The following is a 133324-nucleotide window of genomic DNA, read 5'->3' on the forward strand; positions in this document are numbered from 1 at the left end:
GGGAGGGGGTGCCGTCTCTCCCCTCCTCCCTCCCCTACAGATACCCCCATTCTCCACAATTCCACCCCATGGCTGCTCCACCATGGCAAGGGAGGGGCGTCCTTCCCTCCCCTGCTCCCCCTCCTTCCCCTTGCTGCCTCCAGCCATGAGGAAGGGCTCTAGGCTCCCCCTTCACCATGCTGCTGCTGCTCCTAGGGGAAAGGGGAGGTCAGCGCAGTGCAGGGGAGAGGACATGGGGCAGCGACGGGGTTAACACTCAGCCAGTGGCTGGCTTTGTCATTGCCAAGGAGCCAGAGGCCGTGGAGGGGACAGCTGGGCTGCGGGATGAGGACGAGCTGAGGATTTAAAAAAATAAATAAATCAGGCGAATTTATTGTCCAAAAACTTCATTTATGCTCTGGCCAGGTTGCCCGATGGTGCCAGCCCCAGACACAGCAAACACAGCTGAGCGTGTGCAGCTCAACGCTGCAACTGGAATCAAGACAAACCCCTCCGTCATTCTTCCTGTCTACTTCTTATGGCACCCCCCCAATATTGGCACCCCGTGCCAGCTCCAGGAGCCAGAGTTAAGGTCCCATTGCAGGGGTGGTATGTTGCTGGCTTCTAGGGCTGTTTTCTTTATTGTTCATGCCCATTGCTTGGTGATCCATTTATTGAGAGACCCCGCTGTTCCCCTAGGTCCCCAGCCCTGGGTCACAGAGTCCCACATCCCAGTGGGATGAAGAGACAGCTCCTCTGGTGCGAACGCTAGAGGACGTGGCTGATACACATGCTCCCCTGGTAGAGGGTAGCAGTGCGCTGAGGCCGAATGAGTGGACAATGTTTTTCCCCCACATAAACTGGGATCATGCAGCAGGCCTTAGAGACAGGGTTATATGGAGGGTGACTGGCCAGCAAGGGTCTTCTCATTTAATTGCCATTCCTGGTTTTGCTGTCGGGCCTTGGCCCCTGCTCACAGGCCCTGCATAAATGCGGGGGTGACGTGACGCTGTCAGGGGGAAGGGAGTCCTGCCCCTGTTCTCCCAGCTAGGAGAGGCGAGAGTCCCATGGGAAGGGTTGTCCCGAGGGTCTGCAGAGGTCTGCTGCTCTCGCGGTTGGGACTCAGTTCTCGGAGCCGAGCTGCCCTTTGGGGATGGTGCACTCCAGTCCAGCTGGCTGGAAGGTCACAGGCCAGGCCAGGGCGCGCGGTAAAACCGACCGTTGGTTAGAAGACACTGGCTTCTAGGGCTGTTTTCTTTATTGTTCATACCCATTGCTTGCTGATCCATTTATTGAGAGACCCCGCTGTTCCCTTTGGTCCCCAGCCCGGGGTCACAGAGTCTCCAAAAGGCACTAGCAAACCTGGAGTGTCCGCTCGACACTCTGAGAAGCACTGTGTCGCGCCTAGGCCCTCCACCCCTCCTGCCAGACGGAAATAAGCATCGCCCAGCAGCCTGTTCTGTAGGACGCACCGGCTCTGAGCCAGGCGCGGCAGGAAGGGCGCCCCACGTATTCTGTCTTGTACTCAGCGGGGGATGGAGGGCAGTATGGAGGCCGGCAGGATCCCAGAGCAAGTGCTACAGCGACTGGATTCATGGCCGTTCCAGAGTCCCAGGAATCCCGGGCAGCAGGGATGCAGCGCCGCTTCATGCTTTGAATCCTGGACAGGGTCCCATGCCCTGCACTGGGTACTTGCAGGCTGAGTGGGCTGCAGCACTGCGGGCAGCAGAAGGGCACTCCCTGCGGGAGGCTGGTGCAGATGCTGCATGTGGCAATAGGCTCTCCCACCACGTCCTGGGAGGAGGAGACCAGGAGAGTCTGAGATTCTGAACCACTCATGCAGGTTAACCCAGCCTTAGCGCCTCATCTGTGCTGGCCTCCAGGGGTGGGGAGCTGACTGGTGCCTCTGCCCCAGGCCGGTCCCCTTCTCTGCGGAGGGAGTTGCAGTCGGGTTTGTGCAAACAGCCCTGCAATGTGCTCTCCTCAGCCTGCCCCCAGCGCCGGGCTCTCTGTGATCTTCCTAGGGCTGCCTCTGGGTGAGGATGTCCCGGATGCACGTGTACAAGAACACGTACTGATCCTGAAGGGAAGCAGGAGCCAGAGAGAGGTAGATTAGAGATCAGATTAGAGCGTAATTTAGGCCGGCGGGGCTTGACCCTGCCTCACCCCATCAGGAGTCACTGCAGTTACCCAGGGAGCCCACTGACTGTCATGACACTGGGCTTCTGCAGTCACCCCATTTCATATAACCAGGTCAAATAAGCTCTGGACCAGGCTCCCAAGGTTAACTACCCTGCGAGTTAGACAGGTTTTGTCGAATATCTGGCTGCCGAGGAAGCCTATTACTTCTTATCCTACCTTCAGTGGACACGGAGAACAAGTCAGGTCCCCCTTCAGTCTTCTTTTCCAAGACTAAATACGCCCAGTGTTTTTAACTTTTCCTCACAGGTCAGGGTTTCTAAACCTTTTAGCATTTGTATTGCTCTCCCCTGGACTCTCTCCACTTTGTCCACATCTTTCCCCAAGTGTGGTGCCCAGAATTGGACACAGTACTCCAGCTGGGGCCTCACCAGTGCTGAGCAGAGAGGGATAATTACCTCCCATGTCTCCCGTATGACACTCCGGTCAATACACCCCGGAATGGTGTATTCTTTGCAACTTCATCACACTGTTGGCTCTTATTAGTTTCCTCTAACCCTAGACCCTTTTCACCAGAACCACCTAGCCAGTTATTGCACCTTTTGGAGTTGTGAGTTTGATTTTTCCTTCCTAAGTGTAGCACTTTGCACTTGTCTTTATTGACTTTCATCTTGTTGATTTCAGACCAATTCTCTAATTTGTCACAGTCGTTTTGAATTCTAATCCTGTCCTCCAAAGTGCTTGCAAGCCCTCCCAGCTGGGTGTCATCTGCAAATGTTATAAACAGACTCTCCACTCCATTATCCAAGTCATTAATGACAATATTGAATAGTACTGGGCCCAGGACGGACCCCACTAGATACTCCTTTCCAGCTGGACAGCGAACCATTGATAACCACTCTTTGAGCACAGTCTTTCAATCAGTTCGCACCCATCTTACACCACATTTCTCGAGTTTGCTTATGAGACTGTTATGTGGGACTGTGTCAAAAACCTTAGTAAAATCAAGATCTCACATCTACTGCTTCCCCTCATCCATTAGGTCAGTACTCCCGTCAAAGAAGGAAATTAGGTTGGTTTGTCATGATTTGTTCTTGACAAATCCACGCTGGCTGTTCCTTATAACTCTATTATCCTGTAGGTGCCTACAAACTGATCATTTAATCATTTGTTCCAGTATCTTTCCAGGAACCAGAGTTAGGCTAACTGGTCTATAATTCCCTGCGTCCTCTTTGTTCCCCTTTTCAAAGATGGTAAATTCCATGCCTGAATTACTGGAATACAGGGAATTTCAGAACCCAGCACCATAAGCTGCACTGGCTGGCCCTGCTGGTGTTTGGATACTCTTCTTGGGAGGAGTCTGTACGAAAAGGTCAGGCCAGTTGCACTGCAGAACAGCGAATGGGTCTGGGTTCCGGTCTAATGACGCGCCTGGGGGAGTAAACACAAGTGATTCAGACGTGGAGAGACCCTTCCCGGGATCTGGAGTGGGGATGTGTAGCAGGAAGTGTCATTCCAGGGAAACTGACTAAAAGGTCGGTAATCACTCAGGCTTCCCTGTTGATTACTGGCCTCTAGGAGAACTGACCACCCCGGAGTGCGACTGCAGCTCGGCCATGGTGGCACCAAAACAGGACCAGTTCTAGGCACCAGCAAAGCAAGCGTGTGCTTGGGGCACAATTCCAGAAGGGCATTCTGCCTCCCCCCTTTTTTTTTTGCTTGGGCAGTTGCGCTCTCGGAGCTTGGGGCGGCAGAAAATCTCGAGCCGGCCCTGCACTAATGTCACGGTTTCACCCAGGGACCCATGTAAAATAAGAGCACCTTGGCCTAGATCCACAGCCACAAGCGAGCGCTCTGCTTCTGCCCCCATGTGTGGTCTGGAAGGCTCAGGTCCTACTGGCCCTTCCCTTGCCCGGCTGAGCAGCAGCTGGGAGGGGCAGGGGGTGTACATAAGAGAACCCCGTGTAACAGCTCTCCTCCAGCTCCCAGGGCCCATGGGGCTCGGATTAATTCGTTAACTGACTGGCTGTTTGCAGGGTGCTTGGCAGCAGGGACGTCACAGAAGGATTTTTATTACCAGTGGGATCGGGAATGTGGGGGAACTCGTCCCTAAAGGCTTCTGAGAAATAAACGAATTAACTTCCAACCCCTGTCCAAAAGCACGTCTGTGGAACCAGAGCTCGGCTCGGGCTGCGGCCAAGCCCAAGCCAGCAGATTCCAGCCTGCGCAGGATGAAATCCTGGGATTGGCACCCTGAGGCTGGTGTTACACTACCATCTAGTGGTGCGATGCCTCTGCGCTGCTCCCAATGCGGCCTCAACCCAATCTGCCATTGGAATGTGGGCAGAGGTGCCTCTGACGGCCCTCTGGGCTCCTCACCCTGACCTGCGGGCGAGCTGGGTGTCTCCCGCTGGTGCCCCGGCTGCAGGGCGCAGGTCGGGAAGGCTCAGATAGACACTTAGGGTATGGCTGCCCTGCAGCCGGGAGCGAGCGTCCCAACGCGGCTAGACAGACGCAAGCGTGAACCACCACCCGTGTTAGCTCATGTCTGTCCACCTGGGCTGGGACGCACACTCCCAGCTGCAGGGCAGCCAGACCCTCACTAATGAGCGGGGTGTAAGAACCTATTTATAAGAGAAAGCGGCACAGGATAACCCAAGAGACTTCCAATACCCCAGTGTACCAGGGCCTGTGGTTTTCAGTGCCCAGATCCTGAGGGGGAGGCGGCTGGGGATTTGCCCACATGGGAACAAACTAGGGGTCCATGCCCTGGCTGTCAGGGATGGATGGGAGCGGGGTTAGGACTGTGAGGATTTGATTTTTAGCTCCACCTGGTTGTTTCCTGGGTCTGGGCTGAGTGGAGGCTGCTGGCTTTAACCTTAACATCAAAGGCATTTACTGCCGATCCTCTGAGTTTTTAGGCACCTAACTCCCATTGAAATCAGTGGGAGTTAGGGGCCTAAATGCCACTGAGGATCTGGGCCTGAGAGTCCTTCCCCTGAGCTCCCAGCTGGGCTTGGGGCAGATGGAACGACCCCCCACCGCGAGCTGCTCCCCCCGCCCCCCGAACGTCCCCTGGCAGGGCATGGAGAGAGGGCCACAGAGCCCGGGCTAAGAACCACGCCATGTGTCGGGCTTGGAGCAGGATACCCGTCTCGGTGAGCTCAGTCGGGGCTGAGGCTGGGTGGGGAGAAGCTGCCCGAGGAGAGAGGCGGCTGACAGAGAACTCAGGGGTCCATGGGTCTTCTCTGAGAAACTCTCCCCTATTGCACCCGGCTCCGGGCCTCTGTTCTGCACCTGGCCGTTGCTTCCCCAGGGCACACCTGGCCCCGACACCCTCCCTCCTCGCCACCTACCGGTGTTGGGGTCATGAGGCAGCAGCTTCTCATCAGCCTGAGGGTGACTCCGTAGATGTCCACACTCCGCTCCGCTTTCATCTGGTGCAGCAGGCAGTCCAGGGCGATCAGCGTCCCCATCTGGTCAATGCCACTACTGAAAGGGGCAGCCGATGGGGGAGAGCCATCAACCCTCCTGCCACCTGCTACGCAACCCAGGGCACAGGCGCAGACGTAGGAGATGGACAAGGCCCGGATGATCATGGAGCCCGTCTCCCAGCAGGGCAGGGCAGGGCATAGACCCTCAGGAGAGAGGGACATTCACAGAGACCATGCCCAGGCAGGGCCGGGAAGCTGGCCTGGCCTCTGAATGAGCACTGAGGCAACGAGGGCATCTGGGCAAGCTGGGGGCTCATGGATGGCTATCTGAGACTGCGCCCTGAACCAGGCTCTCTGGCCAGCCCCTGGCATCTCACATCCCCACGCTCACTCCCCCGACAGGACCGCATACACTGACTGTCAGCATCTGAGCCTCAATCTGGCCCTGAAGGGACCTCTGGTCCTTACGTCTTCCTGGAGACCGGCAGGGGAGAACTGCCAGGTCATTTGGTCAGCTCCAGGCTGCCCCATGACTGGCCCAGCCCTGCAGTTGGCTCTCCCACGGGGATGTTCGTCCAGGGGGTTCTGGCCCCAGGGGGTTCACAAGGGCATGGAAGAGGGAGTCACGTGACCAGACCTGCAGTGCAGGAGCAGTGGGCCGGCTCGCTTCCTGTGTGGCATGCACCGTCTAACTGCGGCGAGAAACTCCACCAGGGGCTGGGCATCTGGCTGCTGCTGGCACCCCCACAGAGGGTACAGGAATCGCTGCACCTGCCTCTCCTTCACTTTCTTCTCCTGGCAGAGCAGAGAGAGCTGCTGAGGTTACGGAGGAAGGGGGCATGCGTGGACGACAGGATGGGAGGGTGCTGCGATCAGCACGGACAGGCCTGGACACCAGGGGAGCAGGGAGAGCCCTGCTTCCTAGCCTCTGGCCTGTTAGGTGCCCTGCCACAGTGATGCATTGGGTCCTGTGGTGCCCCGTCACCTGGTCCGTCTATGCTGGGTCAGCAGTGCCTGCGGGGGCAGGGCCCAGCCATCTCCCCAGCAGTGGGGTGCTGCAGTGGTAGCAGACAGAGGGACGGGGCATAAAAGCAGAGCTGTTCTCCCTAGGTCAGCTCCGCCCCTCACACTGCATCCGGTGGCATCTGTGTGACGAGTTTGCAGGTTCCAGTCAAGGTCCCAGGAGCCCGCGACTCCCAGACCACCCCCGCACTGGCTCTCGGGAGAGTCCAATAAGGCAATGAGCCACCAAAGCTGGAAACGTTTGCCTGTAGGGCAGGGCTGAGGTACATCTGCAGGGAGTGGGGGGAGCTCCCGGGGCTTGAGAAACCAGCTTCCCTGGCCTCAGAGGCACGTACGTGTTTCAGTTTGAGCTGAATGCACCTCCATCCCGAGACGTGCTTCTCCGGGCCCCGCTGGATGGTCAACATCTCTGTGTAGACTGGGCTACCCTCCAGGGGCCAGCATGCCTCACTCAGGACCTGCGCACAACAGCGACAGGTGCATCAAGCTCCCGGTGGCCCCATTTCGGATCAGCCCCCAGTCGGCATTGCTCACAGGTGCCGGGCCAAGGGCACAGACAGCATCAGGATGACACTGTCCGGCAAAGGGCCATGTGGTGGCCATCCTCCCGGAAGCCGACAGCCCACCGGTACGTTGGAAACATCGTTGCAGATTGCAGCCACCTTCACCTTAATACAGTGCGGCAGCCCAACGAGACTACAGCTCCCAGCGTGCCATGCTCCACCATAGCCGAGCTATCAGGCTGCATTGCATGCTGGGGGATGTAGTCTCTGGGGGCTGCACCTCCAGCATGAGGAGTGAAGGGTGGCTGTGACCCACTGGGTTTTATGCAAATTCTGCATGTTCTTTGGCCTTCTGGGAAGTTGCCTTTGGGAGCCCAGAGGGAGGGGAGGCAGCTGAGGCCTTGGAGGGGGTGCCCCTTCCTCAGGAGCACAGATTAGTGGAGAGAGATCCATCTTGGACTGCTGTCCCCTGTAAAACCAGAGGTCTCCATCGGGCTGCTGCCCTACTAACTAGCTGGGGTCTACCTCCCAAGGGGGCCACATGGACCATTTACTGCTTCCAGAGTTGGGACTCATTTTGTTTTCTACCTCAAATGTTACAAAGGGGTGGTGGGGGAAGGGAGCAGGCTGTCCCCACAATAGTGCCCACGGTCCCTGTGGTGCCATGGAGCCAGGCATCACCCATGCATGTCAGGGGAGCAGGGTCCCAACCTGGACCACAGCCTGCTCCACCCAGGGAGTTTCCAAGTCTGGCCCAAAGCTTCAGGAAACGGTGGCAGAGGCTGGTGAGACAAACCTGCGTATGCGACAGTGCAGTGCCATGGAGACCACGCAGAAAATGCAGCACAGCCTGGGGGAGGGAGGTTCAAGAAGCCCCTCCCCTTGCCCCCAGTCAGCACCTACCAGGGCAGTATCACAAGTCACACCTGAGGTGGCTCTAGGCTATTTACCCAGGTGGTCAGCATGGCTCTTCCCCACTGGCAGAGAGCAGAACAACGAGATGCCCATGATGCCAGACTCAGCAGGCCAGTGGGAGGAGCAGTGCCAGGCTCCCACGTGGGCACTCTCCTCCTCCGACCGCATGGCGGTAACAAAGGTGGTAGGAAATTTTCTGTCAAAACTGTTTTTCAATGGAAAAATGGATTTTTGACCAGCTTTTCTCTGGGCATGCCTGCCCCAGTGGGTACCTCCGCTGGTTTGTTGACAACGGAACACCTGAAACCCAAACTCTTTCCACTTGGAAATGCTGCCATGGTGCCCGATGGGACTGTAGTTCGGTTGCCTCGTGGCTCTATTGTTATGCATGGGCAAGACTCCCTGATTAGACTACATCTCCCATGATGCACTGCCTCCCCTCTCCAACAGGGGATATTGTGGTGCATCATGGGAGATGTAGTCTGACCAGGGAGCTTGGTCCATGAAGGAAAATGGAGACATGAGGCAGACAAATTACAGTTCCCAAGAGGCACCGTGGCGGCTGCATTTCCAAATTGAAATATTTCAGGGTTTGGCCAAAATTTGTCAGTATTCAAATTTCTGCCAAAAAAATTGAGGTTGTCTGTAGAAAAAAAAACCTCCATTTTTCAACCAGCTGTAGCCATCACCTCATCTAAAGAGACCCCCCCCCCAGCTCTCTTGCTAACCATGCAGCACCTGCGCCTTACCTGGCCCTTCTCCTGGCATGGTAGCAGGGTGACAATGGTGTGGACGCCATGGTCCCACACTAAGCGCCAGAATTCCTCCATGGTTACCTTGTCAGGCCCTTGCACGGCCAGATAGTCCCTGGCTGAATTGCAGCCCTGTGTGAAGAACCAGAGTCTTACTCGCCTGCCCCAGGGGTAGGGATCCTCAGAAGGGGTGAGTTCTGCTCCCCAGGGGATCAGGGTGGGTAGAGGGCCAGGGGGCCAGGCGGGGAGGTGCGGGAGTTCACTTCCCAGGGGATCAGGGTGGGGCAACTCACCGGGAGGAGCCAGGCCTGGCTGAGATCCGAGAAAGGGCCTTGTTCCAGCGGTGAAAATTTCACTCTTGAGCGATCATCTGCCAGACAGGCCAGGCATGAGGGGGTGGGGTGGGGTGGGGGGGCAGTTCCGCCTGGCTCAGCTCAGCACACCCAGCCCCACACAAGGAGACCAGCCTTCTGGCTCCAGCCCAAACTTCCTGCCAGCCTGAGCCATAGCTACATAAGGCCTGTCACTCCTGCACTGGGTCTCTCCCTCAGTCCCTCTCCCCTTACTCTCAGCCCGGGGCGCATGCCCTCTGCCTGCACATAACCCCACTCCAGCCCCAGTCCATTCACTTCCATGCACGCTTCATCTGTGGCCAGGTCTTGCCTTGGGAACTCTCTGCCACAAGGCTGGGGGGAGGAGATAAGCCTGGAGATGCTAGAGAGGGCCCCATTTCGACAAGCTCCCCTGATCCTGAAGCTGCAAGTCCAACCCTGGTGCTTCCCCCACCCCACGCACACAGCTGTCAGTGGCACCTACATGGGAGGATGCTGGAGACAGGGCGGCTCTCCTGGATGCCTGAAGATGGTGCTGCAGAGCTGGCTTTGTCCTTTGCAACCTCTAGGAGGATCTGCCACAGGGAACCGGAGGGAGGAAGGGAGTGGGAGAGATCAGGCCCTTTCCGAGCTATGCCCAGCCAGGGCGACGGGGGTGGAGGGAGCGCGCTGGGACTGGGCGGATGGCGGCTGTGGGATGCCCTGCCCCGGAAGACAGCAGGGGGTGAACCCAGTCCACAGGGCACAGCTCCCAGGGCGAGCTTTCATCCGCACCCCCGCTCAGGGAGTCAGCCCCGTGCCTCAGTGTCCCCATTGGGGCTGCTGCCACGCTGCCCGCTAAGTTTGCTTCCCTGGGAGATTTGGTGCAGCAGCCATGGGGGATGCCCGTGGAGTGTAGCACCTCTGCCTGCCCCCTGCCTCCGATTCCCTGTGTGGATCCGCCCCTGGGGAGTCTCAGGGAGGGCTGGTGTCCTGGCCGTGTCTGCTCTGCAGGGGGATCAGGAGGGAAGCAGCGCCGGCCACCCTCCAGCTGGCGGGGTGTCCCAGGCCTGGCAGCGTTGCCATGGCAACGGGTGCCCCCAGCGCCAGCCATCTCCACAACAGTCAGATCTGGCGGGAGCCTGACTGAGCAGGGGCTGCTCGTGGGGGTGCGGGGGGTGCTTGTGCGTCTGGCCCAGCCACTAATGCTCCCGTCACCCCAGCCCGTGTGCGTGCGCGCCTGGGGGAGCTGGCCTCTGTGATCCCCAGCAGGGCGCTGCTCCCGGTGCTCCTACCTCATACTCCCGCAGGAAGCCCGCGTTGGACTTGGCCGATTTCTGGGCATGGTGCGGCAGGAAGCTTTTGAGAGGGATCGGGCAGGAGCTGGGAAAACAAGGGGTGGAGGTGGGGGGTTAATAAACCCCCCCATCTCACGAAGAGCCAGGCCACTCGGTCAACAGGGTGAACCCCCTCCCTGGCCTGACCCTGCTAGCAGCCAGGCACCGGCCAGCTGGAAAGGGCATCCCAAGGCCGGCCCGCTGCCATGAGCCCCGCTGGCCTGCAAGGTGCATCTCTGCTGAGGTTGGGAGACCCAGTAGCGGAGCCCACTGCCTTGGGGGGGTGAGCTCCGCGGAGGCTGCCCAGGCAGTGTTAGGCCCCTGAGGTATCAGCGCAGGAATGGCACTAGGGTGCGGGGCGCCCCACTGTGGAGGTGTGACGAAGCGGGACTGTTCTTAATGTTTCCTCTGAATAGTGTGGGGGTGCCTCAGTTTCCCCTAGGCAGTTCTTAAGTATCTAGGTGGTGGGGTAAGGGTGTATGATCCTTGCAGACCCGTAGAGGGCAGGTGTGTGCAGGGGTCTGGACACAGAGAATGGCCGACACCCTGTTTCCTGGCAACTGATGGCCTGGGCCCTTCCCCCCTGCAAGGTGAGAGCTAAAGGGTTGGAGAACAAAGGAATCCGGTGACCTCCTGGCCCAGGAAAGGGACAAAGCCCAGAGGAGTCGGGACTGGAGAGAGATTGAGTTGGGGGCTGGCTGGGGACATGGAGTGAAGTGCAGACGTGGTTGTCTGGCTCACTGCCCCCCAAAATGGACCCAGCTGAGGGGTCCTGTTCTCTGCACCTGCAAACTCTGTTTTAGACCATGTTCCTGTCGTCTAATAAACCTCTGTTTTACTGGCTGGCCGAGAGTCACGTCTGACTGCAGAGTTGGGGGGCAGGACCCTCTGGCTTCCCCAGGACCCAACCTGGGCAGACTCGCTGTGGGAAGCGGATGGAGGGGCAGAGGATGCTGAATGCTCCGAGGTCAGACCCAGGAAGGTGGAAGCTGTGTGAGCTTTGTGTCCTGCAGACAGTCTGCTCACAGAAAGGAGACTTGAGTCCTGACTGGCTATGTAGGGAGCAGTTCCAGAGCATCGCCCAGGGACTCTGTGACAGGGAGGGAAAGGACCGAGGCCAGACTTTGGCCCTGCCTCAGTGCAGGGAGCAGGCCCGCTTGCTGGGATTTCCGAGTCCCTATTGCTGGGAGCCGAAGCCCAGGCCTGGGTCGGGATCGGAGTCTGAGGCGCTGAACCCGAGCGCCCACACGTCTGGGACGGGCTAGGTGCCTTACATCTCCGTCCCAGACTGGCCCAAGAGCAGCTCCTCCGTGATCTTCTCCAGAATGCAGCTGTGCAGAAAAACATACTGGCCCTGGAAGGCAAGGGCAGGTGGTCAGCACAGAGCGAGCCCACCTGAACCGCGGCACCGCACAGAGCACGGCCTTGTGCAGTGAGTCAGGAGCCCCAGCCAGCCCTGCCGCTGGGTGAGTCAGTCTCCCTCTTTGTCCAGTGGGGCCAGTAACACTGGCCCCATCACCCCATCCTGGCCGGGGGGGAAGCACTAAGCTTTGTGCCCGGCTCTGGGAGCGTCCCGTGTGCCAGTGAGATGATTCGGGTCAAAGAATTCCCAACAAGGGCCCAGCATGGAGTCGAGCAGCAGGATCATGCATGCTGCTCCTGGCCGCCGTTTTCACCATGCTTCGCAGGATCCCCTCCGGGTTACCCAGCGCCCACAGCCAGCCTTTCTGAGGAGGCTCCCGCAGGCCTCATTAGCCCCTGGCAGCTCGTCCCTGGCTTCTGCTGTGGCTGCATGTCCGGGGGTGCTGCGAGGGTCCGGTGGCTGGGGCGAGCCGACCTCCGGGCTGCAACTCACGGGCGCCTTGTGCAGCTTGTCGCAGCCCCGGACGTGCACGGGGCAGCGTGGAGCTGCTCACACCTGGGGCCTGCCGAGTTGTTCTGGGATAGGCTCAGGCCAATCTGATTTTGATTACACACACCCTCCCAGCTACCACCCGGGCCCCCCCAGCTCATCCTGTCCCTGGGTGCTGTTGGCTACGATGCTTCCCCAGACTGATGCTCCGGGCCTGCTCCCACTGAATTCTGGGCCCCGAAGAACCGTGTATTCTTGCTGGTGGTCTGGCCGGGCCCACAGCTGCTGGGAGACGGCAGGGGAGGGCAGCTCGAACAGGGGCACATCTGAGCCCCGCTCGGGACACAAGTCTGTATGGGGCTGAGTTCAGAGCCGCGCTGGGGCAGGGGGCTGAGGCAGCAACGTCCTGCGGCCGACAGGGGCACAGCTGAGGGATGTCAGGAGCTGGCTGATGTGCAAAGGGGCGGGAGGGCTAGCCGAGCTCTGGGCTCCCTCCCAGGCCCGCTGATTTGGCGGCAGGGCAGAAGGAAGAGGGCCCAGGGCCTCACCAGCGTCTGAATCATCTGGTAGCGGCTCATCCGCATGGTGTAAATGGTATTGAACACGTCCACCGCCTTCTCCTCCTTCAGCTGATGCAGCAGCCTGTCCAAGGCGATGAAGGTGCCGCTGCGGCCCACCCCCGCACTGCAAGAGCACAGACAGCAAGGGGTTAACACGGGCAGGTCTTCCTCCAGCCCTCCGGTTCCACTGCCCCCCCAGCAGGCAGGCACCAGCCCCAATGAGGGGGGAGGAGATGGCCATCAGCCTGAAGGAGCTGTGGGGTTGTGGGGCCGAGGAGCTGTCCCAAGGTGGGGGGGGATCTGTGGGGCCCAGGAGCGGTCCTGGGGGGGGTTGTGGAGCTGGGGAGATGGCCCCAGAGCTGCACCGGAAGGTGGGGAATCATCTCCATAGTCTCCAGCACTCGCAGAGATAGGGCAGGGGCAGCGGCCCTCACTCACTGTCAGCTGGGAGCTGCCTCTCCAGACCAGACCATCCCCAGGGCTCTCACCGCCCCACGGCTCCAGCCCCCACATACAAGGAGGGGCCCAATTTCCCAGGTCATCTCCCAGCTCAGGGAAAGACACCCCTTCTCCAGCAGCCCCCACCTGGCAGAGCTAAGGCAGGCAGGGCCTCACCTGCAGTGCACCAGCGTTGGCCCAGAACCCTTGGCCGTCTGCATGTGCCCTCGTGCCAGGTCCCGGAAGGCCATCAGGGAAGCTGTGGACTCGGGAATGCCATGGTCGGGCCACGCCGTGTAGTGCAGGTGGGTCACACGTCTCTCCTCCCGTAGGTCCTCCTGTCACAGACGGTGACTCGGCGTTCGTGTGCAGCAAACCCGAGTCTCAGTGGGGTATTCACAGGGAACGTTCCCAGCCACTTCTGGAGCCCAGGGTCTGTCCACTACAGCTCCCTGAGTTATCTCCAGGGGCCAGAATCAGCTACCAGAACTTGGAGAGACTGATGCTGGGGCTGCATCTCTGGGCATCGGAGACCCACAGCCAGCCCTGGGTCTCTGGGATCCCCAGACGCTCCCCGGCCAGCCCTGGGCATCGGTTACGTCAGCACTGAGCAGTCATGCAAACCCGGCATGGACGAGACACTCACGTCTGAGAGATCAGGTGTCTGACGCTACTGGTCAGAGCCAGGCCCTTGCACTGTTCTGTTCAGGGCCCTGTCCTGCGGCCATCTCCATGGCATGCGATTGCCTGGGCAGGCTGCACCATGTGGCTCTGCCAACACGCTGCCCCGCAGCAAGGCCAGGCCTGGGGAAGCCTCATGGGCAGCAGCCTGGATACCAGCTGGTGGGGGCATGGAGCTGGCTCATCAGAGCATGCAGTTAGCATAGTGCTGCCTTTGAGGCGATTGAGCATCTGGAAACAAACAACCCTGGGCGATGCACAGCACCCCCTGATGGGAATGGGGAAGCAGGGCGGGGGTGACGGTGAATGGGAGGGGGATGGCACGCCCGGGAAGCCGTGTGCTGCCTGCCCTGGTAGCTGTGGATTATTGACAATCCTCAAGATGAGTCCCGGTGCGGACCGACCCGTTTCGCTTGTGGCCTCGTTGGAACCCTGCTGGCCAGAGGCGAAAGGGCAGGCCGCCCCCGGGACACCTCCCCCAGCGAGACACCCCCACGGCAGTGCCCTCGGCGGGGGCCTGCGCCAGGCTCCTCTCGGCCGCTCACTCACGTGCCAGAGCTTGAACGTGCGCGTGGTCCACTCGTCAGCGCTGCTCTGGGAGAGCAGGGCCACGCGGATGTGTCCGTAGGAGACCGGCGACAACTCTGAAGGCCAGTAGTGATCACACAGCACCTGGGGGGAAGGCAGGGCGTGGGGACAGGGAAACCAGCACAGGGAGAGAGACCGGTGCCCACAGAAGACAGCTGCAGCCACTGGAGAGATGGGCCCGGATGAAACTCCCCAGCTCAGCATGCTCCAACGCCAAGCTGAGGCTTTGGGCCACATCTCGTCTTCTGCAGGGGGAGCAGAATCTGGGCATGGAGACAAATGCAGCATGGGCTAGTGGTTTGGCGTCTGCTCCCCACTGCGTGTCTTTGGGCAGCTCACATCCCCCCCCTGTGCCTCAGTTTCCTCTTTGATAGGACGGGGCTAGGGCCAGCGTCCTCCATGCCGAGGGGCCGTGTGGGTTCATTAGTGCCCGTGCACAGTGCTCGTCTCACAGCTAAGTTACTGTCTGCACCTAGATATTAGAGTAACGGGCGCTCTGGAAATACCCAGTGGAGACAGACGTCGCCTGGCTGGTGCCCACACATCCAACAGTACCACTGCCCCTTCCCCCTGCCCTACAGGCCTCCCGCTATTACGTTGCTGGGCCCAGCATAGCTGCACGAATGGAGCAGCATTCGCATGTGGCTGTGGGTCAGGCCCCTCCTCGCCCAGCAGCGCGCGCCCAGCACCAGCCCTACCCGTCCGTTCTCCATGCCCACTGTCAGCATGATGATGTTGCAGATGCTCTGCTCCCAGACCAGCCTCCAGAAATCCTCAATGGTTTTCTTCAGCGGCCCCTGGGTGACAACGAACTCCTGTGGGGAGGTGTAGCCCTGGGGCAGAGACCAGAGAGTCAGAGTCAGCCCGGGCCAGAAGCTGTGAGACCCTGGATTTGGGGATAAGTAGATGACCTACTGGGTCCCTCCAGGAGAGGGCCAGGTGCCCGTTGACCTCAGCATTGCTGCCAGGATGGGCACACTCCCTGGGCAGCAGGTGGCAGCTGGGGGCTATTATAGGATGCCCTGGAAGAGTGTGTTTCCCTCTCTCTGGCATGAGAGAGATTGGACGCCCCTCAAACCCCTACAGTGCGAGCCTGCGGGGAGAAGCATCTGACCCCAGACTGCTGCCGGAGAGCAGAGACGACTAGATGGACCCTGGTTCTGATCCAGTCTGGCCATTCCTGTTTACTGCCTTTGACACACTCATGCAACACGCGTACATGTGCACACACGCTCCCAGGCACGCTGGGTGCCCCCTGTCCGTTACCTGGGGAAGCCCCCTGGACGGAGGCTGGGAGACCAGGTCCAACATCAGTCAAGTGCAGCTGTACAGATTCGGAGGAGAAAGAGGAGACAGACAGATCAGGCAGTGAATCCAGAGAGGCTGAGGGTGAGAGTGTCCTCAATCGGCAGAGCAGCAGCTGTGACCACTCCCCCATGCACACAAGCGGGGGCACACACACAAACACACACTTCACAGACCCCAGGCCACAGCCAGCCTGGCTGCGCCAGTCCCCCGTCTCCAACACCTTCCACCCGTCCCAGCTCCAATGCCATCTGCCAGCCAGCCCCAGATGTTAATGGGACCGAGCCCCTCCTGTGACCGAGCCCCCTGCATGTGCCAGCTATGCCCCCCTCGTGTGCGGGGATTCCTCGGGGGCTGTGGTGGGGGAGGCGAGCAGGCACTCACGGGGATGTAGTTAGCGTTGATGTAGTCGGAGTGGGGCTCCTGCCCCAGCTGGCTCAGCCTGACTCTTGAGTGGTCGTCTGCAAGAAACCAAAGCAGCGATCACGCCGTGCGCTGCACCTCGCCGAGCCAGACCCCAGTCCTCCAGGGAGCCCGGCTCAGGGGCAGCATGCTCTGCTTCCTTCTCAAGTCCCCCCCCTTCTCCAGCTGGGCACAAGGAGGTCAGAAGGAGACCAGGGCCCTTCGGCCTACACCCCTTGCCCCACCCAGGAAGGTCTGCCAGGCCTGTGGGTTGGGTTAGGCCCTTCCCACCCAGGTCCCTTGGCCTGTCCTTCAAAGCTCGACTGTATTTTGGAGAACGCAGGTCACACTAGCAAGTGGGAGGGCTGGCCCAGGCTAGGGTCCTGGGGCCGGCCCCACCTCTTTCCTGTCCAGGCAGCACCCTCAGACGCCCGCTCCGTGCCTGGTGTGAGATGGTCAGTGCTGCTGAGACGCTGGGGAGGGGCCATCACACCTTTCAAGAGGCAAATCATGCCCGGGGAGGAGGAGGAGGAGGAGGAGGAGTACCTCCATGGGGCTGTTCTGGTTCCTGGGCCTGAAAGGGGACGCCCCAGGGGTTGCTGCGTCTCACCGACTCACAGGGAAGGTGGGCTCATGCATAATGTTCAGCTGTAGCAGCGACGGAGCCAGCGTGGGGCGGTGACTCTGCAGTGCCCAGCGAGCTCGGGAAGAGCTCCTGGCCCGACCCAGCCTCTCCCAGCTCTGTGCACCTGTGACTCAAGAACCCCTCAACGCCCACTAGCAAGGGGGCTACTGGACTGTCCTGATTCTCCTGTGGACCTTCTGGTCATGTGAAGATTTAAATGAAAGCCAGGGTGACACTGGTCATTGTTACAGCCGTGAAATGTATGCCCAGATACTAGGGAAGGACTGATGTATGTCTACCGCACATATGTCCTTAGAGTCAGTATCACAGCAGAGGTGGAGAACCAGGTGTCCTGTCAGATGTTTAGTCTGATGTTTAGTCTCCTGATGGGATGTTTAGTCTCCTGCCCCTCTGTTGAAATGTAAATGAAGTATTGTCTCATTCACAATGGGTGCCCCATCACCTGTCTAAGCTGAATGCAGATGAAGGATTGCCCGAATGTCAGAAAGCAACTAACAGGTAGAGAAACACAGCAGGGAAAGAGAACTTCATCTGGAGATACACTTCAAAGGTTCGCTGGACTCTTTTTGGGGAACAAAGAAGACACCCCATCATCCTGCCCCTAGGACATAAACGGGCAGCACGTTTACATTCATGAAAACGGGATCACAACCAGCCTGGACTGAAGACACTTGTAGAAGGCTTTGGGTGAGACACACTTCATCAGACAGGAGGTGAGTCTGTTAATTAAGTTTAGTCGCTAGAAAGGGTGTGATGATTTTGTTTTCTATGTCACCTTTTGTTTCCTTTATCGTTACTCACTATCCCTTGAATCTTGAGTCTTTGAGATACACTGCTAGTGAAATCAAGGATACGTGTATTACCAGTGCTGGGATACTGAGCAAGGTGCTGATCCTGCCTTGAATCGGACAAGCTGGTGTGTACACTGTTCCCTTGGGGACAGCAGGCCTGGTGATGCTGTGAGTGTTCAGTGGATAAAGGCTGAGCAGTACAGGGGAACGTTTCAAAGGGGCCCGGAGACTGGGGTGCACCTGTTGTTAACCTGCAAGGCGGAGTCAGGGCTGGCAGAGCCCAGAGGAGAGGGCTTGGGTGGTGCCAGGGAGCTTACACCCGGTTAGGCCCAAACAAGACTCCCTCATACTGGAAGCAGGGGGTAACAAGGGGACTCACAGTCCTGGGCACCCCGAGAAATGTCACAACACCCCTCTCTCCTCCTCTCCCCTGGCACACCGGGGTGTGTGTGTCAGAGCTAATGACATGCACACAAGGTGAGATGGGAGCTGGCCCTGGCCTGGGGGTCTTCTCAGCCTCCCATGGGGCAGTATGCCCCAAAGGGCGGGATTCTGCCCTGAGCTCCCCCCGCCCCCTCCAGGAATAGTACAGGGACAACACAAGTGGTGGGAGGCTGGAGGGGTCAGGGAGCAGCCCCCTGTTGCTCGCAGCGCCCCCTGCTGGCAGATGCACAGACCACGGAGTTGTCCTTATGCTGTGGCCAAAACTTGGGGGTCATTGGAAGGAGGAGGGGAATAAGGAGGGGGGGCATTCAAGTTTAAAGGATCAGTGAGATCTGAGGTGGGATGGGAGACCCAGCCCTGCTCAGGCTCACCAGACCACCTCAGGAATAACTGTGGGCAGGCTGTCAGTGATCAGTGATTGTGGGTGCCCCACCAGAGAGGCCGTAACCGGGCCTGATTCTGAGAGGCTGAGCACCCACAGTGCCAGTAAACCAAAGGGATCTGCAGGGGCTCAACACTTCTGAAAACCAGGGCCTGGGTGTCTCAAACTGGCATGCAAAATTATAATCCCTATCTTTTATATAGCGCCTTTTCACCCGCACCACTCGCCATCCTTATCCCCAATTTACAGATGGGGAAACTGAGGCACAGGAGATGACGTGACCCTGCTCTATCCAATAGGCCATGCTGCCTCCCACATTGGCCACTCTGGAAATCAGAGTAGCAGCTGTGTTAGTCTGTATTTGCAAAAAAAAAAAAACGGAGGACTTGTGGCACCTTAGAGACTAACCAATTTATTTGAGCATGAGCTTTCGTGAGCTACAGCTCCGATGCATCCGATGAAGTGAGCTCACAAAAGCTTATGCTCAAATAAATTGGTTAGTCTCTAAGGTGCCACAAGTCCTCCTTTTCTTTTCACTCTGGAAATGTCTCCTGAAGCTTTCTGTGCCTTGGTGTCCCTGGGTGTGGCAAGGAGATGATAACCCCCCTGCCGCTGGGGTGGGGGCTTGGTTAGTGTCCTCCCAAGATCCTGGGATGGAAGGTGCCAGGGAAGGGCAGAAGGGGAGGGAGGGAGACATAGGGGCTGAGCCCCTGAACTTACAGGGCAGCACGTGGGGGTATCTGTTCTTGGACATGTTGGCTGGAAGTTCCGCTTCCACCTTAGGCTGCTCCTTCCCTACCTCCTTCAGCTCCTGCAGGGCACAAGGATAAACCCAGTGATGCCTCTCTGGGACAGATGGGCTGGGGTGGAGAGGGCCAGCCAGGAGGCCACCCAGCAAGAGCCTCCGCAGCCCCAGCTTGCCACACGCAACCAATGGGCCTCCATGGTGTTTGGAGAGGCAGAGCTCGTTTGGTCTCCTGGGGCCACATTTGGCTTTCACAGCAACATGGATCACGAACAGCCTGATGGAGACTCCCCAGGGTACAGCCCGGGAGCGGCAGGGGAGAGCTCGGCCACTCAGGAGGGTTCAGCATCAAATCCCCCAGCTCCTGGGACTCCCGAGGGCAGCCGTGGTCAGACCTTCCCGTAAAAGCGCCCCAGCACCTGTGACTTTGTGCGCCAGGCTCGGGGGCAACGGAGGTGGCACCGGTAACAGCGGTAGTGTAGACACGGCCGCACAAGCTGGTGACCCGAGTGTACACCCCCGGTCCCCAGCAGGCTTGTTCTCCGGTTGCCAGACCGGGCCACCAGGACCTCACGACTATTGTTACCTGCACTAGCGAGCCTGGAGCTGGGGCGGGCATGCCACGCCACGTTGCCAGCAGACATCCATGGGCAGTGTAGACGTAGCTGCTTTTTCTGCTACGTCCCCTCCCCACCCTCTTTGATGGGCAACTGTACCCAGCGAATGCAGACCCGCTTGGTTATTTCCCCAACCCCCATGTGACGCTGACGGCATATCTCCACTGTCGCCGCCCACAGGAGCACGCTCTCCTTGCGCCCGATGCTCACCTCAAAGTCCTGGAAGAAGCCGTGGTTGGCATTTGCCGTCTTCGCCTCGTAATACTGCTTGAAGCTCTGGATGGGGATCGGCCGGTGGACGTTTCTGCAGGAGATATAATTGTGCCCTTGGCGATGGGAAACAGGCAGTGCAGGGGTTTACTACCATACTGCCCCAGAGAGTCCTATGGCCTGGGTTATGCAGGAGGTCAGCCCAGATGATCTGGCCTTGGAATCTATGAACCCCAAACCTAATGACCTGTGACACCTCGGTCCCCTGTGCTGTCTTGCATTGGGACATCCACAGAGCGATGGCACTCGGCCTGTCCCATCTCCTGTGGCAGGGGTTCCTCCCAGCCCCTTTGGCTGCAGGCCTGTAAGGACGTTTGCACTCTCAGCTAACGGGGTTTCTCCTCTTTTCGCCCAAGCACTAGCATAGCGGCCCCAGCCCATGGAGGGCCCTGGCCTTCGCTCTGTGTCGGTGCACTGGTTACTTAGCACTGGATGCACTTCAGGGTGATGAAGGCTGTGACCGACCTTTGGAACGTGGGAATCTGCCCAGAGGCGGCTGGGGCTTGACATCACAGCTGCCAGTGACTTAGATAAGGAAGGGTTAGCAGGTGAGCGGCGTGGCAACTGCTGGCCCTTTAAAAAGAGACCCCGATGGACCAGATTGGCAGGAGCAGCCTACAGCCATGCTCCCTTTGTGGCTCGTCGTGGAGAGCTGGCATGTGGGTAGGCAAGGAGACAGCCTGAGTCCCCGACTCCCGCCCGTCCCTGCCAGGAGCAGCACGCTCACCTCAAGCTGTACGTGGCCATTTCTTGCGATAAGTTACTCTTCTTGGTTCTGAAAGGAAAGCACAGGGGATGTCACCCATCCTGGCAGCACCGTGGCTGGGGCCAAGCGCCCTGTTTAGCAGCGGGGAGGGTCTGCGAGAGGACACGCCTCCCTCCCGCTCATGCAGATGACAAGGGGAACTTTTCAGTGTGGATTCCCCATCACGCCCAACAGCTCACACTGGCTATGCTGGACCTGGCCCACCCTTTTCGATACACATCTGCTGTCGGTCAGCTCCTTGTTCAGTGAAAGCCAATCGCATTGTTTTTGCTCTCAGCAGCTTTTCCTACCACTTCCCAGGCCCATCCTGGATCTCATCCCTCGGGAGACAGGCCTCCTTTACCTTTTCATTCGGACCCGCCTCCAGCAGACCCAGCCGAAAATCGCTGCAAACATCAGGAGAAAGCCGGCGACAATTCCAGCCACGACTGGCACTGTAACAGGACTGGGGTCTGAGCCAGCTCCAGCCGCTGAAGACAAAGACCGTGGGGATTCTTTGGATTTGTACTGTGCGTTCCAAAAGATTCCGCCGTGCTCCGCAAACTGACCCAGACACGCCCCCTGCGAGTCACCCACCCCTGCTTCACAGCCAGGATCACCGGACATTGGGATAACAGGGGAAGGAGGACCAAGCGGTTAGGGCACTATTGGAAGACTTGGCAGACCTGGGTTCAAGTCCTCGCCCTGCCACTGACTTCCTGTGCAGCCTGGGGCAAATCCCTTAGCTGCTCTGTGCCTCAGTTTCCCATGTGTATAATGGGGTTGATTGCTCTGCCCTGCCTTGCCTTACAAGGTCAATACAGTAAAGGCTGTGAAGTGCTTTGAGATCCACGGATGACAAGCGAGTGCTAGGTATTATTATTAAATGTAATCTACACTTTCTGAGATTTTCTGCCCTGCCATTAGTGACAATTAAGGAACTCTCCTAGCAGAGACAGCTAGAGGGGATAGCTAGTAACACCACTGCTGAAGCAGCATGAGGAATCGCCTTACCCGAAAACGCCGTGAAGGACACAGAAGGATCCACCAGGTTGTATTTGGTGAAAGCAGCAATGCTGAACCTATGGCAAAGCCAAGAGCAGAGGTTAGTCCCAGACGCTCAGAGGAAACAGGATTGGCCTGACCCTGGCACTGGATTTCTAGCCCCATACAGAAAGAACGTGGTGCTGGGGAATTGGAAACCAGCAATGAGATGGTGCCTGTCTGGGCCAGCTGGGGAGATGGGTGCCAGGAAGGCAACATGGGAGCTGGTTTGTGATATTTTCCTATTGGGAAAGTCTGATTTTCCTACAGGGAATTTTGAAATGTGGGAGGGTGGGGAAGGTTTCCAGACATTCGTACATTTCCCAGTCTTTTCCTCAGACCACCACCCAGGGCAGCCACCTTGGTCCCACTGAGGCCCCCTGGCGTAGGTGTTTGGGGTGTGAGGGAGCTGCAGCCCTGTTCTCACCACATAGCCGTGCTCCCTTTCCCCTTCCAGCCCTCCTTGTCTGCCAGCATCTGCCAGAGCAGGGGTCCCCTCCTGTGCTCACCTGTACTGAGTGTTTGCCTTCAGCTTCCCATTGCAGATCTCCCGGGACTGGCCACACTCGTCCGTTCCCACTAGCACTGATAAGGTTTGAGGAGTGCTCCTCTTGTCCGCATGGAAGGGATTGGGGAACAGCACAGCCACGTAGGAGTCCTCCTGTCCGTAATAGTGATCATACCAGGTGCTGGACACGATTTCCTGGGTGGGCCTCGACACTGGAGTTAAAGACACAAGCGTATCAGCAGCAGCCCCCCCCGCGCCTCGGCGGGCAACTGTGCACCCCGGGTCTCAGCGGAGCCGGCGCGGGCACTCACGCGACTCGTTGCTGGTGACGATGACAGCATAGTACTCGATCCGGCCGTTCTCCTCGCTGAACGTGTCGGGGGAGATGAGCACTCTGGAGCCAGGCTCAACCCGCGGGACGTCTGCTCGTACTGGCGGAGGCAGGACTGAAATGGAAATGCGGCCGGCCCAGGGGGGTTAGGGCTGGAGCTTGGCTCGGTCCTGAGCAAGTTGCACCCCACAGCCCCAGTGCAGCAGTTTCGCTACAAACCAGTCCCAAGCCCCAGCCTCCTCTCCGCATTCAGGGGCTCTGATCTCTGGACTAGGGCCCGCTAGCTAACCAGTAAACCCGACCTGGCAGCTCTTCCTGGGGGCCGTGGGGAGAGAACAGGCCAGGCGGAGACCTACCCTCTGCTGACGTGTTGCACACCAGAGTCACGGCCCGGCTCCTCAGCCCATTCCTGCCCACTGTGCTCAGGCTGATTCGGTATGAAGAGTCTGGCTCCAAACCCCACAGGCTGGCCTCGCTCCCGGGAGCGATCACTCGAGCCTCAGCCTGGGGGGGCCCCCCGGACAGCCTCTCTGCTGCCAGCTCACAGGCCTCCACGTCTCCAGCGGGGAAGGTCCAGTTCAGGGAAAAGCCCTTTGAGTCAGGCTGGCACCGCAGATCTTCCACTGGGTCAGGCGCTGAGAAAGGAGATGCGCTGAGCGAGGCAGACCCCACACGGGGTCCCCGAACCAGGCCGTGTGCCCCACAGCAGTTCCATGCCTGCATGGTGCAAAGGCACAAAGCTGGATACCTGGGCCTTGGGACCCCCGGCTTGGTGGCCTAGGGCTGGAGTGGGTTGGCCAGGGCCTTTGCAAGAGGGATGGTGAGGTTGGACCGGGATAGGGGGCCACACGGGAGGCCAGGGGCCGGCGTGGCTGTGCCCAGGGCCTGCAGGGGAGGGACATGTCACAGGAGGACCAGGCTAAGGAAGACTCTCTGTGGAATCCGGTTTATTTCACAGGATGCCAGGCCACTATTTGGCTCCGTGGGGGCATCTCCCTCCAGTCACTAGCTCACCCCCCTCCCTGCCCTCCATACACCCGCTGCGCGTTCCAGCCCTTGCAGCCTCCCGCCCAGCGCAGGCCCACACCCACCTACTGGCACCACTAAGATGCCCGAGCTGCTCCAGTAAGGCCCAGCCACGCAGCTCAGGGAAACTGAGTAATTTCTTCCTGGGACCAGCCCCTGGAAGAAGTGCTGGACCTGCCCCCCGGCCAGGGTGTGCCTCCATGGTAGTGTGTTGTTCCCGGGATCTCGCAGCCACAGCTGGCAGTAATCCTGCTGGCTGGAGACGTGCCCCCAGGACACGGCCAGCACTCTGCGGCTCTCCCCAATCACCGCAGAGAGATTCGCTGGAACCAGAGGGGCTATATTATAAAAACAATCCAAGGGAGAGAGAGTCATTTCCTGAGTCTGCCACATTGACCCCTACCCCATCCCGGAGACAATCCCTGTATTCTCACGTCCCACGTCACAGTCTCAGATTGCCTGCGGGGACGTTTCTGAACTCGTCTCTTTCATTAGTTTCCTAACTATTTCAGATTTTCCCTATGAGATTATTTTCCTACCAGGAAGCGTCACCCTTTAAACGCTCATCTCGGCTGAAACACCCAGCTCCCCTCACCATCCTGAACCGGAACAAAGGCGACATGGATAAGCAATTAGCCCCAGCTACATTTGCAAGCAGCATGACCTCCCAAGACGTGAACGTCCACGAGCCAAGAAAGCTGAAGTGCTTTGAGAAGGTGATGCTCCTCCGTCAGCCTTTGGAAGAAGTAATGGGCTTAGTACAAGAAATCAGGGGCTTAATCTGCAGCCAGGGAGATTGAGGTTAGACATTAGGGAAAACTGTCTCACTCTAAGGGGAGTTAAGCTCTGGAACAAGCTCCCAAGGGAGGCTGTGGAATCCCCATCACTGGAGGTTTTTAAGACCAGGCTGGACAAACCTACCAGGGATGACCTAGGTTTACCTGGCCCGGACTCAGTGCAGGGGGCTGGACTTGATGCCTTTTTCTGTGGCTGGAAGCCAAAGGATAAAAGGTCCATCTATCCAGCCGCTGGGAGGTATAATTCCCATGCAGGTAGACGTACACGCTCTGGCTCTGCTCAGGCTAGTGTGCTAATAGCAGTGTGGCTGTGATATAATCCCCCCGCCCCCCGGGTACGTACTCAGGCAGCTAGCCAAAGCCACCGACTGGGCCACCATGGCCATGCTGCTATTTGTGGCATGCTGGCTCCTGCCGAGCTCGTGCATGTCCGCTTAGGGGCTTTTGAAGGTGCTCAAATCTAGGCTCGGGCACCTAACATTCAGCTACTCTGCTGAATAGACGGGCCCTGGCTGCAGGAAAAAGCTCTGGGAATGCCCTGAAAGCTGAACCCGCTGTCCGCTAACGCCGACGCCATGTTTTGTTTTGACGTGACAAAGATTTGATGCCCCTGATTGGAAAGATTGGAACAAAGATACAGTTTGAGCCCCGGGAGCTCCCATCCCTGCTGGAGTCTCGCTAAGTTCTTGGCCTCGACGACACCTTGCAGGCGTGTGCTCGGGGTCTCTGGCGGAAACGGCCAGTGCCTGGCTGGGGAGGAGCAATGGCTTTGGGGCGGCGCTGTTATGATTAAAAGCACTCGCTGCAGATGGTGCAAGGCCCTGAGAGCAAAGGACGCCGGGAACCCAGAATGCCTGGCCAAAGAGAGCAATCCCAGACTGCAGGCTCCCCTCTGGCTGCTCCCTAGCCAGGACTTTGGGGTCCTCAGGAGCCACCGGCTCCCCCTCAGCTTCCTAAATCAGAGCCCAAACCCACCACCTCCAGGGAGCCTGCAGCCCACAAGCTGTCACCCAGCAGCACTAGCTACTTTCCTTCCAGCCCACTGCCCTGGCCGCTGTCCGGCAGTATCCCAGGCCACCCCAGTGCCCGCACTGCGAGCGCCAACCGTGCACAGCCCCCCCAGCTCGGCAGGGTTCTATCTCACGCGCCGGGCAAAGGCGCTGGGGCTCCCACCACTCACTCGTCCAGTCGCTGATGTTCCCGGCGGACGTCCGGTAGGGCCCAGCCGCGGAGGCCACCTCCAGCAAATACTTGTGTCCCGGAGCCAGGCCTGAGAAGGTGAACTTGTGGGCGCCCTTCCCAAGAGAGGCATTTGCTGCCACCGTGCCCGCTCGCGCGTGGTACAGGGTCAGCATATAGCCGTCTCGCTCCCCGGCGGCTGCTCCCCAGGATGCGCTCAGCCTGTCAGGGCGCCCCTGGTTTGTCAGGTACACATTAGAGGGTGCCAAAGGGCCTGCGGAAACACCAGGAGAGACAATGAAAGCCGCAAGCACGAGCAGGGGTTCGTCAGCCACCCATGCCTGGCTCTATCATCATTCGCTAACTGCACATGGCTTTAACTGCCTTCTTCACTCATGGGTGGAGGTGACATGTTCCCAGCTCAGGCATAGGGCAGAGGATTCCCATTTCCTTTCCCCGACCAGCCCAAGTGCAATTGATTCTGAGATCAGGTCCATGCAGTGATCCCTGCAGAGACATGATGCGGCCACGTCCCACGGGGGACATGCACAGGCAGCCCTGACCCTTCCCAGATGTGTTTGTACCAACGGGGAAGAGTTTACAGCTGCTCACAGCTGTCTCAGTACAGCGATAGATTGCGCCCTTCAGCACCAGCCGGTGTCGGGGACAGGGGATGCTGCGCCAAGATCCCCAGGAAAAGATTGTGCCCCACTGACAACCCCCCCACCCCTTCTGCTGCAGCCCTTCTCAGGATGCAACATGCTCCCCGCCACTGCTGGGGAGGCAGCCCCAGTCCATCCCTGCCCACGCGCTCCCAGATAGCAGTAATGGGTGCCCCGCAAGCCTGGAGCTCAGCCCAAGAGGGTTTAACACAGCTGTACTGGGGAGCGTGCCGTGGGGTTCACTCCCCCTTACCACTCTGTGCTGTTAGATCTGGCCAGGTGTAGCCCAGGGCATCTGAGCTTCTGTGTCAAACTGAGGCCAAACTGGCAGCAAAATCCCCGGGGAGCCTCCTGCACCAAGAAATCAGCCAGTGCCACCTCGCACCAGCCCAAAGAGCCGCACGCACTGGATCCAGGGGCCTGCTACTGTGACTTAGCCTTCAAATCACAGCTCAGCATCACCAGGGCTCTGTCATGGCAGGCAACAGCGCAGTCCCTAAAGCAGAGCGGGGAGCGGAAACAGGCCGGGGGAGGGCACACCTGGGTGCACTCTGGGTGCCCGAGATGGCGCCGCCTGGCAGAGGGGACACAGGACGCAGCAGGCTGACAGGGATGAGGGGAGCTGACTGTGTGTGTCTGTCGCCAGGTATAGTTCTGTTAATGGTTTGGGGTCTCAAGCTACTTTTTAGAGGATTATGGGTAAAATGTTCATAAACACCCAGGGGACTTAGGAGCCTAAGACCCAGTGACTCTTCCTGAGTCTTGGGCCCCTCAGGCACATTTGATCCTAAATCTCTCCCGCTCCCCTCTCAGCACATTTGGAAATGGCCACAGTTCTATTAGCAAGGGCCAGATCCTTCCCAATCGGGTCAACTCAAAGATGGGCCAAACGGGAATCGGGGGGGGGGGGGTCTCACATCCATGGTGTCTCAAGGAATCCCAGTTAGATTAGCTCAGTTTATACATATAAAGATGCTTTTCTCTAACGGCCGGCCCGTCACACGCAGCCTGGGAGCTGAGAGTCAAGCTGGCCTCTTTCCTCCATGCACATCATCCTCAGGAACTCGGACCCAGGTGAGGAAGTTATAAGTGTAACCTGCAACGGAGACAAAATCCTGTACACTCATCAACTGGCTCCTAGTTACTGGGGAGGAGGCATGAGATGGAAAGAACCCAGCTTGACTCTGAGATCCCAGGTGGAGTGGGCAGGGCTGGCTGTTAGGAGAAAACAAAAACCATTTGCTTGTGAAACTGAGTGGATCTGATACAGAAATCAGTGACAGACAATAACTCCAGGGCTCATCTTACAGAATTGATTTCCAGAGTAGACACAGGTTCAACCCATCATGGCCACTGAGTATGAAGTCATACCCCAATCCTCCCGCGGGGCAGGTCTCAGCTTACTTGGCCTGAATTCGCGGAGCAGATGCTCCCTGGTTCTAGGTTCACCTCTGGATCCCACATAGCCACGGAGCCAAAACGCATATGGTTGTGGTGACAGGTCACAGGATCCAGAGGGAACCGGGAACTCACTGATCAATGCCAGAGACCATCTCTGGGATTCACAGCTGGGAACGGCGGACCAGTTCTGCTCGGCTCCCAGGGCTGTGAACTCAGAGACACAGCTGCTGGGGAACCCATATAAGGCTCCGATTAGCTCATTATGAAAATCCTGCTACTCACATGTCCAGTCGCTGATGTTCCCTGCAGACATCCTGTAGGGCCCAGCCGTTGAAGCCAGCTCCAGCAGGTACTGGCTTCCTGGGGCCAGGTTCACGAAGGTGAAATTATGGGTGTCTTTCCCAACGGAGGCCCTCACTGCCACGGCGCCTGATCCCGCGTGGTACAGGGTCAGCGTGTAGCCATCCCGGCCCCCTGCCGCAGCTCCCCAGGACGCACTCAGCCTGTCGGGGTGCCCCTGATTCACCAGGGAGATATTAGGGGGTACCAGAGGATCTGGGGAAACACCAGATCTTATATCACAAACGGGGCAGAGCGGATGGGATCCTCAGCATGACAGGCATTGCACTGAGGGGTATGTGCGTCCTGAGGTTAAGGGGGGGCCTTGCTGCCACACACCTCTCCCCCCACTCCCCTATCTGGGCCCCATGCACTGCTGCGACTTTGCCATCTGCCCCTGTTGTGACAGCCTGTGACCCACAAACTTCTGAATGCCAGCTGGCAAGAGGGTTACAGGAATCTCCTGATTCTGGTCTGTATTTCTGGTTCTCCAAAGACTGTCAGGTGAAGTTTGAAATGAAAGCCGGTGTCACTCTGCTCACCAACATCGCTGTGAAAGGTCAGCACAGATGCTACTTGAGGAGTTATGTATACACTGGAAATCTGCTCTGAAACGCTGGATCAAGGGATTAGTCACCAGCAAAGAAGGAAACCCGGCTGAGAAGTGTTTCTCTCTCTCTGTTGCAATGTGAATCAAGCCCCCTAAGCTAACACAGCCGACGCCCATTTACATACAAAGTCAAATGTTAAACAAAGAGCTGTGAAATCACCAGGAAAGGAGTTCAGGGGAAAACAAGCCACGGGGGAGTTCTCCTGTCTGGGAGCAAAGACAATGAACGGGGCGGGGCGGGGGCAAAGATAACACCCGGGGAACCTTCACTGAAGAACAGAAAGGACACTGCTTTTCACTCCCCAAAGGCAGGTCTCAGGCGGTCCTGGCTGGAAAGGCAGGAGAGAGCTTTGGGTGAGATAAAATGTCGTTAGAGTGGAGGTTACCTTGGTAGTTAAGTTTAGTCTCAAGAAAGCGTGTTCCGATTTTGTTTGCTACGTAACCACTCATTTCCCATATCCTCACTCACTAGCCCTTGAACCTTGAGTCCCTGATCATCCGCTTAGGCTATGTACACACTACAGCTTAGCATGTGTGTGAGCAGGCAGGTGTCCATGGGTGTGCGTCTGCGTAAGTGGGCGTGTGTGATCGGCACGTCAGCGTGGGCACGTTCTGTCCATGTGTGAGTGAGGGTGCATCTTTCTGTGTCCTTGGGCACGTGGGTGTGTATACAGGGTGCGTGTCTGTGTGAGTGTGTATGGGTGTGCACACACTTCTCCCCATGGGAATGGAGACGTGTGCAGGGGAGGGTAGCCCACCTCCCCTTAGCCCAGGGGTGGGCCAACTTTTTGGCCCGAGGGCCACATCTGGGTATGGAAATTGTATGGCAGGCCATGAAATGAGGAATTCAGGGTGCAGAAGGGGGCTCCAGGCTGGGGCAGGGGCTTGGAGCGCAGGGAGGGGGGTGAGGGCCCCGGCTGGAGGTGCAGGCTCTGGGGTGGGGCTGAGAATGAGGGGTTTGGGGTGCAGGAGGGTGCTCCAGGCTCAGATCAACGGGATTGGTGGGCAGGAGGGGGATCAGGGCTGGGGCAGGGGGTTGCAGTGAGGGAGAGGTTCAGGGGTGCAGGCTTTGGGCGGCACTTACCTCAAGCAGCTCCCAGAAGCACGGGCATGTCCCCACTCAGGCTCCTATGCGGAGGCGCGGCCAGGTGGCTCTGCTGCGTGCTCCTCTGTCCACAGGCACCACCTTTGTAGCTTCCCTTGGCCGCAGTTCCCGGCCAATGGGAGTTGTGGGGGTGGCGCTTGGGGTGGGGGCAGCATGCGGAGTCCCCTGGCTGCCCCTAAACATAGGAGCCAGAGTGGGGATATGCAGCAGGAGCTCGAGGGCCGGATTAAATCAGCTCACAGGTCGGATGTGGCCCATGGGCCATAGTTTGCCCACTCCTGCCTTAGCCACTGATGTCACCGCCTGGCATCTGAGTACCTGCCAGCACTAGGCAGCTTCCCAAATGCTGCTCTACGCTTGCAAGGGCCTCCTGCTCCATTCGCAAGCAGCGCCCCCTTTATGCGTCCCCCCCTTTACAACCCCAGCACTCACAGGTCCAGTCGCTGACGTTGGCTGCGGCCACCCTGTAGGGCCCGGCGATGGAGACCACCTCCAGCGAGTGCCTGTATCCTGGGGCCAGCTCTGCGAAGGTGAATTTGTGGGCATTCTCCCCAGCGACGGCCCTGGCTGCCACCGCGCCTGATCCCGCGTGGTACAGGGTCAGCACGTAGCCCTCGCGGCCCCCGGCGGCTGCTCCCCAGGATGCGCTCAGCCTGTCGGGGTGCCCCTGGTTTGCCACACGCACGGCCAGAGGGGCCAGAGGGCCTGGGGGTGAAACCAAACACTTCAGGGTACAGAGCCTGCAGCTGTGGGCCACCCGGCCCAATCTCATAACTCGGCCTGCCAGAGCCGGGCACGTCCGAGCTAGGCTGGGGCCCCTGATCTGTCCCACCGGGCTCTGTTGGGGCTGGCGGGAAGACGCCAATGGCCACGGCTCTGTCACAGAACTGCCTCGCCACCACTGGGGCTTCTGAGCCAGCCTCGGCTGGGACTCCCGCACCTCCCCCTGCCCTGCCCCAGCCTTCCTCTTGGATGCCTCGGGCCCATGAGATCTGGCCACGTTCCCAGCAGAGACTGCTCGAGCTGGACGTAGTGGGATGTGAGTGAAGGGTGTTGCGGGTGGTGGGGGGGGAATCCAGCGGGCTGATCTCAGAACAGTCCCTGCTTTGGGGTGGGATGATCTGCAAGGCCCTAAAGGGCTGGCCCATCCCCCACACAACTCCAGTCCCGATCCAAGGTATCGGGAACTCACCGCCCAGAGCATGGGGTGCAGGCAGGGAAGGCAGGCTGCCCCCGACACCCCTCTGGCATGTTGGGCACGATCCTGGTGTCCAGGCACAGTGCAGGAGGGGAGCAGGGACAGAGCTGTAGGGCTGGTAAAGCAGTCCCCGTGCCCTGCCCTGCCAGGATCCAGGGGGAAGGCCTTAGGAAAACACTGGCAATATACGTACAGCTCCCAATGGCTGACCTCCTCATGGAGGTGCCCTCCCAGTACCAGGCAGGATTGGGTGGCATCCCCCAGGTCCCAACTGCACACGGGCAGATGGAGTGGAAGTGGCACCCAGGACAGGCCCTAGACACCATTCGGGACACGACTCCGGGCGGAGATGGGTCTCCCCAAGCCAAGCCTGTGCCAGGAGAGCCAAGGGGTCCCTGGCTGCAAGGTGGGGCACTCACGTGTCCAGTGGGTGAGGTTGCGGGTGCTGGAGTGGTAAGGCCCTGCCGTGGTGCTCACTCCCACGCTGTAGCGGGTGCCCGGGGTCAGGCTCTGGAAAGTGTGATTCCTAGCGCCCCAGGGGAGCAAGACGTGGTCGACGTGCCTGCCGGAGGAGGCATCGTATAGATCCACGGTGTAGCCTTCTCCTCCCCCCTCCGCCCCCGTCCAGGAGACCTGAAGGGCGGAGGCAGAGGGGCTGGCCAGGGTGAGGTTGGCAGGAGCCAGGGGGGCTGGATAAGAAGGGGAGACACAGTCAGCCTCCGCTGGCAGAAGCAACCACAGCTTCTGCCCCACCCCGCCTTGCCAGGGGCACAGCCCACCCCAGCAGGCAGCCTCCTCTCATCCAGCAGGTGGGGGCGCTGCCAAGCACTGGTCTCCAGCTTGCATCCCCCGAGAGCAGCACGCAACACAGACACCAGGGACCAAGCTGGTCCCACGGCAGCTCCAAGGGGGCTGCCTGCCCATGCAGCACAGAGGGCAGCACACCTGGGACCTGCAGCCGGGTAAGGGAGGAGGTGTGGGGGTCAGGGACTGGTTCCCAGGGATAGCAGGGTCAGAGTGGGGCCTGGCACCCAGGGGCCAAAGGCAGGGATGCTGCAGTGGCGCTGGGCAGAGGGGAGCGTGGGGATGAGCTGGGGGCTGTTCCCCAGGGGCAGAGGGGTCTCTAGAGGTGTAGGATCAGAACTGGGGAGACGGAGCCAGGCTCTGAGTAGGGCAGAGGGGGGCGTAGGGTCAGAGCTGGGGGGTTGATCCTGAGCCCGTCACACTCACACGTCCATTGGGTGACGTTGACAGAGGAGGATTCGTAGGGACCTTTCACAGCAGTGACTTGCGCAGTGAATCTGCGGCCCGCTGCCAAGCGAGCCCAGGTGACGTTCCGGGCGTTGGGTCCCAGGGTCTGAGCTGTCTCCCTGCCCCAGGGCACCAGGCTGTACAGAATAACCCGGTAATGGTCCCTGCCCCCAGGGGGCTCGTCCCAGGCAGCGCGCAGCACCGAGGAGCTGCCTGAGTTGGTGAGGCTCACGTTGGCAGGAGGAGCTGGGACTGCAGGGAAAAGGCCGAGAGGCAGGAGTCAGGGCAAGAGGGAGCCACAAGTGAAGGGAAAATCCCATCGCTGACGTGCAGCCACCTCTGAGGAGGAGCCTGACACCCCTGTGTGACGAAGCGGGACTGTTCTTAATGTTTCCTCTGAACATTGTGGGGGTGCCTCAGTTTCCCCTAGGCAGTTCTTAAGTATCTAGGTGATGGGATACGATCCTTGCAGAGCCCTAGAGGGCAGGTGTGTGCAGGGGTCTGGACACAGAGAATGGCCAACACCCTGTTTCCTGGCAACTGATGGCCTGGGCCCTTCCCCCCTGCAAGGTGAGAGCTAAAGGGTTGGAGAACAAAGGAATCAGGTGGCCTCCTGGCCCGGGAAAGGAGAAAGCCCAGAGGAGGAGGGGCTGGAGGGAGTTTCAGTTTGGGGCTGGCTGGGGACATGGAGTGAAGGGCAGATGTGGTTGTCTGGCTCACTGCCCCCCAAAATGGACCCAGCTGAGGGGTCCCGTTCTTTGCACCTACAAGCTCTGTGTTAGACCATGTTCCTGTCGTCTAATAAACCTTCTGTTTTACTGGCTGGCTGAGAGTCACGTCTGACTGCAAAGTTGGGGGGCAGGACCCTCTGGCTTCCCCAGGACCCCGCCTGGGCGGACGCGCTGTGGGAAGCGGATGGAGGGGCAGAGGATGCTGAATGCTCCGAGGTCAGCCCCAGGAAGGTGGAAGCTGTGTGAGCTTTGTGTCCTGCAGACAGGCTGCTCACAGAGAGGAGGCTCCCCCAGAGTCCTGCTTGGCTTCATAGGGAGCAGACCCAGAGCATCGCCCGGGGACTCCGGGACACCCTGCAACAGCCAAGAGCAACAGCTCGGGACGTGAGGAAGGGCCCTGTTCAGTTGAAGGGGCGGGGGATGGAGGCAGACAGCAATTGTTCCTACAGAAATCTGAACCGGCAGTCATCTTTTTATACATGGTGCCAAAGCATGGCACCTCTGGCAGGACAACACCTCCAGCCCTGCACCGGGGCACCCCCCTCTCTCATGCCATCACCTCTCCAGTGCTCCCGGCTCTTCTGCCCTCTGAGCCAGACTGAGACCTGGGAGCCCACAGCCCGGCGGGCCAGCAGCAGAGCCGGCAGGGCTCTCACCTGTGCAGCCAGTGACATTCTGGGGGTCGGAGCTGTAGGGTCCAGCGAGAGTGGCAATTCCAATGTGGTAGCAAGATCCCGGGGCCAGCCCCGCCAGGGAGACGCTGGTGTTGCCCTTCCCCACATTCAGGCATCTCCTGGCTGCCAGGGAGCCGTCCTCATCCACGCTGACCAGGTAGCCGTCTCTCTGTCCAGCGGGGGCCTCCCAGCGCACCGCCAGAGCGGAGGTGCTGCCCCCGTTGGTCACGGCTGGGGACAGTGGCGTCAGAGGGGCTAGCAGGGAGAAAGAGCGTCATGGGGGCCCGCAGGGGCAAACACGGCACGTGCCCTGTGTCCTTAGAGCAAGAGTAGGAGAGCCAATGCCCCAGGCACTTCACAGCCAGACTAAGGCACGGTGGATGCTCGAGATCTCGCCTCCTCACCCCGTTCCATGTGGCTGTGCGGTGACAGTGACGGCCCAGGGTAATAGCACGTGTCTGACTGAGGTAAGGGCCAGAGGACCCCATTCTCTGACACCTTCCTGGGCAGCAAGGGCCTGGGGTTAGGGCAGAAAGACCCCCTTTCTCCCCGTGCTGTGCTCTAACGGCCAGCCCGTCACACTCAGCCTGGGAGCTGAGAGTCAAGCCGGCCTCTTTCCTCCATGCTCAGGAACTTGGACCCAGGTGAGGAAGTTATAGGTGTAACCTGCAACAGAGACATAATCCTGTACACTCATCAACTGGCTCCTGGTTACTGGCGGGGAGGCATAAGATGGAAAGAACCCAGCTTGACTCTGAGATCCCAGGCGGAGTGGGCAGGGCTGGCTGTTAGGAGAAAACAAAAACCATTTGCTTGTGAAACTGAGTGGGTCTGATACAGAAATCTGTGAAAGACAATAACCCAAGTGCCGTTCCCCTGCAGCCAGGTACCTGCTAGCACCATCTCCCGGAGACTGGCATGTTCTAGTGTACTATATGCCCCCAGGGGAGCGCTAAGTATCGGAGGGGTCGGGTCTGCTGAGCCCAGCCTCAAAGGTAAAGGGGACTCGGGGGGCACTTCCATGACCCAAACCAGCCCACAAGCAGGGGTTCAGTTTGGATCAGAGGCCTGGCTGAGATCCCCGGGATTCTGCCCAGGGTTGATATGGATGAGCGGGGGCAGCCTGAGTCAGTCAGTCTGTGTACCCCAAAGCAGTGCCCTGTGGAAGCCCCAGCGTGACAGCCGCCCTCTGGGCTGACACAGAGGGGACTGAACCAGGGACCTCCAGAGCTAAGAGCAGGAGTTGCTACACCCATACCGCCGGGCCCACGCTATACCTGTGTAGCCAATAGCTGTCTGTGAGGAGGTGCGGTGGGGTCCGGCCTGCGAGACGATCTCCACCCAGTACCGCGCCCCGGGCACCAGGCCGTCCAAGTCGACGTGAGCAGCTCCACGCCGTACGGACACGTTCCTGATGATGGACAGAGACTCATCCGCGTAGAGCTGCACCCAGTGATCTCCCTCCACGCCTGACTCCATCCAGCCCACGTGCAGCTCCCAGGGGCTCAGCCCACGTGTCACACTCACGTTGGCCAGCGACACAGGGTCTGGGGAGGGGAAACAAAGGCAGGAAGATGCGTTAGATGGGGGAAGAGAAGAAAAATGGCCACAGCTCATGGGGGTGCTGGGAGCCTGAATTCATCCGTATGGCAGGTGCCCAGATACTGTGGTGATGGGCACCACAGAACCTTTTGATGAGTCCTAGACTGTGAACCTAGGATCTTCCTCTCTGCAGCACAAGCCACCTGGGTAAAAGGAGATGCTCCATTCATGGGCAGCAGCAAAAGCAGGCTTTTATCTAGCAGGCCAGCCTGCAGCGGGGGACACAGAATGCACTTTGCCAGTGCGTTACCCAAGCTGTTTGGGGCACAGCTACACAGTGACACATGTGCTCTGAGGTGCCTTGTGTGCTTCCAGGGCTACACATGGGGCTGGCATTGCCACTGAGGGCAGACAACTCTCAGCCCAGCACCCCCGCAATGAGAGCGACGGGCAGACACAGCTGGCCCCGGAAGCTGCCTCCCCTCCTCTTACAGTTTCTCCGCTCCCTTCACGCCTGTTACAGCGTGAGCTCCCATGTCCAAGCTAGGGGACCCCAGTTCCACCTGTGGATGCTGGAACTGGCAGGCAGCGCCCTCAAAGCCATCCCAGACACTGAGGCTAATGCCAGGCCCCTAAACCCATATTAGGCACCCAACGATTTCCAGCAGCACTGAGCACTCATGGCTCTTGCTGAACTCCTCTTCAGCTGTCCGCTTTGGCCTAGCAGCCTCTGCATCACAGACTCACAGACTTTAAAGCCAGAAGGGGCCATCATGATCATCTAGTCTCACCTCCTGCATGTTTCAGGCCACAGAACCTCCCCCACCCGCTCCTGCTATGGACCCCTAGCCTCTGGCTGAGTTACTGACATCCTCAAATCATGGTTTAAAGACTTTAAGTTACAGACAATCCACCACTGACGCTAGCTTAAACCTGCAAGTGACTCATGCCCCATGCTGCAGAGGAAGTTGAAAAACACCCAGGGTCTCTGCCAATCTGAGCTGGGGGAAATTCCTTCCCGACCCCAAATATGGTGATCAGTTAGACCCTGAGCATGTGGGCAAGACCCAGAAGCCAGACACCTGGGAAAGAATCCTCTTTAGTAACTCAGAGCCCTCCCCATCTAGTGCCCCATCACCAGCCATTGGAGATATCTGCTGCTAGCGGTCGTATCATTGCAAATGCTGGAAGCAGAGACAAAGGGGATACCTACACCACAGCCAGGAGGAAACACCACAGCATGGGCAGACGTACCCAGCTAGCTCGGATACTGATAGCAGTGCGGCCATGGCAGTGCAGGCTACCTGCCCCAGTACATACCCAGTGCAATAGAATGCTAAAGCATATTGCACTGCTCAGCCACTACGTGTAAAATGTAGTGTAAAACACCTTATTTAAAGCTTACCTCAGCAGACAGAGCATTAAAACATCTTATGATGAACCTATCTGGTGTAGAAGCAAACTCCCTAGCCAGTCCATATCTGGTACAGAAGCATGACATGGTGTCAAAAGTAAACTAAGAGCAAAAAAAAGAAGGAAAACAGCAACAAAGGTTGCAGGATATTATCAGCATGCCACTCTTCAATGCTCCAGAGAACTGCAGCTTTCACAAACCTTCCCAAAGGACAGTCTGGAAGCAGTATTTTGCAAGATTTCAAATTGCAAACAAGCTGCACAAAGGAACTGAAGATATACAGGTATCTGCTTTAATTTCTTCACGGGGAAGCAGGTAAAGCATATCTTTAAATCCTTTGACTTTACTAAAGACAGTCACAAAGATGACTATGAAAAGGTTCTGGCTATGTTTGATGCATACTTTATACCTCAGAGAAATGTGGTTTATGGAAGAGCATGTTTTCACCAGAGAATTCAAGAAATGGGAAAATGTTGACTATTTTATAAGAGCTCTGCATATATTGACTGAAAACTGATTTGGGGAATGCAAAACATGAAAATATTTTGTATAGCGAAACTGACAACTTGAAAGTCCTGAAACCAGCTTAGAAACTGTAAACAGACACTTGGGTGTTAAAAGTCATTATCATAAAATCCCTGAGGCAAGAAGAGAGAACTTCCAGGCTAAGAAGGACAAATTCCAGCCTACATGCACAAGGTGTGGGAAAAAAATCATATCCCAAGAGATGATGTATGTCCAGCCAGAGGCATGCGGGGTAATAAATGCATGAAATATGGACATTTTGCAGCTGTTTGCTGCAACAAAGCAGTCAGGGAGTTGACTCATATTGCAGACAATCAAAAGCCATTGTTTCTGTAATCTATCACTTGTGATGACATAGAACCTGCCTGGAGAGTGAAACTGAATATTCTCGGCAAGACTCTTGACTTTAAAACTGACTCAGCTACTGATGTGATACTCATATCTCAGAAGGTACTTACAACCACCTTCAACCCCTCCCAGAGCTAAAGTCACCTGACACAGCTCTTACTAACCCTGGATGTATTCTTTGAACTGCATGGGCTAGTTCACCACAGAAACAACTTACAAAGACAAAAGCTGGGCATTCAGATTGTATGTGACCAAAAGACCACAGACCAACAGCCTTCTCAGCTGCAGCATGGCACCACGATGGGCCTAATGAGAAAGGTGGAAGAACTCAATAGAATATTTGGTGATACTGGACTTTTGAGAGGAAATCCAGTACAAATAACCTAACAAGACAATACTGAACCATATAGTGTACATACACCTCACAGCATTCCTATCCCATTACTTTATAGTGTGGAAACTGAGTTAAAGAGAATGGAGCGGATTGGCATAATTAAGAAAATCTCTGAGCCAGCAGCATAGTATCCCTTAATGGTACCGGTTATAAAGAAAAATGGAAAAATATTAATCTGTGTGGTTCTTAAAAGACTTAATGAAGCAGTTGTGAGAGAAACAATCTTTCCGCCCAACACTGGATGACTTCCTCCCCAAAGTGAAAGGAGCAACAGTATTCTCCAAGCTGGATGCCTCAAGCAGATTCTGGCAAATTCCTTTAGCCAAAGAAAGTGCTAAAATGACTACATTCATCACACCATTTGGATGGTTTTGCTTTCAAAGGTTACCTTTTGGCATTGCCAGTGCCCCATAAAATTTTCCAAAGAAAGATGGCAGAACCGTTAACGAATACAAATAGAGTTGTAATTTTCATGGACGATATTCTGATTATATGGATCTTCGATGGAAGAACAACAAAACCCTCAACAAAGTCCTAAGCCTAATCAGTCAGTCTGGACCGAAGCTAAACAAGGAAAAAGGCATTTTCCGCCTTCCCCAAATTGTGACATTGTGAATACTGTAAATGGTAGGAATGCAGAACTTAAAGGGGGAGATGTAATGGAATGCTAAACTGTGTTATACTGTTCGGTGTATGCCGTTATACTGTGTGTAAAATATCTTATTTAAAGCTAAACTCAGCCATAGCGGGCAGAGCATTAAAGGATCTTATGCTGAACACATCTGGTGTCTAGAAGCAGGCTCGTAGCCAGTCCACATGTGGTCCAGGAACATGACACCTGCCCATGCTGCCGCAGCTTCACTGCTATTGTTATTGGTGCCAACTAGATCAAAGCTACGTCTACACATGCTGCAGCCACACCTCTGATTGCACTGTGGACAGACCCAGAATCTGCAGGAGACCGCAGCCCCTACTCACATGTCCACGCCATGGCAGATGGTGCCGAGGCTCTGTAGGGTCCCGCCAGGGCCGTCACCTCCACGAAGTACTGGATCCCGGGGAGAAGCCCCAGGAAAGTGAAGTTCTGAGTGTCTGGCCCCACTGAGACATTCTGTTGCATCAAAAGTTCCTTGCTGTAGAGGTGGAGGAGGAACCGGTCTCTGTCCCCAGAAGCCCTGTGCCAGGCGGCAGAGAGACCCAGGGCGTGTCTTTTACTGGTCAGGGTCACATCAGATGGGGCCAAAGGGTCTGAAAGAAAGAGGTGGGTAAGAGGATGATAGCTACCGTACCATGGATGTGGGGGAATGAGATGCAGAGAGTGGGATGGGGGAGCTGTGGTTCTTGAGGGAGAAAGGCTGGGCTGGGGGTTTAGACATGGGGTCGGGGGGCAGGAGATGTGGGTTCTATTCCCATCTCTGCCATGGTGCGAACCTGTCAGCCAGCCTTGGTGCGCCTCCATCCGTAAAATGGGTATAACACCTCCCTTGCTCACAGGGGTGCTGGGAGGCTGAACCTGGTGGTAGGGAAGTACCCAGATATTCTGGTGATGGGCACCATAGAAAAGCCCCACTAATAAAATAAGTTTGTATGAACCACAGTCCTAAAAGGTCACAGTGCAGGTAGGGGACTGGGATTCCAGCTGCATTTGTCTCAAATAATCTGCCCAGCCAGGCCCCACAAATAGCCAGCCTTCTGCTAAGCACCAATGATATGCCGGCGGGATCGAGCAATCTTGCACCACATATGAGCAACATCACTGCACGGAGCGGCGTCCTCACGCCTGAAGCTGGCACCCGCCTCACCGCTTTTAAAATGTTTGCCAGCGAGAGTTGGGAGTTCCTGTAACCCCAAACGGAATGCCTTCCACTGAGCGCGCGGCCTACAGGTGGGAAGCCAGAAACACCTCGACGTGCGTGGAGACAGGGCAAAACTACCGGATCTCACTGCTCAGGTGAAACACCCACATGTGATGGGACGGATTTCAGGGGCATCAAGCTCGTGTGCAGAGGAATGCTGCACATGTGTCAACACAAAGTACCATGGGACCTACGGAAACTTGGCCTGGGAATAGGGGTGGATCTAAACCAGAACCAGACTCCAGGTCCCACTGGATTCTGCCTGGCACCCTGGGTGTCATTTACACCTGTGCAAAGGGAGTGTCAAACACTGGGCATCCCAAGGGGTTGGCACTCATTTTGCACAAGTGGGCAGGACACACAAGGGAAAGGGAGGAGAGAATCAGGCTCATTTGGGGCTACCTTTCGTCTTGGTTTAACTCCGCCAATTGCACTGGAGTCTCCTCTGCTTACACCAAGGCTGGACTGGGCCCTCAGATTCCTCCTGGCTAGCCACCTTCATTCACATGTCTCTGACCAGCCAGCCAACCAGCCACCTTCTCAGCTCCAGCATTCCCAAAGCACCCATCGCTACACTGTCGTCTCTAGACTCCCGGCTGTCACTCTTCTCCGTTCCTCTGGAGCCTAAACTGCCCACGCTACAGCCAGCTCAGGAGACAGGCAGGTCTGGGAGAGCGGCCTCCACTCACATGTCCAGTCCGTGGCCGTCCGCACAGGCGACCTGTAAGCTCCAGCCACGGCAGCCATCTCCAGGGTGTACTGACGCCCGGGGCTCAGCCCCTGGAAGGTGACGTTAGTGCAGCTCTCCCCCAGGGTCACATTCCTGAGCCACGCCTGCGACTTGGCTTCGAGGAGGACACCGCTGTAAGTTACGCTGCCGGCAGCAGCTCCTTTCCAAGAGGCGTGCAAGGAGGTGCTTTGTCCCTGGTTGCTGAGGCTCAGCTCTTCCACAGGCGAAGGATCTAGGGGAGAAAAGGGACTGGAGTCAAAGCCGGGCAATGGATCGGGAGCAGACTGCTAGAGCCTCCCATGGGCTCTGCCATGGTCCCAGACTTGCCTGGCCTGGAACACCCTCCCCTGTGCCCGTTACTGCCACAGCAGGGTCCACAGCCACAGGGGACCGGGGGAGAATCCTGCCCCATATTCTCAGGGCAAACAAACCTCAGCCGTCAGGCCCCCTGCTGAGGGCCTAGCGGGTCACCTGCCGACCCTCCGCTCAGAGCCAGCAGGGCACCGTGATTTACGTGCATTTTGGGGAGTTTCGCTTCCCAATGAAGTGCCAAGTGCGGGTCCCCGCAGAAGGTGGGATAAAGGACTGACAGTCTGATCTAGTGCGGTAAGAAGGAGAGGCCAGCTGGCTGGGCTGACAGCCTGAACTGGTGTGGTGGGGGGTGGACACTGGACTCAGTCGAGACCTGTGGTCCAATCTAAGGCAGGAGGTAGGTGGATAACGGACAAGGTGGACACATGGCCCAATCAGGTGCAGCAGAGGGGAGATAGCTTAGTAAATGGGCCTATGGCTTGATGCAGCATGGCAGGGGCCTGGGCTAGACAGACCTATGCTCTGATCCTGTGGGCTAGTCCAGACGCTGGATTGGGCTGACCCATGGGTTCCAGGTGTCACTAAACCCCAGGGTCCTTCTGATCCTTCTGCTGTTCTAGTCAGTCAGGCCACAAAAGATGCACCAGGGATGTCACAAGCACTGATCTGTGACATCACCAGGACGAGCAGCTGAGAAGCCCTCTGGGAACTCGCATGTGCCCCTGGCTCCATCTCCATCCCTGTCAGCCCCCGTGGCGGGCACCGGTGGCACTCACATGTCCAGTTGGTGACGCGCAGGGGTGGGGAGATGTAAGGCCCAGCCACCGCGCTGACCACAAAGGTGTAGCGGGTCCCCGGGCTCAGCCCCTCATACGTGAGGTTGGTGACACCTCCCACTTCGGAGCTATTCTTCACCAGCGCAGGGGGCTCCAGTGAGTACAACGCCACCACGTACCCAGCTCCGGCCACCTCCGTCCAACGGGCGTGCAGGGTGGAGGTGCTCCCCTGGCTGGAGAGGCTCACACCAGGCGGTGCTAATGGCTCTGAAAGGCCGAAAGAGCCCCGTGTTGTCAGTACACTCAGAACCACGCTGCACGGGGGCAGCCAGGGGCCCCTCCCCGTGCAGCACCCAGGGGCTGCTCCACGCGTGGGATCGCGGGCACAGCCGTATGGAACTCTGGGGGCAGCTGGGGGCATCACTCTGATGCCCTGTCACTCATTTAAAGGCACTTCAGCACTGTGGAGAGAGGCAGGACTGATGGCCCTGGAGATAGAGGACCTTTTGTTAGCCACAGAGCCAGGGTGACCCCAACGGGGAAGCTCTGTCTTCGCGGCCCATTCAGGGTGAGGGCTGTGCTGTGCAAAGCCTGGCCCTGCGTCGCCCTCTGGCACTGCTCTCCAGGCCAGGCCCCAGGCTCTGGTTTCTGGTGACAGCAAGAAGCAGGCTCACAAAGCTTGCCAATCCTGAGCACCAACCACTTCATCAATGGCCAGGTGACCTTGTGTCAGGTCAGCTGATATATCAGAACTCCTCTCTCAGATCCTTATTCAGCACAGTCACCCAGGAGTGACCCCAGTGACAACAGCATGCCCAGCCAGGCAGCCCGGCCCTCCCTCCTCGAGGACCTTCCAGTGACATTGCCCACCCCAGAGCCACGCATGGGCCAGGCTTACCCACTGGGACCTCTAACACCCCAGCCCAATAGCAGCGAGGGGTCAAGGCGCAGGCCATTGTCCTGGCCTCCCTGACCCCCCAGTGCCTTTGGGTCGCGAGCACGGGATTGCTGCTTACGTGTCCAGGCGGCGGCACTGGGAGAAGGTGCCCTGTGAGGCCCAGCCACGGCTGTCACTCGCACCGAGTACTGGTTCCCAGGACTCAGCCCGTGGAAGCTGACGTGAGCGCTGTCTCCTCCCACAGACACATTCCTGGCCAGGGCTCTGCTCGCTCCCTGAAGCAAGGTCACCAGATAATGGTCCCTCTCTCCAGCGGGTGGGATCCAGCGAGCCTGCAATGAGCCAGCCTCCCCAGTGATGCTCAGGGTCAGGTTGGCTGGGCTCAGGGGGTCTGGGAGGGAGGAGAACACAGGGTGGAGGGTCAGTGCCCAGCAGCTCAAATATCTCCTAAAAAGAACCCCCAGGCATACGCTGCCCCCAGACAGCCTCATCCACTCACCCAGGGCAGAAGCCGTCTCCTTTTCAGGGAGAAGTCAGTGACTGCACTGGCTAGAGCAGGCAGTGCCACCCTTGCCCCACATCTCTGTCCTGCCCTCCCCAGCCTCTGTCCCAAAGAGAGGTCCCCCAGAAGAGACAGAAGCATGAATTAGAGATGTAGGAGATGGAGAAGACTGAGATCAGCTAATCCTTCCCTCTCACACAGGCCAGAGCAGAGCTGTTCCTTACACTGTGTTATACCAGACTCAGTTTAACTGTCCCAAGTAATGGCACCCGCACCCCGCTCCCCTGGGAGACAAGCCCACAGCCTCATAGAGCTCATTGTGAGTTCACCAATCTGGATTGTCAGCCTAAATTCTCCCCAGCTTCATCTTATCCTGTTCCTGCTACTGTTTCATTCTTTGATTCGGGGCCTGTCCTTGAAACTAACTCCCAATTCGGAACAGACCTTGAATGTTTTGGCACCATGTAACATTTTGTTAATCTCTAGGCAGCAGCTGCATCAGAGAATGAGTCTAGTCAGAGACGCTCTATGGCAGTAAGCGGGCAGCTGATGAGATGCACAGCTCCCAAAAGTAACTGCACCACAATTAACAAGAAGCATTTTTCCGAGATGTAGCTACCTGGATAGTTAGTTGAAAAGAGGGTGCAGGAATATCTGTAATCTCACAAATCAGCAGTGGGGCACCAAAAATCATAGGGTTGCCTTAAAAACAAGCCATGGGATGTTTTCAAATGATTCATTCTCCCTCTTCCTCTCTCCACTGTCTGACCTGAGCATCAAGGGTTCATAGTCTCAGGCTCTGCTCCCCAATCACGAGGGCTGGAAACGGACTCTTTTTAAAAACAGAAGCCAATAGTCTAACGTCATCACCTGACTCCAGGAGCCAGGGCTTTCAGAAAAAGCACCATCGCAGGAGCTGGCCATGCTGCTGTCTGGCTCCTGAGCTGTCCCTGCTCCACAATGACGGGCCATGGCATAAGGCAGATGCTGCATCACCAGGGGTCTAAATTAGCTGTCACCACTCAAGAAAGAGATCTTGGAGTCATTGTGGACAGTTCTCTGAAAACATCCACTCAATGTGCAGCAGCAGTCAAAAAAGCGAACAGAATATTGGGCCTCATTAAGAAAGGGATAGATAATGAAACAGAAAATATCATATTGCCTCTATATAAATCCATCTTGAATACTGCGTGGAGATGTGGTCGCCCCATTTCAAAAAAGATATATTGGAATTGGAAAAGGTTCAGAAAAGGGCAACAAAAATGATTAGGGGTCTGGAACGGCTTCCGTATGAGGAGAGATTAATAAGAGTGGGACTTTTCAGCTTGGAAAAGAGATGACTACGAGGGGTTATGATTGAGGTCTACAAAATCACGACTGGTGTGGAGAAAGTAAATCAGAAAGTGTTATTTACTCCTTCTCATAACACATGAACTGGGGGTCCCCAAATGAAATTCACAGGCAGCAGGTTTAAAACAAACAAAAGTAAGTATTTTTTCACACAACGCACAGTCAGTCTGTGGAACTCCTTGCCAGAGGATGTTGTGACGGCCAAGACTATAACAGGATTCAAAAAAGAACTAGATAAGTTCACGGAGGACAGGTCGATCAATGGCTATTAGCCAGGATGGACAGGGATGGTGTCCCTAGCCTCTGTTTGCCAGAAGCTGGGAATGGGAGACAGGGGATGGATCACTTGATGATTCCCTGTTCTGTACCTTCCCTCTGGGGCACCTGGCACTGGCCACTGTCAGTAGACAGGATACTGGGCTAGACGAACATTTGGTCCGACCCACTCTGGCTACTCTTATGTTCTTATGCCCCCTCCCCTGTCCCTGGAGAGCTGTACTCACATGTCCAGGCGGTGGCATTGGGCCCCGCTGCCCAGTACGGCCCAGCGGCGGCGCTCACCCCCAGGTGGTACGGGGTGCCGGGGCGGAGGTGCTGGAAGGTATAGTTGGAGAGACCCCTCTTGGCTGATACTGTCCTGGTCACCGTGCGGGAGAGCAGGTTGTGGAGGGTTAAGTGCAGCCAGGCAGCTCCTTCGGCACCGCTCCAGGAGGCAAAGAGGCTGGTGCTGGAGCCCAGGCTCTGGAGTGTCAGAGCTGCCGGGGCGGTGGGTGCTGAGGACACAGATGGGAGCTGGGGAGATTTGTGGCTGGCAGTGCCCAGCCTGCCAGGGGTCTGGGGGGTGTGGGTGGGGAGGTAGATCATTTTACCCGGTGGAGTTGGGGGGCTTGCATAGCACCAGGTTCCAGCGCTGGAGGGGCAGGCAGGCAGGAACCAGAGAAGCCCAAGGGGGGCTGAGTGGCTCCCAGCTAGGCAACCCCCAGCACGCAAGGCAGAGGATGGGGATGGCCTGGCCATGGCTCCCTGATGGGAGACTCCTGAATGTCCTCATGAGAGTGACTGGGCTCCTCCTGCTGAGATGCGCCCAGAGGCCAGAGCGGGATGCTGGGGGCCAAGAGGTAACCTGGCAGAGCTGGCAGGAGCCATTACAGGCTGCCCCAAGCAGATCTCACACCTGAGCCCCGTGCTGAATGCCTGGGGCTCCAGTACCCAGCGCTGCGGACAGCCTCACTGCGGTGGGACTCGCTGCGTCCATGCTAGAGACAGCCATGCAGACAGCATCCTGACCCACCGGCCCCTCCGCTGTGCAGGGCGCTGCCGATGCTGATTGCCTCCTGTTTCCTTCCCAGCCAAGAGCAGCCGCTCGCTGAACCAGGGCAGCCTGTGTCCTCTGTGCAGCCCTGGTGTTCGGGCACGTGCCAGCCCGGGCTGCCCCAGGTGAGGGGAGGGTTAAGCAGGGGTAGCTGGGCACAGTCCAAGTCAGATTTTCTTGCTCCATAGGAAAGGGCCTTCTTGGGGCGCTGGGATCAGTGGGAAGGGACAGGCCTGGACGCTGAACCAGCTCCATGGCTCAGACTAGCTGGGGCCCTTCTGCCATCACCCCCAGGGCCAAGGCTGCTGGAGGGAGGGAGGAGGGCAGAGCAGCCAGTCTGGGTCGGGCAAGGGGGCAGATGTGAATGGCCTTGGGGCTGGGCGGGGCAGGTGAGATGCAGGTGTCGCCAGCTCTTCCCGCCACGGGGATGAGCACCTCACGGTAAATAGAAACAAACCCACCCAGTGCCGGGATGGGAACAGAGGCGAGCAGGCAAAGCCGCTCTCTAGGTCTCAACCACCAGTCAGGGGCGCCCCCCTCCCATTCACATGCATACAAAGGGGGTGGACCAAACCTCCCCACCCCATGCCCAGCTCACACTCGGGCCAGTCTCACGCCCCACAGCCCCAGCTCACACAGATAACAGGCTGCTGGCCCAGCTCTCACATGCCCAGGAGAGCCCGTCCCCACCAGGGCACAGCCATGCCGCCATCTCTGGCACATAGCCCCGCCCGGGCTCGCGGCTGCAGCCCACCCGCTCTGCTCACCTGTCCACTGATGGGCGCTGGTGCTGGCCTGCCTCGCTCCAGCCAGCGTGCTGATCCTCAGGGCGTACTCGCTGCCAGGCAGCAGCCCGTTGAACAGGAAGGTGGAGATGGCTCCGGGGACAGACTCGTTCCTCACGGCCCCCTGGGAGTCGAGGTGGTAGAGAACGAGCCGGTAGCCGTCCTTCTGGCCGGGGGCGTCCGTCCAGGAGGCTCGCAGGGCCGAGGGGCTCCCGCTGCTGCTCAGACTCACGTTGTGCACGGGAGCAGGGCCTGGGCCAAGCACAACACACAGCATGTCCTGGCAGCCACAGTGTGCCTGTCACACAGCCATGGCGTGAGACTGACCGGGCGCCCACAGAGCCTGGAGAGGGTCCTTGTCAGATCCCCCGACATGCTGGATCCATCTAGCTGGACTCCATGCCAGAGCCACCCCCCGAGCCCCTTTGTCAGCCCAGCTCAGCCACCGCTCTGTCCCTGAGGAACGGTTTGGCAGGGATTTCTGTGAGCCCATACCAGGGGCCCAACGGGATCTAATGGGATCTGCCCTAGAGTCGGGCTCTGGGAATTCACTGGGAAAGCCGGGGCTTGGAGCATCTCCCTCTCAGTCCGCCTGGTGCCATTTCTGCAGAGTGACCTTCCCACGAAGGACATCCTGTTAAGTGTGACCATAAATAGCCCCCAGCTCCCCTCCTGCCAATCCATGCCCCTGGGAGCCCAGTGTCTTCCCCATCTCCCCATCTTCATCCTTCGGTCACTTTCCTTTCACCCCTCATCGCTTTGCTCTCCCTTCCTCAGCACCGTTCCCCACCAATCCCCCCTGCCCCGAATCTCCATGTTTCCCTCCCCCACCACCAGGCTGGAAGAGTGGGGGGGGGGGTCTGCAGCACAGAGCAGTCCATGCCACGCCCCTGGTTCTCCCAAAGACTGAGGGAGCTGGGGAGGGGCGGGGGAGAGATCCAGGTACCCTGCCCTAGGTCTGGATCGCCTTCCTCTGCAAGGTGGAACGCCAGGCTGATTTGGAAAGAAGCCAGCAAGGGGTGCCATCGGCTGGTCTCTGGAGCCCTGGGGTGAATGTGAGCTGGTGCTGGTTATGTGCTAAGGGGGCAGGAAAAGGGACTAACCCCGGAGCGGGTGGGAGATTAATGGGGGGACAGGCCGTGCTTCGCCCTGCGTCCCCTTCTCCTCTGACATGCAGGGCTTCTCCTGTCCCCTTTGCAAGCTCTGGACAAGGGCTCCTCCCATACAAGGGCCAGTTGCAACCACAGCCCCTGGTTTGGGGGTAACATGAGACCTGCTCCCTCAGTGCCTCCCTCGGGGCTCACATCGCTCCAACCCGGGGCAGGGGAGGGAGATAGCAGCGGGGAATGTAGGGAGCCCTTACTTGTCTGGCCGCTGACTCTCTGGCTTGCGGTCTCCGCGCAGGCCAGAGCAGCCGTGACCTCAATGCTGTAGCCTGCCCCGGGGACAAGCCCCTGGAACTGGAAGCTGGTAGCGTTGGGTCCAGCTGATCCGTTCTGCAGCAGCACGTCCGGCTCCAGCGTGTAGATTGCCAGGGTGTAGCCCAGGGCACCCCCGGCCGGCTCGTCCCATGACAGGAAGAGGGAGTCAGGGTGGCCCTGGTCGCCGACGCTCACGTTCAGGAGGCTCCCTGCAGAATCAACGCCGGCAGGGCTGAGTGAGGAGCCATGGGCCCACCCAGCCCCAGCCCGTGGGTTTGCGGGAGACTCCGACAGGCTTCGCTGCCAAACGGATGGGGCCAGGCTTTCCCTGCACGCTGGGCTCTCCTGCAGCGCTGGCCCCATGGCGGGTGCTGGGCCCCGCAGGAAACTCCAGCCTTGCCAGCCACTGCCCTGAGCACCTCAGCAGCAGACCCCATTCCTTGCCCCCGAGTGCAAAGCTTTACATTAGAGTTAAACCCACTTTCTTACCCATCTGCTCCAGCTGCCTCCTCCTTGGGGGTGGGATCACTAGAGCTCCCCACCCCACATAGAGTGCTTAAAGGGCGCCCCCTCAGCCAGCCGGCTCCATTTTTAATTTGGGGGGGTGGAGTTTGGCCGAGTCTGTGACCCCTTGAGACTCTCCTCCTCCCGCACACTTTAAGCACTGCCCCCGCAGGCCTGGGTCTCACCTTCTCCCATCTCTGCGGGGTAGAGCCTCGGCCAGCGGGAGGGAACGGTCATTCCCGCCGCAACGCAGGCTGCCCCTCGGCTAGCTCGGGCAAAGCCGCACGATTGCTCTGTGGGGCTCCGGACTGTCCCCCTCCACGTCAGCACCTGGTCTTGCCTTCTCATTGTCTCACCTGGTTTCTCTAGCCCACTTCACCCTCCCGCTATTTCGAGAGCCAGCTACTAGGGGATTGCAAGTCCCCAGCTGCAGATGAGACATGAGTTTGGGGGCTCCCAACCTAGATCCCAGGAGACTTTGTCCTTGTCCTGGAACCAACTGTCTCTGCTCAGGGTCTGCACAGACCAAAAACTGATGGAGCTGGTCAGGCAGCGGCAGATCGGGGTGGGGGGAGGGAAGGAGGCAAGAGATCAGGGTTGGGATAGCAGGGGGGCTCTGGATCAGGAATACGGGGCATTTCCAAGGCTAGGGAGAAGGGGCAGGGCTGGAATCACAGGGGGAGGGATGGCAGGTTAGGAGTGAGAGGCATGGGCAGCGCCGGGGGGCCTGAGCGGTGAAGCAGCATGGAGCGGGAAGGGGCAGAACACTGGGGGGCCGTGCACTCGCAGAGCTGCACGCAGGGTAGCTGCATTCAGCTGCCCAGAGCAGACTCTTCAAGGCCCTGCTGGGATACAGTGCACAAGAGCCTCGCAGGGGGGTAATTTACATTCTCACTGTTCATTGCTCCAGACCCCTCAGCACGGGAGCCAGGGGCCTCCTGGCAGTGCCCCTGGCAAGGGGAGGGCAGCCCAGATCCCCCAGGGGAGGGCAGCCGCCCATGGGGCAAGGCACGGAGAGGCTGGCTCCAAATCCCCCTGGCTCAGGGTGGGGGTGGCAGAAGCTCCAACACAGTGAGCAGGGCTGGCATAACCCAATGCTTGGGGGAGTCACTGCTGCCCAGGCTTGGGGCTGCAGGGCAGAGCGGGGACGTGGGGTCTGCACGGGGACAGCCTGGGAGCAAGAGGGGGCGGGGAGCACCAAAATGTTTGGGAACTGGCTCATTTATGGTGACATTATCAAAAATGGCTTCTAACCCAGAGCTCTCACAATTGATCAGGCACCGTCCCCACAAACGGGAACAGGGAAGAGCCTGAGAGTAAGGAGAGAGTAAGGGGGGAGGGATAGCTCAGTGGTTTGAGCATTGGCCTGCTAAACCCAGGGTTGTGAGTTCAATCCTTGAGAGGGCCATCTAGGGATCTGGGGCAGAAAATTGGGGATTGGTCCTGTTTTGAGCAGGGGGTTGGACTAGATGATCTCCTGAGGTCCCTTCCAACCCTGATATTCTATGATTCTAATCTAGCTGGGCCAGCCACCAGCCTCTTCTATCCATCCCCATAGGCACCCCCTCTGTCCATTCCCACGCACTTCCCTTTATCCCTCCATCCATTCCCATCCTCCATCTAACCCCCCACACACCCCTCTATCCATCCGTCAACATACATACTCCTCCTTCCATCCATCCCCATACCTACCTATATGTACCCTCTATCTACCTATCCAACCCCATACACACACCCCTCCATCCATCCATATCCACCCAACCCCATAAACATCCCTCCCTCCCTCCCCATAGCTACCCATATGTACCCTCTATCTACCTATCCAACCCCATACACACACCCCTCCATCCATCCATCTCCATACACACCCATCCACCCACCCCATACACCTCCCTCCCCATAGCTACCCACATGTATCCCTCCATCCATCCATCTCATCACTCTTCATACCTCTCTATCCCTCCATCCTCAGACACACCCATCTATCTATCCATCCATCCCCAAACTATCCTCCATTCAGCAGAGGACAGCCCCAGACTCCCCTTGCTCTCGAGCCCCATCACGCTCTGTAACTGGGGACTGAATGCGTGCCCTATCTGGGCAGTCAGACCTGCCACCCTTTCTAACCCTTTCCAGAGAAAAGCTTCCCCACATGGGTGTTAGGGCAGTGCTCCCCCACCCCCCGGAGAGCATGAGCCAGCCTGCTCAGCGCCCCCCTGCACTCTGCCTGTCCCTGGCCGGCTGCCATGCCGTGCCCTGGATCTGTAACAATGGCGTGAGGATGGCTTTGGTTCTTGGCCCATCACAACCCTCCCTGCCCAGGTTAGCAGCAACGCCAGCAATCCAGCCCCCAAGTCAGGAGAATCCAGGTGGCAGGTGTTCCCCAGCCCTAGGTCAGCCCCTGGCCCAGCACTAATTAACACCAGCACCATGGCCCTGGGCTCCCCTTACCCGGGATGGCCAAGCTGGCCCGGGGCGGGAGCTGTCCCACCAGACCCCCTCCTGTGGCAGCCCCTGCTCTCATCCCCTCAGCTCTGGCTCATGCTCAGGGCTTGCACTTCGTTTCCCCCTTTTCTCTTAAGATAAAACCCAGAAGGAAACTGATCCCTTTTCCTCCCAGCAAAGGTGACAAGGGGAATATTTAAGACACTGACATTGGTTTCAACAAAGAGAATATTGTCGTTCCCCGGGCTTTGTGAACAAACTCGACGCAGAGGACACAGCTGTTGGGCCGCATCCCTTTCAGAGGCATCGCTTGGAGAGCTGGTGACTCCTGCCCTCTGCCACTGACTTGCCGCGGCCTCGGGCAAGTCGCTAACCTGGGCCTCAGTTTCCCCAGTCCGCACAATAGGGATGGCGGTTGAGCCACGCTGTGGGTTTTGTGGGTGTGATGTGGCTGCCCCCTGGTGACCATTCGGTGCTTCCCAGGAACCGTGGAATCAGAACTTAGCTCCCCTTGTGGAGCAGGGGGATCTGAAGGAGACTCTCCGTTAGTTACTAACAGGGCAATGGCTATGACACACAATAAGGAGTTCTGAGACCATCCAGCAGAGGGTGGTGGTGACATCTACACTACTCCATTCGTTGTAATACTTCCTAGGGGTACTGTGAGCCTCAAGCAAGGCCTATAAAAAGCGACGGAGATGCTTCCTGAGCTAGCCTAGTCCCTCACAACAGCTCACAGCCCAGCCCCAGCGGAGAAGAACTCCCTGCTGCTCACCTCTCCCACCAGGCACCGCTTCGGCTCCCGCACGCCCCTCGGAGGTGGTCCGGTTACAGCCCTTGCCCTGTGGGATCGGATGCGGTGTGAGTGTGACCCGGGACACACGGCCAAGAGGTGACTCAGTCTATCAGGAGGAGGTTTCTGACCCCCTTTTTAACTGGGGTAGGAGAGCGGCTGACTGGAAGTTGAAGCTAGACAAATTCAGGCTAGAAACAAGGTGCAGATTTTTAACCAGTAGGCGAATTAGCCACTGGGGCCGATTGCCTAGGACGCAGGGGATTCTCCATCACCCGTAGTACGTCTACACTGCAATCAGACACGCGCGGCTGGCCTGAGTCAGCTGACTTGGGCTCACAGGGCTCGGGCCCTGGGACTGTTTAATTGCTGTGTAGATGCTTGCCCTTGGGCTGGAGCCCGGGCTCTGGGACCCTCCCTGCTCACAGGTCCCAGCGTCACTAGGGTGACAGCCCAGGGTATCTGGCAGGCAGAGACAGGGGCTCCCGTTACAGCCCTGCTGGGGGCCCTGTCACAGCAGGCTTGTCCCCGTCGCCGTTCAGCAGCGCAGCCGGGACCTAGTCTGCCCCATGCAAAGCCCTGAGCTGGCCAGGCCTCTCGCCCAGGCTCTGGGGCCCTGAGGGGGGGAGTCCCCCTGGTCTGGAGGGGGCTGGGGTGTGTGGGCACAGCAGGATCTGCAGCATGGATGGGGCTGCCGAGGTCCCAGACACCATGGGAGGAAGATGAGTGGGGAGTCAGCCGAAGCTGGTTACCTTGGTCTCTGCCCCAGAATCCCTTCCCCGTCAGTGACCCCCAACACGAAGCAAGTCCCCCTCCTCCCTCCCATGGCAGGTGCAGGGCTGACAGTCTGGAGACTTGTCCCTCCCCAACCCTGGCCCTGCAGGGCCAAACTCTGCTCTGGTGTAAGCAGGGACAGCTTCACCGAAGGCAATGGATTTACACCAGGGCTGACTTTGGCTGGGACGGAGGAGGTCTCACCCCTAGGGACAAGAGGGGGGTTCACCCCACACGGCTCCCCCCCCCCCGACCTCGGCCTCTCCCAGCAGGGGCACAAGGCAGTCAGTGCCCTAGGAACTGGACTAAGGACCCCCCACAGCCACTGCCAAGCTGGGCCAGAGGGGAGCAGGAGCCCTTGTTCCCAGCCCCACTGAATGACCCCTGCCAGAACCACTGGTCTCTGGCAACCAAAAATCAGACCAGCCAGCTTCTGTCTGACCCCTACCCCTGCGCCTACCATCAGGGTGCCGGCACTGCGGCCAGGGGGGCTGCCCATAAAGCACCCAAGGCACTTGAGCGTCTGCGGGTCTTTCATTTTGCATGTTTGTTTCAGTGTCACAAGAGGGGGGAGGTCTTGAAAAATCACACCCAAAATGCGTTAGGTAAGTACGGACAGCCCCCGGGCACCGCGTGGGCTGGAGGGGGCTGGAGGTGCTGGGGAGGGGGGAGCACCCCGAGGAGCCTGGAGCACCCAGCGCCCCCAACAGCAGTGCCAGGTGTTCAGCCCCTCTTGGGAGCACCCCCCACCCCTGGATCGGAGACCCTGGGGGCGGGGGGGGGCTGACTCCCGCCGTGCTAAGGGAAGGGTCTCTGCTCAGTCCCATGCCCCCAGCAGAGAACTGACCATCTCTCTGGAATCTCTTCCCTCTTAGCTCCCCTGTCTGCCTCATCCCCGGACCATGGGGACCGGGGGGGGGGGGCACAGCCTGCAAACAGCCGATTCCCCAAGCGAAGTCGTGGCAACAACCACCAGCTCTGGTGGCAGGGGCGAGAGGGCACCGAGGGCGGAGAGGAGGAGGAGGGAGCCAGCCAGCCCGTGACTGCAAACATCGCTAATGCGCCGCAGCTGTGCAGCCCGCAAGAATGCGGTCATTCCCCAGCGGGGCAGGGCCAGGCGGGCCCCGAAACCTGAGTCCTCTGCGGAGAAACAAGGGGTACAAGAGACCCGGGCTTACCTCGGCCAGGGTCCCCAGGAGCCAGGACGCCCACAGCAGGGGCAGCAGCGGCGGCGGCGGCTTCATCGGGAGCAAGGTGGGCTGGGGAGAAAAGGAGCAGAAAGTTTGGGCCCCTCTTCGGTGCAGTTGTCCCCGGCCGGCTCCGTTCCCTCGTCTGCGTCCCCACACGGGACCCGAGCCCACCCGGGGCGGGGTGACAGCGGTGGGGGGCGCCAGCCTGGTGCAAGCGAACTCCAGCCGGCCGTGCGTGGGCAGGGGCCGTGTGGGTCTGCCGGAGGTGGGGGGGGGGGGACGGGACTGATTGTGTGTGTGTGTGTGAGAGAGAGAGCGCGAGATCTCCACTGCCTGCCTGCGTGTGTGTGTGAGTGTGAGTTCGTTCCCCTGGGTGTTTGTCTCCGGGCTACGAGTCTGCCTCTAATGTTCCTCTGCGTGTGTGTGTGTGTGCCCCTTGCCTACGTGGGTCTGTTTTGCAGCGTGCTGGGCTGAGCTCGGCGGCCCGGGCTCCGGGACCTGGTCCAGCAGGGAGAAGACAGTCTGCGAAGCCGCAGGCGCGGGTGCCGCGACGGGAGGGGATTGTCCGGGGCTCCCAGCTGGCGAGGCGCGTCCCGAGCAGCCCCCGCCCCCACCGGGGAAGGCGGGTCGGAGCCTGCGGCCAGCTGTGTGTGTGGTGTGCAGGGGTCTGCCCCGGGCTGACACAGCACGTTTGGCTCCCGGCTGGCTCAGGGTGGCTGGGCTGGGCCCTTGAAGGAGGCGGGGGGGGGGTGAGGGGCTGGGCCCTTGAAGGAGGCGGGGGGGGGGTGAGGGGCTGGGCCCTTGAAGGAGGCGGGGGGGGGTGAGGGGCTGGGCCCTTGAAGGAGACGGGGGGGGGGGTGAGGGGCTGGGCCCTTGAAGGAGGCGGGGGGGGGGGGGGTGAGGGGCTGGGCCCTTGAAGGAGGCGGGGGGGGGGGGGTGAGGGGCTGGGCCCTTGAAGGAGGCGGGGGGGGGGGTGAGGGGCTGGGCCCTTGAAGGAGGCGGGGGGGGGGGGGGGTGAGGGGCTGGGCCCTTGAAGGAGGCGGGGGGGGGGGGGTGAGGGGCTGGGCCCTTGAAGGAGGCGGGGGGGGGGGGTGAGGGGCTGGGCCCTTGAAGGAGGCGGGGGGGGGGGGTGAGGGGCTGGGCCCTTGAAGGAGGCGGGGGGGGGGTGAGGGGCTGGGCCCTTGAAGGAGGCGGGGGGGGGGTGAGGGGCTGGGCCCTTGAAGGAGGGGGGCTGGGCCCTTGAAGGAGGCGGGGGGGGGGGTGAGGGGCTGGTTCAAAGACGTGGCTAGTCCGAGCTGGTGCGGCGTGCGGCACCCGGTGGAGGGGAGCGTGGCCCTATAGCCAGCGTGGTGATTCTGGCAACGCTCGGCTAGTGGCCCACGCGGCCGGGCAATGGGACGAGCCGTCGGGCTGGTCCCAAGGCATCCCCAGAACCCGGAGGGGCGGGAACGATCAAGCCCCGCTTCCCAGTGGACTCCCCCTCCAGCTCTTGTAGGCATGGTGCCCTGCATGGGCCAGAGCTAACTCCTCCAGCTGGCATGGGCCACAGGGCCCGCCGTACGCAGGACTTGCCCACCCAGACGCAGACATGAGCCAAGCAGGACCTGGAGAAGGGCTGGAACCTGCCACCCAGTGATGGGGGGCATGCAGAGCAGAACTGCCCCAAAGGCTCCCAGTTCCCAGCCTGGCCCAGGCCGTTCCTCCAGCAGCAGGTGGTGGCTGGCAGCCTCATGCCTGGGGCAACGGCCACAGCAGGGTGGGGCTTGGGAACTGATTCAGGTGAAAGAAAAAACAAACTCAGCTGCCCCAACAGCACCCCAGACTCCAAACTGTCCCCCCCAGTCCACCTCCCCTGACCCTGAACTGCTCCCCACAAACCCGCCAAAGCACCTGCCCCAAACCCAGCTCCCACAACTCCAGACGTCTCCCCAGACTCCAAACTGTCCCCCCAAATCCATCTGCCAACTCTGAACTGAACTGAAATCCATCTCCCGACACCCCCTCAGACTCTGAACCGTCCCCCTAGCCCTGCCCAGGCCGCGTGCAGCCCTGACGGCCTGGTCTGGGGCTGCACTGGGGAGAGTGGGGCCAGACGCCCACGGGGCCAGCGCCCCAGAAGTTGCTCACAGAAATCCATGAAAATGAGAGTAGTCACTAGAGTCCCAGACTGCAGTCACAGGCCCGGGAGTGCTGCCAAGGCCCCAAGGGTCCCCGGGGTCATACTTCCAGGAGTGGGTACCGATGGGAGTCACAGCCAGAGTGGGGACATGGGTGGTCCTGGCTGCCCTTGGATTCCTGGGCTCCAGCTACACCGGGACATGGGACCTGCTCGAGTGGGGCCCTCCCACACACACAGCCTGCCCTGGCTCAGCTCCTCCAGAGTGCCAGGGTGAGATGTTCCTGCTCAGATACATGTCTGTGCAACATCAGCTCCCACAGTGTGTATCCTAGGGCCCTAACTCACGGAGCACATGCCTGACATGGAGCCCACGGGCAAAGCAAGGCAGCGCAGACTGGCAGACACTGAGTTTAATGGTGGCAAGAAGTTAAAAAAAGAGCCTTAAACACGGGCCTGGCCTGATTCTCCAGGCCGCTGGAGACCAAAATACCTGAGCGTCACGACCGCTCAGAGCCGTCGGGACTCAGACAGGAAGTAGCGAACAGCCCCGGCAGGGCAGGCCTGGGGGCTGAGCTCGGAGAGGTCCCGTCTGGTGGCTGGAGAAGTAATAAGGGATCAGGAGAATCGGAGCACAGATTCCAGTGTGGGGTGGGAAGCGCCTGGAAGGGGCATGGCGAGGAAAGGGGGAACATCGACCAACGAATACCTACGACAAGAATCCACGTTGGTGCTACTGTGAATAGGTTAGACTGGAGAAGATAGACAAGGTAGGAGGTCGACAGGTAGGAAGGAAGGAAGCTCGATGCCCACAGGTAGCTATTCACAAGGAACAATTATAGGAAAATTCTGTCTTTCTGGTTTGTATTTTGCTTCCTTAGTGGTTTCTCTACAAAGCACATTGAAACCCCAGGGAAAGCCAAAGAGACACTGCCCAGACGCTCTCTTGCTCCCCGGGCCAGGGCCCCCTGCTTGCAGGACGACCCCACACACACACTCCCCCTCCCCCCCCCCCGCGCCTCACCAGGTGTGTGGCCAGCACTAGTGCGAGCAGGGTCCCCCAGTAGGCAGGGATCTGTTCTTAAAGCAGAGGACATGTGGCCTGAAGCAAAGCGATCCCTGTAAGTGGTTTGGCTCCTTCTGCAGGGCGGTAGGAAGTCAAGGGGAGGGCTGGGTGCTGGCAGGCAGGCAAGGGGCTGGAGTCTCTTCCCATTGGCCAAGGTTTGGGCTGGCTGCTGGAGCTGGCTGGCTGAGTCAGAGGCTGTTTAGAAAGGCCCCTTTCCAGCACTCCCTGGTTGTAGTCAGGAGAGGTTTGGCTTTCAATTTCCCTTGGAAACGGCACGGTCGTCAGCTTCGCTCCCCGCGCCCCAAGGCGTGGTTAGGAGATTTAGGCTCATCCAGTGCCCTGCGACATTTGCACAGACGCTTCCAGCCTTGCTGTCGAGCCCGATGTTGCTTGACAGGTTTGTGTGGTGGGAACACGGGGTGTGCAGCAAGGTAGCCCCAAGGGCCCCGGGGTGGGGCACAGGGGACACGGCAGCGCCCCCTGGGAGCCGCAGCGAGGCGTGCCCAGAGGGAGGGAGAAGAGGAACATGGGTGAGTGGCATGGGCAGCTTGGGGCTTGAATAGGGCCAGGACTGAGGGGGAGAGACAGAGCTAGATGGGGAGCCCAGGGCTGGGAGAGGTGAGGGGCCCGTGGGTCAGGGTTGAGGGGCAGCAGGCCTGCTGTCTGGACTAGGAGGAGGCAGTGCAGAGGTGTATGCAGGGTGGGGAGAGCCAAAGATCTGGACTAGAGGAGGATGCTGCGAGTCAGGCGGGGGATCCAGTGGCTGACCTGTCTGGAGGCAGCGTGCTGGGATCACTCTGCTGCTCCTGGATCTCGCTGGGAGGTGAATCCGCTCTGCACTGAAACCTCTACGGCTTGCTCCCTGCTCCTGGGTTTTCCCCTTCTCTGGCGGTGACGTTACAAGGGTGTGACTCCACGAGGAAAGGAAGCAGGTGCCTTCCCCCCAGGGCAGCCACCGGTACAGAGCAAAGGGTGGGGCCCCACTGTCTTTGAGCACAGCAGGAAATTTCAGGCCCCTGAAAAGTGCGGGGACCGAGTTCATTAGCTGAGATCATGACCTGGGCCGTACCTGCCTCGCTTGGCTCGATGGAGACACTGCCCTTGACTGCAGTTTGAGCTCTCCTTGCCAGCCTGTCCCATCCCATCTGGAGGGGAGGCCCAGCTCCCCTCAAACGTCCCCTCTGCCCACAACTCCAGCGCTCCTGCCTCTCTCTGGGAGCAGGAGCTCAGAGCACTTCAGAGACTAATGAGTTCAGCCCCTGGGGAGATGGGGACCGATCTCCACCCCCATTTCATAGCTGGGCAAACAGACACACGCACGCATGAGTGAAGCAACTTGCTCCAGGCTACACAGCAATGCTGGGAATAGAACCCAGGAGTCCTGACTGCCCCCCGCCCGCTCCCATGGCTTAACCACTAGGCTGTGCTCCTCCCTCTAGAATAGGTCCCACCCCTGATAATGTACCAGCTGTAGTTGCCGCTGAATCCACTCAGCTCTTCTGACTCACCCTGTTGGACTGGATGGAATCGCACAGGTCTGAGATGTGTACGGCTCAGACAGCTGGGAACACGACAGTCTGGCCACACCAAGTCCCTGAGCTGCAGCGAGGATCCCCTGCAGGCCAGTGGGGAGCGCAGATCCAGGGGGCTGAGTCAGAGAGAGACCTGTACGAACAACTGAACCCTGATGTCCTAGACAGCACGGAGCCAGTGGAGGGAGCTGGCTGGGTCATGCTGGGGCACTTGCTGCTCTGCTAATCTCTCACCGAGATGGATGGAACTCGCAGGCCCTGTTCTGAGTAGTTCAAATCATCCCCTACCCCCCAGGTCTCTCCCCCTTTGCAAGCCCCACTTGGCAGCATCCAGTGCTGGACACCATTCTCCCTGGGCGGGAAGGCAGGCAGGCAATGAACCAAACAAGAGCAGGATACCTTCTTAGCTGAACTGAGTCCCTCAGGACAAAGATGCACCTTTACAGACCCGACCCGCTCTGCCTCCCGCTGACATGGGTGGAGTTGCACTGGATTTAGTGGGGCATGGTGCCTGTACGTTACAGGGGTGTAGGATAATGCAGATCAAAGCACTGGGTCACAGCTTCTTAATCTTAACACAGTGGCTAATCCCTGATCACTCGGTGGCAAGTGACAGCACCGGCCCAGCTGTGCTGCGTGGCTCCTTCTGGGCCTTTGCAGAATGGGCCGGGGGGCCGGGGCTCCTGTCGCTTGGGCAGGGCAATGGCTAGTGGGATTGTGGAGTGTGCAGCCCAAAGCTGCAGTGTGGGTACAATGGGAGGCTGGGGTTTCTGGGGGCTCCTTGGCTCAGAAGCTGTGGGGTGCTCCTGTGTGCGCCTCTCGAGGAGCTGCAGGGGGAAGAACAAGCCACCGACTGTGGGTAAATCTCTATCACCCACCCACAGGTTATGAGTCTGTCTTCACTGCAGGCTTCGCCCAGGCCACCTAGGCCAGGTGTAAAACACCAGCACCCTCGGGTGAGAAGGCTGTGTGTGTGGACAGGAGGGGGCAACAGCCGGGTAAGAGCCTGGCTTCACTCCAGTGAAGACCGACCCTAAACCTGTAATGGCTCGCTGGAATCCGCTCCCGCAGCTCAGTCTCAGAGAATACAGCGTCCCCCCTTCAGCCAAGCCCCATGCTGAGGGACCAGGCCAGCAATGTGGGTAGATAGTAAGCTGCTTGGGACAGGGAATGTCTCATTGTCCTGTTTTGCACAGCGCCTAGCGCCATGGGGCCCTAGGGCTAGCACCATGTTACTAAAGAAGGAGAGGGAGTGACAGCCAGACAGATGGAGCAAGGGAGGGATGGACACCCCAGGGATTGCACTGACCTGTAGAATAGTCCAGGCATTCTTGGTGTGAAGAGGTTAATTAATGTTTCTCAGGGGGATACTGAGTGGAGTCTACAGACACCCCCCCCCCACCACACACACACACACCAGATCTTTGCCAGCAGATCTCCCAGTGTCTTTTCTCCTGGGTAACAGCAGCCAAAGGCTCAGAGTGGGGGCTAGAATTAAGCTATAGGTCTTGTCTCCGGCTGATTTGGGATCCCCTTTCCCAGTTACAGCTAAACCAGATCAAAGACCCCTGCAGCATTCACCAGGCACCTGCCCCACACGCTGCCCCACTCTCACTAACCCACCCACAGAGATGGCATTCTGGGACCACACACCCTCCTTCCTACCTGACTTCGCTTCCCTCAGGGCCAGCACATCATTCATAAAAGGGGGACAGATCAAGCCCCCTTTCATGCTTAGCAAAAGCAGCCCCCAGGGATTTCCCTACACCCCCCCCGAATTTTCCCAACCCCCCCCCCCACCCCAGTTTTGTGAACTAGTTACATGCAGTGTTGCCACTTTAGTGATTGTTTGGAAATTTGAATTGAAATTGAAACATTAATACAAACTTTAAAAGCATATAAAGTATATGATAAAATATGGGTTTCAGAGTAGCAGCCGTGTTAGTCTGTATTCACAAAAAGAACAGGAGGACTTGTGGCACCTTAGAGACTAACCAATTTATTTGAGCATAAGCTTTCGTGAGCTACAGCTAATAGCCATTGATGGACCTATCCTCCATGAACTTATCTAGTTCTTTTTTGAACCCTGTTATAATTTTGGCCTTCACAACATCCCTGCCAAAAAAGTTCCACGGGTGACTGTGCGTTGTGTGAAGAAATACTTCCTTTTGTTTGTTTTAAACCTGCTGCCTATTCATTTCATTGGGTGACCGCTGATTCTTGTGTTAAGTGAAGGGATAAATAACATGTCCTTATTCATTTTCTCCTCACCAATCAAGATTTTATAAGACGCTATCCTATCCACTCTTAGATGTCTCTTTTCCAAGCTGAAAAGGCCCAGTCTTCTCTCCTCATATGGAATCTATTCCATACCCCTAATCATTTTTGTTGCCCTTTTCTGTACCTTTTTCAATTCCAATATATCTTTTTTGAGATGGGGTGACCAGAACTACATGCAGAATTTAAGATGTGGGCGTGTCATGGATTTATATAGTAAAAGTGGAGGAGCTTCGTTTGCCAGACTGATCAACTAAGCCAATACTGACAACTTACATGAAAGGGCTGCAAAACACCATGCTTCTGGACTGCATCAACGTGCAGAAAGCCTTATAAGCCAGTCGCTGTCAAAGCCAATTTTAGAAGAACTTAATGAGGCTGTTAAGAATGCTGGAGACACAACTCAGTTTATGTGAACCAACATGGCTATTGCATCCTACTTTCTATTTAAGCAAGAGGTACCACACACTGCAAACTAGAGGCCTATGTTAAGTGCATTGTCACGTGGTCATCCTGAAGTTGGACACTGGTTCCGAACAAGACTGGCAAATGCTCAGTATCTTTCTGCAAAAAACCCAGCTGACTCTCTTGAAACACGTGGTGCAACAGTGAAAGACTCAGGAGTTGAAAAAGTAAAGAATTCTCTCACTATATTCAAACTATGAGCATACATGGCCGTCAAATGCACCAATGCAAATAGACATCAAGTATTAAGTCATTGTATACGTTATCTTGATGTCAGTGGTCGGCCAGTTGATGCATTTCTAGATGTTCAGGTTATAGAAAACACATCGGCTGTATCTGTGACAACCCACATCTTAGAACAGTTACGTGCTTATCAAATGGACCCCAAAGAGATGGCTGCTTGTGCATTTGATGGAGCTACAAACTTCTCTGGAAGACATAGTGGAGCACAAGCTTTGCTCAGAGAAAAGCGTAACCCTAATCTCTCCTATACACACTGTAGAGGCCATCTACTCCAGCTAGCGCTAGTACGAGCTGCAGAATCTTCAAAAGCCACAAATTTAATGGCTTTTTTATACTCTTTTTTTCAGCAAGAGTCCAAAAGGACTGAGCATTCTGGAAACAAATAGAAGATACACTGGGACTGAAGTTCGAATGAGTCCAACCTGGGAAAACCTGCTGGCAGTTGTCTTAAAATTACTGCAACTGTTATTACTGGCTTTGGAAAGCGTCCACCAAGATAGGACAGATCTAAGTAGTGAGGCTGGTGGACTACTTTTGTTACTAAGTTCAGAGAAGACTATCGCCATTCTCTCACTTGTAAGTCTACTGTTGAAACCACTTGGGTCATTAAACAATGTAACCCAGGCACCTGCTACAACAGTAGTAGATCTTAGTCCAGAAATAGAAGCTATCTTTGGATCAATCAGAGAAATATCCATTGAAAACGTACTGGAAGAAGCAAAGACTTCAGTCCAGAAGCTGACTAATGAAGGTCCTTATATTGACTCCGTAAGTGAAGAGGACAAGAAGTGTTTGTTAAGCCAGCTGAAAAAGTACAAAGACAAAAATGATTAGGGGACTGGAACACATGAGTTATGAGGAGAGGCTGAGGGAACTGGGGATGTTTAGTCTATGGAAGAGAAGAATGAGGGGGGATTTGATAGCTGCTTTCAACTACCTGAAAGGGGGTTCCAAAGAGGATGGATCTAGACTATTCTCAGTGGTAGCGGATGACAGGACAAGGAGTAATGGTCTCAAGTTGCAGTGGGGGAGATTTAGGTTGGATATTAGGAAAAACTTTTTCACTAGGAGGGTGGTGAAACACTGGAATGTGTTACCAAGGGAGATGGTGGAATCTCCTTCCTTTGAGGTTTTTAAGGTCAGGCTTGACAAAGCACTGGCTGGGATGATTTAATTGGGGATTGGTCCTGCTTTGAGCAGGGGGTTGGACTAGATGACCTCCTGAGGTCCCTTCCAACCCTGATATTCTATGATTCTATGATTCTTACAAATCTACAATAGAGATTTCTGGATTCTATTCAACCTCCACGTAGCTTTTACGGATCCCTGTCTTATAAAACACCGACAGTTGAGTGGAGTGAGGCACTACCAGCAATGGGGCTGACGTGCTCAGGACAGAATAGAGAATTTTGAACACATAGTGGAATATCATACAATGAACGAATGAAGAATTAACTTTAACTTCTTTATCATCACTAGTGGTTCGACCCAATCTTTGTGCTCTGTTTCCTGGGATGAAAGTAGGAATTCATCTCTTGCTACTCCCAGTCACAACAGCTACAGTTGAGCATATTTTTTCCTCATTGAATAGAATTTTGTGTTCTGAAAGAAGTCGTCTTCTGCCTGATCATGAGCATATCACAAAGGACTGGAAGTAACAGACACACAAGAAGACACCAAAGAGTGCAAAATTACAACAAGAAACCAAGACAGATGTGGGATAGCTCTGTGGTTTGAGCATTGGCCTGCTAAACCAAGGGTTATGAGTTCAATCCTTGAGGGGGCCATTTAGAAATCTGGGGCAAAAATTGGGGATTGGTCCTGCTTTGAGCAGAGGGTTGGACTAGATGACCTCCTGAGGTCCCTTCCAACCCTGATATTCTAGGATTCTGTATGTAGTGCTTCATAGTAGGCTTGAGTAGCCAACTTTAATTTTTGTGATGGTTTTAAAACATGAGTTAAATCTAATAAAATGGTCGTGAAACATTTTTCGGTTTTTACTATGGTGCCTTACAGCCCACCTTCGCCCTCATGGGCCCTCATCCCGCCTTGAATATTCCAACACCCCCTCTAATTTCAATTCCTGGGGAAAACACTGGCAGCCCCTGATTTCCAGTAACATATTAGAAAGGGATCCAGCCCTTCCTTAGCTGCCGGGATGAAGCTAGGGTTGGGGTCAGTCCCAGGAGGCTAAGAGCTACCCCTGCCCCAGCAGATCCGCCTTTCCAAGGAATTGCTTGTTCTCCCTGTCCCTTTAAGGGGAGATAGGGCCAGCCACACCTGTGCCATAATTAATTAGCTGCTTCCCAGCCTAAGGGGGTCAGGTGATCCCACGAGGAAGACCTGGGCTTTATAAAAGGGCTGAGCTCAGCAAGCCAGCCTAAGGAGAGGAATCCCAGGGAGTAGACAGGTTCACGGGAAGGCTGTGAACCAGGGTCTGTAGGACGCTGGGTACTCTAGTCTAGGGGAACCAGTGCTCTTAACTGCAGCAGGGAAGGCTTCAAGGACCAGAGACTAGCAGGGGTGAGAATGGTGATCCAGAGGAGCTGGCCCAGTGCTCTATACTGGAACCAGAAGGACTCTCAAAGGTAGCCCAGAAAGGGGCAGGAAACAGGGCCTAGAGGGTGGGCGGAAGGGAAGCCTCTGAAGAGTAGAAGAACTTCCTTGTTTGTGGGGACTCCTAGGCTGGACTTTTTGCTACCCTAAAAGGGGTCAGATTTGTTTGTGACATGGCCAGAGGGCTAAACTGCCTCTCTAGCCCTGGATTGGAAGGGTCAGGCAGAGGGCGGGGGCCCCCTTCTCTTTTCCTCTCTCTTCCCCCACCGTGAAGCAGGCCTTGGGGAAGCAGTGCCAGGCGGGAGGAAGGAATGACACTTCCAGCCTGGGCTACGCTTACAAGTTAGGCTGGCAAAGCTACGAGAGGAAAATCCACACCCCCGAGCATCCACGCTCTGCCGACCTAACCCCTGGGGCAGACGTGGCAGGTCAGCAGAAATCTTCCCTTGACCTAGCTAGCTTGGTCACAGGAAGACCCCTCCCATGACAGCAGTGTCCCTAGCACCCATGGTGTAGCCACAGCCTCCTTCACCCACCCCCCTAGGGCTGCCCCCGCTGGCTGAGCATAGCTCTTCTCTCTGCCCCACGGCTGCTAGACAGCTCTCAGCAGGGAGCGCAAGGTGCAAAGGGCTTTTCCCTTTTCCCCCCAAATCAATGGGGCTGTGCCCGGGAGCGGGGCAGCTCGAACTTTCTCGCCAATGTTGGACTTGACCGGCGACAGCGATCAAAACTGCTCACATTGCAGACAATCGGAAAACCCCACGGCTCTGCTCAGCCATGTGTAGAGCCCCGGAAATGGCTCGAGCCTGCTAAAATCAGGGCCCAACGAGGGGGCAGGGGATGGAGCAGCAAAGGCAGCATCTGCAGGAATGGAACCCACCTGCTCTGCCAACCTGGAAATCAGGGGAGAGGAGCCTGTGCAAAGATCCGCGATGATGACCAGGGAGGTGAGTGGGTACCAGCCCCTGGGGTATTAGTCAGTGCCCCCCCGGCGCTGGTCCTGGGCTGAGATATCTTCCCCAGCCCTCCCGCGTGTCACAGGATTATTACATGTGCAGGAGCGCATGCACGCGGGATGAGTGACCAGCATGAGGGCAGGGAAGCATCATGCAGATGGATGCAAATCTAATGGAACAGCAGCCGGGGGGAGGTCAGACTGCCCGGGTGGGGCTGCCACCCAGCCTCACTCAGGGCAGGAACGGGCCGGATCTGATTCCCTGGCTCCAAACTCTGCCTCCCAGAACCAAACCCTTGGGTCCAAACGTTCCTGCTGTGGAGAGTTTGAGCTCTGGATCGGAGCCATCCCAGAGCTTGGGGGGTCTGGATCAGGCCTGTTCTGGAGACCTGCTCAAGCTGCTCACTCAGAGCCGCACCCTGACATAGACGCGCCCGGACGTGGAGCCAGGCTCCGTCCCAGCCCCGGCCCCGGGCCATAGGGCTGTGGCGGGCAGCAGCAGCCGTCCATACAGGAGTGATCAAGCCTCTCATTAGGGCCGAGCACGGCACAATGCACCGCTCACTGCAGTGCAGGCCGGGTGCTGGGAGAGCCTGCCTGGGTTGCGGAAGCCAGAACTCCCCTTCCTGTTGTCCCCCCGCCCCCCCACGCCAACACCAAAACCTCAAGCTGCGCCTGACCCAAAAACAATCTCGGGAGGCTTCTCCACCCAGCAGCTGGACCCAGGCCAGGAAAGTCCGGGGCTGCTGAGTCATCACATTTCCCACGAAGCAGCAAAAGCCGCCCGCCGAAAGGAGCTGGGGGTGGGAGCCCCTGAGCAGCCCCAGGCGTAATTGAAAGCAGCGGTAGCCAGAGCTGGGAGCGCTGGTTCCTGGGCACGGTGCTGGTAGGCTGTGGGAGGGGAGGACACTTAGGAACTACGCTGCGATTGCTAGACCCCCTCACGACAGCCGGGCCGCCAAGCCGCCACCAGCTGGGAAAGACGCTCTGCTGAGCGGGGTTTGAAGGAACTGGCCTGGCCGGCCGTGCCCAGGAGTCAGACTGGGGGACTCGGAGCCAGGAGCTCGCTCTGGTCTGTGAGTGACTCACTCACACTGTCACTTGGGTCTCCACCTGCCCATGGGGGAGAACCCCGCTCGGCTTGGGCCCAGGGAGGAACCGCTCAGCCGGGAAACGTTCAGCACTTGGGATTAGTGGCGTTGCGCTGAGACAGAGAGGGCCAGGCCGGCAGGGAGAGACAGACACAGACAAGGACACGGCAGAAATGCGGGTGGGAGCCAAGCCATGGTCGAAGGCAGGCAGCTGCCCCAATGACCTGAGCCCCTCCCTCCCATCCAAAGGGCTCGCTCCTCTCCTGTGCATCACTACCTACCTCTGATACCTGCCGCAGCCACCCTCACATGCTAACACCAGCCCGGTGCACTAGCCGCTCGCACGCCAGCTGGCCTGGGCTTCCCCCTGGGCTGTGCCCTGTAAGGATAGCACAGGCCTAGCCCAAGGCGGGGCGGGAGCTGACGGCACCATTCGCAGGCAGGGGATGGACTGGGAGGGCTGCACTCTCCCTGGGTCCGAGGGCCCGTTCGGAGACGCATGTGCCCAGACTCTCCAGTTCCAGGGCTCGGAAGGGACCATGGGTCAGGCTCCTGAAGGATTACACTACGGAAGCTCGCCCCGCTCCATCGTCGGGTCCTTACGGGACTCGGCGACCACTGCCGCGCCCCCCTTCCCACGCTGGCCAGTTCATTTGCACCGTCGTGCCGCCCCCAGGCTGTGCACTGGGCCCTGCGAAGGCCGGTAGGGGAGCTGAGCCAGCTCCAGAGCCAGGCTCCTCCATCCAGCAAAGCGTATGGGGCGAGGGGAAATGCATGGCCTAGCTGGGGAGCAAGGCAGGATGTGAAACCAGCAGGGGGCGCTCCCAGGTCCCTCCCCTCTGACAGGCTCAGGCGCAGGGTGCTGTATAATCTGCAGTGCCCTGGGGTGGGGGGAGGGATAGGGCTACATCAGGCATGAGCACTGCCTAGGGTGTGGGCCTGACACCCAGCGCTAGCTCCAGGGCACCAGCCCTGGCAGAACCCGCTCCTGGGTTGCTGCTATACGGCAGCTGCATTAACCCTTTGAGGGCCTATGCGGTCCCTAGCGCTTCTCATCCCTAGCTCTCAAAGTGCTTCACAAAAGAGGCCAGGATCATTACCCCCATTTTACAGATGGGGAAACCGAGGCACAGAGCGGCAAAGTGACTTGCCGGAGGCACCCCAGGCGGCCAATGCCAGAGCCAGGAATAGAACCCAGGCACCCTGAGTCCCAGTCTATCCACTAGGCCATGCTGCCTCCCCTAGAGCACCAAGCAGAGAGACGAACCCAAGAGCAGGAAGCTGCAGCTGCCGGGCAAGCTCCGTGGGCCTGCATCATGTACAGCCCTGCAGAGCGTGTGAAATGTTCTCCTTGTGCCCCGGCAGCACTTTGCACCCACTGGAGCTCGCTCTAAGGACCAGCCAAGGTGCTGGGCAGTGGGGACCCAGCCCCTGCAGCATGCGGCCCCGCTGTGAGGCAAACCACAGCTAGGTGGGTTAGGGACCAGCAAAGGGCCAAGCTGGTCTCTCCCAGGAGTCATGCCCCCCTGAGCTGGCAGGGGTTGTGCCGAGCCGGTGTGGGCCGGGCGTCGCTGCCCCCTGGCCAGGCCAAGAGGGGCCATGCTGGCCCGGCGCAGAGTGTCATGTGATGCTCTTGCCCTGGTTCCACGCAGGGTCCAGCACACGCAGGGTGCAGAACAGCGCCCCCATGCCCGGTCCCTCTGGCTCTCCATGCTCCTGGTGGTGACAGGGCTGCCTGGCACTCTCCCCTCCCTGCATGGCCCCGTGCCGAGTTCACCCACAGCAACAGGAAAAATCCCCTGGCCCCAAACTCCCCAGCACAGCCCAGGGGCAAGAGCCCTGTTCCCGGCGGTGCCGCCAGCCACCCAGAACCCCAGGGCCAGCAGGGCCCCCAGTGGAGACCAGCACAGCCAAACCCAGCAGGGATGATGCCCACTGCTGCCGGGCTCTCTCCCAGCATGCCATTCTGCAGGCGCACGGTGCAGAGTGGCACCAAGGGGGCATTGTGCCCAGCTCGGTTGCTTTAAGGCTGAGCAGCGCTTTGCAGCACATGGCTCTGCCTGGCTCCCTGAGCCGCGCCCTTCAGGGAAGCCAGGGGGAGACTGTCCATTCCCACCAGGAACAGGAGCCTCGTGGCAGGCTGCCCCAGTGCCCCCACCAAGCCCAGCCCGGCCACAGCCTGACCCGACAGGGCTTGGCTCATTCCGTGTCCGAGTTCAGAGTCGGAACAGATTCTTCCCCGAGCAGCCAGGCCCAGCCCCCTATGCTCAGGGGGTCGCCGGGGCAGGGGGCCGACACGGTTACCTTTCCTGGCTGGCGCTCCCCGATCGGCGCCCCGGCAGGGGCTGTCCTGGTGAGGCTAGCACTGGTGGTGCACGCTCTCTCCTGCCTCGCCTCTCTGGTAATCAAGTCTGAGCTGGCCCCTGCGGAGTCCCGCCTGGGCCTGCCCTGCTCCTCTCCCCGCAGAAGAGGAACCAGCAGGACAGGGGCGTCCGCCACTGCCTGTTAACCACGGCGCTCTGCATCCTGGGAGCGGGGGGAGCGTTGTGTTCTGCCCGTGTGCCCAGGGGCGTCACCCCCCACACCTGCAGCCTGGGCACGCCTCTCACCTGCCGCTGGCAGCATCCCTGGCCACCCCACACCGCCCTCCTTGCCTCTTACATTGCCCACGCCAGCGCAGGGCCCTCCGTGCGGCTGGCACAGATGCCAAGGAGAGACCCTAATGAGCAGGGCCTTTCGTAAGCCTCACACCCCTGGGGGCTTAGTATGCTCAGATGGGGGAACTGAGGTGCCCGGGCCCACCCACAGTCACGCAGGGGGCACAGGCAGAGCTGGTCTCCTGACTCCCAGGCCTGTGCTCGGGCCACAGAGACACTCACTCCCACTAGCTAGGATTAGGTGGGTACATTTCCTCCGCCAGGCCCAGGGGTCCTGCATGGGCCAGCTCTCCCCACACCTCCCCCCTCTCCACTGCCGTGCTGTCTGCTGAGCAAGAGACCCCAGGGCCCATGCCCTTCTTTGCCACCCCCTACAAGGAGCAGAGAGGGCAGCAAGGAGCCAATACCCAGCTGAGGGCAGAGGAGGCAGGAGACAGCGTCCAGCATTTGAGGGCTGGCTCTGCCACCTTCTCCCTCCTAGCAGCTCTGAAGGGGGAAGGGGGAGCAGGTGTCAATGCCTTGATCTCAGGCGTGGAGGGGGGTGAGGGAGCATGCTGGCATCTTGAGGACCCATCAGTGACTGCATGGTGCCCGCATGTCTGCATCACGGCCCTCAAGTCTCCCCCAGGGGTGGCTTGTGTCACATGCTGGCCGGTTTGAAGGCTGAGAAGGAGGGATGGCAGGGGGATCTGCCATCCGCTGCTGGCAGCGGTGGGGAGGATGGTACAATGGGCATTGCCAGACTGGGTCAGACCCGACGTCCAGCTGGCTCTGATGGTGGCCAGCACCAGCTGCTTCAAAGGGAGGCAGTAGAACCTCACAGTAGCACATGGGGGATAATCTGCCCCCATATGGTGGCTTAATCCCCGACGCAGGAAGTTCAACACCCCTTCCAGAATGTTTGTTAACATTAACTACGATAGCTCTGGATAGTCTTGTTATCCATATACATCTCCAGTCCTTTTTGGAATCTTGCTCCATTCTTGGCCTCAGTGACTTCCTGTGGCAGTGAGTTCCACAGGTTGCTCTACATTGTGTGAAAAAAGGATTTCCTTTTCCCACCTTTCAGTTTCAACGCACATTGTCCCCGTGCTCGTGTGTTGTGGAACAGACAGTTAAAAGTCCAAATCTGGGGGAGAGCGGGTTCCTCTCTCTGGGTTTTTGGTCACACACCGGCCTCCTTTCCCGCACTTTGTAACTTTTCAAAACATCTCCAGCTTCAGAATCTTTACCACATGGACAAGAGAAAAATGAAACTCTGTGACTTTGTGACTCTGTGACTTTTCCAAACATCCTCCACTGTTACAAAGTGGCAGCGTGCAGTACGGGGAAAGCGTTAGACACCACTCGTTCTATCCTGGTCAAAAATGTTTGTTTTCAGGCAATCCGGAGTGACTGCACTGTTGTCACTGAGAGCAGACTCTGTCCCTATGCACGGACATCTTTGCATTATTTAACACCAAGAGATCTCCCTGCTAACCCCCATTTGGAAAAGTAAATTGCTCCCTGTCATGGAGTCCCTGGGCGATGCTCTGGAACTGCTCCCCATGAAGCCAGTCAGGACTCTGGGGCAGTCGCCTTTCTGTGAGCAGCCTGTCTGCAGGACACAAAGCTCACAAAGCTCACACAGCTTCCACCTTCCTGGGTCTGACCTCGGAGCATTCAGCATCCTCTGCCCCTCCATGTGCTTCCCACAGTGAGTCTGCTCAGGCGGGGCTCCTGGGGAAACCAGAGGGTCCTGCCCCCCAACTCCACAGTCAGACGTGACTCTCAGCCAGCCGGAGAAACAGAGGTTTATTAAACGACAGGAAGATGGTCTAAAACAGAGCTTGTAGGTGCAGAGAACGGGACCCCTCAGCTGGGTCCATTTTGGGGGGCAGTGAGCCAGACAACCACATCTGCCCTTCACTCCATGTCCCAGCCAGCCTCAAACTGAAAACTCCCTCCAGCCCCTCCTCCTCTGGGCTTTGTCCCTTTCCCGGGCAAGGAGGGCACCTGATTCCTTTGTTCTCCAACCCTTTAGCTCTCACCTTGCAGGGGGGAAGGGCCCAGGCCATCAGTTGCCAGGAAACAGGGTGTCGGCCATTCTCTGTGTCCAGACCCCTGCACACACCTGCCCTCTAGGGCTCTGCAATGATCATACACCTTTATCCCACCCCCTAGATACTTAAGAACTGCCTAGGGGAAACTGAGGCACCTCCACACTATTCAGAGGAAACATTAAGAACAGTCCCACTTCATCACACTCCCTTCCTAGTCCTAGGATTCCAGCTTCAGGTTCAGGATTAGGAGGAGTGGGACAAGTGTCTTCTTACTCCGAAGGGAAAGGAGAGAACTTTCCCCGGGGGCCTGACCCTGCAGTCTTTAGTTACGAGGCCTGATTGTCAGACAGCGTTGGGGTGGGACAGGAGAGGACACTACTGCTAGGGGACACTGGGGAGGCTAATGCACATGTCTCAAAACATAGAATATCAGGGTTGGAAGGGACCTCAGGAGGTCATCTAGTCCACACCCCTCCTCAAAGCAGGACCAATCCCCAACTAAATCATCCCACCCAGGGCTTTGTCAAGCCTGACCTTAAAAACCTCAAAGGAAGAAGATTCCACCACCTCCCTAGGGAACCCATTCCAGTGCTTCACCACCCTCCTAGTGAAAAAGTTTTTCCTAATATCCAACCTAAATCTCCCCCACTGCAACTTGAGACCATTACTCCTCATTCTGTCATCTGCTACCACTGAGAACAGTCTAGAGTCATCCTCTTTGGAACCCCCTTTCAGGTAGTTGAAAGCAGCTATCAAGTCCCCCCTCATTCTTCTCTTCCACAGACTAAACGATCCCAGTTCCCTCAGCCTCTCCTCATAAATCATGTGTTCCAGTCCCCTAATCATTTTTGTTGCCCTCCGCTGGACTTTTTCCAATTTTGCCACATTCTTCTTGTAGTGTGGGGCCCAAAACTGGACACAGTACTCCAGATGAGGCCTCACCAATGCTGAATAGAGGGGAACAATCACGTCCCTCCATCTGCTGGCAATGCCCCTACTTATACAGCCCAAAGTGCCTTCTTGGCAACAAGGGCACACTGTTGACTCATATCCAGCTTCTCGTCCGCTGTAACCCCTTTTCTGCAGAACTGCTGCCGAGCCATTCAGTCCCTAGTCTGTAGCGGTGCATGGGATTCTTCCATCCTAAGTACAGGACTCTGCACTTGTCCTTGTTGAACCTCATCAGATTTCTTTTGGCCCAATCCTCCAATTTGTCTAGGGCCCTCTGTATCCTGTCCCTCCCCTCCAGCGTATCTATCTCTCCTCCCAGTTTAGTGTCATCCGCAAACTTGCTGAGAGTGCAATCCACACCATCCTCCAGATCATTAATGAAGATATTGAACAAAACTGGCCCCAGGACCGACCCTTGGGGCACTCCGCTTGATCCCGGCTGCCAACTAGACATGGAGCCATTGATCACGACCCGTTGAGCCCGACGATCTAGCCAGCTTTCTATCCGCCTTATAGTCTATTCATCCAGCCCATATTTCTTTAACTTGCTAAAGATGTTCCCACATCTCTGGGAACATGTAGGGCAGCCCCAGACTACACAGGGCTGGCCAGTCTGTGACGCGTCATTTCCCCTGCCCAGGCTTCTCCCTTAATGACAAAGGCGGCTCACCAAGTGTCGCGGACCCAAAGCAGGGAGAGGCAGGTACCCGGGTGCAGTTCAGCAGGGGCCAGGGAGCATGAGCTGTGGCCTCATCTAGACAAGAGCAGCCAGATCTGTGTGACCGTCAGCCAGGGCTTGTTTGCACAGCTGGGGCCAGATTAATAGAGCTGTCCTCAGAGGGTGGAGGCTGCAGGGTTACTAGCTGCTGCTACCTGAGATGAGGGGGGAAAGGTAACAAGGTGGAGGGAGGCGGGATGGCTCTGAAGATCCTGAGTGGGAGCTGGAGCTGCTCATGGCTCGGGCTTTGGGTCAGGTGCGTCCCCAGGTGGACAGAGACCAGGGATCCCAAGGGGTTTCTTGCTGCTCAGTGCTTGGAGCTCTCAGCCCCAGCAGAGTGGGCCGAGCCGGCCGGTGCATGGGCCACCTGACTCATTCCAAAAGCTCCGCCAGCACTCACCTCTGAATGGCTCGAGACCAGCACAAAACCGGAGGGAGAGGGACCCCTGGTTAGCAAAGAGTCTCGGGGCTTCTGCGGGGCGGGGCTGGAGAGCCGCGTGACCTGCATGTGGGAGCCCACAGCTGAAGTGTCCCCCGCCAGGCGCCCAGGAAACGAAGCTATCCAAATCAGTGGCCAATTGTGACAATCCTGGCTCCAGTTCATTGTCATCTAAAGCCCAGGGCGTGGACTTGGGATCTGGACTCTCTCCCAGTTAAGATCCAGTGGCATCAGTCAGACCCTAGGAGGATGGCCTAGTAGCTGGAGTGCTAGTTTGGGAACTGGGCAGCCCTTGTTTAAGTCCCTGCTCTGCTACAGACTGCCTTGGTAACATCGGGCAAATCACTTAGCCTATTTGTGCCTCAGTTTCCCCATCTGTAAAATGGGGATAATGGCACTGGCTGGAGGATAAAGATTGTGAGGTGTTTGGCCAGTACACCAATGGAGGCCAGAGAAGTACCACAGACAGATCCAGTCAGTCCCTGGGACTGATAATAATAACCCTTCTCTAATAACCCTAACACTGGTGCAATCCAAAGCCCTGTTGCTATTTCTCACCTGGGAGCTGGCATAGGACACGGGTTCCCGGGGGGTTTGCTCTGTACTTGAGCTGGCTGGAAAGTCCTAAACAAAAAAAAAATCACATTTTGGGAAAGAAAAGAACAAGGCCAAACATGGCTGCAAAGTGTTTCCAAACACGCTTCCTCTTTCCCAGCCCTCTGGGGCGCAGGGCTTGTCCTGGCACGGCCTGAGCTGCCATCGCAGCCGGCAGCCGAACCCCAGGCTCTGTCCCAGAAGAATCTGGCAGGCCCAAGGGAGCAAAGGGAGCAAGGCTTGGCTCAGATGATTCCCTAACACCTTGGCACCATCGCTCTCCCCAGGGACTGGGGTGCAAAGGGGAGTGTGCGTGTCGGGTGGGGGGGGGATCTCGCCTCCCCCTGCCCACCAAGAGAGCAGCCCTGCTCCTAGGCAGTGTTTGGCTGGGATTGGCCAGCAGCTTCCTTGGCCCTGGCACTCAGAGTCACTGCCCAGGAAGAAGCGTTCATGCCACCCACTTGCTGGGCAGCACGGCTGATGGCCCCTCAGTGAGGCCACTGGGCGGGTGCCCATCCGCCAGGCTCAGGAGGCCACAGGGCAGCAGGATAACTGGGAGAAGGGCCTTTGATAGCATCCCACCTGTGTCCCCCCCAGGCAAATCCTCTCCCCTCGCTGCCCCCTGGGAGCTGCCAACCCATGTTCCCCCAGTGGCGTTCCCTGTAGCTGTTCCACCAACCATCCCATCCCATCCCCCCCCCGGGGAACCTGCTTATCGCCTCTGTCCAGCCCCAAACCCCCCTCTCCCCCCTCCCCACTGGGGCCAGCACAGCCCAGGGCACAAGGAAGCCCTGGAGAGATGCCTCCCCCACCTGCCCAGGGGGATGGAGCAGGGCTCTTGGGAAGGGTGTGATGGCATCTCGTGGTGTCTGTGTGATCGTCCCAGCTCTCTCAGAGCTGGACCATCCCTTGTGGGGCCCACATGGCACTGTGGGGATCTAGCCCTGGGCCCCTAAATCAGGATCTGAGTGCTCCTCCTCTCCACTCTCATTCTCTGCAGGGATTGAGCAGTGGTAGCAGGGGATGGAACGGAAAAGGCTAAGGACCAGCTGGTGACTGCTCCGGGGCTGCCCCATGGCTGCACCCTGCAACAGTCAGGGCCGTCCCAGATGACATTGAAGGCACGGGTAGGGTCCTGGCCACGATGACCAGAGACGAGCGACCCTCAAAGGATCAGGTTTGAGCTGGGACTAGGGCTCTAAGGTACAAACAACCAAGACACCCAGGATGCTCCTGAGCCCAGAACACAGGCCAGCCAGCAGCGTGCGCTGAGCGCCCGGACAAAGGGAAGATCCTGGGAAACACTGGACAGGGGCAGCTCTTGTGGGGAGACGTGTTTCAGACAAAAAATTGAATGAAATTGAACATTTTTAAAACGGGGGAGGGGCTAATTCCTCCCCCCACAAACTGACACGGTTTGAAGTTGAAGGCGTTTCTGTTTCTCCAGTGGCTCTGGCTGAAATTGGCTTCCACACCTCCGGTGCCTCCTTTGCAGCATCTGGCCTACGCCTTGTCAGAGGTCTTGGTTCTGACCTGCGGCCCCCAGGCATGGACCTGGGCCCCGTTGCGCCAGACGCTGTACAAACACAAAAGTGCATTGGGCAGCTGCTGAGGGGGAGAGGCAGAGAGCCTGTGAGCGCAGCCTCTCTCCCCGGATTTCAACACTCCCTCTTCTGGCTGGTGGGATCCACAGAAAAGTGAACGGAGCTTTCTTACACCTCCAAAGAGACCAGTGGTGGTGGGGCATGAGCTGGGGGGCATGTGGGCTAAGCTTCTTGGTGCAGTAACAGTGTCCCCTGGGCGAGTTACGCTTTGCCACATCTCCAACACCTGGGTATGGCCAGTAACACATTCTCAGTGCTGCTATCGGCTCGTGACACCCAGAAGAAGACATGCTCCCCGTCGCACCCGTACAGCTCAGACCAACATGCCGATCAGCCAGCCTTGGCGGGCCGGATTCCACCGCGGATCAGCTGAGATCCCTTAGTCACTCTGGATCTTTTCCTTTGCTTTTTACTGATTGCCGCAATCCATGGGCCCCTGCATTTACCTGGGAAAGGGCATCTCTCTGGTGGGCATCGCCTGAACGGATCATTAGCCGGACGATGTGTAGGACAGTAGTTCCTCACTTCCTTGGGCACGGGCCTGGTGCTGACTCTGTGCTTCACGGAGCGGAAAAGCAATCAGCCCATGGCTGCCTCGGAGACAAACTTTGCTCTCACATTGTTACTGCAGAGTCCAGCATGAAAAATGCCAGTGCACTGCACTCCCCAGTCTGGGGCAGAAACCCCCTCTTGTGGCATATGAAGCTACTACAGTTTCTAGCTCTTGTCACTCCCATCTGCTGACAAAGCATCCTCAAAACAAAACGTCAAATAAAATCGACAGCTTAGAGGGATCCCAGGCAAACCTGAACCCATGCAGAGGAAATCGTAGCAACACCTCAGATTGTCTGTGGGGACTGCATAGAGCTGGACCAGCTCTTCAGATGAAGATCTGGGATAGATTAGATTAAATGGATCCTCCAGGGGTCCTGTGGGAAAAATCCTAGGTGACCTTATGGCACCTTAGAGACTAACAAATTTATGTGAGCATAAGCTTTCGTGAGCTACAGCTCACTTCATTGGATGCATTCAATGGAAAATACAGTGGGGAGATTTATATACATAGAGAACATGAAAAAATGGGTGTTACCATACACACTGTAATGAGAGTGATCACTTAAGGTGAGCTATTACCAGCAGGAGAGCGGGGGGGAGGAGGGAAGGGGGACACCCTTTTGGAGTGATAATCAAGGTGGGCCATTTCCAGCAGTTGACAAGAACGTCTGAGGAAGGGGGGGGGGGAAGGGGGAAGAGATAAACATGGGGAAATAGTTTTACTTTGTGTAATGACCCATCCACTCCCAGTCTCTATTCAAGCCTAAGTTAATTGTATCCAGTTTGAAAATTAATTCCAATTCAGCAGTCTCTCGTTGGAGTCTGTTTTTGAAGTTTTTTTGTTGAAGAAGAATTGCCACTGTTAGGTCTGTAATCGAGTGACCAGAGAGATTGAAGTGTTCTCCGACCCAACAAAGCCCGTTGCCAATTGTGCCCACATATCTATTCAGGGGACACCATCACAGGGCCTAATCACATCAGCCACACTACCAGAGGCTTGTTCATCTGCGCATCTACCAATGTGATATACGCCATCATGTGCCAGCAATGCCCCTCTGCCATGTACATTGGCCAAACTGGACAGTCTCTACGGAAAAGAATAAATGGACACAAATCACACGTCAAGAATTATAACATTCAAAAACCAGTCGGAGAACACTTCAATCTCCCTGGTCACTCGATTACAGACCTAACAGTGGCAATTCTTCTTCAACAAAAAAACTTCCAAAACAGACTCCCAACGAGAGACTGCTGAATTGGAATTAATTTGCAAACTGGATACAATTAACTCAGGCTTGAATAGAGGCTGGGAGTGGATGGGTCATTACACAAAGTAAAACTATTTCCCCATGTTTATCCCTACCCCCTACCGTTCCTCAGACGTTCTTGCCAACTGCTGGAAATGGCCCACCTTGATTATGACTACAAAAGGTTCCCCTCCCACCAGGTAATAGCTCAACTTAAGTGATCACTCTGGTTACAGTGTGTACGGTAACACCCATTGTTTCATGTTCTCTGTGTATATAAATCTCCCCACTGTATTTTCCACTGCATGCATCCGATGAAGTGAGCTGTAGCTCACAAAAGCTTATGCTCAAATAAATTGGTTAGTCTCTAAGGTGCCACAAGTCCTCCTGTTCTTTTCGCGAATACAGACTGACACAGCTGCTATTCTGAAACCTATGTGACCTTGTAATTAAAGATTGTAAAGGATATGTATATGGGAGCTGAATTAAAGCTGCATGGGTTACACTAATGATGCCATTTCCTACCTTCTCAATGCCTGACTTTGCAACCTTAATAGTGTTCTTTTAACCCCATTATTTACAATGACAGGTTTCAGAGTAACGGCCGTGTTAGTCTGTATTCGCAAAAAGAACAGGAGTACTTGTGGCATCTTAGAGACTAACCAATTTATTTGAGCATGAGCTTTCATGAGCTACAGCTCACTTCATCGGATGCATGAAGTGAGCTGTAACTCACGAAAGTTTATGCTCAAATAAATTGGTTAGTCTCTAAGGTGCCGCAAGTACTCATTATTTACAATGTAATTGTGCATCAGGGAAAAGTCTTCCGGCCAAACCACAAGGAGAGCAAGGTCTGTGCCATGGCAGAAACAGCCTCCCAGCATGGGCCTGCCTGTGCCAGCCCTGAGACGGAAATGGGCAGGGCTGGGAACTGGACGCAAGGTGTGACACCCCATGCACCCCATTCTCCTAGCCCCGCCCTGGCCCAGACACCGGACACACTCTGCTCTCAATAGATTGGCCTAGGGCACACCAGAGCGCCTCTCCCTGCCAGCCGGGGGGGTAGAAACTCAATGGAGACCGAGACAGCCAGTTAGCAACCCAGCTCCCAAGATGGCAGAAATCACCTGTGGGCAGAGCTATCCACTGCCGCCTCCAAAACACACTCCCCATCCTGACCCAGCTCTGGTGGCTGCGAGGTCTGTTCTGCAAGTGCTGAGCCACATAGTCCAGCAGGGGCCAGTAGTGATCTCTCTCACACCCCATTCCCCCTGCGTCTCTATCTCAGATAATGGGATTCCCAGCCCACGATCCCAAGACAAAAGGCTCTTGCAGATGTCTAGCCCCAGGCGCTGCTATTGGATGGAAGTGATCAGATGTTCCTTAGGGTATGTCTACACTGCAATGTACGCCCAGGGTTCAAACTCGGGTTCAAACTCAGCCTCAAACCTAATCCCCTTTCTGTCTCCACCCAAACTGTACTAACCCAGGCCTCAGATCCAGGACCCCATGGGGCTGGAGGGTTTGACCCTGAGTCAAGCCAGGACCCAGGGTTCAAGCCCTATTGCTTTTCAGTGTAGACACAGCCCCACTGGACTCACGCTCTGGGAGTCAGACAAAAGTATCCCACAATCTCATGGGCCCACTTTCTTTGTCCTGGACAGTTAAGTTTGGTGGACAGTCGAGTTTTCCCACCACGAACAAAAGGCTTGAGCAGCCACCATTTGGGAGGGCGCTAGGAAGTCTGGGATAGGGGTGGTTGGACTCGGGCCCACTTCCAGTGTAGACGCTGGAGCTCCAGATGAGGAGCCAGCGTTCAAAAATTCCTAACCTGGGGTTACAAATAAGTGCAGATGCTCAAGCCCTAGTTAACAACCCCAGGGTCTGCCAGCTTGAGGTTACTAGCCCTGGGCTTACATTGCAGTGTAGACAGACCCTTTTAAACAGCAGCCATGGCTTCAGCTTGGATCTATTCCCCTCGCACTCGCCCTGGTGCAAATCAGGAGGAACCCCACGGCAGTCAATGGAGTGACACTGGTGTAAGTGGGAGGAGAACCAGGCCCTGTGCCTCCTCCATGCCCAGGGCCAGCAGTGCTGCGTGACACCGTGCAGAACCAGCCGTGGCTGAGGCTGTCCCACTCTGGGCTGAGCACGGTCCCAGGGCAGGGTGAGTGCTTGGCCCCATGAGTCCAGCCCAGCCAGGCAGGAGGCCGGACAGCGCGCACAGGGCCCTGCAGAGCTAAGCTGCTTTGCTGCACACATGACACCACCTGCAGAAGCCCTTCCCCTCACCCGCTTCCTACGCTCCCCCAGCTCCCCAGTGGGTTGCAGCCGCAGGCAGGATGTGCTGGGTGGGGAGGACCTTTCCCCTGTGGGCTGCAGGCTGGGACAGCTGAGTCACTGTGGTGACTGATGGCAACAGAGGGGCTTGCGCGGGGGCCAGGCAGGTCTCAGGGCTTGCGCGCTGGTGGGATCTCCCTGCAAGCTGACTACTCTCTAAGCCATTGTGCCGTGACCCTCCTGGACGCCCGCAGGCTGGGAGATCTCCACGGGACAAACTCGACACAGCCTTGCATTCAAACGCTCTGCACGGTCCCCAGGGGAAGGGGGCAGCCGGAGGCACAGGTGCAGAGCAGCCGCAGCCCGCAGAGCTGTTCACAGCCATTGCAATCGGGCTGATGCAGAGAGCGCCCCAGCGGGTGCTGGACGCCCGGGGCCCTGCCCATGGAGCCATCGGTAACGTCAGTACTCAGCGTTCTGCATCCTCTAACCGCACGCCCCGGCTGCGTTGTGACTGTCACAGGCACATGGGGCAGGGGCTGTGATGGATGTGTGCTCCACCCTGGTACATGAAGGGTTAGCCCAATCGGCCCACCAGCTTACACCTGGGAGCAGGGTCAGGCCCAGCAGAGAAAGTTATGCATGGAAGCTTGGAAGCGTGGCCTGGAGGAAGTGTTTCTGGAGCTGGCAGGGAAGACGTGAGCTGAGGAGTCAGACCTCTGGAGTGTGAAGGGGAAAGGTAGGAGCAGCTCAGGGAAGCAGCGAGGGATTGCAAGGTGCAGTCCTTTGCAGGCAGCCTAAGGTAGGGTCCCTGGGCTGCAATCCTGAGGTGGCCTACAAGAAAAGTCTATGGGCTAGTTGACACAAACAAGTCCTTTGCGGCAAGCCAGGTTGTGAATCTGCCCTGCACTAGCCTGGCTCCCGTGACACCGCTGATGCGCATTACCAGTTTGGGAACATGCTTTCATCTCCTCCTGTTTTTAAGAGGATTAGATCCAAGAATATTAACTCATTGTTAATGAGCATCAGCTGGGTCCACACCTGCGGCAGGTGCGTTCGGGGCAGATTCGCGCCCCAGCTTTGCCATACAGTGGAGTGTCTGTATGGACAAGCCCTAAGGAGAAGTTATTTTTGGTGCCTCACTATGACGGTCACATGAAAGGAAGGGGGACTGGACCCTGCAAAGCAGGGATGCTGAAAAGGAAGTAAGGGTAGGGAAAAATTATCACCCCCATCTTTACAGATGGGGAAACTGAGGCACGGAGCGGCTAAGTGACTTTCCCCAAGTCACACAGGAAGTGAACTTGGGTTCTGAGTCTTAGGCTAGTGCCCTAACCATGCCGCCATCCTTCCTCTCGCTTTCTTTTTCCAGTGCTCCAAACCCACCCCCCCCCCCCCCGTACAGATCAGTGTCTTCTGACTCAGGCACCCTTCTTAGCATATCCATGGTTTGGCCAGAGCCCAGTTGATGAGGTTAACAACTTCTTTTGGTTGTTCTGTAGCTTCTTCCAGACAGGATGGCTGATACACAGCAAGGATCCTGTCAGCTCATGATTGACTCACTAGCTGCTGATGTATTTAATGATGCAGCAATTTCATAAAATCAGCCAGAATTCACACATTATACATAGACAGATTCCCCAAATTACAAGGGGCGCGCTCTGTTTTTTCATGAAAAATTTCTAAAGCTCTCACTAACCCAAATGGGAAAACCTCTTATGCAATGGGATTCTTATTGTCTGGCCAGCCCTACTTGCAAAGTTCAAACCACTTAGTTTATCCAAGAAAAGATTTAGAGGACAGTTGATCATGGTACAGAAGCCCCTACATGATGCAAAGGTTTCTGATTGTAGAGGTCTCGTCAAACTAGCAGAGAAAGGCAGAGCAAGAGCCAATGGCTGGAAATAGAAGCTAGACAAATTCAAAGAGGAAATAAGGTGCGAGTTATAATGAGCATAATTGACCTGCTGACGTATGGCCATTGTAAATTCACTGTTAGTTTTGTGTTTGTACAATGTCTAGCACAAGGGGGCCCTGGTCCTGGACCGGGGCATCTCGGTACCATGGGAAGACGAATAATTAACAACCGACAAGACTGTATCTCGCCAATAGCTCTGCCTCACCCAGAAGTCCTGGACTGAATACAGGAGTCACTGGGTGAGATTCTGTGGCCTCTGCTACGTCACTCCAGGATCCTAATCGGCTCTTCTTGTCCGAACATAGTAAGTGTTCATCCTCTGTGTGGATCAGAGGGGGGGGCACAAGACATTCAGCCATCATGTTACACCTGTTAATGGTTGATCTTTTCCCATGGGATTGAGCAATACAGATTGGACCAGACTGTGCCCCATGGAACGAGGCCGATTCGGTGACTGTTCTGCCCACTTTTCTCTGTTTTCCCCAACAGGCCCATCTCTGCACAGGGAGACAGAACAAAGAAGGAGATTTTTTAAAAAGCCCACCTCCGCAGCCAATCCCCTCCTTCTTATTGCAAACTAGGGGAGGACTCATGGGTGATCCCAGGCCAGATAAGCGGCCAGAACGCCCATGGCGCTTCACACCAGGACTGCAGTGCGTGGGTGCAGGATCTGTTGCAGCAGAAATGGAAGTGAATGGTTTCTCACCACTTCCTTTCCCTCTCTGTCTCCTTCTCTCTCTCTCATCCCCCTTGTCAATTTCACATCCTGTTATTGATCACCACCCCCTCGCACCAGCCAGAGAGGTCACTATGTTTAAATGTACAACAAAGTAACTTGAGGCGTTTCTGCAAAGAGACCGCACCGGGGCTGTAGGAAACAGCTCCGACTTTGTGAAATGCTCCCCCAGACATGAGCCCGAGGCACCGCTTCCAAACCCCTCGGGCCAGATTTGCCAGGGCCCAGCACCCAGAGCTGGAGGCAGGTTTTCCAAAGAGCGAAGCCCCAAGGCGCTGAGCTGCTTTGAGCACCTGGCCACTTGTCCAAATGGGAACTGGGCTCTTCTGAACGTTCTGGCCTGTGCTCTTCGCAGTCGGGGCTGTAATGAGGTTCGTTCAGCTCCAGCCGCTTCCTTGCACTTCTTCCATTTCACTGTGTTTCTTGAATGGTTACTTGCACCAGCCAATGCCCCCAGGAGGAAAACAAAGTTTCTGTTAGCATCTGGCTGACCTGCGCTGCGTCATTGCTCGATCTCCCCATGACATCGGCCCTGAACTCTCCCTTTGTGCAGAGCTACCTTTCCCTTCTCCCATTTCACCTTCTCCTGTCTCTGCTGGGTGTAGCAGTTGTGTTGGGCTTGCTGACGGAGGGGGCTGATGTACAGCAGCTCCACGGAGAGCCCTCCTGCCCCAAGAGCAAGAGACTGTTTGCTAATTCAAACATGCTCACGTTAAAAGTGAGGGCAAAAGTGCTTCTAAGGATTGCCGAGCAGAGACAACAGCAAATTATCCGGACAGTCACTGGGGTTCTGGAGCAAATTCATGCTCGAGGAATAGGCTGGTAGAGTCATTCTCTGGCCAGAAGGTTCATCCAAACAGCACGGTTTAAGCGAGTTTCACAGATCACAGTTGTGCTCGGAAGTTGCTGGCAGGTGCTGTGGGAGGCTTTTGGGGCATGTGACTCACCTGCAGTGTGACTGAATCCTGGTGACACCATGGTGGCACTTAGAAGCCAAGGGGGAACTTTCACCTACCTGGAGAAAGCAGTAGGATCAAGGTCTGGGGTTTAAATATCCCTTGGGCGAAATCCCAGGAAGCCTCTAGATCGGCTGCTTCTGACCCAGTATCAGTGGGACCGGCAGAGCCTCCCGGGCAGCCACTCACCAGAGCATGGCGGGGGGAGGAGAACACAGATTCCTGCAGTGCTGTGTGGCTCCTTTTCTGCGATTATCTACAAAACCACATGCCCACCCAGCTAATTCTGAAACATCCTCAGTGGATTTGCTTTAGAGTGGTAGCAAAGGCCGGGGGGGCGGGGTTTGAAGTGTTCAACGAGGGGGGTCCAAAGTTCAGCCCTTCCCTGACCACATTTAGGTAGCTAAGTAAAAGCAGCGTGCTTTTCCACACCAGTGCTGAGCACCCAGAGCAAGCAGGAAGCCCCACTTATTTCAGGGCCTCATCTCCCTAGCTCAGGTCCTTCTCTGGCTCCTGTTACTGTAGTAGCCGTGCGTCTCACACCCCCGTGAGCTAGGCTGGGGCTGTTACCCCCATTTTACAGCTGGAGAACTGAGGCCCAGAGGCTAAGTGACTTAAATCATACAGGGAATCTGGGGCACGGCAGGGACACGCAGCTGGGTGAATGACGTCACAGACGCTTGCCCTAACCCCTGGGCCATCCTTCCGCTGCTCACAGAAAACAGCAGCATAAAGAACATAAAGCAGGGGCTGGGGGAGGACGTTGCAAGACTGGGCTCAGGATCGTGCCCGGCAGAGTTGGGAGGCCCATCTAGACCAGCTGTTCCATGACAAGGGCCCGTAAGGGGTGAGAGTGCCCTGAACGTGACGCTGGCGGCGATGTCGTTCCGGTGAAGGGAAATGATTGTTCTTTAGCATGGCTGGAGGATGAAGTGGGTGGAAGCGATACTGCAGAAGAGGAACCTCGAAATGCAAATGAGGAACCAGTGCTGAAGCACCCAACGCCCCTGCAGCCAGACACCTTAGGCCGTGACCTCAAAGCAGACTAGGCTAAACCCGTGCACCGCTACAGCGGCTGGGGTTTCCAAACAAGCCAAAGGGAAGGAGCCATCCAGTGTCCACGGAAGTGAACAACTCCCCTTGGAAATCCAGCCGGGACAGCTGTGACGCTAGGGGTCCAGCTCCTTTAAGGACTGCGGAGTCCTGGACTCCGCAGGCTGGAGAGACAAGCAGCCGCTTCGTGTCCAGCGCCATGGAGCCGGCCAGGGGGACACATGCCCTGCTCTCTCGCCTGAGACGTGGATTCTGATTCTCCTTGTTTTGTTGTTCGTGCTGTTGCATGCATCCAGAACTAATCCAGAAATTGCCCCCGATGTGCCAGGCCCGATGTGCCAGGCCTAGCTACACACCCGCGGCTGCACTGGCTGGGCCGTCAGCTTCTAACACATAGAACCCGGTGAGCACCACTGGAGGACTCGCAAACGATTTAAAGAGCTGTTACCCAATTCCGGTATGCTCCAGTTCCCTGTTTAACCCCTTCCGACTGCTCTCTGTGAATGGGAAAAGCCCCCGGGAGGGGTTCAGCATTTGCACTGGCGGAGCCGGGAGCATGGTGTGGCCTGCGGCTAGGAAGCGTGACAGGGAGAGTGGAGGTGGTCTAAGTAGCACTCGGCGCAGGCCTGTTTGCACTGAGCTTTGTATGCTGGGCAGGTCAAGCGTTCATCAGCGGCAGGGTCGTGCCAGGCGGGCTGGCTGCACCTCGAGGGAATGGATTTCTGAAGCCTACGGACGAGCTCTCCTTGAGGGCTCCCCTCCCGTTTCTCTCTGGGAGTGCCTGACCTCCCCGAGACCCTTACTTGACCTCGTCACCCCGAAAAGATATTCCCTGACCTTGTTTTAGCCCGGGGCACCTCCATGGCCTGGCTGTACATGGCCCAGCACTGCTTTCCCAGTGGCATGGGCAGTGCACAGGTTCACCGCACTACCCCGGTTCTCTGACTCTCGTCTCCTTTGTGTCTCCGTGTGCAGGCTGGGGTGAAGGACTACGCCCAGTTCCCGCAGGATTCCCCCCCCCGCCCCCCGCGGGGGCATGGGGAGCAGCAGCCTTCCCACCTCAGCGGTGCAGGGGAGCGGGCGTGCCCAGGAGGGTGTGCACATGTGCATGCATGCATGGGTGTGTGCACACAGGTGTGCAAAGGGAGTGTGTGCTGTGCAATGGGGGTGCAAATGGGGGGTGTGCTGTGCAATGGGGGTGCCTGCCTCTGCAGTGATGTGAACGGCAGAGTGAGATGAAAAGAGCCCTGGCATTCTCCGGGCAGTCCCACACGCCGCACAGAAGCCAGCCCTTTCCCTGCTCATCTCTCCCCACTGGCCCATCCTCTGTGTGTCACTCCCACCTGGTGAGCAGCCCCGGGTCCGAGCTGGCCTCCCCACCCCCACAGGCACCTGGCAGTCAACCCAGGCCCCCAAACTCACAGGTGCTTCACGCTCCAGACCCCAAGGGCTCCAATATGTGGGGTAATCCCCTTGGGCCTGCCCCCTCGGCCTGTGCTAGACTCTGGGCCAGGTTAGCCTTGTCAGGGGCCTTCGGCCCCACAGAACTGCCCCAGGCCCCATCCTGGCCCCCTGGCAGGCCGGGGCTGGACTGTCCAAGTCAAGCTGGAAAAGGCACAGCTGGGCTAAGCTGGCACGATCCCCCTGGCGTTACCATGGGCCCACTTGCCCCAGGCTCACCATCTGCATTGTGTGCCCCTTCCCCTGCTAACCTCCCCCACCTCTCATCAGTAGCTCCCCCGGCCCCTTCTCCCTCCCCTCCCGCTTTGGACCCCACCTGCCATTGGGATCCCTCACCTCCATCACCTCCCTTGCTTCCTCCCCTGCTATTCCATGCCCTCTTTGGCTCATCCCTTCCCTTCCATCTCCCCATCTCCTAGCCAGCCTGTGGGTGACTCTCCTCTTCCCACCAGTCCTGTTCCTTTATGCCCCGTCGGGCCAATGCCTCTATTTACCCCACACTCACACCCCCTCCGTGCGCCCCGCCTGCGCCCACCCACACTGCACCTCTGGTACCAACTTGTTTGTCACTGTCTCCGCTCTCCGGTGAATCAGCGGAGTGGGAGGAACAATAAGCACAGGCAGAATTGACGAGTCGTGTCTGCAATATCGGGAGGGAAGAACCGCACCAGAAACTCGCTGCAAAGGCTTGTGCTTACGGAGAGCCATGTGCCGGGAAGGCAGGGCCCGCAGCGGGCAGAGATCGCACTCAGTTGGCCGGCCTGGGCCCTGCCGGCCCGCAGCAGGACAGGTCCAGGGCAGGTGAGGTGCTGGCTCGGGGTTTGTGCTCAGAACTGTCATCCCGGCGGCATGTGGGGGGAAGGGGATGTGACCAAGTCATCCCCTGGGGCGGTGGGGAGGACCCCTGCATCAGCAGGGAGATGTGGCTGGTGGCTGTCTAGGCAGAGAGCATGCACCAGACTGGGAACCAGGAGACCTGGGTTTGATCCCTGCGGGGTCACCTGGGGCAGTCACGTCCAGGCTCTGTGCCTCACCTTGCCCTCCCACCGTTTGCAGTGTTGCCAACTCTCGTGATTTCTCTGTGGGTGATGGGATTTTGGCCAGGGCTGGAGCCAACCCTGCCATGACAGGGGAAGCTCCTCTGGGGAATTTCAGCCCTGCCTGGGGATCCCCCCTGCCTCCCCGATTGGCTGCCTGCTTCACTTGCTGGCCTCCTGGGGCTGAGCAGCCAATCACAGCTGCTGCAGGCAGAGCTCCAGCAGCTCAGGGCAGCTCAGCCCGCCCCCTCCTGTGAGCAGCAGGGACCGGACAGGACAGTTCTCCTCCCTGCAGCACCCCCAGGAAGGGGTGCGAGTGGGAACGGTCCCTGGAGCCACCTCCCTAGCCTGGATGGGGGAAGGGGACCCTGCTGCAGCCCCCTCCCTGTCCCAGGCCTGGGATAGAGGTTGAAGAATCCCACAGAGGAGGCGGCTGAACTGATGTGGGACTTGTGGGGATCAGGGTTGATTTGGAGGTTGAGAGGCAGAATTAACTGCGGTCAGGGGATGGACTGGTGGGGTGAGAGCTCCTGCAGCAGGATCCCAAATCACTGTACCCAAGAAATCTGGGAGAAGGGACAACACTGTCTCCTGCACACTGAGGATGAGCAAAAGCCAGCCCCCCCCGAAACACAGTGTAGTCAGGTAGGAAAGTTTTGGGGGCCAATCTCTTGATCTTTTTGGGTCTGACTCATTTTTGCTTTCTTGAGGTTGGCAATGCTGCTCTTGTCTGCCGTGGCTCTTTAGACTGTGAGCCCCGTGGGGCAGGGACTGCCTCTCACGATGTACAATGGGCCCCGGGTCTCAGCTGGGGCTTCTCGGCGTTACGATGCAACCTGTGACAAAGGGCTGGGTGCCACGTGAAGAGCTCTGGATCCCAGAGGGCAGGGACGGTCCTGCTTGGGTTGCTCTGGAAGCAATTGCGTAGCAAACGCAGCAGCCCTGACCACCTAGGGCAGGAAGCAACGCGGAGGCCACACTTGCGTTGTTGTCCTACATCAGTACCAGTGCTGGCCCTTCTCCCGTTAGAGCTGCCAGCTCAGCAGGGCTGGGCCTGGTCAGTCCAGGGAAGGGAGAGGTGTGGTCATTTCGGCAGGATGGTCACTAGCCTGGACGTTTGGAGACTTGGGTTTAGTGCCCCGTGTGATCTTGAACAAGTCACTCTGTGCCTCATTTTCCTCAGCTGGGCCGCGGGGTTAATAGCACTTCCCTGCCATGTACGAATACATACAGTAAAGAGTGAGGTGTTCAGATACCAGGGTAATGGGCCAGGTGGGAACCACAGATGGAGTTAGCAGGAAGCCATCTTCTCTCTGAAGGGCTGATTCTACCAACCTCACTCCATTAACTGCAATGGAGCTCCTCACCACAAGCGAGGGTGGCCCAGCTTCAGAGCTGAGCCCATAGCTCCAGAGCATTCAACTCTCGTTATATGTGGTGGTTTTTTCCCAACAGCCCCAGCTGCCAGAGTCAGGAGAGCGCCTGCGCCTCTCAGCTTTCATTTGAAACAAACCACAAAGAGCCCGGCTTTGGCCCTTGTGCTTGCCTGAGAATGTGAAGTGAATGCCCCCTGAAGGCTCAGAAGGGGGGAAAAGCACCCCAAATTTATGTTAAAAATCTCATAATTTTGGCCGCCTGACTCATGATCTTGCATGCCTGGGGTGGGACTGCCCTTGAGATGAGCTGCACACTGATCTCCCATGCACTTTAGGCCTTGAAATATCACATGGCACTTTCCACAAGAACAGCGGTCCAAGGCCCTGGCCAGATTCCAACTTGGAGCTGGCCCGTCTAGTCCCGTATACAGTCTCTGGCTAGAGCCAGCACCAGGTTCTTCAGAGTCATGTGCAAATCCCCCACAGTGGGTAAGGGGAAAAGCCAGACCTGGGTGGGGCGCAGGGGATTAGATTGCAACAAGACCCTTTGGAGGGAGACTGGAGCTGATGGGAGGGACCAGGAGCCAGGGATTGGGGGCGTGGAAAGTATTGTGATTAAGGAAGGAGCCACATGAGGGCTAGGAGGAGACTGGGACTGGCTGGGCAAGGACCCTGCAGAGGAGACAGGGATGCAGAGATGGGGGAAGGGGACTGGGTGGAAGAAAGACTGGGACCCAGATTCATTTGTTGCAGAAGTTGGAAAGCACAGAGCGAAGGAGGCAGGGGTCTAAATGAAGAGGAAGGATAAATCAGTTGAATGCTGCGCTGGAGAATTGGATTCTCTCCCTGCCTCGGCCACAGAGTTCCTGTGGTGTTTCAGAAAGTGGAGGAAGTAACCAGGGGGGTAGCCGTTTTAGACTAGATTCTGACCAGCAGGGAGGGATTGGTCATGCATCTGAATGTGGACAGCAGTTGGGTGAAAGTGAACATGAAATGAGCGATTTCATGACTCTAAAGAAAGGAAGGAGCAAGAGCAGTAGAATAAGGACAATGGACTTCAAAAAAGCCAAGTTTACCAAACTCAGAGAACTGGTAGGTAAGGTCCTGTGGGAAGAAAATCTAAGGAACAAAGAGTTCAGGACAGCTGGCAGTCTCTCAAGGAGATAATATTAAGGCAGAACAGCAAACTATCCCGATATGTTTCAGAGTAACAGCCGTGGTAGTCTGTATTCGCAAAAAGAAAAGGAGGACGTGTGGCACCTTAGAGACTAACCAATTTATTTGAGCATGAGCTTCCGATGAAGTGAGCTGTAGCTCACGAAAGCTCATGCTCAAATAAATTGGTTAGTCTCTAAGGTGCCACAAGTACTCCTTTTCTTATTGTGAAGAGAGTTGTCACTTTGGATGGGCCATTACCAGCAGGAGAGTGAGTTTGTGTGTGTAGGGGGGGGGGTGTGTGAGAAAACCTGGATTTGTGCTGGAAATGGCCCACCTTAATTATGCACATTGTAGGGAGAATGGTCACTTTGGATGAGCTATTACCAGCAGGATAGTGAGTTTGTGTGTGTGGTTTTTGGGAGGGGGGTGTGGGGGTGAGAGAACCTGGATTTGTGCAGGAAATGGCCCAACTTTATTATCATGCACATTGTGTAAAGAGTTGTCACTTTGGATGGGCTATCACCAGCAGGAGAGTGAATTTGTGTGTGGGGGGGGGGGGCGCGGAGGGTGAGAAAACCTGGATTTGTGCTGGAAATGGCCCACCTGATGATCACTTTAGATAAGCGATTACCAGCAGGACAGTGGGCTGGGAGGAGGTATTGGTTCATATTCTCTGTGTATATATAAAGTCTGCTGCAGGTTCCACGGCATGCATCCGATGAAGTGAGCTGTAGCTCACGAAAGCTCACGCTCCGATAAATGGGTGAGTCTCTAAGGTGCCCCACGGCCTCCTGTTCTTATCCCGATATGAAGGAAAGATTGGAAGAATAGCAAGAGGCCAATATGGCTCCATCAGTAGCTCTTTAATGACCTGAAAATCAAAAAAGAATCGTACAAGAAGGGGAAACATGGACAAATCGCTAAGAAGGAGTACAAAAGAATAGCACCTGCACGTAGAGACAAATTCAGAAAGGCTAAGGCACAAAAAGAGTTATCTCAGCAAAGGACTCAAAAGGCAATAAGAAGAGGTTCTTAAAATACATTAGGATCAAGAGAAAAATGAAGGGAAGTGTAGGTCCCCTATTTAGTGGGGAAGGAGTGCTAATAACAGACAACATCAAAAAGTCTGAGGTGTTGAATGCCAATTTTGCTTCAGTCTTCTCTATAAAGATGACCGGATACTCAACACAAAATTAATATTCACAAGAAAAGGAAGGAACACAAGTCAAAACAGGGAAAGAACATCTTAAAGAATATTTAGATAAGTTAGATGTATTCAAATCAGTGGGGCGAAGCCTGATGACTTTCATCCTAGGGTACTTAAGGAACTAGCTGAAGCAATCTCAGAACCGTTAGCAATTATCTTTGAGAACTCACGGAGGACAGGTGAGGTCCCAGAGAACTTTAAAAAGGGGAACAGAGAGGATCTGGGAAATTATAGACCAGTCAGCCTAACTTGGATACATGGAAAGATACTGGAACAAGTAACTAAACAATCAGTTTGTAAGCACCTCGAGGATAATAGAGTTAGAAGGAATAGCCAGCATGGATTTGTGTACAACACATCATGCCAAACCAACTTAATTTCCTTCTTTGACAGGGTTACTGGCCTAGTGGATTGGGGGGAAGCAGTAGACGTGATATATCTTGATTTTAGTAAAGCTCTTGACACAGTCCCACAGGAGAGTCTCATAAGCAAATTATGGAAATGTGGTCTTGATTAAATTACTATAAGGTGGATACACAACTGGTTGAAGGACCATTCTCAAAGTGTAGTTATCAATGGTTTTCTGCCCAAATGGGAGGATGTATCTAGTGAGGTCCCACAGGGCTCAGTCCCGAGTCTGGCATGAATCAATACTTTCATTAGTGAACTGGGTAATGGAGTGGAGAACGTGCTTGTACAGTTTACAGCTGACACCAAGCGGGGAGGGGCTGCAAGTGTCAGGAATCAGGCCCTGAAGTGGAGCCAGTCTCTGGATAACCTAATGAGTGCAGGTGGCCTGTAACAGGCTTAAGACAGGTGCCTGACTGGCTACATGACCTGTTTGGTGGGAAGAGCCAGCAGCAGCAGTTCGGTGGCTGCTCAAACCATTTGCCCATGGCTATGATAGCTCTGGCTCCTGCTTGCTTCCAGCCCTGCCCCTGCCTTGGTGCTGTCTTGCCTCTTCCCAGGTAACCCAGTTCTGATCCTCAGCTCCAATTCCTGACCTCTGACTTTAGCTCTGGCATCTGGCCTTTGACTCCTGCTTTGACCACTAGACATGACCACCACATCTCGGTCACGTGAGAGCAAGCGCTTTGGAGGACAGGATTAGAATTCAAAGCAACCATGACGAAGTGGAGAACTGGCTTGAGATCAACAAAATGAAATTCAATTAAGACAAGTGCAAAATACTACATCTGGGAAGGAAAAATCAAATGCACAATTACAAAATGGGGAATAATTGGCTAGGCAATAGTACTGCTGAAAAGGACCTGGGGGGGTTGTGACAAAGTGGGACTGTTCTTAATGTTTCCTCTGAATAGTGTGGGGGTGCCTCAGTTTCCCCTAGGCAGTTCTTAAGTATCTAGGTGGTGGGATAAGGGTGTATGATCATTGCAGAGCCCTAGAGGGCAGGTGTGTGCAGGGGTCTGGACACAGAGAATGGCCGACACCCTGTTTCCTGGCAACTGATGGCCTGGGCCCTTCCCCCCTGCAAGGTGAGAGCTAAAGGGTTGGAGAACAAAGGAATCAGGTGACCTCCTGGCCTGGGAAAGGGACAAAGCCCAGAGGAGGAGGGGCTGGAGGGAGTTTCAGTTTGGGGCTGGCTGGAACATGGAGTGAAGGGCAGATGTGGTTGTCTGGCTTACTGCCCCCCAAAATGGACCCAGCTGAGGGGTCCCGTTCTCTGCACCTACAAGCTCTGTTTTAGACCATGTTTCTGTCATCTAATAAACCTCTGTTTTCCTGGCTGGCTGAGAGTCACGTCTGACTGTGGAGTTGGGGTGCAGGACCCTCTGGCTTCCCCAAGACCCCACCTGAGCGGACTCGCTGTGGGAAGCACACGGAAGGGCAGAGGATGCTGAATGCTCCGAGGTCAGACCCAGGAAGGTGGAAGCTGTGTGAGCTTTGTGTCCTGAAGACAGGCTGCTCACAGAAAGGAGACTTCCCCAGAGTCCTGACTGACTTCATGGGGAGCAGTTCCAGAGCATCGCCCGGGGACTCCACTACAGGGGTACAGTGGATCACAAAAATAGTGAGTCAACAATGTGATGCAGTTGTGAAAAAAGCTACTACCATTCTGGGGTGTATTAACCGGAGAGTTGTACATAAAACCCAGGAGGTAATTGCATGGCTCTATTCGGCACTGGTGAGTTCCATCTGGGGTACTGTGTTCAGTTCTGGGTCCCACACTTTAAGAAGTATGTGGACAAATTGGAGAGAGTCCAGAGGAAAGCAACCAAAATACTAAAAGAAGGTTTAGAAACCCTGACCTGTGAGGAAAGGTTAGAAAAACTGGGCGTATTTAGTCTGGAGAAAAGACAACTGAGGGGAGAACTGATAAGTCTTCAAATATGTGAAGGGCTGTTATAAAGAGGATGAAGATCAGTTATACTCCATGTTCACTGAAGGTAGGACAAGAAGTTATGGGCTTCATCTGTGGCAAGAGAGTCTTAGGTTCGATATTAGGAAAAACTTTCTAACTCTAAGGGTATGTCTACACTATGAAATTAGGTCGATATTATAGAAGTCGATTTTTAGAAATCGATTTTATACAGTCGAGTGCGTATGTCCACACTAAGCGCATTAAGTCGGCGGAATGAGTCCTCACTACCGTGGCTAGCATCGACTTACGGAGTGGTGCACTGTGGGTAGCTATCCCACAGTTCCTGCAGTCTCCGCCGCCCATTGGAATTCTGGTTAAGCTCCCAATGCCTGATGGGGCAAAAACATTGTCATGGGTGGTTTGGGGTATATGTCGTCAGTCACCCCTACCTCCATGAATGCCACAGCAGACAATCGTTTCGTGCCTTTTTTCCGCGCAGATGCCATACCACAGCAAGCGTACAGCCCGCTCAGCTCAGCTCACCGACACCGCCGCTGTTGTGTCCTGGGTGCTGCGGGCAGCAGACGGTGCAGTAGGACTGCTGACCATCGTCATACACCACTTCTGCTGCAACTCTGCTCTGCTGCTATTGTCTCAATAGCGAATTCCTCCATGTTGTCTGTCATGGGCTCCCGGGTACGTGTGTTCTTCCTCGGGAAATGTGCACGGTGCTAACCGTCGTCCTCCACCGCTTCCGCTGCAACTCTGCTCTCCTGCTCTCATGAATCCACCTTGCAGGTCCTCTCGTTGTTCTCTATAAATATCTATTCTCATGGCATCTGTCGTCAGCCACCGCTTCCGCTGCAACTCTGCTCTCCTGCTCTCATGAATCCACCTTGCAGGTCCTCTCGTCGTTCTCTATAAATATCTATTCTCATGGCATCCATCGTCAGCCACCGCTTCCGCTGCAACTCTGCTCTCCTGCAGACGCCATACAACGGCAAGCATGGAGCCCGCTCAGATCACTGCGGCATTTATGAGCATTGTAGACACCTCGTGCGCTATCCTGCAGTATGTGCAGAACTAGAACCTGCAAAAGCAGGCGAGGAGGCGACGGCAGCGCAGTGACGAGAGTGATGAGGACATGGACACAGACTTCTCTCAGAGCACGGGCCCTGGCAATTTGGACATCATGGTGTTAATGGGGCAGGCTCATGCCGTGGAACACTGATTCTGGGCCCGGGAAACAAGTACAGACTGGTGGGACCGCATAGTGTTGCAGGTTTGGGACGATTCCCAGTGGCTGCGAAACTTTCGCATGCATAAGGGCACTTTCATGGACCTTTGTGACTTGCTTTCCCCTGCCCTGAAGCATAAGAATACCAAGATGAGAGCAGCCCTCACAGTTCACAAGTGAGTGGCAATAGCCCTCTGGAAGCTTGCAACGCCAGACAGCTACCGGTCAGTCGGAAATCAGTTTGGAGTGGGCAAATCTACTGTGGGGGCTGCTGTGATACAAGTAGCCAACGCAATCACTGAGCCGCTGCTATAAGGGGTAGTGACTCTGGGAAATGTGCAGGTCATAGTGGATGGCTTTGCTGCAATGAGATTCCCTAACTGTGGTGGAGCAATAGACGGAACGCATATCTCTTGGGACCGGACCACCTTGGCAGCCGGTACATAAACCGCAAGGGGTACTTTTCAGAGGTGCTGCAAGCACTGGTGGGTCACAAGGGATGTTTCACTGACATCAACGTGGGATGGCTGGGAAAGGTGCATGACGCTCGCATCTTCAGGAACTCTGATCTGTTTGAACAGCTGCAGGAAGGGACTTACTTCCCAGACCAGAAAATAGCTGTTGGGGATGTTGAAATGCCTACAGTTATCCTTGGGGACCCAGCCTATCCCTTAATGCCATGGCTCATGAAGCCATACACAGGCACCCTGGACAGTAGTCAGGAGCTGTTCAACTATAGGTTGAGCAAGTGCAGAATGGTGGTAGAATGTGCATTTGGACATTTAAAAGCACGCTGGCGCAGTTTACTGACTCGGTTAGACCTCAGCGCAATCAATATTCCTATTGTTATTGCTGCTTGCTGTGTGCTCCACAATAAATATCTGTGAGAGTAAGGGGGAGACATTTATGGCAGGGTGGGAGGTTGAGGCAAATCACCTGGCCACTGATTACGCGCAGCTAGACACCAAGGTGATTAGAAGAGCATAGCAGGGCACACTGTGCATCAGAGAAGCTTTGAAAAGCAGTTTCATGACTGGCCAGGCTACTGTGTGACAGTTCTGTTTGTTTCTTCTTGATGAAAACCCACCCCTTTGGTTCACTCTACTTCCCTGTAAGCCAACTGCCCTCCCCCCCTTCGATCACCGCTTGCAGAGGCAATAAAGTCATTGTTTCAAAATCATGCATTCTTTATTAATTCATCACTCAAATAGGGGGATAACTGCCAAGGTAGCCTGGGAGGGGTAGGGGAGGAGGGAAGCACTGGGTGGGGTGGTGGATAAGGGGAGGAGGGAAGGACAAGGCCACACTGCATTTCAAAACTTATTGAATGCCAGCCTTCTGCTGCTTGGGCAGTCCTCTGTGGTGGAGTGGTTGGGTGCCTGGAGGCCTCCCCCACATTCTTGGGTGTCTGGGTGAGGAGGCTATGGGAGCAGGGCAGTTGGTTACACAGGGGCTGCAGCGATGGTCTGTGTTCCTGCTGCCTTTCCTGCAGCTCCACCAGATGCCAGAGCATATCAGTTTGATCCCCCAGTAGCCTCAGCATTGCATCCTGCCTCCTCTCATCTTGCTCCCGCCACCTCTCATCTCGCTCATCCCTCCTGTCCTCACATTCATTTTCTGCTTTCCTGGACTCTGACATTGTTTGCCTCCATGCATTCTGCTGAGCTCTTTCAATGCGGGAGGCCTGCATGAGCTCAGAGAACGTCTCATCGCGAGTGTTTTTTTTTCGCCGTCTTAGCTGCGCTAGCCTCTGGGATGGAGATGATGGGGGGAGTGTTGAAACATTTGCAGCTGTGGGAGGGAAAAAAGGGAGAGTAATATTTTAAAAGGCACATTTTAGAGAACAATGGGTAGACTCTTTCACGGTGAACCAAGCTGTTAACATTACATAGTACATATGCTTTCGGTACAAAGTTGTATTTTGCCTCTTATATTGAGGGCCTGCTGGTTTGGTGTGAGAGATCACACATGCAGGGCTGGGCAACAGAATTTGGCTTGCAGGCAGCCATGATAAGCCACAGTCTTTCAGCTTCTTCAACCTTCATAACATGTGGGAATGGTTTCAAACAGCAGCACCCTCCTTTCCCATACCAAGCACCAATTGGGTTGGCCATTGAAAAGGAGGGGCTGCGGTTTTCGGGTTAACGTGCAACACAAACCCAGCTAAACGCCCCAACCCCACCCAATTCTCTGGGATGATCACTCTCCTGAGGATAACACAGAGAGATAAAGAACATATGTTTCTTGAATGCCAGCAAACACAGGGACCATACGCTGCCGTTCTTTGTTATGCAATGATTCCAGACTACGTGCTACTGGCCTGGCGTGGTAAAGTGTCCTACCATGGAGGAAGGAATAAGGCTGCCCTCCCCAGAAACCTTTTGCAAAGGCTTTGGGAGTACCTCCAGGAGAGCTTCATGGAGATGTCCCTGGAGGATTTTCACTCCATCCCCAGACACGTTAACAGACTTTTCCAGTAGCTGTACTGGCCACAAATGCATCTCAAGTCTTCAGGGCAAATTAATCATTAAACACGCTTGCTTTTAAACCATGTATTATATTTACAAAGGTACACTCACCAGAAGTGCCTTCTCCGGCTTCATGGTCAGGGAGCCTGCCTTGGGAGGGTTGGGAGGATATTGGCTCCAGGGTGATAAACAGTTCCTGGCTGTCGGGGAGAACGGTTTCTCCGCTTGCCTGGTGTGCGCTGTTAGGGGGCTTATTCCTTCACCCACTTACTTCCCTGGTCCCTCTCGCATGAACAGAGAGCAACAATACCCGAAGTCCAAAGGTGCAAACAATTCGATGTTTATTGGGGTGAACTTCCAGCAAGCATGATTCCAGTTTCCTTCCTTAGTATCCTCCTTCCCAACTCTGACACCAGAGCCTTACACCTGTGGCCCTGTTCCCATTCCTACCCTTAGCCAAACATGATTCCAACTTCCTTACTCCCATTCCCTGTTCCCATTTCCCCCTTTAGCAAAACATGATTCCAATTTCCGCACCCCCATTCCCTGTTCCCATCTCCCTCCCCCACCCACCCTCCCACCCACACCCACTCTCCCACCCACACCCACTCACTTCCTCATTGACTACAGATTATATAGTAAAACTTGAGTTCTGCTTAGCTATACCTTAACCAATCATTTTCCTGAAATTTAACTAACCAATCCTAACATATTGTAACATGATTATGTAACCAATTATATCCCACCACCTTAATTAGTTTACACCCAGCAAAATTAATTATACAGCAGACAGGAACAATCACAGAACCAGAGCGATTATACAGATAAACAATAGCAAAGGGGGAACTATAATGACAAAACAATACAGAAGTGAGGATTTCACATCCCAGCTATTGATAAGTGAGTTCTTGCCAGACAGGATGCTATCAAACTAAGTTTCCTTTTACATTTTCTAGGCACTTCCCTTTCTCTGGAGGTGATAGGAATACAATCCTGTCCTGATAGTGCCTAACAGCCCAATAGCACCTTATTTCAATGTGACTAGTTTGGAATGTGAGGATGTGACTGTTCGCTTCCCAGCTTATGGCTGCCTCTGCTGCTTAGCCAAAGGCCTTAGCCTAAGAACAGGGCCTCAGACTGTCACAGTAAGAGAAGGCCCTTACACCAGCATACAGTGATTTTGATTCTTTCTTTTATACCTCTAGAACTAGCCAAGTGATAAGAATACACCTAAATTCTTAAAGTACAGGCTTTTGCAGACAGGCCTGAATATCTTTATCCTAACATGCGCTATCCTCCTCCTCATCATCTTCCTTGTCCCCAAAATCCTCATCCCTGTTGCATGAAACTCTCCCCTTGCAGGTGTCCACGGACAGGGGTGGGGTAGTGGTAGGGCCCCCCCCAGAATTGCATGCAGTTCATCATAGAAGCAGTATGTCTGGGGCTCTGACCTGGAGCGGCCGTTTGCCTCTTTGTTTTTTTGATAGGCTTGCCCGAGCTCCTTAATTTTCATGTGGCACTGCTGTGGGTCCCTGTTGTAGCCTCTGTCCATCATGCCCTTGGAAATTTTTGCAAATATTTTGGCATTTCGTCTTTTGGAACGGAGTTCTGATAGCATGGATTCGTCCCCCCCATACAGCGATCGGATCCCGTACCTCCCATTCAGTCCATTCTGGAGCTCTTTTGCGATTCTGGAACTGCATGGTCACCTGTGCTGATGAGCTCGCCACGCTGGCCAAACGGAAAATGAAATTCAAAAGTTCCCGGGGCTTTTCCTGTGTACCTGGCTAGTGCATCTGAGTTGAAAGTGCTGTCCAGAGCGGTCACAATGGAGCACTCTGGGATAGCTTTTGGAGGCCAATACTGTTGAATTGCATCCACACTACCCCAAATTTGACCCGGCGATGTCGATTTCAGTGCTAATCCCCTCGTCGGGGAGGAGTACAGAAATCGATTTTCAGAGCCTTTTAAATTGACAAAAATGGCTTCGTCGTGTGGACGGGTGCAGGGTTAAATCAATCGAACGCTGCTAAATTCGACCTAAACTCGTAGTGTAGACGAGGGCTAAGGATAGTTATGCTCTGGAACAGACTTCCAGGGGAGGATGCGGAATCTCCATCACTGGAAGTTTTTAAGACTTGATGATCTCTCAAGGTTCCTTCCAACCCTGTCTGTCTTTATATTCTGTGTTTGTAGAGTGCCTCGCACAAGGGAGCCCTGGCCCATAGCTAGGCCTCCTAGGCGCTACTGTAATACATGTAATAAATAATAACAATACTCCTTTTTAGATACAACCTACTATTTTGCTTGCTTTTGTCACTCCCTGTGGACATAATGACACCCAGAGCTTCTGAGCTGTTACAGCTCATGTAGAAGCCAGCAATGTGTGTTGTAGTTCAAATTGTTCCTGCCAATGATCATTATCTACATTTGCAAATGTCTACAGGAGATTGCAACTGGTTGTGTGCTGGCCAATCACCTTGCTTTAGCAGGACTTCCTGGAGTTCCTCTGTCTTGAATAACTCAGAGAGATAAAGTGGGTGAGGTAATATCTTTTATTGGACCAACTTATAATGGTGACAGTGACAATATTTGCAGCTAGCCAGAGCTCTTCCTTAGGTCTGGGAAAAGTAGTCAGTGCACGGCTAAACACAAGAACAAACAGATAGTTTAGCATACATAGTTAGCACATGTTCTAAGGGAACATTCAAGGGGAAGTGGCCCATTAGCATCTCTGCAGCATTGGACAAAAAGGGGAGTTAATGGGTTGCAGATTGTTGTAATAAGTCATAAATCCAGTGCCCTTATTAAGAACAAGATTTTTAGTGTCTAGCAAAGTTATGAATTTCAGCTCCCAGGCTTGGCTTTTGAAAGTGTTGTGCAGGTTTCCTTTGAGGATGAGGACTGAGAGGTCAGCTATGGAGCAATCACCTTCTGAAAAGTGTTCACCCACAGGTGTAAGGTTGGTGGTATCCCTGGAAGTTTCATCACATGACATAATCTTTAATTAAAGATTGATCTTTAATTCCTGGAAACTCCAGGATAATCCTGGAGAGTTCGCAACCCTACGCAGAAGACAGGGTGTTTTTGTCTTTTACCATTTTCCAGTGCGAGTTCATTCGAGAGTGTAGTGATTGTCCAGTTTCACCCACATAGATGTTATTGGGGCATTTAGTGCAAAGGATGGGTGGATGCATATGGAGATGGATGGGATGTGTCTGGGAATGGATGACTGGGTGGATGAATCTGGGGTTGGATGGGACATGTCTGGGGATGGATGGGTGGGTGGATGCATATGGGGATGGATGGGATGTGTCTGGGGATGGATGGGTGGGTGGATGCATATGGAGATGGCTGGGACATGTCTGGGGATGGATTGGACGTGTCTGGTGATGGATGGGTGGGTGGATGCATATGGAGATGGATGGGATGTGTCTGGGGATGGATGGGAGGTGTCTGGGGATGGATGGGTGGGTACATATGGAGATGGATGGGATGTGTCTGGGGATGGATGGGTGGGTGGATGCATATGGAGATGGCTGGGACATGTCTGGGGATGGATTGGACGTGTCTGGTGATGGATGGGTGGGTGGATGCATATGGAGATGGATGGGATGTGTCTGGGGATGGATGGGAGGTGTCTGGGGATGGATGGGTGGGTACATATGGAGATGGATGGGATGTGTCTGGGGATGGATGCGTGGGTCGATGCATATGGAGATGGATGGGAGGTGTCTGGGGATGGATGGGATGTGTCTGGGGATGGATGCGTGGGTGGATGCATATGGAGATGGATGGGATGTGTCTGGGGATGGATGGGTGGATGCGTTTGGAGATGGATGGGACATGTCTGGGAAAAGATGGGTGGGTGTGTGTGGAGATGGATGGGATGTGTCTGGGGATGGATGGGTGGGTACATATGGAGATGGATGGGATGTGTCTGGGGATGGATGGGTGGGTGGATGCATATGGAGATGGCTGGGACATGTCTGGGGATGGATTGGACGTGTCTGGTGATGGATGGGTGGGTGGATGCATATGGAGATGGATGGGATGTGTCTGGGGATGGATGGGAGGTGTCTGGGGATGGATGGGTGGGTACATATGGAGATGGATGGGATGTGTCTGGGGATGGATGCGTGGGTGGATGCATATGGAGATGGATGGGAGGTGTCTGGGGATGGATGGGATGTGTCTGGGGATGGATGCGTGGGTGGATGCATATGGAGATGGATGGGACGTGTCTGGGGATGGATGGGTGGATGCGTTTGGAGATGGATGGGACATGTCTGGGGATGGATGGGTGGGTGGATGCATATGGAGATGGATGGGACATGTCTGGGAATGGAGGGGAATAGGGATGGGGATGCGGATGAAGGGGCGGGTAAATATATTTGTTCATCCACTCAGTGACTCTCTCACGTTGAGTGCCTCAGGTTGCATTTGGTCACATACATGAGGCCAGTGCGGGGGCTAGCTGTAGCCTGGGCTGCAATGCCAGCAGCCTGTAGGTGACGATCCGCTCTGCATTTCTGCTTCAGCCCCGCTGCAGGGAGAGGCGTCCTTGCTTTCTCAGCACCTGGCTGAGCTCAGGAGCTGCATGGGAGTGAGCTGGCGGAGGCTCAGTCCAGAGAAGCTGGGGATAATTGAGGGAGGCGCCCACAGATCATTTCTGCCCATGACTGGGTTTTCACTGGTGCTGCAGCACTGGTGTGGTTCCCTGCACTGGGAGTGCCCACGGTAGCCAGAGTGCCAGAGGTTAGTTCACTGTCATCTCACCTAAAGAAAAACAAATGCAGTTCTAGCCCGCACAGTTGTAAAGAAAACTTTCTGGGTGTGATTCGGTGCAGTGGTGTTTTACTGATGGGGTCCTGCAGCTCAGAATAGGGGTGGACTACTCCATATACCTCACTAGGGTGTTGACTCTGAACCCTAACAAAGGTTGTGTAAATAGCCACATTGTTAACTATTTTCCTGCTGTTCATCTTAGCAACCATTCTGAGTTTTTGTGCGGGGTTTAGCATTGGGGTGGGGTTTGCCCTTCTCTTCCCCAACCCCATCTCCATTAGCCATGACTCTGTGATTCCTACAGTGGATTGCTCTCGTGACCTCCACATGGAGCTTTCCCTGAAGCCCACAGCTGGTGCAGAAGGGAGCAGGCTGCTTGGCCAAGGGTAATCCATGGACCTGCCCATACTTCCTCTTCAGCTCTGGCTGAAAGTCAAGGGCTTGAAACTGATGTGCAAAGCCATGTGTGATTTCAATCCTGCCAGTCGAGGAGACCCACTGTGACGAAGTGGGCCTGTTCTTAATGTTTCCTCCGAATATTGTGGGGGTGCCTCAGTTTCCCCTATGCAGTTCTTAAGTATCTAGGTGGTGGGGTAAGGGTGTATGATCATTGCAGAGCCCTAGAGGGCAGGTGTGTGCAGGGGTCTGGACACAGAGAATGGCCGACACCCTGTTTCCTGGCAACTGATGGCCTGGGCCCTTCCCCCCCTGCAAGGTGAGAGCTGAAGGGTTGGAGAACAAAGGAATCAGGTGACCACCTGGCCCCGGAAAGGAACAAAGCCCAGAGGAGGAGGGGCTGGAGGGAGTTTCAGTTTGGGGCTGGGGAGAGGAACACAGGGAACCCCAGGGCTGGGGTCTAAGCTCCCTGCTCCCCCAGAAGGACGTGATTGAGGGGTCCTGGTTGTACCCACAAGCTCTGTTGTGGACTGTGTTCCTGTTGTCCAATAAACCTTCTGTTTTACTGGCTGGCTGAGAGTCTCAGTGGATCCCAGGAAGAGGGGTGCAGGGCCTGGACTCCCCCACACTCCGTGACACCCACTTCCTCCACTAGCGATGAATGGAATCAGCTGATGCCCTCCTGCTGGCCAAGCCTGGGCAGGAACAGCGGGAGCTGCAGATGGGACTGTTCCACTAGAGACCCTTGGCTGTAGGATCACGTCCTTCCTTAGTCCAACTGCACCCGACCTATCAGCCTGGCCAGGCCATCTCTCTGCTCAGCACTTGGCCCGGGTGATGGAGCTCTGTTCCCAGCACACCTCTGCACTGGGTTAATATTACTTCATGGCTTGTGCGATTTGCAGGGTTCATCCCAGCTCCCAGGATCAATGGAGACGGGAATCTTTGTAAAGCTGTGAGAGGAACGAATATATAACCCCCTGTCCAGGCCTTCCACGCACGCACTCCCGCTATGAGCCCAGTGACATGGGTAGCCACACGGGAGGCTGGGGGGCTGAGCCACATGGGGGATCACCAACCCTGGTGCCTCTTCCAGCACCACGGCTGATCCCGGAAGCAGGCTGCGGAGAAGGCGCAGAAGGGGGTGTCGGGGATCCCTGAGGTGACTGCTGGCCAGAGCACCCCTGCTGAGGCACACGGGGAGCTGGCCTCCCCGGGAGGAAGGGCCCAGAGCCAGGAAGGGTTCCTGCAGAGCATGGCCCAAGCACCTCGCAGGTGAGGAGCAGGGCCCCGAGGCAAATGTTCGGGCACAGCGAGGTGGAGGCGGAAGAAAGGAAGGAAGCGAGCAGCAAAGGGTGTCTCTCGAGAGCCTGGGCCATGACAAACAGGAAGAGCTGGAGGGGCTGGGCCAGGAAGAGAAGGAGGATGTGCATGGGGCTGGTGGGAGAGGACCCAGGGCAGGGGAGTCCAGGCTTGTCTACACCAAGGGGAGGCCAGCGGCATGGCTACGATGCCACAGCTATGCCAGCGTAGCCCTGTAGCACAGCCGATAGCCCGCAGCGGTAGCTCCGTCGGTAGGAGCTCCTGCACCTCCCAGAGCGGCAGAAGCTTTCTCCCATTGACCTAGGCGCACCTACCCTGGGGGCTAGGTCGGCAGAGCTCTGTCCTCAATTCACCCCCCAGCCATGGCCATCTCCATGGGAAGCCAAGGAGGTCACAGGCAGGAGGGGGAATGGTGGCTACTGCCTGGCCGAGGGAGAATGGCTCTCCTGACGGAGAAGCTCTGACAGCCTCTGGGTTAGAGAGGCTGGGGACAGAGGAGTCGGGGAGGGGGTGTGCTGTGGGGACCAGGCAGGGCCAGGGCTCCTGGAGCAAGCCTCCAGCGGGGAAGCCCCAAGGCCTGCATCTCATGCTGTGCTTAATTTGTGCCAGGGCTTGCTCGGGCTGAGCCCTGGTACCTCTGGGCCCGGCGGTTCAGAGCCCCGGAGCCTCTGGGCCTGGCAATTCATGGCCCTGGCACCTCTGGGTCTGGCCGGTAAGAGCCCTGGAGCCTCTGGGCCTGGCAGTTCATGGCCCCGGAGCCTCTGGGCCTGGCAGTTCAGAGCCCTGGCGCCTCTGGGCCCAGCGGTTCAGAGCCCCGGCACCTCTGGGCCCGGCGGTTCAGAGCCTCGGCACCTCTGGGCCTGGCAGTTCATGGCCCCGGAGCCTCTGGGCCCCGGCACCTCTGGGCCCGGCAGTTCATGGCCCCGGAGCCTCTGGGCTTGGCGGTTCAGAGCCCTGGAGACTCTGGGCCCAGCAGGTCAGAGAACCGGTGCCTCTGGGCCCAGCAGGTCAGAGCCCCGGCACCTCTGGGCCTGGCAGTTCAGAGCCCCGGCACCTCTGGGCCCAGCAGGTCAGAGCCCCGGAGCCTCTGGGCCTGGCAGGTCAGAGCCCCGGCGCCTCTGGGCCTGGCAGTTTAGAGCCCCGGCACCTCTGGGCCCGGCAGGTCAGAGCCCCGGCACCTCTGGGCCCGGCAGGTCAGAGCCCCGGCACCTCTGGGCCTGGCAGTTCAGAGCCCCGGCACCTCTGGGCCCGGCAGGTCAAAGCCCCGGCACCTCTGGGCCTGGCAGTTCATGGTCCCGGAGCCTCTGGGCCTGGTGGTTCAGAGCCCTGGAGACTCTGGGCCCAGCAGGTCAGAGCCCCGGCACCTCTGGGCCCAGCAGGTAAGAGCCCTAGAGCCTCTGGGCCTGGCAGTTCAGAGCCCCGGCGCCTCTGGGCCCGGCAGGTCAGAGCCCCGGCGCCTCTGGGCTTGGCGCATCAGTTATGAATGTAAAAAAATTGCTTGAGCCCCAGCACCTCTCACTGGAAGTTAAGCACTGATCTCATGGGCGTTCTCCTCCCCTCCCTGTTTAATGGCCAGTGGCCTCTGTATATGGCCCAGGGAAGACTTCCTGCCTGGCTGGGGGGTGGCATGCCATTGGGGGGAAGCACTGTGAGATCTGACACTGGCCAAACGGGCAGAGAAGGGGGCAAGCCTGGCAGTCCTAAGGGATTCCAGTGCCACCCCTCCCGGGGCAGGGACCGCAAGGGGCTCACTCTCGTGGAGGAGCAGCACGGGCAAGGGGCTGGGAGGGGGCTCTTGGGGCGGCCATTAAGAGGTCAGGGGAGGGGAGAGGAGTGGGAGCGTGCAGGAGGGTTTCCGTGGAAGCAGAATTGGAAGGGAGCCCTGGGGGGCTGTGAACACAACTGGGGATTCAGAGCTGGGAGGAGACAGAAAGCTCCTGGTTAGAGGGAAGATGCGTGGCAAGGAGGGGATGAGGCTGGGCTCGAGTGATCGCCTCACCCCAGACCACTGTTCCCTCTAAGCTGTGTGTGTGCACACAGATCCTAAACCCCACGCACATGGTGAAACACCGCACGCACAAAAATGTGCACAGAAGAAATTTTTCATGCACAGGGCCTGTCAAAAATTAGAGGGATCATTGCCCCATACCTGGGCGCCGGGCTTAGAGACATTTCGCTGCCGTGTTTGGCCTGGGCAGGCCGGGCGCTGATGGAACTGAGCACTCGGGAATCCTCCTCAGGGAATGCAAAGACCCTCGCTGGCTGCAGACTCTCCCTGGGGGCAGGAGAGCAGTGCCTGGAGCGGGGGCACGGCATGTTCCCCCTTTTCTGCCCAGAAATGATGGCCATGGGCAGCACTCAACGGGAGTCAGAGGCAGATGGGGAAGGGGGATCCCCTGCAGACCAGGCCGGGGAGCACTGGCTGGGAACAGCCCTGCGGGGACTCTGGAGCACAGTGGGAGGGTTGTGTAGGGCCAGACAGATCATCGTGCAGCAGGTATTGGCCAGGTGAACCCCCCTCCCACCCACCGGGGAGGGGGCAGCACCACAGCATGGGGAGCAGGAAACTTCCCTAGACCCAAAGTCTCTTTCTGCTTATTGCCCTTGCCCCCCTGCCCTCTGCCTCATGCCCCCTTGGGGATCCCTGCCTCTTTGTTCTGTTGCCTAGGCCAGCCACAGCTGCAGCGAGTGGCCTCCGTATGCCTCTGGCAGCATGTCCTGCCCTGGCAGGCAGAGGGGTGGGCAGGGCCTGGCCCCACCTGAGCCCCGTAGGGAGCTCGCCGGGTAGGGGTGGGGGTGTGCCTGCCTTGCAGAGGCCGGATGGAGTGGAGCTGCGGAGCGTGTGGCCGGTATGTGCGTGGGCGGCAGGCAGGGTGGGGGGAGAAGCGGGGAGAGGAAGCTGCAGAGGCAACAGAGTCTCCTTGATAAGCAGTTTCCTGAACACTTTCGAACCCTGGCGCCCGACCCACTGGTGCACCACTCGCAGCCCTAGTGCTGAGGAGCCGCGGGGCCGGCCCGCTCGGGGCCCCAGGTAAGCGCCCGGAGTGATCCTGGACTCGCCTGCGGAGATGGGGCAGCCAGGGCCCCGAGCTGGGGATGGGTGGGCAGCAGGTCCCGGGCACCTCTGGGCTGCAGCTGTGTGCAGAGATGATGTGTGGGGCGGGTCTGTGCCTTGGTGGCTTCCCGTGGAGCAGGGCAGCACAGATACCATGGGGATGGGCACAGGATTAGGACCTGGACTGCAGCGCCAGGCGGAGGCTATGGTGGGGCCTGTCCCGACATGGCGCCCGGGTTCGCCGTGCATGGCACCAGCCGGGTGCTCCTAGCTCAGTGTATCTGGAGATGGCTGAGGGGCTGCGTTGCCATTAGGAGGCTAGTGCCCTTTACCCAGTGATCACACTCCAAGGCTGGACTCCTCTGGGGGCACCCACCCCGGCCTGCCAGTGGGGTTCCTCACACAGGCCTTGGCGGGAGGAGTGGGGAAGGCAGGAATGGCTGGGATGCCAGAACTCAGCCCCTCCCTCCCTTAGCCAAAACAGGTGCACCTGGGGTATGTCACGCAGGGGAACTCCTCCTGTCTCCCTGGGGCCGTTCAGCCAGGCACGGACCCTCTGGCATGGGGCTGGGTATAAACCTGGCAGGGCTGGGTTCCACATTCCACCACAGCATGGTGAGCCACCCTGGCCCCCTCCACAACAGATGGGTACCAGCCATCACCCCATGAGGCCTGGGCACTGTTAGGATCTGGGTTCGGCTTGGTGCGTGATCCCCAGCTGCCCATGTGCAGAACCTCATCCCCACACTTTGGGACACAGCCTGCTCCAAACCCCATCCCTCTGGGCTGTCCTGCCCTCTAGGCCCCCTTGCTATAGGGAGGTGCCAAGGTCTAGTCCCGCCAACCTGGCCTTGACTTCGTCTTTAATACCAAGAGCGGGGTGCCTGGGGGAGAGGCTCATAGTGAGGCCTGGAGATGGTGGGTCAGATCTAGACTAGCTTGCTAGTTATTCTGAAACTGGCTCCAAAGGAGGATCTGAGCCCATGAAGAGGCTTTACCCAGGCCCAGCCAAGTGGGGCCTCTGGACCCCGCCCCGTGAGAGCCAGAAGGGGCTGCAGGACCCATGGGAATTGGATGGAGAAGGAGAAATATAGACCCCCCACCTCTGATCCTAGCCCCCCAACCTCTGTTCCATACTCCATCTCTCTCCCTCCTGATTCCCCATTGCTGGCTCCTCAGTATTTCGGATCACATGAGGTTGATAGGCAGCCCCCAGCCTTGGGCTGGCTAGTCCCGAACCCAGCAGACTGGGGAAGTAGCAGAGCGACACGTTTTTGTCTGCACAGGAGAGCTGCACCAGGCTAGCTTAGGACTCTCTCCAACCAGGTTAGTGTAACCCCTGTGTGGACGCTCAGATTTCAGGCTAAAAGCAGTGGCTTGCAGTTTGGCTTCAACAGCTTCCCACTCAGCAGAACCTACATTGACCTAAGCCTAGTTAAAGTGGAATAAGCCTGTCCACACAGCCTAGCGCACTGCTCTAACAAAACCGGCCTAAAACCTGATTTAAGTTCAGCTGGTGCAGCTTTCCCTTAGCCAGGGCCCGAGAGCCCGCGCCAGAGCCCGCTTCATTCGCTCCGTCAAAATGGCGGAAAGAAGGAAGCTTGTCCACATGAGAACGTCACTCTGGTTTCATGCAAGTTTCCCCTCTCGCTCCCCTTAGGGGAAGCCTGGAGTGTCTCTTTTGGGGCCATAGAAGTTACTCCACTGACACTTTAATTATAGGTTTCGGAGTGGTAGCCGTGTTAGTCTGTATCAGCAAAAAGCCCACGAAAGCTTGTGCCCAAATAAATGTGTTAGTCTCTGAGGTGCCACAAGGACTCCTCGTTGTTTTTGCTTAATTATAGGTGCGGCTTTAGAGCCAATAGTGAAACCTGTGTCAAAGACTACACAGATGCTCAAATGTCGGGTTTCCACTAGGCTGATTTCGGTCGAGCTTAGGTCAGCTGCACGCAGGTTTAATCTAAACCCAAACAAGCTGCTTTTAAACTGAAATTGGAGCCCACGCAGGGGGTTGCATTAGCTGAAGTGTCTCGGTTTAAAAGCCAGTCTGTGACTTTGTCCACACACACAAACATCCTGCTGTCGCTCTCCCAGGCGAATGAAAGGGTGGGGTCAGCTGTGCCGGTACAAAGGGGTTTGTCCTGGTGTAAAGGGGTTTACACCGGGATTGCTTATCCCATACAAGAAGGGGAATAAGGCGCCTTTATCCCAGTGTAATGGTGTCTGGTGCGATCGGTGTAGCTAACAAATGCCTCCCGACACAGCCGACATGGCTATACCAGCATAAAACCTGGGTGCAGAGAAGGCCTGAGTTAAACCAGTGCAATTTCCCAGGCACCAAGGCAAGGAAGCAGGGGAGGATCCATCTCCTTGGCCCTTTCCAGCCTGCTGGCACGTCCCCGCTCTCCCTGTGTTTGGCCTCTGGTGCCAGCCCCCACAAGTCTCAACCCTCCCAGAAGCTGGGCAGCAGGGGTGAGCCCGGGCCCTCCAAGGCTGGACCCTCCGCAGCCGGCGGCCATGCCAGTTGCACCCCGCTGCCCCAGCCAATCAGCCTCGGCGGCCCGCCGTCTTGCTCAACTGCATGGTTAAGCCAGCTTCCTCCAACGGTTGGTGAGGGGGCGGTGGCGGGGAGGGGGCGGGGGATCTCTCTGAGCCGGTGCCCTCGCTCCTCAGAGCTCCCGTGTCAGCCCGGAGGACGGATCCCCGTGGCGCTGGAGAGCCTGGCCCGTAGGGCTGTGCTGCCCAAGGCAGAGAAGCCGCACCAGCCCTGCCCATTGCTCAGGAAGCAGAGTGCCAGGGAACGGTCGCTCCCGCTGCTTGCTTACAGCCTTATGCCTCCCCATTGCCTTTACCCCTCTTCTCCCCACCCCAGTCCGTTCCTACCCCTCTATCCTTCTCCTTCCCCGCCCTCCTGATGGCAGGGGGCAGGGAAGTGGCACTGCCCTGGCCCCCGCTAGCATAGTCCCACCTGCAGCTTCACAGAGAGCCCCGATCCCTGGCTGGGGTCACTCGTTCAGCTCTGTTGGCCTGGCTGGAGCGACTGCAACTTACCCCACCGGAGGAGCTGGCCCGGTGGGGGCGTGGGGTGGGGCGGTCACTAGGCTAGTAATACAAAGGGGCAGACAAATCATTGCCGGAAGCTGAACGGGGGAGTGTGGGACTAGCCCGAGCCGTAAGCCACTGCAGCGGGAGGAGGGAAGGCCTGGCCGTAGGAAGGGGCAGGGGTCCGTGAGGGGATATGGCCGTGGGGCACTGGGGGGCTGACGGCGTAGGGCAGTGAGGAGTGTCACTCTCTGGCTAGCTCGGGGGCAGGGTTTGGGGACGGTAGGCGGGGGCAGGAGCGACGCGTGGCTCCACCTGGAGGGGCAACTGCGAGCGGCATCGGGAGCATGGGGGCGGAAAGGCTGCTGCAGCACCTTGCGGAAGCTGTGACCCCGGGGGCGGAGGCTGCAGCGGGGCCATGCCGGCACCGTGCCCGCCAGGTCAGAGGCTGCAGCTGGGCTGTGCCGGCACCATGTGCCCCCCATGCTCTGGGGGCTACAGATCTGCTCTAGCAGGAACCAGCCAAAGGACTTAGGCCAGAGTTTTCAGCTGAGTTTGGGACCTGTTCCTGGGAGTCCAGCTCCATCCCCTGGGCCTGATTGCCAGGAGCGCTGTGGGCTGAGATGCTCTGCTCTCTGGACTGGGCTGACGCTGGGCCACTTGCCCGCTGGCTATCCAGGCTGCACTGGCCGGCCCCAGAGAGGAGCAGGGGGCCTTGCTGCGCCCCTGCTGGCAGCTGAGCGGGTGCCGTGCTTTGTGTTTTCCAGACGCCTTTCCCCCCATGGCTCATTGATCCGCTCTGAGCCTTGGCCCTCTGGGATCCGTTTGCACCCTCCGCGCCTCAGGGTGAGGGCTCTGCTGCTGGCACAGCATGGTCCAGGACTGCGCGGCATGCTCTGGAGTTCATAGCGCCAGTCTGCCAGGCCGGGCAGCCCGGGGAGCGATGGACGAGGTCGGCACGCCCGGCCCCTCTGCTAGGAGACATGTACGGCTGCAGGAGAGGTGAGCAGCAGCCAGGCCCCGATGGGCCTCCCGGGCCACATCCGGGGCAGGGGGCTCTGAGCACAGCGCACAGGTCGTCAGCAGGCAGCCTCGGGGAGGGAGAGAGCCTCTTGCTGCTCTGAGCCGCCAGCCGGCCCCAGAGGGAGAAAGGCCCTGGATTTAGCCCCCAGTCAGGCCTAGGGACCCCCAGCAAATGCGTCCCAGCTGGGCTCAGCATGGGGAGAGAAGTGGCATCCCTGGGGATCCAACGCCCAAGCCGCAGGGCTGCGGGGCACTGGTGCCGGCCTGCAGGAAGGGTGGGGTGCTGCCGTCTGCACCCACCACGGCCAAGTGTGGCCGTGGTTTGTGCCCATTTTATACCCAAAGCAACAGCAGCATGGCTCTTATGTGCGGGTGCCCAGTCTGTTGGTAGGGGGCTGCGGGGCCCGGAGCAGGAGCTGCTGGGGGCCAGTAGGGCTGGGGCCTGCTCCAGGCTGGGTTGCAGGTGAATTGCCTGACTCTAATCCAGGGCCTTGGAGAGTCACACGTGGGTCCCAGATGGCAGTAAGGCGCTCCTCCCGCTCCTCCCGCCCCCCGCCCCAGAGCCTGGGCGGCACCTCCCCTCACATATCCTTGGGGATCCCTGCTCTGCCCCCATGGCATCCTCCCATTAGAGCCCCATAGCTCCACCTGGCACAGTGTCCTCTGCAGAGCTCTGCCCACCGCAGACTGGCACCCCCATGCCTATTGACTCAGCCTGCGGGCCAGGTGGGCGGGGGGCCACAGCTTCATCTTGACAAGCCGCTTTGCCTTGCAGGAGAGGCTCCAATGTGTCTCTGGTGCTGGACATGAGCTCGCTGGCGAGTGTGGAGCCGATCCGCTCCGTCTGCACCCCCCGGGACATCACGCTGCGGTTCCTCAGGACGTCCAGCCACGTCCTGACCAGCGTGGAGCTGCAGCAGCGAGCCAGGAACCTGGCACAGCTCCAGGAGGAGTTCTCGGTGAGACGCTGGCGCCATCCTTCGCCCGCCCCTCCCAGTCTCATCAGGGTGCCCCCCTGCCCACGGTCAGGCCGCTCCCCTCCCACCAGTCCTCCCGAGGGCACTCTGTCAGCCTGGTGTTCAGTACCACACAGGGGAGGGCACTAGTTCTACCCTGCCCGGGGCCGGGAGTGACTGGGCATCCCCGCCTCTGCAGAATGACCTAGGGGACTGAGCGTGGGATTCTCCGGGGCATGGCCATCACCAGCTTCCTGGCAGCCTCAGCAGAGTGGGCCCTGCTGGCAGAGCTGTTCTCCTTCCCCAGGGAGGCAGGGCAATATGGGGGAAGCAGGCACAGTGCTCTCCTCAGCTGTGAATCTGGATCATTAGTATGGGTGGGAAGCGTTCTCTGCCCCCTGGGGTGTTTGTCTCTGCTCTCATTACCTGCCCATGCCATGCAGGTTGTGCCGGGGGTCTCCATCCCTGGGGCAGTGGGAGCAGGCATGGTGCCCAAGGCTTATGCTCAGGTGCCCCGGGCATTGGCTAGGAAGGGCCCTTCCGTAGCCTGGTCAGGAACGAACTCTGCCAATAAGCCCTTCTCAGGAGGGGCCAGAAAACGGGTCCCACCAGAACCCAGTCCTGCGGGCAGTTTCCTGGGGGCAGCAGGTGTCTCTCCAAGCCTGGCCCAACCAGAGTGGCAGCGAAGGGATTTCAGCCGCCATCTCCTTCCCCTTCGCAGAAAATCCCCCCCAACTTTGTCAACCCAGAGGAGCTGGACATCCCTGGACGGGCCGCCAAGGACAGATACAAAACCATCCTCCCCAGTACGTGCTGCTCCCTCCCGCTGTGTGTGTGTGGGTAAGCTAGTGCCCAGGGGCGTCCGGAGAAGGTTCTGCTTGGGAGTGCGCATCCTAAGACAGTGAGGGGTGCACCCTAAAAAGCATCCCCTGGGTTTCAGCCCAGCTGCCCCCTGTTTCTCCTAGACACCTGACGAGCGATGTTCAGCCCATGGTCACTGAGCTCTGAGCATACCTGCGGGTTCCTCGATGGATTTTGCCCCTTGGTGTGAGGGCTTGGGACTGAGCATGTTTGCAAGGGATGGGAGGCCAGGCCGAGGTCAGTACTGCCCTGCGGGCTCCACTGCTCTGGGGCTAATCCCGGCTCTGTCTCCTAGATCCCCACAGCCGCGTCTGCCTCAGGAGAGCTGGCAGCCAGGAGGAGCAGGACTACATCAATGCCAACTACATCCAGGTGAGTGATCTGCCCATCCTGAGACCCACAGAGCCACAGGAGCCGGAGTGCTCCATGAGCCCACAACTCCAGCCCTGGGAACCCAGCTGATCTGATCTGCAGGGCTGGGCTAGGAGACCTGGTGGAGCATTTGGGTGGGCAGGACGTGGTGTCCCCTGAGTCAGTTTGGACCTGCGTGCCAGGGGGTGTTGGCTGCCGGCATGAAACCTCTGATGGGTGCTTTGCATCCACTGTCACACAGCAGCAGACCTGGGGCTAGAGCTGCAGCCATTTCACTCCTGTTCCTTCCAGCGTCCTGCCCCGGCTGGCTCACCCCCAGTCCCTGCTGCAAGCCAATGCACAGGGCCCTTTGCTGCAGATCACCCGGGTGAAGAGACCAGCCCCCTGGCCAGTGCCACATGGCCCGCGGGATCATGCACGCCCCTCGCATCGGACCGTGAGGCAGCTGCATGGCCTCCAGGCGGGTACAGGCAGCCAGCCAGAGTCTGCCTGCAGGGCTGCCAACTCTCACGACGTTCGAGGCATCAGAAAGCCCTAGCTCCTGGGAGCCTGGGATTGTGTGGCAATCTCAGTGTTCATTTAAAAACACTTCCTAGCCTCCGTGGTTGCAGAGCAGAGCTAGAAAAGGTGACCCTAGAGGCTGCTAACCCAGGAGGGGAGCCAAAGATCCTGCCATGTGCTTGCTGTTTTCCTCTGCAAGCCAGTCTCATGGGGTTGGGCACCTGACTCGTGATTTTTAGATGACAGGGTCTGGTGATGTTGGATCCCGGGAGGAGTGAACGGGGCGCCGCCCCCGTCCCATGGGGACACTATGACATGGAGCAGTCGGCTGCCCTGAGTCTACAAAGGCACACGGGCTTAGCCTGACACTGCTTCCCCACTCTGGCTCACAGCAGCCTGTGCCCCAAAGAGGTAGCGTGACGTAATGGATAGAGCACGGGACTGGCACTCAGGAGACCCTGGATTCTATTCCAGGCGGTGCTGCTGGGGCTGGTCGCTTTGGGTTAGGTTCACAAAGGGATTTAGGCACCTAAGTCCAACATTCAGGTGATGCTGCTGCCTAACCTTGCAGGCCCATGCTTCGCCCAGGTGACATAGGCATGGCTCTGTCCTGATGCTGCGAGCAGCTCAGAGCACTGTGACAGGACTCTCAAGTGAAGCATTCCCCTGCCTAGCTTGCCAGCAGGGCTCCATCCCACCCCAGCTCTCCCACATCCCAGGTGACGGCCCCATCTACCAGGCTTTTACCTACAGTGGGGTGGAGGGAGGCTCTCCCTTTGCAGTTGGGCAGAAAAGGGCTGGCCTGGACGCCTGACTTGGGGCTGAGACTTCCCCTGGGCGGCAGGCACCTAGGAGTTAAGGCATTGCAATGCACCTTTGTGAAGCTAACCTTCCTCTGGCTCTGTGCCTCAGTTTCCCCATTTGTAAAATGGAGATCATGGTACTGACCTCCTTTGTAAAGTGCTTTGAGATTTGCTGATGATAAATGCAAGAGAAGAGCTGTGTATTATGATTAATGGGGGAATCCCAGCTCTTTTGAGGTGGTGACCCCTTGGGGTGGACTCTGGCATGGTCTGGCCTGCTCCAGGAATGAGGTGGGGAATCTCCATTGGGTGTGGGGGGAGGACTCAGAGAAGTGGGTGTCAAGTAGGAATTGTTTTATTCCACCTGTTTGATCCAGCCCAGCTAGGCAGTGACTGATGTGCTCCTTGGCCTGAGTGACATGAGTTGATGGATCTCCACCCATCTGGGATTAGGTCCCCAGAACTACCAGCTAAACCAATGCTAATTGGTGTCAGCGATAGGATCCGGGAAGTAGGGAGGTGTGTTTGCTGGTTGGGAGCAGTGTCTCTCTCTAGAACTCTGCTCCCAAAGGGAGGTTCAGCAGACGGAGTTTCCTACCCGGCAGACACACAGCACATTACTGTAACCCGGGGAACATAAACGGGGGAAAACGCGCCAGAACTTTACAGGAGGAAACCCTAATGCAGGAACGCCCTCTGTGCAGTGCGATTTCATACTGATTTGGTGGCTGTGCCCTCTGGTGGTCAGAGGAGGTATTACACCCCCCACACATCCGCGTTGACAGGGTTGTGAAACGTTTCCCATAGGAGCCAACATTTGAAAGCAACAAACAGAGACTTATGGGGTGGGGTGGGGGGTGGGAGAATAAGGGTCAGTTTGTGATCCCCACTGAAACACACCAGGATCAGTTAACTTGGGGGGCGAAAAGAGAGGAGGGTAAAGGTTTAATTAGCACCTCAACGAGGTGAGTGCTCAGTTCACAGCAGCCCCAACCCCACACAGAGCACTTCGGGAACTCATCCCTTGGGTGAATCTGAATGGATTTGCTACCGAGTGAGAGAGGGATTGGAATAATAACACTTAGCAGGTCTCCTCTTCCCAGAGCTTCACAAATACTAATTCAGCATCATCACCCGTGTGGGCCAGATGGGTAAATTGAGGCACAGAGCAGTTAGGTGACTTGCCCAAGGGTCATAGAGCACATCAGTGCCAGAGTCGAGCTTAGCTTAGAGGACTCCTGACTCCCAGCCTTGTGGTTAGGCCACAGGCACCAAGCCTGAGTCTCTTGTAAGGTTGCAAGCCTCATTGATGCAGCTGTCTGAACACAGGCCGCAGCTGGTAAGGCCTCAAAAGGCGTTCAATGGGGCAGTCCAACTGTCTGCGAGACAGAGAGTTGGCTGCGTTTATGTCAGAGCTTGACCCAGCGTAACGCTGCATTGCCGTGTGAAAATGCGTCACGTCACAGGTACATAGCAGTCATGCCATCCGAGTGTGAGATCCCTGCCCAGCCCATATGTGGGTGCACACGTGTGCACACACACACACACTGCCCTTGTGCATACCCTCTCCTTGCACACTTACACATATTTCCATATCTGGATTCTGCACACACAAATGGACACACACACACGTTTCCATATTTGATTTCGGGGTTTCACAAAACCCACTGTACGTCATTTCAGCTTACGCCACTATATAAAAATAGCTGTAACCTAGCAGGGAACTGGCTAAGTTGTCTCATATTTGAATATCTGGCAGGGCACGATCTTTTTTAAAGATCTCTCCAACACATCTGATGACACATCAACCCCCACATGGAAATGAGCCTATTTCCAGATGAGATTTCATGGTGAAAACTCTTTCTGCAGCAAGTAGTTGGTGGGGACAAGAACTCACCTTGGCCAGACCCCCAGGACCTTCGCTGGTTGTCTCCTGTGAGCTGCCAACCTCTGTCCCCTAAAGGATGAATTCTCTACACTTCTCTGACAGAACAGCGCCCTGCAACTCAGCACTGTCAGCGGGTCAGAAAGGGCAAATCCTAGCAGAGAACCCCTCACCCTAGCCGGCAGCTGTGAGGGCGAGAGGCAGTGGATGGACATAGGTCCTAGGGGTAGTAAATCTGGGGCAGAGTCTCTTTTGCAGCCTGCATCCCCATCAGGCAGAGGTGCTGAGTGCACACAGTGGCATCCAGGAGCTGTGGGTGCTCAGTGTCTCTGAAAAGTGAACCTGGGGTCCCCGAAATGGAGATCCTCAAACCCGCTGCAGGCCTGGGTCACACCGGGAACCAGCGGTAGTGTCAGGGCTGGAGCCAACATCTCTCCTGGGCCGGCTGCACCATGCCAAGTGTCCTCTGCAGCCCCTTAGCCTACAGCAAAGAGAGCCCCTTACCCTGCTCACTACCAGCATCTCCCTGCTCCCAAAGCTCAGGGTCCAATGACATAGCTCACAGTTTGCTGAGTGGACGAAAGACTTTCCCCAGCCAGCGCCTGACGGAGCACATTCTTCTCACTGGGATGTGAGGAAAAGGCAGCTTCCTCCCCTGCCTCAGCCAGTGTTCAGTCTAGCTTAGGGGGCAGTGCTGTCCAGTGGGTAGAGCACTGACCTTGGTCTCAGGAGATCTGGGTTTTTTTCCTTGGCTTGCTGGGTGACCTTGGGCAAATCTCAATGCTTCACTTTTCCCGCCTGAGACGTCAGGATCATGACTCTCATTTCCTATCGGATCTGAAGCTGAGAAGAATGTGGGGTTATTATTGGTGGGGCATCTTCCAAGTGCCCCTCAGGCCTCTGTCCCATGTGACCTCTGCCAGCCCAGTGTGTTGGGCTGCTGAGCTCACTCCTGTGTGAAGCCCCACTGCACTATTAATATTGCTAACTTATGAACTATTAAATGCCCTGTGATGGGGGCCAGGTTCTAGTGTAGAGGTGCAGAGCTATTAGACCGATTCACCCTGACAGCTAGATCAGGGAAGTCTCAGTGCAGGATTATAAAAGTCTGGAAATGTCTCTAAAACAAAACAAGGCTAAGGGAAGGGAAGGGATGGGGGGTCCTACAGGGAGAGCGCCAAAACACAATCAGCTCTTCAGGAGTTCATCCTAAAATAAAGGGAGGAGACAGGCACAAGCCATTTGCTTCTATCATCATCATGATCATTCTTCCCACTCTATCAGGTGCATAAGGCAGAGGTCAAACAGCGCCAGTCATCCCTAGCCTGGGCTCCTTTATCCAGGTCTTCTATATGTAATAATGCAGCTTCAGTCATTGTCATGCTACAGAGTGTGCCTTAGGTGGGCCCCTCCATCTCTTGCTCTGGGTGCCCAAGCCTAATATTGGGCATTCTTAAAAGACATTCCAAATATGTCCCTCTCTTTGCCTTACTACTTACACTGTTGTAGGTAGCTGTGCCCATTCGAGGGCCTCCTCGTTGCTAATTCTCTCCGTTCATTGGACTTTGCAGACTCCACGCAGACACCTGCATTGCAAGCTGTTCGGGTTGTATTCGATGGACTTACGATTTTGCCAGCTCTCTGCTCCAGTGCAGAGGCTGGTTAGGACGGTGTTTCTACAGAGCTTAAGTTATCATGATTAGCAAAACTACTACCAATCTTCCATATCCACCACAACCCCCACCACAACCAGGGCGCTGTTCTGTTTATTGGCCGAGAGACACAGAGATTCCTGGCTGTTGTCCCTGCAATGCAGCTCGTACCTAGCCCTCTCTCCCCTTTCTGTCCCTCCTAGGGCTATGCAGGGCATGCACGAGAGTACATCGCCACGCAGGGGCCCATGCTGAACACGGTGGTGGATTTCTGGCAGATGGTGTGGCAGGAGGGCGCGCCGCTTATCGTCATGATCACCAAGCTCAAGGAAGGCAAAGAGGTACGGTCCGGGCTGGCTTCGCCCCTGCTGGCTGTACGGTATGGGAGACAGGTGGCATTTAGTCACAGCCCAGAGCTGGTGGCAGTGCGGGCTACAGCTAATGCCTGACGCGGGAGACCGTACACAGAATGAGGACGAATCAAAACGGCTGTGAAATTGGAGCTTTTCACACATGGGGCCTGACTGTCCTCTCACGTACACCAGCTGTACACTGGAATGACACCTTTGGCCCCAGTGAGTCACTCCTGATTTACACTGGGGTGAGTGAGAGGGGATCGGGCCCAGTGGGGTTACTACTGGCTCACACCGGGGTAAGTGTGGGGGACGGACTTGGGCCCAGTGGGGTTACTCCTGACTCACACTGGGGTGCGTGAGAGGGGACTCGAGCCCTGTGACCGTACACTTTGAGCTGCACTTACCGACCCTACCCTGCATCCCCGGTCACGCAGGCTCTCCGCAAAGGGCTCTCTGGGAAGCCGGCTTGCTGGTGAGCTAGTGGGATAAGGAGGCTTAGGGCAGCTGGCAGGAGAGGGAGCAGGGCTGGCAGCAAGCTGAGCCGCTAGCATTCCCCGGGCCTGGCTCTGGGAAGACGCTTAGCCAGCCGGCACAGCCACGGTCCGAGGCAGCTGGCACCATGAATGCCGACTAGGGGACAGTGGCCTGTTTGCCCTAGCCGGCCCCGGGTCCTGGCTGGTTCTGCTGATTCCAGGGCCTTGGCCCTGTTCCGGCTGAACCAGCCTAGACACCATCCAGCCGTCTCGCCAACTTCTGCCCCTGCCCCACTCCAGCCGCTGCTGCTGATTTCCAGGTGTCCTCTGCCTCCCTGCCCTGCGGCTTCTCTCCCAGCCATTGCCTCGTTGGGCAGGAGGTGGGATGGCACAGTCGTGGCCGCCTGGGGGGAGCACTGCCAGGCAGGGGGGGCCCTGCACAGAGGCTGCTGCTGGGCCTGGTACCGACGAGGGCAGGAAGGGACATGCAGGAGGCTGGAAGATGGGGGCAGGGACGGCGATATGACCCTGTTCATCATGTGTCCCCATGCTCAGCACTGCCCCCTGCTGCCCCCGTGAGCCATGGTGCCAGCCGCGATCAGCCCCTTAGCGGGTGCCCTTGGCCTCTCCCTCGCCGTGAATCCCTGCCTTCCACTTCCAGAAATGCGTCCATTACTGGCCTGAAAAGGAAGCCATCTACGGCCCGTTCACCATCCGTCTTCAGGGGGTGAGCGAGTGTGCAGAGTACACAGTCCGGGATCTCACCCTCCAGGTGGGTCGGAGCCCCCCGAGCCCAAGACGGAGGGGGGAATGGGGAGTGTGGCGGTGGGGATCTGGGGATTGAGCAGCAGTGACATATGTAATGTATAAGTGGGTAAAAGAATCTGTCCCAGAAGGGAGGGGGAGGGGTTTTGAGGGGGTCTCTCCTCTCCCTGTCTGGAGAAGGAGTTCACCGGCAGAGCTCCTCTTTGGCCTTAATTCCCAGCCCAGCACCAGCCCTCTCCCCACAAGTGGCCAGAGTTAAGGGGAGAGCTCCGGATCCCCAGCCCCTACCCACTCCCTGCTCTCAGTGACGCTGGTGCAATCCGGGGTTTTGCCAGTGAATCGAATGGAATTGGTGTAAATCTGAAATCAGTGGAGTGAGTCCAGATTTACCCTGGTGTAATGGAGAGGAGAGTTTGGGCCATAGCACTTTGGGGTTGAATTTCCTTTGGCAAGTGCACAGCCTGTCAGGGCAGAGGGAGGGGGGCAGGGGCTGAGGATCCCGCCGGGTGAAGCCTCAGGAAAGACCTGCCTGTGTGCATTGTTGGCGATGTCCCCATTAGCCCTGACCCCACTGGCTCTGCCGCAGTCAGACCTTGCTGTCCTTAGTGCTGTCCTTAGCTCCAGTGTCTGGGTCCCTGTCTTTGGGAACAGGAGTCCCCCGGGTCTGGAAGGGCAGTGCTCACACTGTATCCATCCGCATGCCATTCAGATCAAGAACTTAGAGTCAAAGAGGGATTGGACATTTACATGGCTAGCAAGACTAACTAGTGTGTGAGTTAATGCAGACAAAGAGTATTGGAACCGAGAGAAACCCTGGTGCCCGGGGCTTCATCCAGGCTCTAGCTATTAGAGATCAGGAGGAGACCTTATCCCACATCTGCCTGCTCTGGGGTTCTTGCCCCTTCCTCTGAAGCAGCAGTTGCTGGCTACTGTTGGAGCCCGGACACTGGCCCGGATGGGCCTGGGGTCTGACCCAGCCTGGCCAGGCCATGTTCCTATGTTCTTGTTTCTCTTTAACTCCGGTGGCTGGGAAGCTCGAAGGTGAATGTCGCCCAGTGAAGCACGTCTTCTTCCCCTCCTGGCCCGACCAGCAGGCCCCCGAGTCGGCCAAGCCCCTGCTGCACCTAGTGTCAGAGGTGGAGCAGATCCTGCAGGCTGCAGCCAGCATGGGGCCCGTGGTCGTTCACTGCAGGTGAGAGCCTTCCCTGAACCCCAGCTTGGGAGGAGGGGTGTGGAGTCTGCTTCCGCCTGAATGAACAGTGGGGTGGGCTGGCAGAGGTGGCGAGGGGAGCTTTGGCCACCCGGCCGAGCCACTTGTAGGGGAGGAGCATGTGGCAGGAGCCTGCCCTCTTTCCCATTGCTCTCCTTGATGCACCCGCGGGTGTGAACGTTGGTTGGGAGTCTCTTCTGCTCCCTTCGGTTCTGGGTGCAGCGGGTTGGCTTCCCGGCAGGACTCTGGGAACCGAGACACATGCAATGGGCTGAGGGCCATGAGCTATCCTGCTGGTTTCCCCATGGATCCCTCCCTAGGCGGGTGACCTCCCCACAGAGCTTCCACGCCCACTCACTAACTCACCACATTACTGCTGAACGAATCCTGGGCCGGTGGAAGGTGTCATGCTGCCAGCCCTGGAGAATGAGGTTCTCGTCATCCCCAGAAGAGAGACAGCCTAGGCTGGACAGGCTTCCACCCCCTTCTTCCAGAGCCTTCAGGGAAGTCGCCACAGCCTAGTCAGCTTTTGGCCCTTCAAGCTCCATGGCCAATTCATCAGCTGGCCTCTCTGGGTGGGAGGATGGCCTGGGAATTGGGAGACCCAGGTTTGAGTCCTGGCTCTGCTACAGACTCCCAGTGTGACCTTGGGTCAGTCACTTTAGCTCAGCGCCTAACTTCCGTTGACATCAATGGAAATCTGGGCCAGAGCCTCCCTGTGTCTCGGTTCCCCACCAGTACCTTGAGGGTAAAAGCACTGCCCTGCCTCCCAGGAGTCTGAGATTGTGAGGGGCTCAAATACTGCAGTGATGGGGGGCCCTAGACCCAAGCGAGACAGGTAGCTGATCCTGGAGACAAGGGACCAGCTGTGATGTGGACAAAAGCAAGGACCATAAGGAACTAGCCTCAGGCAGCTGATCAATCCACAGACATGACCGACCTGGGTCAGGAGGGAGCTGGAGACAAAAGGGTTTGTGCACCGTCCATTGAGCTTTCCAGTGTCCCGTATCACCCACCCAGCTTCAGTTTGATCTGCCTTCTGTGTCCCATTCAGTGCAGGGATTGGTCGGACGGGCTGCTTTATTGCTACCAGGATTGGATGCCAACAGCTGAAGGCCAAAGGAGAGGTGGATATCCTGGGGATAGTGTGCCAGCTCCGGATAGACAGGTACGTACAGAGTGACAGCAAGGGGCCTGGGCCACCTAGGCATGAGCAGTGGGGCACAGCTGGGACGAAGTGCTTGGTGGTCCCAAAGCACTTGGGAGCTAGCTCTAGATGTAGAGAAGCAAGTGCAGGTGGGGGGATTGCCCTCGCATTAAGGGGGTCTGTGAGAGAAGCAGAGAAGGATTCGGAGCGGGGAAGTGGGATGGGATGGTTTTATACAAACACTGCAGGAGAACAGGAAGAGAACTCCAAGGAAATGATGCTCTCCCTCCTGCACAGCAAAGCTGCCTTTGGATCAGCTGCCCTACTGGCCAGGAAGGAAGCGACGGGTTTGAAAACAGAGCAATTCATTCCGGTCGGTGTCTCGCCGGGTCCTGCCAGTGGCAAGCCTGGTCTCCTCAAATGAAAACCACTTTCCATTGACTTTCCTACTGAGGTAGCTAGACCCAATGTCATTGGGACCACATTACTGGCCAGGCTTTTAAAAGAACCCAGCATCAAAATACGTGGCCAGGTTTGCAGAACAACCCGCCGGGGCATATAGAAAACCTGACTCTAACTGTGATCACAGAGCAAAAACTCACCCAAACTGCCTATCCTGCATTAAGCAGGATGTTCCACTAATGGATCTGACCTGCCTCTAGCCATATAATCATCCTCAAAGCACCGGGAATTGTCTCCAAAGCACAGCCCCGGACGTGTCAGCAGATCCTTGGCATTTCACCCCACCCACCTGGGCGTTCTATACATGGGATGGCCTCTGTGAGACAGAGCTCAGGGCAGCCCTTGCCACTAGGCCAGACAAGAAGCTATTTGGGCTACCACAGTCAGGGACAATGGACCTTAGGGACTTCAAGGTGTGAGGTTGTAGTCGAGTGACTGCTTTAGAGCTCCACAAAGAGATGCTCACTTATTTACACAAAACCGAAGAAGATCCCCTTTCAGGAGGGTCTAGTGCAACCCTTTCACCATCCTCTCAGGGCTTGTCCATTGGGAGGGCCCCACGTCCCCTGCTGGCTTTCCCAGGACACATTGCATCCAGGGATAGCCGAGATGCAGTCTGCTCTAGCTCCCCGCAACCTGAAAGAATTTCACTTGAATTCTGACTTTCTGCACTCCACCACCCCGCATGGAAGGTCCGATCATTATGGTCCAGTTCTAGGTATCAAGGGTTTAAGGCTGTGAGTTTATTTTTCATGTGGCCGCCAAACAGAGCATTCAGATCCCATGTCTGAACACTGCTGTCTGCACTTAGATGCTGAAAAGCAGTATTTACTTGTACCAGTAAGAATCTAGGGCCAGATACTGAGCCCGGTTACAGCAGGGGGATCCTGACTTCAGTGGAGTTACTCCACATTTGTACCAATGGAAAATCAGCAGAATCTGTCCTTTAATCCAGGCCAAGAACCGCCTGCTAAGGCTTCCAAATCCCCAATGCTGCTTAGAGAATTCCAGGTCAGCAAGGTCGTGTTTCACTGTCGTCATTTGGGAACAGCAGGCAGGGCTGGAATGCCCACGCAGCTGAGAGTTCTCCAAGGAATTATTCGATCAGGCGGCTGCAGTTTAATTAAACCTTACAACTGACCATCTTTTCTTCTTCCAGAGGTGGAATGATTCAGACCAGTGAACAGTACCAATTTCTCCACCACACGCTGGCTGTGTATGCGTCACAGCTCCCTGAGACGACAGGCCCGTAATAATCCCAGCCGTCTGCTGGGCTCTGACTTGCCCCGGGGCGCTCTGAAGTCTCCAGCGTCTGAGCCAACAGTAGAGCTACCAGGAGAGGGCTCCAGCTAGCCCTGGCTCCTTTCTGCTTACATCATGCCACCATGGCAGCATGGGAGGAACTGCGGCACCCTTGAACGGCCGTGGCAAACCCGCCCTGAATCACGCTAATTACCTCACGGCATCTTGTAATTGGGGTAATTAATTAGAGCTGCTTAGAAGCGCCCCAACAAACAGCAATGCGTTGCTAGCACAGGTTGGGTTGTGGGCAGGTTTGAACAATGAGAGGGCTCCAAGCGGGTTTTTGTTGGTGCCATTTGCTATGAGCGTGAGGCCAATTTCACTGATGGAAAAGGGCTTTTGCTTTCTAAACCTGTGGCATTCTAGCCCCGAATTGACCAGCAAACTGTGCTAAGGACCTGGATATACACTAGGAGTTGGAGCATGGTGTGCATTTGAACCCTCCAACTAGTTACATCAAGTGCGGACTGGAGCTGGTTACATTACATTGCAAATAAATAGCACCCTTGATTCCTTTGTGAGTAAACGTTGATTCACAGGAGTGACTTTGCTCTTTGGAACGGCCTGGAGAGTTGATGTGAAATAATTTGAGTCCCAGGGTCCTTGCTAATTGCTCACTTTGACGATTTACTGTTCACAGTGTGTGGCCGGTCACCTGGGGGGGTGGGGGGAGGGAGTGAGCATTGCAGAGCTCACCTGGCCTCTGCTTCATATGTTCAAACCTCGGGAATTTGCAGCAAGGTACTAGGGAAATGGATGCCACGTAGTAGGAGAGCCAGAAAGGAAGGGATTCACCAATATAGTGCTTGGGCACTCAAGTGATCTCTCACCATCTCCCTTGCGAATTCCCGTAGGCAAGGGACTGTGCAGGTTCCTCCCAGAGACTTCCACTCCCATGGGGTGCCCCAGGGCTTTTGCAGAGTGCCTTCCACACCCCCAAATTGCCACGCCTCTGGCGGTGTTCATCTCAGGGGGCCTGCCGGAGAGTTTATGCCAGGAGAGAAGCAACCTGGGGCATGCTCCTGGGGACACAGGTCCTGACCCAGATCAAACTGTCAGAGACTAAAACTTGATGCCTATTCAACGGCTGATGTGAACTCAGGTGGGGAGTCTCTCTCCACAGCCCAAAACCACAAGTGTCACTGACCGTCTGAAAAGAGGCTCCAAGAAGTGAATGGCCATGGAGATCAAACTCCCTTCTCAACTCTAGAGGTCGCCTGTGGACAGGGGGAGGTACACTGGAAGAGTGCCCTGCTGCTGCCCATGCTGTACCTGCCCTGGGAATACGCAGATCTCCAGCGCCCTGGGCTGTCAAAACAGCATTTTTAATTGTTTGCATGGCACGCAGCACACTGGGGTTCTGGTCCATGATGAGGGAGCCTCGGTGCTACCGTAATACACCTAATAATGTACAGCACCTAGCACAATGGGGTCTGGTCCATGACTAGAGTTCCTAGGCACTACGACAACAAAAATAATAATACTTTCATTAGCATTAAATTCTCAAAAGGAAAGAAGATCTCGCTCCAGGGCTGTTTGGGTGCAGGTCATATTTGGGTTTAATAAAGCAAGGCTCGCTTCCTGCAGTAGGCATTCCTGGGGAATGAGGATGTGTGTGGGGTCCCTGACCCTGCTGATACAGCACTGCAGGCCTTCTCCACCCCTGATCCCGACCTCCGTGTTGTGTAGCCTCATCCTCCCCGGCAGCACTATCCCGCTTGCCCAGCACACCTTGTGCTGAGCTAAGGAGCTGCCTCCAGAGCAGTTCCCAGGCGTGCATAGGGGGAAGGCTTTGGAACGGCTTTCACGGCTTGCATGACCACAGAAGTTTTTTATTTCTGCTTAATCTTGCTGGTTCTAAGCAGCAAATTCAATGGGTCTTCAAGGACAGCTCAGGGAGCATTTTGGTCATAAAAATAGCCAGTACTACAGAAATTTTCATGTATCACTGAATCCTGTCATTCCTCATTAGCTCGTCCCACATGTGCGTGCCAATGCTCTTGCTAGAGTGTTTGCCAGGGAAATTATGATAACAGAGGATATAATATTATTTGCAGTGTTTCTGTAGCTGTGTTGGTCCCAGGATATTAGAGAGACAAGGTGGGTGGGGTAATATCTTTTATTGGACTAACTTCTGCTGGTGAAAGAGACCAACTTTCGAGCTTCTTCCGGTCACAGACCTGACAACGAGCTTGGTGTAGCTCCAGAGCTTGTATTTTTCTTTCACCAGCAGAAGTTGGTTCAATAAGAGATATTAGCTCACCCTCCTTGTCTCCCTGATATAATATTATGTCAATTTCTCGGTTTGTATCATCACGTCCTTGGAGGCAGAGAAGAGTAAAAACCGTATCAGTTCTTTGTAAACAACTTTTGAACGAAAGAGAGAGTCAGCCAGTCACTTCAGCCCTGGAGAGGATAGTCAGCCATTTGAGCCTCTCTGGTTAAATGGCTCTGCGTAGCTATTAAAATCGAAAGTGCCATCAGCACTGTTGGGTCCGGGTTATTTCCTATCCCGTAGCAGGCTACACCTCACACAGAACGGACATTGTCATGTGGACTGTTGCAAGAGATGGCAGTTGTCTGTAACTGTTGTTATGGACTCAGAAGAAGTGTCGGGCTGATCTGTGAGCTAAGCCAATACCAGAAGTTGGATGGTGAATTTAAATGGTTTCTTCTGTGTGTTTGTTTGTTCCTGGTGTGGATTCTAATATTAACACCCTCTTCACAAACACAACCTTATGAAAGCCCAGAAGCTTGTTGAATATTACTCTCCGCTTGCTATGTGTCCTAACAACTGCGCTCTGTGACTGGAAGAGAGATGAAAAAGCCTTGGTTTAATGTACCTTTCACTTAAGATGTGTTTAACAAGGGTTGTCTCTGTAATGGACCATTTCCTTCAGTGTGAGAGACAAATCTCACAGAAACCTCTCCTTCGTCTGGTTGGTTTGGGAGTGGAAATGGCTCAGGAACAGGAGTTCCCTGGAGATCCTGGGTCATTTTTCTTTTGAGTCAGGCCAGAAATACTGTAAAAACAGTCCCGCTGTGCTCTTGGGATGGTTCTGCTTCTGGTTCCAGGCTCTGCAGAGGGACGTGAAACTAGAGGTATGCTTGTTTGAAGGCAGGTTGAGCGTGGGGTGGACGTTGAGTCTGGTTCAGAGGTTAAGGACAACGCTCACTGTATCCATATCCAACTGACTGTCCGTGGCCATGAAAAGAATGTGATCTTTCCATGGCAGTGTCATGGCATGTGATTTCACCACAGGGCTGGAGCAAGAGCACAAATATCAGAAATAAAAGCAAAGAGGACACAGCAAAATACATAGAATCATGGAATCATAGAATCATGGAAGATTAGGGTTGGAAGGGACCTCAGGAGGTCATCTAGTCCAACCCCCTGCTCAAAGCAGGACCAACCCCAACTAAATCATCCCAGCCAGGGCTTTGTCAAGATGGGCCTTAAAAACCTCTAAGGATGGAGATTCCACCACCTCTCTAGGTAACGCATTCCAGTGCTTCACCACCCTCCTACTGAAATAATGTTTCCTGATGTAAGCAGTGTCAGGATGAGCTCCACCCTGACATCTGGTGGTGAGGTGTGGCAAGTTGTGGAAAAGAACTTCAGGGGCCGATCTCATTTGCATAGGCACACCCACCACGCCTAGAATGAGACCATAGCTGCCCAAATGGTCACTTTGGCTGCTGTGGGATCCCCAGTGTCTCTGTTATTGGGGCAGGAAGAATAAATTGTTATTACCCTGATTATGGGAACTTTGCTTGGAACTGTACGTGGCCTTTTGTTATGATGGAGGGATTCACCATCAACTAAGTAGCACTCGCTAGGCAAGGGTCATGGGTTCCAAAACTGTGTGAATGGAGAGAGGCTGGGGACAAGTATTAATACTTGGTGGCATGGGTCCCTTGGTGAGGGCCTTACATGCTGATTGCACTTCGTCCTCTCTCCACTGTGGAATATCAGAGCTAATTTTGATTTCATTAGAAGTCTAGTTATAGGCTGCTGAGCTCACTTTGGGCTGACAGTGCACCAGCACTGGGGCTCCCCTACTATAAGCTGAATTCACCTAAGAGCTGAAATCACTGAGTGTTGTGTTAAGTAGTGGGGGAGCCTGAAGATATATTGTGGAGCAGTTTGCGGGGACGGCTGGTGAAGCAGTTCGACGCGGAGCAGTGTGTGGATGGCAGGAGCTGCTTGTGGGCCGTGGAGCTGAGCGAAGGAGTTCGTGGGGCGGCTGGCGGAGCGGAGCAGAGCGCAGCTGAGCGAAGGAGTTCGTGGGGTGGCTGGTGGAGCGGAGCGCAGCTGAGCGAAGGAGTTCGTGGGGTGGCTGGTGGAGCGGAGCGCCGCTATGGGGCGGTCAGCTTCAGATCATGTAAGGTGCCTCTTACCCCTGTCCCATTTCCACCCAGGTTGGGAGGTAAAGCTCCACAGATAAACTTTCGAACTCTGGGGCCGCCCTGACCAGGGACAGAGACTTTTGGGGCATTGGACTTTTGGGACTTCTGGTGATTTGGGGTTGCTGGACTCAAGAACCAAAGGGAAAAGGGCATGCCCCAATTTGCCTGGGGTGGGGTTGTTTTTGCTCATGGGTTGTGTTATGAATCCTGTTGGTGGTGTTTCCCCAACATAATGCCACATTGTTTCTCTCTGTTATTAAAAGACTTTTGCTACACTCAGACTATGTGCTTGCGAGAGGGGAAGTATTGCCTCTTGGAGGCGCCCAGCGGGGGTGGTATATATTTGTCCCAGGTCACTGGGTGGGGGCTCGAGCCGGTTTGCATTGTGTTATTGGAATGAAACCCCTAGATATTGAACCTGGCCCTTGTTGCTGCCAACTCTGATGGGCAGAAGGGTTACACTAATATCCAACCTAGACCTCCCCCACTGCAACTTGAGACCATTGCTTCTTGTTCTGTCATCTGGTACCATTGAGATCAGCCGAGCTCCATCCTCTTTGGAACCCCCCTTCAGGTAATTGAAGGCTGCTATCAAATCCTGCCTCATTCTTCTCTTCTGCAGACTAAACAAGCCCAGTTCCCTCAGCCTCTCCTTGTAAGTCATGTGCCCCAGCCCCCTGATCATTTTCGTTGCTCTCCACTGGACTCTCTCCAATTTGTCCACATCCCTTCTGCAGTGCGGGGGACCAAAACTGGACGCAATACTCCAGATGTGGCCTCACCAGTGCCAAATAGAGGGGAAGAATCACTTCCCTCAATCTGCTGGCAATGCTCCTACTAATGCAGCCCAATTGCCATTAGCCTCCTTGGCAACCAGGGCACATTGCTGACTCGTATCCAGCTTCCAATCCACTGTAATCCCCAGGTCCTTTTCTGCAGAACTGCTGCTTAGCCAGTTGGTTCCCAGCCTGTAGCAGTGCACGGGATTCTTCCGTCCTAAGTGCAGGACTCTGCACTTGTCCTTGTTGAACCTCATCAGATTTCTTTTGGCCCAATCCTCCAATTTGTCTAGGTCACTCTGGACTCTATCCCTTGCATTGGTGCCTTTTAATTTATTTTTTTCCCCATGTTTCTGCCAGAGTGAAAGTCTCTGAAACCAGAAGTGCAGGCTTCATTCACTAAGAGTTATCACTTAATGGTTGAGGAAGCAGGGTCCCTTCTAGGCCATCTCCTTTCTCTGAGGAGGGACTGTAAGAGCCGGTGAGAGCAACCATGCAAAAACCTTCCATTGCCACTTGGTTCTGCTGCTGACCCACCTTGACAGTGGACAAGCCCCTTCATCTGTAAAGAAGACTCAGTCTACACTATGGCTGCTACAAGACACAGCTATGGAGCTGCAGCTGGAATGTAGATGCTTCCTGCATTGACAGGAGGGCTTTTCCCCATCCATTAACCCACCTCTCCAAGAGACGGGAGCTAGCCTGCTGGAAGAATTCTTCTGACGACCTAGCTGGTCGATTAAATCCACCTAAAGGAAAACCCCTCCCACTGAAGTGCTACAGCAGTGCAGCTATGCAGCTGTAGCGTTTATTTTCAAGCATAGACAAGCCCTGTGTAGTTAGGGCGACCTAATCCCCAGTGTAGATGCAGCGAGGTCCATGGAGGAATTCTTCAGTCGGCCTCGCTACGACCTCTTAGAGAAATGAACTAACTACACCAATGGCAACCCCCTTCCATTGCTATACTAAGGGTCGGTGTGACAGCTGCAGAGCTGCACCTATACCCTGAGAATGGCCCAGTGTTATTACTGATTAGAGTCTTATTTTCTGCCCTGCTTGTGGGTTCTGCCATAACTAGCGGCAGAATGGGTGGTGACTTGGGCATTGGAGATCAGGGTCTATGCCCAGTTCTGCCAATAACCTGCTGTATGCCTCTGTTCACACACCTGTCCTTGTTGTCTCCTCTATTTACACTGCAAGCTCTTTGGGATGGGGATTCTCTTACTAGGGCCTTGTCTATACTACAAATGCTTAGCTGTTATAGCTGTACTGTCGGAGCCGTCTAATGTAAACACAGCTTATATTGCCAGAAGGTGTTATTCTGCTGGCATAACACAACCTCCCCGAATGACTCTAGGGGTATGTCTACACACTACAGGGCTAGGGCGACAGAAGAATTCTTCTGGCAATGTAACTGCGTCTACAGTAAGGGTTAGGTTGAGCTCACAGCCCTGAATGATGTAGCTAGGTTGATCTAAGTTTTAGGTGCAGACCCTGCCCAACTATGTTAACAGAGGCAGGCTGATGTTGGTGTCCACACCAGGGGTTTTGCTGGCATAGCTCTGTTGGCTAGGGGGGTGTTTTTTTCACATCTTTGACTGACATAGCTCTGCCAACAAAACTTTGTAGTGTCGAGCTGCCCTCTGTGTATGTTCAGCAGCAAATACAATGGAGCCTAGAGGTGCTACTGGAATACTGCTACTAATAAAGCAATATCTGCAGACTGTGCCAACAGCTGTCATTATGAAATACAATTATGTACTGGGGACAGAAAGCAGCCAGCCAGACAAAATATTGGCATATCACAGCATCAAGGAAGGCATACACCCACGTTGTATCCTGTCTCTGCAACTATTCAACATATACGTAGAAGGGATAATGAGGGAAAGTTCTGAAGGCATTCACTAGGGTGTACAGCTCAAGGGTGTGTACATCAACAACATAAGATACATAGGATCCGAGCAGCTCACAATCTATAATGTAGTGTTGTGGGTTGAGTTAAAACCTCCTTAAAACTGATGAGTGTAACAGCTGCATTTCAGTCAGGTTAAGCGTTAAAAAAGCACAGCAGGCTGTAAGTGTATGTCTATACAGCAATCAAACACCTCTGACTGCCTTTGTTAGCTGACTCCAGCTTGTGGGACTTGGGCTATGGGGCGGTGTAACTGCGGTGTAGGTGTTTGGGCTTGGGCTGGGTCCTGGAACCCTGTCCTTTCATGGGGTCACAGAGCCCGAGCTCCAGCCCAAGCTTGGACGTCTACACCGCAGTTAAACAATCTGTAGCCCGAATCCCACCAGCCTGAGTCAGCTGACACAGGCCAGCTGCAGGTCAGCCTGGACAAGCACAGTGTGGGACCCTGATCCTGAGAGAAGCCCAGAGAGGGGGCTGGGGCTGGACTAACTGGCTAATGAGACTATTGTTTGGTTCCTCCTGTGTTTGTGGAAACAGGACTTTGGCTATTCTTTGTTGTGGTGGGGTGAGAGAGGCCCCACGCTGGCAATGAGGGGGTTAAGGAGGCTGACTGGTTCCCCACTGGCAATCAAAGGGTTAGGGAAAACTTGTGGACCTGTCAGGCAAGTGGCCCCGCCCCACTACACCTGCAGCAAGTGTCAGGCCGGGAGAGGGGAGATAAAAGGAATGGGCCCAGCACTGTTTGAGTGCTGACTAAGAAGGCAGGTGGAGTTCTGTTTCTTGGGGAAGAAAAGCCCAGTTCTAGCCCTGAGCTGGCATTTGTTTGTCAGCTGGATCAATCCTCCTGGAGGGGACCACCAGATCCTGGGAAGGGAATTGGCAGAAGCACAGACTGTTTTGGAAACAAGCCCCGAATAGAAGGGTGAGGTCCCAGTGAAGGTCTGTGGGATGACCCTGGCTTTGAGTGGTTTGTTCTTGTTCTTTAGTATCTTTGAATGTCAACGTCCTGAAAGGGGGGCTTTGGCTGGAGGGCTCCAGTGCTGCTACCCTGACCTCAGAAACAGACCAGGGGAGACTTGCAGTGGGGTGAGTTTTGCCCTGAAGGGTCCCAAGGTGAGAGCTGCCCTAGCAACCCTAGTAAACAAATAAAATTGCATCAAAAATACTAGACTTCATCTTCATTTTTTCCTTCTAGCTGGAACAACCCACAGGACCCCAAATTTGGGTAGCTGTTTGGGTTAAAAGCACCCTTCTGTGTGGTAGGATAGTGCAGAAGGGACAGAGGCCCTGATCTTGAAATTCATAATTTTAGGTCCCTAATGCCTAAGTACATATGAGGATCTGAGCCAGAGTGCCTAAGTGACTTGCCCAAGGTCATACAGGAAGTCTGGAGCAGAGAATTGAACCTAGGCCCTAACCACTGGGCCATTCTGCCTCTTTCTTCTCTCTGCCATAGGAAAATCAGGGGTCACAGCACTCAAATTTGTAATGTAAAAAAACAAAATTAAACCCACCCCAATCTTTAAATAAAAAGAGGGTGAAATCCTGGTCTCACATCAATGGCCAGATCCCCATTGAATTCAGTGGGCACAAGATTTCACTCAAGGCTTTTCTAATCCATTGTAAAGATTCAAGAGAATACAATTTTTTCCCTTTGAAGGTCACTTTAATTACAGGCTTCCTTCTATTGTGCATGTGATGTACATTCTGTTTAACTGACCACAGAGGAGCAGGAGGGGCTGGGAAGGAGACAGAAGATTGAACTAACAATGGAACCTGCAAGCGAACTGGCGTGAGTAGTCTCATGGTTGAGATGGCTGGCTAGCAATGAGAAAAGGAGTGAGGCAAAGAACCCTCATGCTCACAGCCACACCCATGCAATGCTGCTTGTATAGATGGACAGACTTGAATCACATGTCTGCACCTGGAGGGCAAAATTCACTACTTGGCAGAGGGTTAGCACAAGGCTTAGGCTATACTTAAGTTCCATGTAAGGTCTACAGTATTTTGAGAGCTTAATTGGGACTTAAATGGTTCATAGAATCATAGAATATCAGGGTTGGAAGGGACCCCAGAAGGTCATCTAGTCCAACCCCCTGCTCAAAGCAGGACCAATTCCCAGTTAAATCATCCCAGCCAGGGCTTTGTCAAGCCTGACCTTAAAAACCTCTAAGGAAGGAGATTCTACCACCTCCCTAGGTAATGCATTCCAGTGTTTCACCACCCTCTTAGTGAAAAAGTTTTTCCTAATATCCAATCTAAACCTCCCCCACTGCAACTTGAGACCATTACTCCTCGTTCTGTCATCTGCTACCATTGAGAACAGTCTAGAGCCATCCTCTTTGGAACCCCCTTTCAGGTAGTTGAAAGCAGCTATCAAATCCCCCCCTCATTCTTCTCTTCTGCAGGCTAAACAATCCCAGCTCCCTCAGCCTCTCCTCATAACTCATGTGTTCCAGTCCCCTAATCATTTTTGTTGCCCTTCGCTGGACTCTCTCCAATTTATCCACATCCTTCTTGAAGTGTGGGGCCCAAAACTGGACACAGTACTCCAGATGAGGCCTCACCAATGTCGAATAGAGGGGAACGATCATGTCCCTCGATCTGCTCGCTATGCCCCTACTTATACATCCCAAAATGCCATTGGCCTTCTTGGCAACAAGGGCACACTGCTGACTCATATCCAGCTTCTCGTCCACTGTCACCCCTAGGTCCTTTTCCGCAGAACTGCTGCCTAGCCATTCGGTCCCTAGTCTGTAGCTGTGCATTGGGTTCTTCCGTCCTAAGTGCAGGACCCTGCACTTATCCTTATTGAACCTCATCAGATTTCTTTTGGCCCAATCCTCCAATTTGTCTAGGTCCTCCTGTATCCTATCCCTCCCCTCCAGCGTATCTACCACTCCTCCCAGTTTAGTATCATCCGCAAATTTGCTGAGAGTGCAATCCACACCATCCTCCAGATCATTTATGAAGATATTAAATAAAACCGGCCCCAGGACCGACCCTTGGGGTACTCCACTTGATACCGGCTGCCAACTAGACATGGAGCCATTGATCACTACCCGTTGAGCCCGACAATCTAGCCGGCTTTCTACCCACCTTATAGTGCATTCATCCAGCCCATACTTCCTTAACTTGCTGACAAGAATACTGTGGGAGACAGTGTCAAAAGCTTTGCTAAAGTCAAGAAACAATACATCCACTGCTTTCCCTTCATCCACAGAACCAGTAATCTCATCATAAAAGGCGATTGATAATCATCATAAAAAGGTTGATCATCATAAAAGGTTGATAATCCTTGGTCTGGCCTTCTGTATGGGGTTAATTTCAACCTCTGTATACTGGCTGGCTGAGTGATAATGCCCCATGCATTTACTGGGTAAAAGTCTGAATATGTGAAGCCTGAGTTCTAATCTTTGCTCACCCTGGGTATAATCAGTGTGGTATCATATGCAGTTGTGGGTTAGTACAGTGTGTCGATTCATGTGGGTTACATGCCTAATGGATTGTATTTTTCCAGGAATAATGGAAGAATCTGTTTGCTGCTTTTTTTAAATCTTAACAAAACTAATCTAGTCTAAATTCAAGGAGTGGAGAAATGGGGAATGGGTCTTCTAGCCAAAAGGCAATATATGTCCCCATCATAGACAAGGGAATCAAGTAATAGATTGAAAAAACCTTTAAACTATGCTGCAAACACTGAATATATGCAGAAATTGGGACCAGTTCACAAACAATTTAGTACCCAGAAGATGAGCTAAATTTGTAATGAAAACTTCTACCAGCTGGGTCTGGTGACTGGGATGTTCTGGGCCACACTTATTTAGCAAGGAAAGGGATGGAAGGTTGAAACCCAAAAAGTTCTGTGTCAGTTGGAAACGAGACTGAGAACTGGAGTCCAGTGTCTGTGTGAACTTCCATTTTGGGGGATAGAGGGTGAGATGGGG

The 133324-nt window shown here is 56.1% G+C and overlaps 2 protein-coding genes across 4 annotated transcripts; one reads left to right on the plus strand and one right to left on the minus strand.

Moving 5' to 3' along the window:
• Positions 1-369: 369 nt before the first annotated feature.
• LOC311510937 (receptor-type tyrosine-protein phosphatase V-like) lies at positions 370-56850 on the minus strand. 3 transcript variants are annotated; one of them, XM_084611062.1, is made up of 40 exons: positions 56727-56850; positions 53575-53655; positions 51605-51671; positions 47823-48089; positions 46442-46711; positions 44866-45135; positions 42629-42901; positions 41613-41879; positions 40484-40756; positions 38917-39186; positions 34993-35262; positions 33698-33970; positions 32290-32562; positions 31479-31748; positions 30294-30566; positions 28090-28362; positions 25746-26018; positions 23834-24106; positions 23099-23377; positions 22723-22857; positions 22413-22623; positions 21874-21941; positions 21224-21350; positions 20842-20889; positions 20055-20148; positions 19203-19293; positions 16202-16278; positions 15211-15345; positions 14474-14596; positions 13421-13581; positions 12794-12929; positions 11668-11747; positions 10352-10439; positions 9562-9652; positions 9039-9115; positions 8743-8877; positions 6911-7033; positions 6190-6347; positions 5475-5610; positions 370-2059 (listed from the first exon to the last, which is right to left on the minus strand). In XM_084611062.1, the coding sequence occupies exons 2-40, from the start codon at positions 53638-53640 to the stop codon at positions 2000-2002; spliced, it is 6834 nt and encodes a 2277-aa protein (XP_084467188.1). In that variant the 5' UTR covers positions 53641-53655; positions 56727-56850; the 3' UTR covers positions 370-1999. The 3 variants fall into 3 exon arrangements, with proteins under 3 accessions (XP_084467188.1, XP_084467189.1, XP_084467187.1); XM_084611063.1 differs by lacking the exon at positions 56727-56850 and adding an exon at positions 54085-54168; XM_084611061.1 differs by lacking the exon at positions 56727-56850 and adding an exon at positions 54031-54124.
• Positions 56851-105286: 48436 nt separating this feature from the next.
• On the plus strand, positions 105287-122802 carry PTPN7 (protein tyrosine phosphatase non-receptor type 7). Its single transcript, XM_084611394.1, has 10 exons — positions 105287-105442; positions 109276-109510; positions 110307-110490; positions 111209-111293; positions 111644-111720; positions 116765-116902; positions 118052-118162; positions 119190-119347; positions 120420-120533; positions 122134-122802. The coding sequence occupies exons 2-10, from the start codon at positions 109380-109382 to the stop codon at positions 122225-122227; spliced, it is 1092 nt and encodes a 363-aa protein (XP_084467520.1). The 5' UTR covers positions 105287-105442; positions 109276-109379; the 3' UTR covers positions 122228-122802.
• Positions 122803-133324: the final 10522 nt, after the last annotated feature.

The sequence above is a fragment of the Lepidochelys olivacea genome (assembly GCF_965140295.1).
Source record: "Lepidochelys olivacea isolate rLepOli2 genome assembly, chromosome: 21".
Taxonomy (NCBI): Eukaryota; Metazoa; Chordata; order Testudines; family Cheloniidae; genus Lepidochelys; species Lepidochelys olivacea.

What these genes read in the sequence shown, in the direction of transcription:
- LOC311510937 (XM_084611062.1), bottom strand. Translation starts at nt 53,640, where the DNA reads ATGAAGCCGCCGCCGCCGCTGCTGCCCCTGCTGTGGGCGTCCTGGCTC. An exon ending in GCACGTTCAAGCTCTGGCAC is followed by an intron (nt 13,582 to 14,473) that starts GTGAGTGAGCGG and finishes CGTCTGTGACAG; the next exon opens with GAGGACCTACGGGAGGAGAG. An exon ending in ACCAGATGATTCAGACGCTG is followed by an intron (nt 11,748 to 12,793) that starts GTGAGGCCCTGG and finishes CTTGCCTTCCAG; the next exon opens with GGCCAGTATGTTTTTCTGCA.
- PTPN7 (XM_084611394.1), top strand. Translation starts at nt 109,380, where the DNA reads ATGGTCCAGGACTGCGCGGCATGCTCTGGAGTTCATAGCGCCAGTCTG. An exon ending in CCCGTGGTCGTTCACTGCAG is followed by an intron (nt 119,348 to 120,419) that starts GTGAGAGCCTTC and finishes TGTCCCATTCAG; the next exon opens with TGCAGGGATTGGTCGGACGG. An exon ending in TGCCAGCTCCGGATAGACAG is followed by an intron (nt 120,534 to 122,133) that starts GTACGTACAGAG and finishes TTCTTCTTCCAG; the next exon opens with AGGTGGAATGATTCAGACCA.